The sequence below is a fragment of the Lichenostomus cassidix genome, chromosome 22 (genome assembly GCF_008360975.1).
Source record: "Lichenostomus cassidix isolate B80296 chromosome 22, HeHo_3.0, whole genome shotgun sequence".
NCBI classification, from domain to species: Eukaryota; Metazoa; Chordata; class Aves; order Passeriformes; family Meliphagidae; genus Lichenostomus; species Lichenostomus cassidix.
The window spans coordinates 849,009-991,587 of NC_139502.1; the positions used below are offsets into that span (position 1 = coordinate 849,009).

Sequence of the window (142,579 nt, forward strand, 5' to 3'; positions counted from 1 at the left end):
TGGGCTCCACTGGAATGTTCAGGGTATGGAGTACCTGGGGATAATCAGGGCTATTGTATAAAATATGAGCCAGACCTCAACTTTTGGCTTTTTCCAGTCTTTTCCCCTCAGTTTTGAGGATAAGCACATTATTTGGTGCAAACATTTTTTTTCTTATTTGCAATCCTTCTGGAGTAGATGGAAATTTGCAGTGTTGTTTCTTTGCTGTTTCACTTGAAAACCAAACCACTCCTGTTCCTATGTTTTCTCTCATTTCCAGACCCTTTCTGAGGAGATTCTCCTGACTGTGCTAAGATTTAGTCAGTCCCTCGTGGGAGTTGCATGAAGAGGGGATGTTACAATACCTGGAGCAGTGTGTGGGATCTGCTCACTGCCTTCAGGGAACAGAAGTTTTGGATTCCTAATGAGGCAGCTCAGGGACTGTGGAGCCACAGCAGCTCCAGCTGAGTGCTTTTCACAGGGATGGGTTAAAGGGTTTCTCCACAAGAATGGGAATCAAACCTTTACCATTCAGTGCTGGATTTTTGGAGGTTGTGAAGCCTTCTCTGTGTGCTGAGTGTCCAGCTGCTGCCAGGGCATTCACCCTCTGTCTGGGATTTATTTGCACTCAGAGCCAGCAGGGCATTATGTTTTCCATATGGCAGCAGGGCAATAGGATTTGGGAGTGTTTTGATGGACAGGTCTTGCTCCAAACCTTGTCTCCCTGCCAGGGAGCTGAAACCTCCTGCTCCTGTGTCACTGCAGGGCAGCCCTGGCTGTGTGTCTCTGTGCTGCTGCCTGAGCTGTACACTGAATATTTCACCCTCTGCCTGTCTCAGCTTTGGAGCTTCACAGTTGCAGCCTGTGCATGTAAATAATTTATGGAGAACACCCCGTGGATTTTAAGCCTTACCCTTTTGGCATCTGCGTTTTCATCTGTGGATGTTGCTCGTGTCTTACAGGGCTGTGATGAATGAGCTTCCCAGTGAATTGGTTATGGTGGATTTCAGGAGAAAGCAGAAGTAGCTGTTACTCACGTAAATATGCAAAACTTTGCTGGTAACAAACTAGAAAAAAAAAGGCTAATTAGTGTAATTACTGTCATTATAATTCTAATTTAACTGCATAGACTTGTATTGCAGCAACATCAGAGCTGTCACATTTGCAAACTGCATAATTATATGTATTAAGTGCTGTCTCTGTTGCATCCAATATATGAAATGGGCTGTTACCTTAAAGTGCTCCAAAAAAAAGTAAGTCAAGATGTCATTAAAGGGCTGACTTCTCCTTGATTTTTCTGATTACCAGTGAAGGGTGACACAAAAAGCTTGTCTAAATAAACATCTTTAAAAAATTTCCCTGATAATTTTCATAAATAGGTGGTGAGCTGGAAGTGCTGAATGAAATCATTCCAGGCTTGTCAAAGAACTCCAAGACCTGGCAGTGCTGCCGTAGAAGAGAAGTTATCAGCATGGAAATGTGTTTTAGTTGTGTATTTAACATGCAGCTCCTGGCTGAGTGCAGGTTTGGGTGAAAACTTAAAAGTGGTTAGAAAGTTCTCCCAGAATTTGCTGTAAATTGTGAGGTTGGTTTGCTCCTCAGCAGCATTACGTTCTTCTCATTCAGTGTCTGAAAATGTGGCTTGTGTTGGTCACTGAAGGGGGAGGACAGGGATGGTGACACTTCTTCCTCTGCTTGTCCAGTGCTCCCAGTGGGAACAGACACAACCCAGGGCCTCAGAGCAAAACCCCAACCAAAGATTTCACCTCCAGTGAGGAGGAGCAGCAAACTCACACAGGAGCAGAGTTCTGACGTGACCCAAATGAAATTTGGAGTCTGAATCTTTTCCCTGGGTTTTGTTCCCTCACACCATGACATGTTGCACACCCTCCTGGAGCCCCCAGCCCTCCTCCAGCAGGCTGAGGAAGAGCATCCTGTGAGACTTCCTTCGTTAATATGTATTTATGCTTCTGGAGCACTCTTGACGGTTTGTTTTCTCCCCCTTTCTACATAAAAAATGAGTTGCTTTTGTAGCGCTCAGCATTGTGTTATGAATATTAATCCAGAGGGTTTATTTTTGTTATTCCAAATCTGCCTGTATCCTTTGTAAGAAGAAAAATGGGACATAATTAATCTCTCTGTTAATCTTGATATTTGCATGGAACAAGTGAAACAAGCTCTTCAAACCACTTGGTTGACTCTTAAGAAGTATTTACACTGCAGTTCAGAGGGAAACTCGAGGGCTTATTTATTTATTTATTTTCATCATCTAAGATTCAATACACACAGTGGGAGGCAAATTTTTCTAATTCCCAGTGAGTTTTATCTGGTTCAGTGCAGAGTTGGAGGATGAATTCAGAAGTGTCTGTGGGAGAAGGGGTGGGAATTCCCAAACTGGGAAGGGCAGCTCAGTCCATAAACTCTGGGCACAGCTCAAGGCTCCCAGGGCTAGGGACACCCTGGGATGTGGTTTTTGGGAATCTGCTTTAGCCCCAGGGACAGGGGGACCTGCATTCTCTCAGGAATGGTGTTCCCTGTCCCCATTCCCTGCTCTGGTGCAGATGAAGCCCATAAATCCCTGAGGAGCTGTGGGACTGAGGAGGGACACTGTGCTTCAGTCCCACTGTCACCAGCCAGGAGTGAATGAACCCTGCAGCACCATCTCCCTCAGCAGCTCAGCTCTCCTGAGCTCCTCTGCCAAATTCCTGATGTGTCTCCTCTGCTTCTGCCCCAGGAGTTCAGCCAAATATATCTTACCTGGGCAGGGAGGTGGGAACAGCCAGCTCGAGGGCTTTGGGATTCATTTACTGGGTTCTTCTGCTCACCAAAGTGAATTTTTAGGGTGTGTGAATACACAGGATCATGGAGCCTCTGTCACTCCCTATAAAACACTTTTGGGGTATTTCTCTGTGCAACCTCCCACACCTGAGCAGAGTTTTTAATGGGATTTTAATCCTTTCAACTTCTCTAGACTGAAGAAGATGCAACACAATAACATGTAGGCTGCAGTGGACACCTGGCCAGGGAATACAGCTTCTCCCAAGCCTCTGAAGTGTAATCGAGTTAATAACTGGTTAACTACTTGCTAATGTATAATTTTCTCATTTAGGCAAGTAAGTTGTAATTAACACATATGGCCTACAGATACATGCAGGGGTGGGAGGGGAGGGCAGGGAGGATGTTTCTAATTTTCCTCCCTTTTTTTCCAAGTATGGATAGATTAAAATGTCTTGTTCTGTGGGAATTACATTTTAATGAACTCTAATATGTACAGTTCCCTTCAACGAAGGTTTTTTATCAGTTCTTTTAATTACAAGGATCAGCTTGAAGCAAAAAGGCTTGGAAAGCTTTTTATTTAGAAGGAAAAAAGGAGGGGGGAATCTCCATGACAAAGGATCTGTCCTTCCACTGGTGTGGCATCACTGTGATGTGGAATCTGCTCTTAATAATTCGGTGTGGGGAGATCTCCAAAAACCCCCAGTGGTCCTGGAGATCCTTTCCTTTTTCCCCAAACCCCCCAAGGTGCTCACTCTGATTTCACCCTTGGAGGGTGCAGATCCCTTTTCCCACTCTCAGCCCCAGCTGTTTGCAGCTGGGCAGGATGCTGCATTCCCAAAATGCTGCTGATCCTGCCCAGCATCCCTGAGCTCCTCCCGCTGCGCTGGCAGTGACTGCGTGCCTGCAGTGTCACCCTTTGTCAGCAGGTGTCTCTTCAAGCTCGCCAATACTGTGCCTTTCTATTTATGTTTTTATATAAATGTGAGGGATATCACAGAGATTGTCTTGAATGAAATGCCTCGTGTGAACGTCCCACATTTTATCTCTATTTTCTTGCTGGTGTAGTCTGAGGTGTTGATTGGGGGTTTTGTTAATAGAGCTCTGTGTGTTTTCTCACTGCCTTCACACCCAGCAAGCCTCCCAGATCTGAGTGATGCCATTGGGATCTTGTTCTCCCCAGCAAAACTATTCTCATTCTGGAGAAACAAAAATGTCACTGGAAAGAGAAGCTGTGTTTTGTGTTGATTTTTGGTGCCTCTGGACAGCCCTGGCCCCTGGGCTGTGCAAGGGAAGCTGCTCTGGGCCAGGGGAGCTGCAGGTTTCCCTAAGCTCTTCCGTAAGTTGGATAAAGGGAGGTTTAAGTTTGGTCCAGAAGGAACAAGTGGATTGTCCTGCCCAGGTTCTGCAGAGTGAACCAGTCCTGCCCTGATCAGCAGCTGAGGCCCTGCAGAGAGAGCTCTGGGTGGGATTTTGCCTCCTGCTCCAGCTGGGATCCCTGCAGTGCTCTCCATCCCCATCACACCTGCTGGAGCCCATGGCATGGAGGAGCTCGTTCCTAATTAACTGCAGATGGTTTCCAACGCTCAGAAATAGAAATAACAGACACCTACGGTGGGCAGAAGCACTGAACTGCCTCAGACTCTCCCCTGTGATGCTCTGTCTTCTGTGCCTCCCCCCTCCTGCTCCTCTTTCGGCGTCCCTTCTGTGAGAGGAGAGCCGTGACAGCCATTTCCCAGAACGTTCCTCTCCATGTCAGTATCCTGGTGCCATTCTGAGCTCCCAGAGTTGTAAATAAATGCCTGGTTGCCAGGGTGACGGGCATTTTATGATAGTCAGTTGAATAAATAAATATGCTGGGAAATTAAAGCTCCTGGGTTTGACAGTGGCTGTGAGAGCTGCTGCTGCCATGGAGGGAAGCTGGAACCCTCCTGGCTGTTCCTCTGCTTCGGACAGAAGGACTCAGAGATCTCACCTGGAGCAGAGTTCCACCCTGGCAGCAGCAGCAGAGGCTCTGGCATTGCCCCTGCAGGCTCCAGCCAGGTCTGTGCCACCCTGAGGGGGTTGGGGAGAGAATTCAGAAATCTCTGTGGAAATGGGATAGAATCGTTCAGTGTGTACAAATGGATTGTTCTGCAAGGCTCTGTCAGAGGGGTCTGAATGCACTGACCCCCTGAACCTGGGGCAGCAGCATCCCCTGGATCCTGCAGGTCAAATTACACCTGCAGCACTTCATCAATTCCCACTTGTTTTCCTTCTTGCAGTGCAAGTGTCTTTGTGTAATTTGTTTCTGTAATTGGGGATGAAAATCTACAGGATATGAGGACAGAGTCAGTGTTAGAAACACCTCAAAATGAGAATTATTTGTATTTTGTTCTGCTGGAGTTTGTAGGCACCAAGGAAACGAGAGCAAGCCTCAGTATGATATTTTGGTTAATTTGCCTGGTTTGGGGTGTTCTGTTTCTGCTCTGCTGTGTGTTTGTGCTTCCCAGTGCTTTCAGCCTGCCCTGCATTCCCACCACTGAACTCATCCATATGATGCTGTCACCAGCAGGCTCCTGATGAATTCCTGCCCAGATGGACTCTCCAACCCAGGAGCTGATGGAAACTTCCCCCACTGTTTGCAGCATCCTGCATGGAAAGCAAAACCCAAAAACATATGATGAGCTGCTGCCCTTGCAGACAGCCTGTGGCCACTTCTGTCACCAGAGCAATCTGGGCATCTCTTCATCTTGCATTAACAGTTGGTGTTTTGATTCCTAATTCGTTATTTTAGCTCAAATCTTGACTGCAGAAAATAGAGCAAGGGGTTATCTGAAATAATTTGTTGGAAGTTTTTTTTTTAAAGTTAATGAACTGCAAAGTTGATTTTTTTTTAATAAAAAGGGCCCAACAAAAAACAAACACAAAAAGGATAAGTCTCATTAACTCACTGCTACTCAACTCCCATATTTTCTACAGCATTCATGGCATGGAGAAAATGCCCAGAACTTTGAATTGTACTGCAAAAATAAACAGACTGGGCCTCTGAACAAACAGACAGTGTTCCCAGCACTGGAGGGATGGAGAGGAACAGACAAGGACAGGCTGCACAGCCTGCAGGAGGTTTTTGTGGAAAGAAAGACATTTTCCAGGAGATGGGCAGAGTGGATGGTGTGAGCTGAGGTTGTATAACTCAAAATGCACCTCTGTGGCAGCTGCTATACACATTTCAGCCCTCTCCCACCTCCAGCTATTTTTCTGTTTGCTGCTTTCTTGCTGTGTCAAAAATAATCAGAATTTCCTGCTTGATTGTGTGAGCAAATTCTTGTATGGTTTCTGTGAAAATCCAACAAGAAAACAGATTAAACTGAGGAGAGGGAAGAGTACAGGAGCAAAAAAAATCCAAACAAATTACCAGAATCATTGCCACAGGTGCTTGTACGTGGAAAGAAAACATCTGAACAGAATTCCTTCTGAACTAACCAGGCAAAAGCAGCTCCCCCAGCTTTGCTGAGGGTTTGGCAGCTCTGGGATCTCTCAGTGATTCAGCAGCACCTCAACGAGAGGTTCAGGCTTTGCACACCAATGGTTCACAGATTCCCAGAACCAGCTGTGGAAAGGGAAAAAGGAGGAAAAAGCAGGAATTGGTAAGAGCAGTTTCCATCAAGTTTTCCATTCAGGGCTGATGCCAACATCCACACAAACACCCCCAGCTGGTCTGCAGAGCCCAAGACTCCCCTTTGCTCCCTGTGGTCTCCAGACCCTCATGAACCCAGTGCCAATAACAGGCAGGGCTTTTCCACTTATCCTCTTTAAATGGTTTTAGCAGCCCTGGAAGTATTCATGAATTCAGGTTTCCTCACTCCCCTAATCATGTTGTTGGCTTAAAATTCCCATTTAATTAACCTCCTCACCCAAGGCATAAATCAATAGCCCAGCTCCAAATGCTCCCCACACTGATAGGGATTTTCATTTGGGCTCTCTGGCTGGAAATTGGAAGTGAAGGTGCCTGGAGGAAAGGAGCAGGCTGCTTGTGAGGAGTGAAGCACGAGGAGCTCACAAACTGCAATAATGGGTGTCCTTGGATGGAATGGGAAATCCATTCCTGGAGCTTCCAGGGGAGAAAGTGAGAACCAGCCTGAGCAATATGAGACAGAGCAGACTGGGAGCTGAGCTCGTGTGTGAGGATGGATTGTGCTCCTGGAGCCCCAAGAGGCCCTGAAAGATCCTTAATTCCACCTTCTTTTGCTTACCACAACTACTGGATGTGCTCTTGCAGATGAGTGCATTTCTGCTATGGAAATCCTGTCCTGAGTTATTCCTCCTTTGTTTGTCACCTCAAGGGGCTGGGATGTGGTTTTGGTGTGGCAGCTGCTGGGTGAGCAAAGCTCCTGCTAAAGGAGGCACTGGGGCTGCTGGTAAAGCTGCACAGCAAGAGTTTCTCTGTGTTTTTCCTGGGGCTGGGCAGCAGGGCTGCTCCCTGGCCGTGGCACTGCCACTGGCACCAGCAGAGCAGGGGTTGGTACTGGCACAGAGAGGAAAAAACCATTTATTTTTCATTTTCTCAGTCTGTTAATTCCTATTCAGAATTAATAACAGGAAGACCAAAAGAAGGAGTACCTGTGTTTTTAAGAATCAACAATAATTTCTACATAGTTCTGAAATTCACCCCTCTTTGTTGATTTGGTGTCAAAGAGGGGTTTTTTTTCCCCCAATTATTTTGCTGAAGACAAACTAAAAAAATCCTGATGCTGAGAGCTTAAAATTCTCCTTGATCTGTTGTTAAAGCCTGAGTACACCCTGAAATAATAATGGGTACTAATGGCATAAATAATTAATAATCACGAGCTTTAATGAGCTGATGAGGTGGTAGAATGAGGTTGTTTAGTGAGATGTGATGGGTTTTGTGAGTACCTGCTCCAGTCAGGGCTCTTTTTGCAGGAAGAATTCCAGTGTGTGTGTGCTGGGAGTGCCAGAGATCTTCCTGCAGAGCCCTGGGATGCCCGTGGGCAGCTCTGCACCCCTTGCTCACAAGTGCAAATCCTCATCCTTGAACCCTGAACTGCCAGAGTGACTCCTCATTTCCCTCTGGGGTTGGGAAATCTTCACCAGAACCTCTGGATAACCTCCTGGTTAAAGCTCAGCACATCCCAAAGCTGCTGCTGCTTGAGGACCTTCAGGCAAATGTGTATCTTCAGCTCTGTCCCTGTGACACCTCAGTGATCTGGGATTGCTGGGGAGTAACAGAAACAGGGCAGAAAGCTTCCATTTCTCATGGGGTGTCCAGGTGCCTTTCCTTGGACATCCTGCTACAAACCCTTGAGCAGGATCCAGCCAGTTATCTCTGTTTATCTCCAGAACTCAGGTTGTCAGGATGATTTCAGGACTTGGAATGCAAAGCTGAGTGTCTGTGAGCAGGTAAATCAGGAACCAGAGGGAAACTTGTCAATTGAGTGTCTGAGCTGAGCTCATTGGGAAGCTGAGACAAGTGTGGGACTCCTCAGAGCCCCAGGACTGTCCAGGGACAGCAACCCTCAGTTCATAACCCCAAGGCAATGATCACCCCTTGTCCTTCACTGCCTCTCCCACAGTAAAGGGATTTTCCTCCCCAGTTTCCCCTCTGTTTTTCAGCCAGATCATGTCCAACATCCTTCTGTGTGTTCCTTCAGAGACCAGCAAGAGGGATTTTCTTCTCCACATCAAGTGGAAGCTGCTGCTCTGCCCAGCCCAGGAGCTCCTCAATCTTCACTTCAAGCCCTGCTGGAATCAATTCCGTGCTGCTGCTGCATTCATCCTGCAGGAAGCAGATCTGCTTGGAGGCACTGTGTCCTGCCAGGGTGCTTTAATGAGCATTCCCTTCCAGGGCCTGGGAGGCTCCTGGCAGCTCAGCCCTCGGTGCTGCCTTTCCAGGGCATAACAAGGAGCTGCTTCAGAGCTCAAGGAGCAGCAGTTGGGCTTTGGTTTCCCTGCCTGGCTTAGGGCTCGTGGTGTGTAATTGTCTCTTTTGAAAGCTGTGTGTGCTCAGGTATTGACTGTTTATTGCTCACAAAAGCAGAGTTACTTTGTCCTCCTTGTTGAGGTTTTTGTTGTTTTTCCAGTTTTCTGACTGGAGTGGGAAAGCCTTGTGTTGTTTCCAGAGTCACCCTAAATTTCTCTCGTTTCTTGATTTGTGTAAGGGGGAGCATTTTGATTATCTTTGAGGATAAAAAAAAAAGATAGTAGGGAAAAGAAAACCCCAGGCTGACCACCTGAGCTGTACATTTTTATTTCATGTGTTCTAATCTCTTCAAACCCAAAAAGAAAGGAAAAGCAATGTAGATCTTTTTAGGAAAACCCCTCAGAGGGCTTTATTAGGAGGACACCTCTCTGTACCTGTAAATGGAGTTTTATTTTCCAGGGCTTAGGAGTCTGAACCAAGCAGGCTTGCCCAGGTTTGGGCTCAGGGAGGGAACAGGACACATTTTTGGGTTCTCTCAGGTTTTCCTGCCGTGCAGCTGAGGAGCTGCACAGTGAGAGAGTCACTGCAGGCTCCATTTCCTCCTGTCACATCCCATTTGTAAACTGGGGCTGGAGTGGGATGACAGCAGCCACTGAACAGGGAAGGCCTTGGAAAATAAATAGAGATCGAGGAAGTCAGAGATCATTAGAGCTGACACCACCTCACATGTTCATTAATTATGAATCCCCTTGGAAGAGGCTCGTTAGGCTGCTGGCCTGATAGGGCTGTGGAAGAGCTCCACTCAACTGCAAGATGGGAACAGAGGAACCTGCAGGGAGGCTCAGCTGAGCTGCTGGACTCAGGGCTGCTCTCAGCCCAGGATTTAGGTTTGCTCAAGGCTGGAATTCCTGCCAAGTGGCTTTTTGCTGCAAACTGACCTCCAAGGTGTTTTCCTCGTGGCAGAGAGATTTTCTGAAGTTGTTTTTCCCTGTGGGTTGTGTCCCCACAGTTGTGCTGTGACTTTCCCAATAAAATCCCAGCAGTCCCCAATGTAATAAATGAATGTTTTGGTTGTCACTGAAAGGAATAACTGCAACTCCTGTTTACTTCCACCATAAATCCCTGTCCTTGCAGAGGTGTTTAAGTTACCCTTTATTAATGGAGGGGGAGAAGCAGCTTGGAGCAGTGTGGAGATGATCCCTGCTTGGGCTCCTGCAAAGTGTGGAACTTCCATGGAAATGGGATAAGAGGAATCCTTATTCCTGGGGAATTCCTGGGGCTGAGGAATCCTTGGTGTGCAGAGTTGCACAAATGTCCTGCCAGAGCACAGACAGACTCTGGGGAGGCTCTGGCTGTCTCTGGTGCTCCCAGCTGCCCAAAGTGCTCAGAAAAGCTCGGCTGGGCTGATCAGGAGCTGCTGGGGGTGAGAAGCTTTAGTGGGGTTAGATGGAGTGGTTGGAGGTGTTACCTGCTCACACAATGAGACGTGATTAGAGGCAGTTAATTAACCTGACAAATACCTCCATCGACATTTTACCTGAAGCTTATTTTGATTTAACTTAAGAGGAACCCAGTTAAGCCATCAGTTTAAGCTGAATGTGTACACTAGAGGTTGGCCTGGGGTTTAACTGGAGCACCTGAGGTGAAACAGCAGAAAATTCTGCATGGGGAAGGTGTGGTTTGGCTGTTCCTGGCTGTGACACAACTCCTGTCCCCCTGCACCTTCTCCTGTCCTCCTGAACCCATGGAAACTCCTGGGCTGGGAGCTTTGGGCTCTGCAGCTCTGCAGCAGCAAAAGAGAAGCAAAGGAAGAATCCCAGAGGGTGTCCTTGGTAATTCCTGCAGTCCTTTAATGATCTCTACAAGGAGGTGCAGTGTCTGAACCAGGAGGGTTCAGTGCAGTAAACGAGCATGGATTTACTTTAATATATTCTCAACAATGTATTGCATGTTTGTAAGTGTTACAAATCAAACTGGAACGGAAAATATTCCACTGTTCAAACATCCTTACACGTAATTGCATTTTCACTGTAATAACATTATCAGAGCATCTTTCAAGCTCCAATTAATGCAAACCTAATTCTCCTTTAATACCAGTGCCAGGAGGATTTGAACTTAAGAACACGCAGATTTATCTTGGAGCGCCAGGATGATTTTCAAATGCCTTTTGTACAACTTTTTCACTGCGTGGAGCTTATGGAATGGAGCTGTGCTGATGGAGAGATCTGCATCAGTCTGAGGAACTGCCTCTGGTAGTTCTGCTCTGTGCTCTGCAGTTTCTGTGCCAAATGGAATTGTGACCTGCAGAGACCACTCTGATTGTGCCAAGTAATGAAAGACAGACTCTGGGAATTAATCAAGATTCCCAGACTTCTAGTCTTATGTACTTCTGTTATATCAAGTAAATATATAGAATTACTGGCGCTTCTGTTTAACTGCACCTTGTCTCAGAATGGGCAGCACTAACTTTTAATTTACTTTTGATTGCAGGATGCAGTTAATGATAGAATGTGTTATTGCAGGTAATGATAGAATGTTGTTTGTATTTTTTTACAGTGGAATTTTTTTTTCCTGAGCTATTTTAATCTACTGCTCCTGAGCATATAAAATGTAAATGTGCAGAGCAGGCAGCACAGCACATCTCAGTCATGTCTGAAGTTGCATTAACATCACAGAAGTTTTTTTTTTTTATGGGTGCCCATGAAATGAAAACAGGTATAAAATTTGTGTCTGGTTTAAAAATTTATAAGTCAAGTTACACCAAACGTTAAGTGGGTCATTTCTGATCCCATAAAGCTCAGTCACAGGAGAGAGGGGAAAGGCAAAGCCTTGAACTGTCTGCAGAACTGGGAGATGTTTATCAGGTAAGAGGCTTTTCCCCTTGCAGAGGGTGGCAAGGGGAGAGGTGCTGAGAGAACAGAGATCACTCCTTACAGCCTGGGAATCTGAGCCCAAGGTCACCCAGAGTCACACAAATTTCATGTTTAGAGCCTGAGCTCGTTAATTCCAGCCTGAAACAAGCACAGGGGAATTGAGACCAGCAGGAAAATCCCAGCTCTGTGTTTTGATGTTGTCCTTGATGATAATGTTTGAGATTCTGTGGGAAGAATCAGAAGACTCCTGATTGTAAAAACTCAAGCAGAGGAATCTGGAGCTGGGTGTCACTTGAGGGTCTCAGCTATGGAGTTAATGTGTGTTTGAAGCCATTTCCACACAGCCATCTGTGCAGTGGGAGCTGAGGAGGGCTGTAAGGAACCTCTGAACAGCAGAAATGCTGAGAGGAGCCTTGCCCAGGGCACAACTCCTCACCACAGTGAGGGGGACCAGCTGAGAAGGTGAAACAGATTTTCTTTCTGCACTGGAAAACTTTAAAACTGCAATATTCTCTTACAGGAAAGAAACATGTTCAGAACTTCTAAAGGGCAAAACTAAAGAAAACTCTTGGGAGATGCTGAAGAGCCTGATTTGAGTCGCTGTTTCAATGCGAGTTCCTATAGCAAATTGTAAAAATAAACCCCTCAGAACAAGTTTCTAGGTGGCACCTTGCAGACCTTTAGTGTTCTGTGCCCAAAGTCAGGTCAATATTTACAGCACCAGCTGCAGCAGCTCCTCTGTCCACACAGGAAAGGTTCATTCCCTTTCCCCCTCTCTATCCACCAGGAGGTTCTTAAGCACAGCTCACAACCAAATGTTATTTACGTTCCTCGCTCCATTCAGTAACTGCTAATTAAGGCTTTTGTAGCATGACTCCGAACTAATTAGGGTTAATTGAGCCTGCTTGTGTATTAGCACTTGTCCTGATAATCAGGGCTGTTGAGCACTCGGAATATTTTTGTGATTAGCCAGCTGAAATTCAGGTTCTTTTTGTGGCTCCTGTGGCCTTTTGTGGCTGCTCTGATTATAAACACGAGGCTCCCTGTTTTGCTGCCTTATTTCTTGTGGAAAGAAGAGAATAATTTATGGTCCCTGTAGTGACCAGACTGAGCTGAAACCCTGAGCCAGAGCTCTGCAGTGCTGGCTCTGTCCATCCCAGCTCTGTCCATCCCAGCTCTGTCCATCTCTGGTTCTGTCCATCCTGAGCTCTGTCCATCCCAGGCTCTGTCCATCCCAGCTCTGTCCATCCCTGGTTCTGTCCATCCCAGCTCTGTCCATCCCAGCTCTGTCCATCCCAGCTCTGTCCATCCCTGGTTCTGTCCATCCCAGCTCTGTCCATCCCAGCTCTGTCCATCCCAGCTCTGTCCATCCCTGGCTCTGTCCATCCCAAGTTCTGTCCATCCCAGCTCTGTCCATCCCTGGCTCTGTCCATCCCAGCTCTGTCCATCCCAGGCTCTGTCCATCCCTGGCTCTGTCCATCCCAGCTCTGTCCATCCCAGGCTCTGTCCATCCCTGGCTCTGTCCATCCCAGCTCTGTCCATCCCAGGCTCTGTCCATCCCAGCTCTGTCCATCCTGAGCTCTGTCCATCCCAGCTCTGTCCATCCCAGCTCTGTCCATCCCAGCTCTGTCCATCCCTGGCTCTGTCCATCCCTGGCTCTGTCCATCCCAGCTCTGTCCATCCCTAGTTCTGTCCATCCCTGGCTCTGTCCATCCCAGCTCTGTCCATCCTGAGCTCTGTCCATCCCAGCTCAGGGCAGAGCTCCTGGATCATACAGCACGAGTCCATTAAGCAGCACGTGGTACATGAATATTCATTCTCCTCCCTTTGTTATTTACATAAATTTAGCGCAAGGCAAGGCTTTTTACTCTAGTTTAGCTTTTTATTTTTTTGATAGAAATGTTGATCCAGCTGCACACATTTCCTTGGATTAGAGCAATACCTTTTATTTTTCTCTGCCTTTTCTTTTCTTTCTTTTTCCTTTTTTTTCTGTTGGAACTGAAAATAGTTTTTCTTTTTGAATGTTCAGTCTGGAAGGGTGTCGTTTGCTAAAAGGATTGCAGATGTATCAGAGTTTGTGGGACCTGAGGGAATGGCAGATCCTGATATTCAGAAACAGGAATGGTTAGAGAGGAGGACACCATGTGATTGCAGCTCTGAATTTGGAGCCAGGTCAATTAGAAGACATTGTTAATAAACACTGATGAAACAACAGCAGAGCATCCCAGTTACAAATTAAATCCAGGGCTGTAGCTGAGGGGAGGGAAGCAGCAGTGATGGATGAGCTGTGATTGTTTTACCCGGAATGCCAGGGATGCTCCGGCCAGCCAAACCTGCCATGGATGGAGGGCAGTGCTGGGGAGCTGCAGGGATGAAGGATTGGTTTTCTCTGGGGTTCCCAGGGCTCTGCTGAGGCTGTCCAGCCCTGTCTGTGCCCTTTAACCCCTTAACCCCTGTTCCCCAGCTCATGTCCCAGAGCCTGGCACAGGCTTCAGCAAAGGTGCTTCTCACAGACAGCAGCAGAATCAGCACTTGGTTTGCATCCAGTGTTTGATGAAAAAGTCCTGTGATTGCTTTCAAAATCCTGTGGTTGCCTTCATTGCCATTCTGGACACAGTTTGTGAATGTTTTCAGTTACAGTTTGTGTGTCTTTACAGGGGATATCGAGGAAAATGGGGCACAGAACTGAATGTGGTGCAGGTGGGTTTGTCTCCTCATCCCAGTGCTGCTGCTTTGAGGGGAATTTTCTCATTAAACACCAGGAAAAGTATCAGAAGAAACAGCTGCCTTGAAATGAATAATTCTGAGCAGTCCTGCAAGATGTTCCTGATTTAATTGTTGTGGGGATGTCAGTAGTTAGGAAATCCAGCCACAGAGGAACTGTTGATACAAATTAAAGAATCTGATCTGGCAGAGCAGCCCAGCTACTCCCAGAATGGGATCTCTCCTCCCGAAACAAGAGGAAAACGATGAGCAGCAGGTGACAAACCCCTGTTCCTTTGCTCCTTTTTCCTCCCTTTGCCTCACCCACCTGGTTTGGATCCATTTCCATCTGTCTGCCTGTTCTGATCATAAACTTTCCTGGGCTAAGACTCTCTCCAGTTACACTTTGCTGGTTTGCAACTAATACTGAGTTTAATCCAGAAAAAAGGAAAAGGTGTCCCTAGGAACTGTTAAAACAGTGGAGGCAGCCAGAAGAGTGTCCCATCCAGGACAGAAACTGTGAGAGCTTTGCAGTGACCAGGACCACAGAAAAAGCTGTTTTATGTGGAGGTGAAGTGGGATAAAGAGGGATCATCCATCCCCCCTTCATCTGCAACTTTCCTTTAAGCATGGAAGGTAGTTGGATTAACTACTCTGGGTTTGTCCTAAAATACACTTCCCATCCTGCCCCAGTGGGAGTGAAATAAAATCATTATCAGTTATCACACAGAGATTTAAATTAAGGTTTTTTTTCCTTCGCGAAACTGAACTTCTGAAACAAAATCTCAGAGAAGAGGAATTAATTGCTGGATCTGCACTGAATCACCAGGAGACTCAGCTTTATTTCTGTGGTGCAGCAGAAAGTGCTTCATCAGGAGGAATTCACGTGGAGGAGAACCAGGCATGTCCCACTTATTGAACACAAGTATGTCCGGGATGTTTAATTATCTTTTGATTAATTAATTTACCATTACAGCAGCCCAGCACTGCAGCGTGTTCAGCTCTCCCAGTCAGTGCCTGCATGCAGCCCCAGCTCTGCTGAGTTAAAGGCACCTTGTGGCTCTTACCTGCAGCTGCTGTAAATGAATTATTTCTTTTCTGAGCTCCTTCATTACCCCGAGGAGATGCACAAAACACACCCGAGCTCAGGTGATTTGCAGCATCTGTGCTGAGGATTTAATGCCATGTTCTCTGTGTTTTCAAGGATAAAACATCGAGGGGGGGGCAGGTAAAACAAGTGTAAGGCATTAGATGAATTACGTGGAAACCTCTCAGTGCACTCAGTGCGAGGAGGGAGAATATCTTCCCTGGGTTATTGTGCAGATCTGAGGTGAATTTGTGACAGAGGGAGGAGCAGAACACAGACACACAGCAGGCACTGAACACCAAAGGTCACAGCAGGGTGGCACTGTGCCCTGGTGGCTCCTGGCCATGGGCAGGGACCTCGAGTGGAGCCTCTGGTCTGCCAAAAAGTTCCCAAAGAGTTAGAAGAGGAAATATTTAATGTGACCAGACAGACTGATTGCTCCAAGACGGGTAATCTGCAGTGATAATTAGTTAATCAGGTCAAATCTCACTTAGCAAACACAACACAATTGCATTACAGTGGGAACAAAAAGGGGATTCTGGTTTGGTTACTGGTGGTTTGGGAGGAACTCGAGGGTTTCTTTGGGAAACACGAGGTAGGAGCTCTCAGACCATTCTGTGGTCCTGGCTGCTTTAGTGAGCAGAACTTTGGGTTTGTGAATCACCTTTGCTTCCAGCCAGGATTGCTTTAAGCTGTGGAGTCACACTGGGAGCTCTGGCTCTCCCTGAGCTGAGGCAGTGATGGTGAATAATCACCAAATGATTATTGCACTCTGGGTTAATGAATGTCAGCTCAGCTGTCCCAGGGAGTGGGGAACCCTGGAAGTGTAACCAGAACTGCAGAGGGTTCTCCAGGTGAGCACTGAACAGGGATTTCTGGCACTTCTTCACACTTCCTCAATGGAAATGTGGATCCTCAGAGGGCGAGGCAGTGACAGTGGAGGCTTTTCTTTCACTGTCTCTTTACAAACATTGACACACAGGATCCATAATTAAATGTGCATCGTCTGGAGGCTGGAGAAATGGATTTACTGGTGTGGGAGGCACAGATATTAGAGGGAGAAACCACTTCATAAATCACCACCTTCTGTGGAAGTGGAGTTTGGTTTCCTGTCTAAATATGGCAGCCTGGCAATAAAACTTAATTTATAAATTATAGATTGGTTTGGGGTTTTGTTTGTAAGTTTTCTTTTTTTGTTGTTTTGTTGCTCCTCCTTCCCAAACCCCTTCCCTTCCTGTCCAGGTAAATGCTGAGGTATTTAAAACATTCACAGTGCAGGTTTGGCACTCAGAAGAATTAATCAACCTGTCAGGCTCAGACCAGAGGCTGCAGAGAATGCACAGTGGTGTGTCATGGTTACTTAGCAACTCCAGCTGAAGAGGTTCAGGTAGAAAATGCTGTCATTTTCCATGTGTGAGATCTCCTCTCCCCCCTCCCCTGTATACAGGGCTTTTTTTTTCCCCCAACAGATAAAGTCTTTTGTATGTTTTAATGATCTTTCAAATTGAGTTTTCAAAAGAACCTACTATTTCTGCAGGGCAATTGGAATTAAATGATGAATTTGGAGGATTTGAGTGTAGCTCATAACAGGAGCAGGAGGTATTAACCCAGGATGGATAAAAACATCCCACTGTCACGTGGGCAGTTGGTTCATTTTGCTGTCCTTTTTCTCCTCAGAAGTTGATTTTGGTAGGTCTGTGTTGGTCACCACTGACCCAAAGTTCTGCCCTGGTGGCACTGGCAGGGGGAACTGGTTTGCTCTTTTGTCCCTGGTGGTTTGTGCCCTGCCAAGGACGTGGAGTTTGTTTGCCAGGAGGAGCTCAGTGCCTCCCAGAGCTTCTTCCTCCTGGAAGATTTGCCTCTGGCAGAGGTTAAAAATAATAGCAGCCCTGAAATTTTTATGAAAGCTTGGGGGTAAGTGTTACCTGAACACCAGGAGCTGTAACACAAACAAGCCTGGAGCCCTGCAGCTGATGAAAGGATAATGAGGAGAGGCTCCAGGAGCTCTGCTGTGCGTGGGGAGAGCACCTTGGGAATGGGGGAGTTTGGGGTGGGAGCTGAGGGACAAAGGAACAGTCCCTGCTGAGCTCCAGCCCTCGGCTATACAAATACTGCTGGGCCAGGCTTGGGAGCCAAAGGAAGCTGGGATTCTCCTCTGCTGCCCTGGCTGGGGCTGTGCAGCTCCTGCCACCATCGTGTCACTGTCCCAGCCCTGAGCAGGGCTGAGCCAGAGCTGCTGAACCATTGGTCCTGATCTGACAGCATTCCTGAGGCTTCTGAGCTGCTGGGAAAGGAGTGTCTGTGGGACAGGGACAGGGAGAGGGGTCTGATGTGGCTTTAATCTGCATTTCACAGCTGAGCTGGGAATTACCCAGGAGCCCTGAACCTCCTGCTGGCCATTCCCCGTGGGATGGGGAGAGATGGCTCTGAACCTTCCCTTCTTAAAGAACACCATAAAATCCTGTCAAATGTCCTGCAGGAAGCTCCTGGCTTCTTGAGGAGCACAGAGAGCCTGACAGGGGTGGAGGTGAGTGGAGAGGAGATGTCCCACCCCAATCAGTGTGACCATGGAGATGCTCAGAGAGTTCAGGAAAACGTTCCAGATGATCAGGGAGGAGGAAATTGAGCCCCTTAAGGACAGGGGCTCTGATTTGAGATGCCAGAAAGAGCAGGAATAAATAGTGCAATCAATGCCTGCTATAAATACACATTAATTTGACTGCAGCTCCCTTTCTCTTCCTTTGTCTTGAAAAAAAACAGGAGTGAAGAAAAAGCAGGATTTAAAACAATAACTGTGAAATGCTGGCGATGTCACACCTGAAGTGGGTGCAGCATTTGGGTGAGATGGGCTGATTTGATTGCCAGGGTTCTCAGTCCCTCAGCACTGATCCTGAGGGAATTGGTTGTTATCCTGCAGGAGCCTCTCTGGGGAGCAGCAACAAGGCAGGGTGCTGCAAGCAGGAACTCTGAGGTGTCGAGAGGAAATTGCTGTAAATTTGAGGCTATTTGGCATTTCAGGGGAAAATGGGAGATGTGGGCAGCAGCATTGTGAGCTTTCATTTTTGGACAGTGGTTTGCTCAGGTGTGAGCAACGTGCCCAAGCCCTGCTTCAGATAAATAACAAGGCAGTCCCTAAATATGGCTCTGCTTTATTTATTGTTTGCAGGATTTTTATATCCTGGTGTTACATCTTGTGCTCCCATTGATTTTCACGGGCTGTGTAATTTAACTGTGCATTGATTCATTGGCTTTGCAGAGCTCTACATCTGTTCCTGTAATCACCTGGCTTTGGGTGTGAGGCAGACGAGGAATAACTCTGGAATCCAGGGCTGCTCTTGCCACGTTTAGTCACCACTTGCTCCTCCATCCTCATCCTCTCTGATTTATGCATTTGTCTCATTCTTCCTAGAAGCTAATGATGGATTTTGCTTTGTTGTGCTCTGGGCAGCCAGAATGACATCCCAGCTCAGGGTTCCCTTGGATACTCTGACGCCTGTGATGGATGATTAATGTGTTTTACAAAAGACTGACTTCAATGAAAATTGAAAATATGCTTTTAACATTAACAATGTGCTGGAAATGCTTCCTTCACTCTGCAGTTTGCCCAGGACAGGAACATCAGGATTATATTGTTTTATTACTCATATTACAGTTCCACAGTGATTTGGCCATGCAGGAATGTAAATAATGCATCAGGATCTCACTGGGATGATCTCATGAAAACAATTATGCAGCACCATCGTTTTTATCATCTAAATAACAGCTTAGCATTACCTTTAGGAAATCTGGGTGCCTCTCAAAAGTTTGGGAGAAATTGTGATGCAAAGGTCAGCAGTTGTCAGCTGCCATTAAGAGGGAATTTACTCCTGTGGTGTAATTAAATGGTGTGAGGCGTAAGCCTGAGGAATAAATTGCATCCCACTGTGGGCACAGCTTTTTAGAATTATTTGCTGGGGGTATTAAAAAAAAGAAAAAGAAGAAAGCATTGCTTGTAGTCAGTCTACAGAAGGTGCTCATGGAAAGTTTATATCCTCTGAGGAGCTGCTGGCAAGAGAAGGAGGTGGGAAAAAATAATTTGTTAAGCTTTTCCCAACTGTTAAATGGTTTGGAGAGGTTATTGTTGGTGGGATTGTTATTGGGGCTTTTTCCCCAAACATGTTTTCAGTGGCTCTCCCACGGAGAGCAGTAAATTCCTCAGAACAGGGAGAATTTGGGTGAAATGCATTCAGACGTTGTGTGCAGCAGGGCCAGAGCCAGAGCTGGCACTGGGCACAGGATCCTCCCCAGCTGCTTCTGTTCCACCTGAGCAGAGACAATTTCTGCAGAATTTCAGCAGAGCTGTTCACTGCCTCTGTCACAAATCCCTTTCCAGAGCCTCTCTGAACCCGCAGATGATGCTGTGCATCTCATTCCTCACTCAATCAAAGTGTGGGATCAAGTGTGAGGTTCACAGCCAGCTTTAGACTCAAAGACTGAGGCTCCAAGGGTGGTGCTGTTGATGGAGATGAGCATCTACCTCTAAGTATTAAGCTTCAAGTTTCCACAGACTTTCCTTTTTATAAAAAACCAAAACTGAAATAGAGATGGAAGAGAGATAATCCTGACACTGCCTGTGATCTCAGCTTCCTCTGTGACCTTTTCTGGTGGCATTAGCTGAGTTCTCAGTGTCTTTGTCCTTCCTTCTCCGAATTTCCTGGTGAATCATGAAAGCTGCTGATGCTTCACGGAGTAATTGTCCCAATAATTGTGCACAGGGAGCATCTCTGGGCAGTGTGGGTGTGACCTGCACTGGTGGGAATGGCAAACTCCTGGTGGATGGCCTGAGCCCTTCCCTGGTTGCTCAGGCTGTGATTAGGAGCTTTAGCACTTTAATTTAATAACTCCAATAGTGGCTATCACGAACAATGATGTTGCAAAGTGATTTTGTGCACTTCTTAATTAAGACCTGCTTGCAAGAGAAATCCTTATCCATTGGAGGTCGATTTATGCCTTGAAGCAAGGTCAATTTTTCTTTTCCCTCCTTAAATCTGTGCAAAGGTGGAACTTTCTCAGTGTGTGAATGGTAGGGAGGTTGGTTTTGCTTTTTTATCTGTTCAGAATTTTGATCTCTGATTGCTGCTGCTCAGCAAATGGCACAGAACATGTCCTGGGCTTTGTAAGTTTTGTTTCTGGTCCACTGCTCTCCCTTGCTCTTGAATAATGAGAACTGCAAAGGGAAGTGTTTGATTTACCACTTTTGTACCTGTTTTAACCCAGCATCTCTTTTACACATATATTTACACTTATAAACAGATGTAAAATATATATGGAAGGATCCTGCAGCTTTTTTCACTCGTGATTCCAATGCAGTCACCAACTGGAGATAAGGAGAAATCTCATATAATTTAATGAAGAAATTGCAAGCCCTGAATTTGCAGAAATAACTGCACACCTCAGTGGGCACTCACCAGGGCTTTGCTGTGCCTTTAATGGGTTAAACCAGGCTGGGATGGAGAGAGCAGAAAGCCTTTCCCTGGCTGTGCTTTGCAGGAAGATGTTTTTGGAATTCCTCAGCAGTGCTGCTGCCCCTTGGAGATGTCCAGTCATGTCTGCTGTGCTCGAGCAGAGCTTGCTGCTAAACCAACCTTGATAATCCCAATCCCCAGAGGTGCAGCTCTGCCGGGGAGCCAAGGATTCATTCCCTGTCAGCCTTGGCCTCCACGAGCCCTGCCAAGGCAAAAATCACATCCACTTACCACAGCTCTGCGAGTACAGGGCTGAGGAGCAAAAAAATACTTTTAAAGATGGAGCCTTGATAGACTGAAGAAAATTCTGGATGTGTTATAAACCCAGCCTTGGTTTAGTAGAGCCCACTTAGGATACTTGGGGCTTCTTGGCTAATTTCTCACTATAAAACCTGTTGTTTTCTTCGTGGTTTAACTGTAGGAAGTTGGGATTTCTGTTGTTCCAGCCTCTCATTAGATGGGGCATTGGCACAAGTGTGCACCACAGCCTGGGGCTGTGGATTCCCTCAGAGTGCAGCAACATCAGCCAGGGGGAAACTGGAGCAAAACACACATTGCTGAGCTTCAATTCCAGCGAACCCAGGGAATTTATGCACTTCTCTTTGAAAACCAGCAAAGTAGATGGGCACAGGGTAAAAAGCAGAGAGTAAAAAATGAAGTAAAAACCTTTCCTAAGGAGTGAGATCCTTTGAACTGCACTAATCCCAGCCCTAGGAGGATAAGAGGGGTGCAGAGAGCCGAGCAGGAACTGTGCCTGAGAGTGCCTGGCGAAGAGCAGAGCAAAACCTGCTCAACTCTGAGCACAGTGACTTTGAGGGAACAGGGGTTTGCCTGCCAGGCTGGAGCTGCAGCTCTGCAGGGAGTGCTGCATCCTGCAGGGAGGGCAGCACAGCTGCTGGGGGCTCTGCTCACAGAAAAAGCCTCTGGCAAGTTGCTGCTCTGCAGGCAGGAGAGCAGCAGTGGCTCTGCACACACAGATGAAGTTGTTGCTCAGGATGGGAACTGCTGTTTTCTGTCCAGCTGCTGCTTCATCCTCCCTGCTCGCTGCTGCTCACAGAACATTTTGTATTCTCTCAGGGGGTTGCTTTTTTCTCTGCCTTCACTCGCCAAAGTTCAAGTTCCTCTCCTGGAAGTTGTATTTAACCTTTAAGAAACAAGCTGAAGGCTCTGTCCGTGACCTTGAAGGATGGGGGCAGAGAGGGGAAGAAATATCACAGTGTCTCGCCAGGGACACCTTTAGAAGAGCCTAACAAGGCATTTAATTTAAAATGGGAGAAAAGGACACTTCACTGAAGTGACAGGAGCTGGAGAGGGGCAAAGGAACATCCTGCCACAGCCACGTCCAGGACAGGGGATGACAGCCATGTGAGCTGGGATGGCAGTGTCCCTTTTGTCACACTGAAAAGGCGCCAGAGGAATGAAGATAAGAGCAGTGCAGGGATGGGGAGAATAGAGCCCCATTCCTGTGGCAGTGGCTTTTCAGAATAGATGGAAAGGTTATCACTGCACAGATTTCAGGTGATAATGCTGAGAGGAAATGTCATTTCTCCCTTTCTCCCTTCTTTTTTCCCTGCCTTTCCTTTCCTGTTGCTCATGGGGTTCTGTGGCACAAATAAGGGTCGTTGCTGCTGCTTTGAGCTGTCTGGAGGCAAACGCTGATGGTTTGTCTGCCATGCTGAGGGAAGGGATTGGGTCTGAGGGAGGCTTTGGAGCTTTCTCCAGTGAATAACTCATGTGGTATTGATCATTAATCTGACAGGAACCTTCAGGCAGACCTTCCCCATTCGGAGCTGGAGCAGCTGATGAGGATTTGTGTCTCTGAGCTGCTGAGGAGCCAGGAGGTGCTGTCCTGATCCCACAGGTGGGAGCTGAGGCACAATCAAAGGAGTTTGGCAGTGTCACAGGGAGGATCTGGAGCACAGCAGCTCTTTGGGGTCAGGCAGTGGAGCTGTGCCTGTGCAGGTCCCACTGTGTCCCCTTCCCTCAGCCTGCCAGGAGCTGCAGTTCCCTCCCCACAATCTCCCTCTCCACCTGTCAGGTTGCTGCTGTGCTCAGCCTGGCTGAGCCAAGGAAATCAGCTGTGTTCAGTCAGACAGTTTGGCACCAACCTGCTGGTGGTGCTCCCAGGTTGTGTCATCCCTCTGAGGGCTCAGCGGGGGTGCAGCTGGGCTAATTTGGGTTGTGGGGACGCTGGGGTCAGAGGGCAGTGATGCACTGCAGCCTCCTGACAGAACCCCCTCAGTGCTGCTGTGCTGTGGGATCTGCTCCCTCTGCAGCCTCGGCGAGTTACCTGCTTCTGTCACCAGAACCTCACCTCTCTGCAGAGCTGTAATTGAGTTAGGAAGGTTACCATGGCAACCCCTGCAATTAATTAAAGTGCTTGGGCATGGTAAGTTTATAGATGCAGAAAACATTTTAATATATAAATAGTGCAATCTGTTTGTGCTCCAAGGATTTGCCCCTTCTCTATTTCCCTTCTAATCTCAGCTCAGAAATTGGGCCTTTTATTTTTTTAAATATTTTTTTCCTTTGGGGATTGATAAATCATTGTGTTATTGCCCATAAATTGGTAAATAAGGTCCCTGCAGTTGGTGTTCACCTGCTGAGCACTGAGTGAGCAGCACTGGCTGGGATGAGCCTTGCCAGGGCAAGCCAGGCCACTGTCCCCACACATCCCTGTCCCCCTGGGCGGGTGGCTCAGGCACGGCGAGTTCTCCTGTCTGCTCAGCTCTGGGGCTCCTCTCTAACAGGACCAGGCACTGCCAGCCCAGCCCAGCTCTGCCCCAGGCCAGCTGGGTGACCTTGGCCAGGCTCTGTGCTGGTGCTGCAGCCCTGCTCTGTGCTGCCTGGGGTTTTTTTGGGAGCTGTTTTACACCAAATCACAGCAGTTCAGGGCATTGCCTGTGCCTGCACTGGGAGCTGAACGTGGCTTGTCCTGGGAGAAATCCCTGAACTAAATCTGCTCCCATAAAGGTGACACATCCTTGCTGTGACCTCCTGCCCTTCCCTGCGTTTCCCCCACCGGGAAAGTGCAGATTTCACTCCCCAGCACTACTCCCTTTCTTCCCTTTATTTCATCATTTTATCCTCATGTTCTCAAATGCACTGGGGATTTCTAAATGGTGTGTAAAATGAACATCTGCCATTGGCAGGATTGGCACATCTGGATCCATTAATTTTTCATTATTTCCCCATGTTGGAGGTCAGATGTTCACGATGTGGTAATGCAAGAGATTCCACTGGTGGGTTTAATGTCTCTGAAGCAGATAATTCTATTTACAAAAGTATTTCAAACCCCCAAACTGTGAGAGCTAACTGCGATAAAGGTTTCATTTTCTAATTATATATATGTATACTTTAATCAAGAATCCTGCAGAACTTATCCAAATACCAGCCCATGACTTATAAAAGTTTGGAAAGTGGATTATTTTTCTCTGTGTTGTTTCATGGATGGCTCTGCTGGGGTTTACTCCACCACTTGTGTGTTTTTTACCTTTTCACTGTTTTAAGCAGGAGGAATCACTTGTTGGCATTGAGAGTTTGGAAGCAGAACAATTAGAGGTTGAGTACATTAATTATTCAAAGCTGGTGGCCTGTAGGTAACTCTTTTTGGTCACCTGTGCTAAACCATTGTCACTTTTATCTGGTGCCACCAGGGAGGTGCCCTGATTCCAGAAATCCAGGGACTCTGGAGCCCTTCCAGGATGGAATTGTGCCCCTGTGGTAACAAATGATCATCAAACTTCCAGTCAGAGCTTTGTTCTTGAGTCCAGAGCTTTGATTTCAGGAGTTTCCCCTCCACCCAGGTCCAGCTCAGCCCAGCAGGGCTCAGAGCAAAGCCAATGGCACACAGAGGTCACACAGCAGCACAGAGCTTGGCTGGAATGGATGTTGAATTTTAATGGAGTTCCGTGTCGGGGAAAAAAAGAATTAAGGAGGAAAGGAAGAAAGTTGCTGTTAATTTGGTTGGCATTCAGTGCGTGCGGAGCAGCATGGCCTCGGGCCGGCTCGGTGTCTGCGCTGGAGCAGCAGCAGCCTCTGCTCAGCTCTGCCTCTCCAGGCTCCTCACTTTCACCTGCAAGGAGAAATTCAAGGACAGGGAAGGGACAAGGACAGAAGGGATCCAGCTGAGCCTCTGTGGGGCAACATTTTTACCTGAATTTAGGGGCAGGGAGAAGATGCTGCCCTGAAATCCTTGCTGTGTTCACTCCCAGGTGCCACCTCCTTCAGCCCTTGAGTTGGCCCCATCAACTCTGAATTTCAGAGGCTGAAACAGAGATTTGTTTGCCCCCAGCTGCTAATCCAGCACTTGACATTTAATGCCAGGCTTGGTCCTGTGCTGGAAAAATGAATTTATTCCATCTCCTTGGCAGCTTCTGCCTCGTCTCCTCTGCATTCCCCCTGTGCCCCCCCCAGCCAGATGCCAGCCTGGAGCAGCAGTGACAGCTCCTCCGGGGACACTTGGAGTGATAAATGTTTCCAGGAGCAGAAATGGTGTTTACCTGTCCCTGGCTTAAAGCAGGAGTGCCTGTTCTGGGTCCAGGGATTCTCTGTGATCCTGGCATTTGGAATGGTTGCAGAAATCTCTCTCCTTCCCCAGCCCAGCTCCTGGTTGTCAGTCCAGCACGGGGTGCTCTCAGGGCATTTTGGAGGCAGAATTTGGGGACTGGGGATGTGCAGGCAGGAAGGTTTGGGTGAGGCTGCAGCCTTTTGGAAGAGCACAGAGCTGTGGCGCTCAGGGCTGAGCAGCAGCTGGAGCTTTGCTTATCGCAAATGTTCAGTTCGCACCAGACTCGTGTTATTTCTGCTGGGAAATCGGAGAGGTGAGCGGAGCTGGTGTTTCCAGAGCACGGAGACGTGATGAGACTGAACGGCAAACACTTGCCCTGCTGAATATTTAAATGGTGTCAGCGATGTGGTGCTTCGGGAAAGGGAAAACAGAGCTGGTTTGTGTCGCTCTGCCTTGTGATCCTAACGAGCTCATCAGTGGGCATCGTGCAGGAGTTGAGCAATTCTTTCCTTTAATCCAGCCTGAGTCCATCTCCCCGGGGAGCAGAGCTCAGCCACTCCAGAGAGGCTGAATTTCTCTGCCAGTCCTGCTCTTTGGCTCCCTTCAGGGCTCTCTCCATGCAGCCCTCTCCATGGCAGGTTAAAAGTGCATCACACTTCTCATTCTCTGCCACTCGAGCTGTAGCCCCTGGACTTGAGCTGAAATCTTGTCTTTGAGTGCAGCCACTCTCCTGTCTGGCAGGAGGGGCAGTGATTTTAATAACTGCTGATTGAACTCATTAAAATCAAACATTTAAATGAGCACTGCACATTTGGAGTCACAAAGGATAACAGCAGACGGTGACACTGCGAAGTTGTGACATCTGCTCAGCAGTTGCTTGTTGTCTTCAGAGCTGTTGGAGGGAAACCTGTTGGATCTCTCATGGCATCCAGAATATGTTTTACAGCACCAGGGGTGTGCCTGGATGTGCTCAGGGGAATTCTGACCAATCCTCTGCAGCCACCTTACAGCCACCAGCCAGGATCAGCAGCTGGGCTTTGTTCCAGGGCAGCGTGGGATGCTGTGGGCAGGGACAGAGCCATTCCCTCTGCCAGCTGTTCCAGCTGTGCCCCTCTGAGACAGAGCAGAGAACCTGATCCATCCCAGATCCCGGGGTTGTTCCTGCTGTGGGGATCATCCTGCAGGGAAATAACTCAGGATCTCCCTACGGCCACACCACCTCTGCCACCACCAGGCTGGAGCTGCCCCAGGAAGGGCTCTGAGCAGCCAGGGGTGTGTGGGGAAGGCCAGCAGGGGAATGGGAAGTGCTGGGACGTGAGGACACTGAGAAATGAGGCTGGGAACATCTTGGATTCATGGTTAGTTGATGTTTATACAAGAAGGTGTCAGGTTTGATGTCTCAGGTGCTCGGGGCTGGCTCGGTCACACAGATTGGTGTGTGGTGTATTCACCTGCTTATCAACATGCAGCCAAGCAGAAGACAAGCAATAATCTGTCACCCCTGTGTGTGTGTCAGGCTCTTTATCTGAGTGCTCCCTCCAGTCCTCCCTCTGTGATCTGTGTCCTGCTCAGCCCTGCAGCTCAGCCTGACTCTGATATTCCCTCTTGAAATTGCCGCAAGTCAGAGAAAAATCATCTCCTCGTTATTTCCTCAGTCAGCTGAGCTCTCCTGGTTATAAACCCCTGTGGTTCCTTCGAGATGAAGTTCTAACAACAGAGATCCCCTCGTTCAGTGCTGAACTCCCTCTTTGCTAAAGCTCTGCTGCTTTTCCTCCTCTTCCAGAAGGAGCTCTGCAGGCTGGACACACAGCCCTGGCTGTGAGATCCTCTCACACCTGGGACTGTCCTGGTGGCCTCTCTGTTCCCTTTATTTTCTCTCCCTGAGCTTTCTCTCTGCAGTGAATTTAGCTCAGGAAAGGATTTCCCTGCTGTCCCTCGGCCAAGCTGCAGCACCAGAGCAGAGCTGCTCAGGGTCAGCTGTGCAGAGGATGCACCTGCACTGCCCCAGCTCCTCCTGCAGTGCCCCTGGCTGCTCCCGAGGCAGGCTCAGAGCTCTGGCAGCACCTCAGGCAGCGCTGGTGGCTTTGCCAAACCCCCAGGGAGCCCAAACCTCTCCCTGGCTGCTGCTCTGTTTCCCAAAGAAAATTCTGACAAGAGACCTCCGAAGCCCTCGACCTGCCTGATGGAATGTAAAGGCTGTTAAGGACCCCGGGTTGGCTGTGAATGTGAGAATTAACATGTTTAGGCTCTGCTGATTGCCTTTAATTCCTGCCGTGCTGTCTCACTCCAAGCCAGCCCTGCATCTCTGCTCCTCGAGGACTCTGTGTTCCAGTAGCCTGGAATATTAACAATTAATGCTCGGCTTTCTAGGATGGGTTTACTCTAATTTGAATAAAAGGCCTCGGAGGAAGGGTCAATGAACTGTGAGGAATCAATCTTTCATAAGGAGTCTTTGGTTCTCGTTGCAATATTTATGAGTGATGAAGCTGTCCTGACAAGGCAGAGTTCAGCGCTGGGGCCACTTGTGACAACATGACAAGGTTTGCTAACACACAGAGCGGGTAATTAAAGGCAGAGTGGGAGCAGAGGAGCCATGTCTGCCTCATCCCAGAGTTTTCCTGGAGCTCTGATCCGATGTGACTGTGGATGGCACCAGGCTCTCCCCGAGTCCAGCCTAATGAAAGCTTCCCACAGAACACAACTGCTGGGGAGTGAGTGAAAACCATTCATTTAAACTTTTCTCCGGTGTTCCTCAGCCTGATGGATGAGGAGCAGAAAAGTTCTGAAGGAATAAATGCATTTAACCCAATTTGAGCTTGGAGCAGCAGGAGGGATGGGAGTTTGTCTTTTGTACATGATGTGAGGTAAAAGAACTCGAGGCTTGTTAAACTTCTGTGATGTTGGGAAATGTTCCCTCTTTGGGAAGAAAGGTGCTCAAGTCACTCATAATTCCTGCAACTGAGCTGGGCATAGAAATAATTTATTTTGAGTCCTAGTTCATGTGAATTTTCTTCATGTGGCTCCTACAGATGAGTCCAGCTGTGCAAATGTGCATAATGGGACAGGTCAGCAGCTCTTCCCATTCCAGCTCACAGTCACTCAGGCTGTGCAGCCTGACATTAAACGCATTTTGCCCTGTAAGAGGGAAAGAAAAATGTGCTTAATATCTTTAAAATCTCCTCTCAATTTAAAAATGTTTTTTTTTCATCCACTGAGTTCCACAGACTAAATACCAACCACGTGAGGTTTTCAACTTAAACGTTGCAGGGCAAGTGCATCACTCCTGATTTGTGTGCTCATCCTCCCTGGAACTGATCTCAGTCACTGGGCCAGAAATGCCCTTCCAGATTGTCCCTGCTTAAGGGCACCTCTCGGGGAAAACAGCGACACAAATCATCCCCAAAAACAAAAAGGTCAACTGGTACTGAATTAGTTCACTTACAGAACTCTGTGAATTAGAAATGTACTCTGAAATTGCTTCTTGATTGAGGACGTGTGCCTCATTAATCCTCAACCACCTCTGAACGCTGGAAAACCTTCCAGAGGGACGAGCCAGGCTGCTCAGAGCCAGCCCAGGCTGGGGCAGCAGGGCAGGAGCTGCACACACCTCAGCCCAAAAGCCAGTTAATGGGATCAGAGCCCTCTGTCCAGTGCCTCCCTCCTCCTGGTCATTCCTCAGCCAGCTTCCTCCTGGACTCCTGCATTTGCTGGGGTTTGCACAGGACATCCTTTGAGCCCTCAGGGGACAGAGGGTGTTTTTGTCCAGAGCTTTCGAGGTGTTGGTCAGTCCAGAATTGTGCCAGTTCAGTGGGGCAGTGAGATTTGATTCCCTCCTGCTGTTAGTGAGCACATTCCAGCAGTGCCCCCAGGACAGCTTTGGCTGCCTCATCCCCTTTCTGCATCCCTGTGGCACTGGGGACTCCAGTCAGCGTGGGGAACACAGGCTGTGGTTTCCTGGGATATTCCCCAATGGACTCATCAGCTGCTTGGGAAAAGGAGTCAGGATGGAAATCATTCTTCAAGGAGAGTTGGGGAAAAGGCAGTTTTTAAGGAGCAGCACCCATGTTTTGGTGCACATCTGTGGGCTCTGGGCTGTAATGAGCTCTGGTTGGCACAGAGCCTCCCCGAGTGTGTTCTATGTAGGAGAATTAACCAGAGCAGGAATTAGCAAAGGACACAGTGCAAGGAAGGGAATCTTTCCCAAAGTCACATTTTAATTGACCTCCTATGAAGCAAAACTGTGAAGTTCTTTCCCCATAAATGTTAAATGCAGAGGTTTCACTGCTGTTACAGCTCCTCAAATTGGCCTGATGATAACAAATCCTTTCAGGAACAGTTGTCACTCCTCGGGAAGTTTGTAAATCGAGTAGAGGCTTAAGGTACTTTTTCTCCCCTTGCATTTTAATGTTATTGGTGTTTCCATAAACCAGGATCTCTGCTCCTTGTTCCCTGCTCAGTCCCAGCTCCCTGAATCTGACAGGAGATCGTGGTAATGAGCAGTAAATAATTGCTAGCCGTGGGCAAGAGTCTGAGCAGGAAACCCAAACGATTCCAGGTAATGAGGGGGAAATTTATCTGTACATCCATGAAATGGGGATGAGGAAATCGAGGGTCCTACTCTCAGAGGTGTTTGTCACCCACACATGGGGTGACATTTCACAGAAGAACTCAGCTGCTAATTAGCACCTTTCAAAATCAGATTTTTTATGCCAAGATGTCCCAGCAGCTCCCAGTCATCTCAGGAGTGACAACAATGGCTCAGGTATTTCTCAGGGATGAATCTCGTGGGGAAGCACTGGATCTGTGCTTTGGGAAGGGCTGGAACCTTGTGGGGTGCAGGGAAAGGGAGGTGAGCAGGGTTTAAGGGTTTAAGGGTTTGAGGTCCATTTGTGTTCCAGTTGTGGCTTCAGGAACTGCCCAGAGCTTGAGGACACGATGGGATCAAATAGAGGGGAGCTGTGACTGCTCATTGGGGGAAATGCTCATGTGGGGAAGGCAGCTTCTCTATTTTTTTAAATATTTTATGTGACTAGTGTTGATTTAGGGCTCTGTGTTGGAACCTTGCTGTGACCTGTCAGTCAGCACTGTGACACCAACATGCACCAGGTTTGATGGGAATATTTGCTTTTCCTGCATTCACAGCCAGATTAGCTGCAAGGTCTCTCTCCTCCTCCCTTCAGAGTGGCTCTGGAGCTGAGCTCAGCTCGGTGCAGGGAGCAGAGCTTTGAGGGCACAGGAGGTGGTTTTGTGGGAATGGCAGAGCTGCTCCCAGCCCTTCCCTGCTTTCCTGGAAAGTCTTGAATAATCAAATGGGTCATTTCTGCTCAGCTGCGGTGATTTATTGTCCCACTGAATCCAGATTTTCTGAATGTTAATGAAAAAAATACCTATCAGCCCAGCTCATGCCATTCTGTTTTATGACCTTATTAAATCTTACACTTTCTTATCATGTGCTGGCAATTACTGAGGCCAGGCCAGGGCTCCTTCCCCCCAGCCCTGCCATGAACACTCAGCGCTGTCAGCAGCACGGGCTGGGTGATTTACACCCCAGAACAGTCCTGAGAGACATTTTTACACTCCTGACAGGATTATATAACAAGGGAAAAGGCCATTAACAAATACAAAGGAATAAGCAGGAGAGAGAGGGCAGGTGAAGAATGGGGGAGTAAATCTTGGGATCTGTCACCTGGTAATAAAGGAGCTTTCCTGGCAAGATTTAATGAGCTGGTTATCCCACGGAGGGAGGAAATCCTGACACCTGCAGATGCTGGGCTTTGGGACCAGCCTGGGCTCAGCTATGGCCCTGCTGGGCTGTTTGTGCCTCTGGAATGTCCCTGGGAGCTCCTGGGATGTCCCCATGAGCAGCAGAACCATTCCTGCCCTCCCTGCAGGGCACAGGGGCTCAGGGGCTGCACTAAATACCAATATTGGGTTTTTTTTACACTCCCACAAAGCCAGAGGGACTTTTTTCCACCATGAGAATCTCTCAGCTCTCGCCCTGATTTCAGTGGCTGCTCTTCAGTGCCCTTCTCCCTAATTCTGTAGGAAAATCACCCTTGGAGCAGTTGTTGGAGAGCCTAGAGCCCAGTCTGTGCCACCACCTCAGCATTTTGGAACCAGGGCTTTGAAGGACCTGCTTTAAAGCTGGTTTTGGATGCATTTTGAAGAGCCTTAGTGTGATTTATTTGTGTGTTTTTCTGACAAAGCTTTCTGCAGGACTTCAGGCACTGACCATGGGTTAGGTTTGAGTCTGTGAGTGGCTGTTGGTATTTAGTGAGTTAAGGGGAAAAAAGAGGGGAAAACCCCCCAAAAACCAAAATAAGGGAAAATAGCCCGAAGCTATGAATTGGAATAGGATAAATATGATCCAACAGATATCACAGAAGTAGAAGAAAGGGAAAAAAAAAGGCGCAAAGCTCCTTAGCAGAGCCCAGACTGGGATTTATTCAGTTTAGTTTAAATCAGTCACTGGTGTTTGTAACCATGAGTTTTTCTCCAGTGCTGCCTCCTGTCACAACAGAAGGGTTACAGGATTTGAGTCAGCAACCAAATGGCCCTAAAACACAGCAAGAAATAAACACAGGCAGGGAGGAAATCTTTTCCTCCCCTTCTCTTTTCTCTGTCCCCATTTGTTCTGTGTGGGCTCCATGGAGCTACAGGCTGGACCAGAGCCTTGTGTTGGAAATATTTCCTTAGTTTTTTGTGTTTTCAGAATGGCTGAAACCAGGACCTTCCCCTCCCCAGCCTGGCAGCAGCCTCTTCTTGCAGCAGAATTTTTAAGTGGCTGTTCCTTAAATCTCAGTGTCATGAACTCCTTCCAGTAACAGCCATCATTTCCCTGCAAACAGAATTAATCACGGATAATTTTACAAGGACTGTCAGGGCTGTTAATGGCAGTGCTGCTTGTTCTACAGGGGAGCCATTCCAGGAGGGGCTGCTGGTTGAGAACAGCTTCAGAGCAGGCAGTAAAATGTGGGAAGGAAATCCTGATTTATTGCACTCGTCCTGCACCTCTGCTCCACGTGGATTAATAACAATTTTATTGCAGCCCACTCAGGTGAGTGCCATGCCTCGTTTGTCACCTCTGAGGGGTCATGGTGTGGCTGGGGACAAAGTGAGGCTCTGTGCCACCTGCAGGCTCTGGGGTGGCCTGGAAGGCTCTGGGGGCTCTCAGCACTGCTCTAGAGAAGGGAAATCAGCTGAATTGTTAAAACCACAAACCACCCCAAACCCCCTGTGTAATCCACTCCCAGTGCCTTGCCTGGCTCTACCCCAGCAGGGAATGCACAGCAGTGGGAGATGTCAGTAAAAGACTCTTTATTCATAAATAGCTGATATCCATAATTCCCATCTGTACATTTCTCTCCAAAGGCCGAGGCCATACAGGTCTGAAACTCTACAGAAAACATCCAAAGTGTCCACTTGGACTTCTCCAGTACAATATAACACAGCTGTTTGGCATTACCAAATATATATATGTATATATATTTATATATGTACATGTGCTGAAAAAAGAAGCCAGTGCAGCCTTTTCCAAGGAGTCTTTCCCAAGTATTTTTACTGTACAACATTCAGAATTTACATTGATAGAACAAGGCACAGAAAGTGTGGTATGAAGCCAAGGCCATGCTTTTGATTCCATGTTCTGTCTCCCTTCCCCACTCCTTCAGCTTCATCCTAAAGAAAATGTTCCAAGCTCTGCCCTCCTGCAGCCCTGAGCACGCCCAGGGAGGATGCTCAGGCAGAGGAGCCAAGAACCAACCTTTTCACAACCTATTCACGGCAAAAATAAAGGAGCAGAAGAGAAAAGAGGTCTCTCTAGGGGAATACTTGTGGTTTTTTCTCTCTTTTTAGAAATTATTTATATTTTGTGTTGGATTAGGTTGAAGTTCCTCCTCCCATTTTCACCTAAGAGCTGGTCCAAAGTCTTGGAAGTTGAAAATGCAATGGGGATCGGTTTTGTTAGTTCTTGTCTGACACTGCTCAGAGTCTCACCAGACTGACCAGCATCACGTTTCACTTCAGCCAAATCAACAGAAGGTGCACACAGTAATTTTGTACCCATTTATCAGCTGGGATCAGAGTCACAGTGGGAGGAATTTGGCTGAGCAGGGGGAGGAGGCAGCTCCACTCCCAGGTCCCAAATCACCTGATGTCAGTTTGCTGCTCCCAGAGCTGCACCAAAACGTGTTTGTGAGCCAGGGATGTGTGTGACACACACCTCAGGGGTGCTCTGGGGGTCAGCAGAGTGGGGTTCAGACTGAAAGTGGAAAGGATGCAAAAATCTACAGCTTCACCTGAAAACATTTCTCCCTCCCCCTCCAACTTCAGTGCCAAACGGGGGAAGTGAGCAGGAATTGCTCGAGGAGATATCCTGACCGTGAGGTCGATAGTCCCAATTTCAGGGTGGGTTCCTTGGGGCTGGGCCAGGGAGGGCTATGTACAGGGACAGGGGACACGGGGTGGCACTGCAGAGGGACATGGGGGTGGCACTGCCACTGCAGTGGTGACACAGCGGTGTCACTGTCACTGCACAGGGACATGGGAGTGTCACTGTCACTGCACAGGGACACGGGGGTGGCACTGCAGACACCAGGAGGGGACACTGCCCACCAGCCCTGGCTCTCCTGGGCCCCTTGGAAAGCACAAACCAAGACAACTCCACAGCTCAGTTAAAGCAGCTTTTGCAACAGCTTGAAAACTACACCCCCCTACCCCCCCGAGCCCCAGACAAGAAACACCAGTAGAATCTGTACTATTCACCTCTAATACAAAAAATATAGTGGCAAATTCCTAGACATTTACTGTAATTTTGGACAGAACACTGAACACGGAGACGGACAGGTTCTCCTTTCCTGTGGCAAGGAGCAGAGCCCTGGCTCTGCCACCACCAAACGATGCTCTACGTGAGTCTTTAATCCTAGAGTGATTGATTGGTTTCTGTCTGTGTTGGAAACGAGGTTTTTGCTACCATTTCTGCTGGTATTGGCAATGAGAAAAGGCAAGGCTGTGCGTTACTGGGAACGGTCACAGTTCCCAGCACCCGGAGTGGCAGTGGTGGCTACAGGAACTCTGTGTGTTATTTACTGTATTTGCTCAGGAATCCCTTCAGCAATTTGAACCAGACCATCGTGATTTGTCCAAGGAAGGACAGATTTGTGTTTCCTGTGCTGTCACAGAAAGCCCTCAGCCTCTGCTGGAGCAGGAGCAGTGTCCAGGGAGGAATTCCAGCAGAGCTCATCCCAGAAATGAGCAACCCCTGGCAAACATCCCCAGCAGGTAACATGAGCAGCTCTGGTTGGGATGCTCAGCTCCTGCTGTGTCCCAGGTGAGAACTCCCCGGGGATCAGGGGAATCAGGCAAGGAAAGGCCAGAGAGGCAACCCTGGAGATCATCCGTGGTTGCCAAGGACTTAAAATCCATTTCCTGTTTTCCACTCAGTTAATTACCAGCCAAGAACCAATGCAGCTCTTTGCTTGCATCTGTTTTACAGGCAGAAACAGCCTGGAAAAAATAAGATTCAGAGGGTGACCAGAAGCCCAGCCCTGTTCCTCCCTGTTTAACTGACTGTGGACATGAGCTGTATCTTCCTTTTGTGGAAAATATTCTCTGGAATTGATCAGTTATTGAATGCTTTAAAACTCCTACAGCACTGTCTTTCAAGTGGAAAAGAAGAATGGACTTGCAGTATGATGTGAACACCCTGGATCCTACAAGATCCCTTTTTGGTGATTTATACTGAATAAATTTCTCTGAGAGCCAGCAGTGCCCAAGCCCAGAGAGGGGGAGACCAGCTGGAGCCAGAGATAAAAACAATAACAAAAGCAGTTCCCTGGATTTTAAGAGAATTGTGTTGGTATCTTTTCATCCATTACAAAAATCCCAGTAAAATTTCTGTGGGAGTGCAGGGCTGTACAAAATGGAAATGAGCTTTATAGTGCTGGCGGAGCTGGAAGTCATTTTAAAAATGCAACCATTAGTCTGGAATGAGTCATGGCACAGAAATACCTGGGCAAAGTGCTCAGGAAGATAAAGATCTATTAAAGCAGATTCTTTGGTGATGTAAAATCAGAATGGCTGTTCCACCTGAGCAGAGCCAGGGTAGCCCTGTGGAATCTACAGGGGGTAAAATTACATTTCTCCTTTTTTTACTTTCTAGTTCGGGAAAATTGTTTTTCAAATGTCATAATTTATACAGCAGAATAAAGGAATAAATTTTTAATTTCTGGCCTCTAATCCTTTTCCAGGTGCTCCTCTACATCTGTGCTTTGGATCAAATCATATAAATATGTACACAGATTTCCAAAAGGTCTTTTTCAGAGAAAGGGAGAAAGGAAATAAATATTTGGGACATTTGAAGAATACATAGCATCAGAACAATCACGAATAGAAAGCAAAACTCGAGAGTTGTTGATTCAGATTCTCAAAGAGAAAGATCAGCTTTAGCCAAAGTGCAAAGTGAAGAAAAACCAGGGAACAAAACCTAAAGGGCAACATCCAGCTGAGAGCTGCCCCAGGCCAGAGAGAGCATTGTTCATAAATCCAGACATTTATTCCTTCTCAGGACTTGAACCCCATGGGATTGGGGATGGATCTGGGATTTGGTGCAGGGCTGGGGTCCCTGAGCATTCCCAGACCCCCTGGGTGTTTCCTGAGGAAAAGCTGGAATTGCTGAGCTCTCAGAGCTGCTTTGGCCCCAGGATGCTGGGGGAGCTCAGCCAGGCTGGGAGAACAGGAGCAGGACATGCAGCTCTGGGAATGACCCTGCAGTCCTGGCTGGGGCTGTGCTGGGGACCCAAACCTCACCCAAACCCCATCTCAGAGCAGATCAGAGCAGGTCTGAGCTGCTGAGAACAAGCTCCCTGCTGGAGATGGACTGGGCTGGTTTCCCCGACAACGGCAGCTCACAGACTGCTGCTCTCCCCCTGGACGCCATTCCTTATTTTGTTTTTCCTAATGCCTGACATTTTGTCCGACCAAGAACAGGTTTCTGAGGAGGAGGACTGGCAGTCACTGGCAGTATAATTCCAGCCCAGCGAGGAGCTTTTGCTGCTGAAGCAGCTCTGCTGGTGTTTCTGCTGCCCCTGGAGCTGCCCCTGCTCCCAGGAGCTCCTGGTGGGCTGCAGGAGCCAAGAGCTGCAGGAAATGTCTGCACAAGGCTCTGTTCCCAGGCTGTCCCAGCCTGCTGAGCTGGGCAGGCAGCGACATTTGGGATTTCAGAGCAGCAGGAGCAAGGTGAGAGTCACTGCTCACAGTTTTCACCCCTGGAATCCTGGAGTAGTTTCAGACTGGACCTGCCTTGGGGCTGTTGTGCTGCTCTCGGCTAAACACGAGGCTAAAAACCCCCAAATCCTTGTCTGCAGTTCCCTGCGTTTCCACAAAGCTCCCAAAGCCTCATTTCTGTTCCTGCCTGTGCTCCTGGCAGCTCCATGGATGTGAGGAGCACCTCGGCTGCTTGGGAAGGATGTGAGTGAAAAGAATGGATAAAATAATGGGGGAATTTGGCTCAGCACCAGCTCCACCAGGCCCTTGCTCACAGTGACAGCTCTTTTTGGTTTGGTTGAAGTCATAAATCACATTTCTATGAAATGGATAAAAAACGAGGCGAATTCTCCAGTTCGATTCTGATTTTGGTGGCAAATGCAATTTGTAACTAAACCAAGTGTAGCACAGCCAGCTCTGTGTCCTGTGAAATTCCCAGATTGTGCAACACCATCAAGGCCAGTTTGGGCAGTACCATGTGGGGTTTGTTGTCTCAATCTGAAACCAAACCAGAATGAAGCTGTGCTGATTGCCTTCACCTTTACTTAGCTCAGCCCCAGAACATGAAGTAATAAAAATAAATGTTTCAACTTGCTAAAACAGGGCTGGAAATTTCCCGTGTGTTATTTAGTTATTTAAATCCGCCCCCAAAGACAGTTTTTGACTAAGAAAGTTTGCAGACTTAGAAAATTAGAAAATTCCTCTTGCGTGTGCACACGCCCCAGTCTCAGAGAGAAGGGGTTTGTTCTGTAATTTTGGTAACAGAGCAGGAAGCAAAGCTCTGCAGCGAATGTACATTCATTAAGGGACTAAATTTTTAAGAGAAATTATTTGGAATACACATGATATGAAATAATTATGAGATCTCGTAATTCCTCAAACATCTGAACAGGATAAGGCCAAATTTTCAGTTTTCCTGTAGCAGACATAAAGTGACAACGTGATGGGATTTTAAACCACTCTTGTAGTGAGAAACCTTTTGACCAGGATTAACCTCCAGTGGCTCTAAATATCCAACATTACTAGTTGATTTTCACTAGGCATTACATGAACATCACTGGTTCCTAAACACACGACCACATTTACCTCTTATGGCTCTGTGTCTCTCCTTCCTGCCCCGGGACTGACAGAAGTGCAGGTTGGTTTGGGACATCAAAAGATGGATTTTAAGTGGGGGAGGACAGGGAGCAGCTCGTTTTCCTTCTCACCAGAGGGTTTTTAGCAGGGCTGCTCAGTGGGATGAGCTCCATCCCCACGGGGCACAACCCCTCCTGTCCCTGTCCCGGTGCCAGGCCGGGCTGGCCGCAGTCCTGGAGGGCACAGGGGCACTAGAGGCCGTTCTGCCGGCTGGAGGGGAATTCAGGCTCCTCGAGCTCGGGCTCTGCCAGCTCTGAGAGCTTGGAGTGTGTCCTCCCGATCTCCTCCAGGGCACAGGCCAGCGAGTCCAGGTCCCCATCGTGCTGGTGCCGCGCTTCCCACAGGTCCAGGATGACGGCAGAGGGGCTGCTCTGGGTGGCGAAGAAGGAGAGATTCCTGCAGGGAAGGAGGGAAAAGGATGAGGAGAAGCCCTGGCTGCAGCTAATTTTAATTTGGAAAATCAGAATCCCCAGCAGGAGCTGTGGGGATGAGCTGGGGAGCCCTCGGTGGGGTCACTGCTCAGTGCCACCTGCCCAAGGACAGTGACCACAGCCTGGAGTGTCCCCAGGCCCTGGGACTGGGAAAACTGGGAAGCATCACTGGGAAATCCAGTGAGGAAATGACAGGGAGAGGATTCTGTCACATCAGCTGATGCTTGTGATTATGTAAAGATATGACACCTTTTAATCTGTGATTTTGTATTCTGTTAATGTGCAGTTTTTAGGACCCTGCGGGGGTGATTTGCAAAGAGTTTGGTAAAACAAAGTGTTTATTCCAAACACTTTTTCTTTTAGCTCAGATGTGGTTCATTGAGATTCCCAGGCGAAGCAACAAGCCAATGGAAAGTTACTTTGCTTGATTTATGTATTCCCTTGCTCTCTTGGGAACATATTCATGGACTTTGTGACAATCAGAAAATATTTTTGTGAGGGAGCTGCTTCCGCCAATTTAATTTAGCCAAGCGGAGAAAGCAAAGTAAGAAGTAAATTGGTTTTTACAGCATCTTTCAGTTTTAATAATCATAATATTATTACTCCTAACACTAGAGCATGACTGTCTCTTTTAAATATGTCTTTCCCTCAAAAAAAAAAAAAAAAACCAAAAAAACAACCTGTAAAATTCGTTTTGGAATAGGAAATGCACCCAAAGCAGCCAAGGCAGGAGGCCAGAGAGGACAGGCAGCCTCCTAAGTGCTTTGAACAGCTGTTTTCACAGTGGACAATAAACCAAAATCCTCAGCAGCCTTGAGCTCCAGCAGCTGCTCAGGAACAGAATGAGGAGTGACCCCAGTGAGCCATGAGAGCCTTGGCTTCCTCACCCACACCTGGCAGCAGCAAACAACCACCAACCCCCTGAAAACAGCACACAATGCCCAGATCCCCCTGGCCAGCCTGCCTCACCTGCTGATGCTGTTCTTCTGGGCCAGCAGCTGCCAGTCCTTGCCGGTGGCGCTGGGCGTGTCGAAGGTGGCGCAGATGCGCTGCCGGATCGACTGCGGGATCTTGAACGCCTTGGGGCCCAGCTGGGCAGGGAAATTGCTGTCCTCGTGGGCAAAGAAGGTGATGTTTTCTCGCTCAGTCTGCACGGGATGGAAAACAAAGCAAAGCAGTTAAAGGAAGAATCCAACCTGGGCCTGAGATTCCTCCTGCAGCTTGGATTAGCAACAGAAAATCACAGAGCTGAGAGGTGCTTTGTTTGGTTTGGGAAGGAACACCTGGAACAACACAAGGAATTCTGCATAAAAACCTTTAAAATGTGGGTGTTTTTTGTTTGTTTGTTTTTTTGCACCAGTCATGCCTAACAGAGTCAAATTTCAGTGCATTACTCGTTCGAGAGCAATGCAGCATCAATATTAACTAAAAATCACAGTACATCCTCTTCACCCAACATTTCTGCCACATCCCCAAGGCCAGCCAGGCTCAGCAATGGGAGCTGCAGATGCTCCTGGGCTCTGGCTGTGCTGCTCAGTATGCAGAGCAGGAGATGCTCCTGCCCTGCACAGGTGAGATAAGCACAGCGACCTGGGCACTGGGGGACTGCGAGGCACGGAGCGACTCGGGTGTGCAGCTGTCACTTCTGTATTTATTCTGCAGTCAAATTATCCTCCCTCTTCACTCCCTGCTGCAGATAGGCAAGAGGGAGCCTTCCACACCAGCAAATTTGTTTGAAGGCAGAGCTGGAAAATGCTCTGGGGACTTGTGTAGAGATAGAGCCTTAAAAACAGGGCAGAGAGGGAAAACAGGGAGCAGCACGGACTGGAGATAGAGAGGCACAGGGAGGTTATGAAATAACAACAAAGGAGCAGAAAAACACTTGGCCTGCTCTGAGGATAATTTATACAGGATGATGGCTGTGCTGCACTCTCTGCACAGAGCATTCATGGGTGCAGAGCTCTAATCCGGAAGTATTAATCTGGATTAATCATCAAAGATGCTCCATAATCTAAAAAAGCTAAAGCAGCTGTAGTGTTCATTGCTGTGGGACAGAGCAGCCTGCTCAGCTGTAGGACTGATTCCTGTGAGCTGTGAGCAGGGCTCAGTGCCCCCAGACACAGCTTGTCCCCTGTCCCCACCCCTCAGAGCTCTGCAGAAACTTCCTGCTTCAAAATTCAACCATAAATTATTGTCACTCTGCAGAGTCTCTGAGCCCTGATTTCTGCTGGAAATGGGATCTGCAGGGCTTTATAGCCTGGTTATGGCTTTGAGCAGAAACTACACGGGGAAAGGATAAAACCAGGGAGGGAATTGGTGCCCAGAGAGGTTGTGCTCCACCCCTGGAAGTGTCCAAGGGGCTTGGAGCAGCCTGGGATGGTGCAAGGTGTCCCTGCCATGGCAGGGGTGGCACTGGAGGGGCTTTAAGGTCCCTCCCTCCCACCCCATTCCAGGATTCTGTTCCACGGCTGTCTCACCCTACAGAACCAGGGGGGAGAGGGGAACCTTTACCTCGAGGATGGAGGTCTGGATGTGCAGCAGCTGCTCGTGGCCCTGCAGCTGCCGGACACAGACCTTGCAGCAGAGCTGGGTGGTGGCAGGGCTGAAGCGCTCCAGGGAGAAGGCGCCCAGCAGGGGCCGAGGGCTGCCGCGCCACACCCGAGAGAATGGCACCTCCTGCGGGGACAGGGACACGTCAGGGACACAAACACCACAGCCTGCTCTGATCACCAACGGCCCTCCCAGCTCCAAGCAGCACAAAGCCAAGAAATGAGGATTCCATGGATAAACACCAAGGTTTTGCAGGGACCGAGAGCTCAGGGCTCATCCAGGGAAACAAGTGATGGGAGACTCTTAAAAAGATGCCTAAAGACACTTAAAAAAGATGCATTTCACTTCCTCCCCCTTGCCAGGATGAGGATTCCTCTCTGTGTCTCCTTGGCATCACCTTGTACACAGAATCTGAGGACAGGAATCACCCTGGCCCTGCCACCCTTCCCTTCTCCATCCCAAAGGAATCACCCACCAAGGGCTGCCCTGGCCCTTCCCTTCTCCCAGCTCCCTGCCTCTCTCCACAGCCACGCTGCTCCAGCCCCAGGCTGATCCCGAGCTGGGAGCAGCAGTAGTAGTGAGATACTCAAGCGATAAAGGAAACATTAGCAAAATGTTAGAAGTGGAGCAACTGTAATTAGATTTTTTTCAAGGTAATCATCTCTGCTTTCACTCTGCGTGGAAGAATCACTCAGCTGAAAGGAGTTGTATGAAACAATGCAGAGCAGAACGTGTGGTGGAACAATGAGCGCTTCAAGTGTTCCAGAAATGCTTTCAGCTCGATTCCGCCTTTATAATGAAGTTCCTTGCAGACAGAGGGGATGTAAATCATCTCCTCACCCCAGACAGCCCTGGAGCCTCCAGGAGACACAGGATGGGAGGCCAAGAGGTGCTCTGAGTGCCCCGAGGTGCCTGCCCAGCTCCTGCCCCTGTGCCCCTGCAGCACTCCTGCTGTCCCGGGGGATCCCGGTGGGGAGGGAGCCAAGCCCTGGGCAGCACAGGCAGGAAACACAGAGCCTGCAGGAATCCTGGTGCCACCTGCCACCCCCTGCCTCCAGGCAGCTCCTCAGCAGGATTTATTCATCTGCTGCAGCCTTGGATTGCTGCTCATCTGAGGAATCATCTCCACTGATGTCCCTCCCTGCTGCCCGGGGAGGTCCTGCTGGTGTCCCAGACACGCCGTGGAGCAGGCTGAGCTCAGTTGTTCCTGCCAGGCAGCACCAGCAGCTGCTCTCACAGGGTGGGATGTAGGAGAGAAGCCCAGGGAACACTGGAAGAAACTCCACGTGCAAAAATAGATTCTTTTCTCTATAAAGAGGCTGGAAGCAGCCCAGAGCTGTCACCAGGCTTTTCACTGCGAGGGAAGCACAGAGCCAGTGGAGGTTCTGCAGTTCCTCTTAGGAACAGTGATTGCATTTCTGAGCTGCCCAAGCCAGCCCATTTACACTCAGTTATAAAATGCAAATATTCCTGTGGGTAAGGTCAGCCCTGGGTCAGCTGAGGTTTTGCAGAGGGTTTTTTCTAGCCCTGAGTCCCTGCTCTGATCAGGCTCTAAATGGCACTTGGAGGTTGAATTCCAGCCTGTCACAGACATTTATTCCTCGTGTTTGGACAAGGGATTAAGGGACAATAAATTAATCAAAGTATGGAGCTCTATAATCTGCTGAGAGCAGAACTGAGTTTGCTGTACTGAGAGGAAACTCCTCTGATTTTTTTTCCTTTTTGGGCACATTTTGGCAGGGCTTTGCTGCAGTCCTGGGGCATCCTCACCCTGCTTGCTTTGGCTTTTAAAATGCAGGTGAGTGAGAGTAACAAACAAAACACTTAAAAGCTCTTCTCCCTAAGAAGCTGAAAACGATTTAATTTCTTTCATTTCTTAAGCTGTAGCACAAATGTTCCCATGTTGTTAACGAGGAGATGCTGTGGGTCTGTGTTTATCAGCTTCAGAGCCCATTACTCTCATGTTTTGGAGAACGTGGCAACACATTTAAAACAGGGTTTTTGCCAAAATACTGGAGGATGGATAATTGTCTCTCTGCTTCTGGGAAAAGGGAGATTGTACATTCTAATTGAGTGCTGTATTTTAAAACCAGCCCACTCCATGTGCCAGCACATTGCTTATCATTTCCAGTAACCAAAATCCTTGGAAATTCTTCCTTTGTTTTGATTTTTCCTTTCTGGTTTTCAACAGCCTCTTTAATTAATGGAGTAGAGAAAAAACCAATTTGCTGCTCTTCAGCTCTAATGCTTGGTCTCTACATGCTGTGATTTGAACTCGTGGTTACATTTAAATGTCATTTTTAGCCATATTTCCATAGTTATATCAAAATGGAAATGACAGATATTAGAAACATCTTGAGGAGTGGTAAGTTTGAACAAGAATATTTGCCTTCTGTTGGAGGCAATTGAAAAGAGGGAAAGCACAAGCATTTCTGTAAAATGACAAATTTACAGCATTCTGTTATAAACGAAATCTGTGTTTGTCAAAAGCAAAAGGCAACATGTTTTTGTTAAACGCTCGAGAGATTTAAAGCTCTTTAAATAAAAGGAGCTTGGGTTTCATTTGGGTTCTGTCCCTGCAGGAAGGGAAGCAGGGGAACTGCAGGTACCTGACAGGCAGTGAAGGGTTTGATTCTCCACAGGAAGGGAGGGATGTCCAGCACTGAGATCTGCAGGCTGCAGCTGTTGCCTTTAAAAGGCAGAAGTTTGGGTTCCTCCAGCAATTGCCCTCCTTGGAGTCTTTCATCCGAAACCACTTCCTGCAGGGGAGGAGAGAATGTTTTCAGTATTAGGAACCAAATACAGTGACAATCCCTCTCTGGGAGGTTCCCAGGGTTGGATGCAGCAGTGGAGTTTCTCTCGTGGGCGGTGATGGGTTGGTGTTTGTATTTCCCAGCAGGCTGGGTTGGGCACTGCCAGCCCCATTTCTGACAGGACACTGTGGTTGGGACAATGACATGTTGCTGTCCCCCCACTCCAACCCCCCCAGTGCAACCCAGCCCAGCAGCTCTGCTGAGAAACTTCTCCCAGGGCTTCTCAGAGCCCTCAAACACTTGAGGTGAAATGATTCAGTTCCATTTCCCATCTCTGGGGCACTTTCAGAATCACTGGACAAGACCCTGAGCAGGCTGAAGGGCAGACTCTGGGCAGGGCTTTGCACTACAGCCCTCCAGAGCTCTCTTCCAAGAGACATTTTTATGTAATTCTGTGAATTTAAAACAGAATAATAATAATAAAAAAATCACCTCTGCCTGTGCTTAATGTTTATTCCTGTGCTGTTACAGTAAAAACACCAGTGAGGAAGGAGAGGCTGCAGAAGTCTTTAAAAATCAGCTGGCAAGCAGTGCTTCTGAATTACCTTTCTTAATCCACAGAAATTATATAAACTCTGTGTCCATCGAAGGGGTTTAGTGCTTGTCAGTACCAAAGTCATTGTTAGAGGACTCCTGGAATCATTGTGACCTTCTGAAAATTCAATGCTCGAGCTCTCTGAAACTGTACTAATGGATTTCTATTAGAAACCAATTTTTACAGGCATTTGGTTTGGTTTAACTCCTGCTGGTCAGGTTTACATGAAGGGAGGAATTGGGAGATTTCAGTTTTTGATTTCCAGCTGCAAAGGGAGCAGATTATTTCCTAACTATTCTCGAAATTCTTTGAGTATGTTGGATTTTTTTTAATGTTCTCTAAGTGCTGCTCTGCCTTCAGTGACACACATGGGCTGAGACTCCTCCCCAGCAGCAGGATTTGGGCAAAACACAAAGGACTTGAGGCACTTAAATTTGGAGAGCCAGGAGGTTCCCAGCACACTCAGAACTCCATCAAGGGCCAGGTCAGCTGCTGGAAGGGCAAGGTGAGTTTTCACACAGGGAAAAAGTCAAAATCAAAGGAATTTTGTACCTTATATAAATCTGTACTGTAGAGGATTAACTGTCAAACACAACTCGGCAACCCCAACTCTGATATTTTATCAGAAAAACTGTAATTCTCCATGTTCCCCACTAATATTTACCTGCTTTTAAGGGCTGTATGATTCCATAAACACACAGTTGTCTCACTATCTACAAACACCCTGCTCTCGTTCCTGGGAATGCAGAAAACTGGTAATTATTCTTCTGATCATTTCCTCCAGACTCATCAGGAAGACACCGGTACCCACTAATTGTCTAAGTGTTATAAAGAGGATAATTACAAAGCCATTGTGAGTCTCTAACAATCCTTTTGGTGGCTTGGCTTTTATTAGAAGCACAGAGGCAGCAGCGTGTGCTTCAGTCAGAGTTGTGTTTCCATTTCTGTGAGACACGGAAAGGAAGGGAAAATTCATCTCACAACTGTTTGCATTTCAGTTCCCCAAAGAAAACCATTTTGTTAAAGAGTCTGAGGTTACCAAGGCTGCAGAAGCCAGTGAATGTCATTGTTTTGTCCTGGAACACGGTGCAGAAAAATAATTCTCATTTCAATTGCCACGTGGGGATTGGGCTTTTTTTTTTTTTTAGAGGAAATGCAGGATAACTGAATTTTTGTAAACCAGGGCTGGGTGAGTTTGGGTGGTTGAGAAGGTGGCAAAAAATGACTACAGAGTTTGGCTGCCCTAAAGGTCTCAGTGTAAATCCACAAGTGCAGAGAAATTGAGGGATTTATTCTAATTGTGCAGCAGTGGTTAAAAAAATCCCATATTCTCAGGATATCCCCAGGATAAAGGGATGTCAGTATTTTATGGGAGAATACACAGAGCCCAAATGAGCGAAGGGAAGCTGTTTACCTGGAATGCACAAGGGGTGTTATCCATACAATAAACCCTCAGATTGTAATCCAGGGAATTGCAAGACAGGCAGCCAAAAACGGCGACTTTCAGCTGTCGAACGGCGCAGTCAGAGATGGGTTCCCCAATTAGGGCATAAGTTCCAAAGCTGTTTAAGAGAATGTGACAGGCATAAGGATCCAACAGGCAGTAGCAAGAAGTAGTTTCCTCTTCCACAGACATCACTTCCTGCAAAATGAAATTCAGGTTTAAAAAGAATAAAGTGAAGTCAAATCAATAGGCCTCGACAATAGGAGTCATGACATTAATTCTTTATTTTTATTCAAGTGGAATGCAGCGTGTTGCTGAGAGCCAGGCTGCACACTTGGGAAGGGGAGAAGGGGGATTGCTTCCCTGAGTAAATATTCCCAATTTAGCCCTGAGTCAGCAGGAGGATTTATGGCCAGACCCTGTGCAGGACTCACTGTGTACATACAATAATAATGATGATGCGTAAGCAATTTTAGCATCTTTTTTCAAGTGCTCTTGACTTTCTGGCTAATTTTTTCCCCCAATGTCAAGTTTAAAAAATTACCTTGAAGGTTAAAGTCAATAAGCAAACCTTGAACAATGGCTGGGGTTTGACTTCCTTCCAGAACACCCATTACAGCCACGTTTACCTTCATCAAAAACTGCCTCTGCTCTGCCTTTGCTGCTCAGTCCTGCCCTGCAGCCCCACCAGGTGCCCTGTGTCCCTCTGTCCCTCTGTCCCCATGTCCCTGTGTCCCACTCCTCAGGGACCCAGGCTGTTTGCACCCAGCCCTGCTGGAGCTCCCTAAGGACTCGGTAAATCTGAAGTGGGAAACCTGGCCTGGCCTGGGAATGGTTTAAAGCAGAGCCACAGCCAAGGCAGGGTTCAGAGCAGGGAGGGACAGGCTGCATTTCTGGGATCCATCAGTGGGGTTTGTTTTGCACATCCTGGTGAAACAGCTGAGAACAATTCTGCTGCTCCTTCACAAAGTGCAAACCCTTTTTTTGCTGCCATGGTTTCTCTCAGGTTTTTCTCTGTGCCTGTCCCTGACAGAACCTCTGACCTGCACCACCAAGGGCTGATCCCAATTCCATCCTTGCTCCAGGCTGTCTGAGCTTACCTCCCACTTCCCCTGCTGAGTCCTCCTCCTGAGGTGGATGCTCCAGTGCTGGGGGTCGGCGTGGGCGCAGTGCGGGACGGTCAGGGCGAAGGGAGAGCTGACCCTCAGCTCGGGGGGACCACAGCTCACCTCGGGGCTCAGCAGCACCTCAGGGCCCTCGGGCTCCAGGCTTGGGGCAGCAAAGACAAGAGTGGCTGTCAGGAGTGAGAATTTACTGGAAGTGTTTTAGTTCAAATCCAAACACCTCCCTCATCTGCTGCAGACAGAGACAAGCTCGGTGCTGTGCTCATTGCACGTGGAAGCAGCAGCTGGAGATGAAACAAACCCATTAGACCCCATCTAACTCCAATCAGTGGCTGGTCAGTTCAGGATTCTGGTATTTAAAATACATTTCAATTTGTTTAACCCAAACCCAGCACTGAAATTGCTCTGTGCCAGTCAGCCCTGCTTCGAGCACCAGCTGGTCCTTCCCCATCGTGCTCTGCCTCCAAACACTGCCATCAACAATATTTTCACAGGAGCGGAGATAAAACAAATTATGGTTTAAAAAACACAGGCTCATAAATTTTTCCAGATTGAGTGTGATCTCTCTGCTTTGAAAAGCCATTTATATTCTGCAGGAGGAACGAGCTCAGTGACTTATGCAGACATGGGGGAGAGGGCTGTGCTTGGATTTAGGGCAAGGTGGATCTGTGTCTGTGGCTGCAGGACAGGCTCTGGAGATCCAGGGATTCATCTGGGCTGAAGTCATAGCTGGATTATTTCCTTGCTGAGTTACAGAGATGAAGTGCCTGAGAAGAATATTCTTTTCTTCTCTCCCTCTCAAACAAATTGAACTCATCTCCACAGCCACAGGTTTTCCATATCTCCTGGAATAAACACTTGGGCAGGAGCAGTGCCAGAGTGGAGGAGACTCACTTGGACATTGATCAGCAACTGAAACCTCTTGCCCTGCTGGTTCTGTTGCTGTTTGGTTGTATTTTAATTCATTGGGGTTGTGTGATCCCCACTATTGGCTCCTCAATTACTGGCCATGCAGTGCCCTCTTCAAATGAAAGCAAATGGTGTTTCCAAGATGAAAAATAAGAGAAAGAACCTCGACCAAGGTAAAAATCAGGGAAAGGACCTCAACCACCATATGAATAAGAAGACACAATTATAAAATCAAGATATAAAAGGGGAGAAGCCCAAGCTGACTTGGATGCTCCATCCCAGGGCCTGGGGCTCTGTGGTGCCATGGGATGAGCAGCCCTGTGCTCAGATCCCACAGGCTCCAAACCCAGAGTGGATCTGCACAGCTCTGCCATCTCCCAGCTCAGTGCAGCTCTAACTGTGGGTGCTCAGAAAATGCACTTTCAGAGCTCCAGCCCTGCTAAAGAGAGGCTTGAGAGGTTCCAGCCCTCCCTGCAGTCTGTGTGTACAAGTGCTGGTGAGAGGGAGGCTGCGGGGGAAAAAAAAAGAGACACAACAGGGCAACAAAAAAGGCCAATATTTTTTCTTTTTCAAGTGTCACAATAATAAATTCTGCTGAAGCCTTGGTGCTTCTAAGTGTCTGTGGGATTCTCAGGCTAAAAGAGAAATCAAAGCACCCCCAGAGCCTGAGCTGCAGCTGCTGAGCTCCTCCTGAGCAGGGGAGGAGAGGAGCAGCAGCACACCATGTCCTGCAGCAGCATTTCAGGGATCCCACGGATTTCACAGCAGCAGCACTCCAGGGCCAGCTCTGTGTCCCTCACAGCAGCAATGGGACAAGGAGTGACTCCTGCCTGCTCCGTTCCAGACCCAGGAAATCAGGCAGAGCCACAGCTCTGTGCTCCTGTGTCTCACCTGGACTCCCTCTGGGTGATGGCCAGGTAGATTTCCCAGGAACTCTCTTCAGGAATGGCTCCATGTGGAATCAGCAAACTGACCCCTGCAACAGAGCAGAGGCAAGGCTGACCTTGGGAAGGGCACAGGGTGGAGGGAACAGGGAATTCACACCCGAGGGATCACCCTAAGGAATGCTGCTCTGAATTGCTGATGGCGACAGCATCAGATGAAAGGAAAATAAATTATTGAAGGAAATAAAGCTGCTGTTTTTCCATTAAAGGAAAACACATCTTATTTCCCAAAAAGCCCCTTGAAATCTCTCTGCCCCTTTCCTTTTAGGAATAAAATCTGATCAGTGTGGGATCCCAGGGAATCTCCTCCTGGAGAGAGCACCTGAGCCTGCAGGGCAATCACCTCTGTGTTTGCACACAGCACAACTCCTGGACCTCAAACTCCTTGATCTCAACCTCCATTTACATCACCAGAATGAATCAGAAGTTAACAAAGGAGTTTTCCACTGGGTACCACTGGAATTAAACTGCTCTATCTCACTCTCAGGAGAGGAGGGATGTGTTTGGCTTTGCATCTGTCACACGATGCAGAACCTCAGCGAGGCACTGACTTGATCACGCTGGAATTTACAGCTGCTTAGCAAGGCTGATCTTACATAAAGGCAGCAGGAATTACATAAATTGCAAGTGGACCAAATACATATTTTAATAATCTAATTGATGGGACTACCATTACATAAAGTAGCTAAATATATAGTATGAGGGAATTCTTAATTCATGCCTTAACTTAGTGCCTCTGCAATGTTCCTTCCTCGCCATAAAACCAATCTGTGGAGCAATTAAAACATTCCACATGTTGCGCATGGCAGTGCAGCCCTGGGCTGGCAGTGCTACCAATCCCCTCTGAACACAACCCACAGCCTTGATGGCAACCTTTAAAACACGGGACATGAAGGATAAAGCTTTAAATCATCCAGTTCAACCAGAGAGCAGGAGATAATCCTGCAGCCACTGGTCAAACAAAAACAGAGCTGAATGTAAAGTGAGTAAATAACACTGGAATTTGAAGGATGAGAACCCTTAGCTGGCAATGGGGGTATCTGGCTTTTTGTGCTGCTTTTTGGAGAGACAAAATCCCCAAGCAAAGGGCTGTGATTGGGGTGATGCAAACACAGCCCTGTGGTGCAGAGACCCTGCCAGCCTTGGCTGGACTCTGATCTGCCCTTCAGCCATTCAACAAACACTTCTGCACATCTGAAACACCCACAAACCTCTGAGGTCACCACACTCATCACACAAGGCAGGGTGAGCATCCCAGCCCAGCCCTGGACTGACCCAGAAGGGTCCCACTGTGGGAATCTGTGGAGCTTTTTGCTCCAGGAAAGAGGCAAACAGGAGGGCAGGAGGAGGCAGAGCCCTGGTGGGCAGCAGGGCTGTGGGACAGGAGCTGCTGCTCACTGTGACCTCCTTATGTAAGATCTGATCTGGGATCGACCCTTCCCGGGGAGCCTCGCCTTTGGATCAGCATCCAAGCAAGCACAGCTTTGATTAATGTGACTTTCATGCTGAAGACATCAAGAGAGGCAGTAATTTAAAACAGTTCAAACAGGCATAATGCGTCTTCACTCTCAGCTCAGGCTTCCCTCTGATCACTCATGTCCTGTGTGGGCAACGTGCCCTACTTCCCAAAATTTGCATTAACGGGGCCCCTGCGTTGTCTTTCCTGCCCTTTTTTTAAATTTAGTTATAAAACCCTACATCAGGCAGCCTAATCTAAAATTCTTTTATGTGCTGTTAATGAGGAAAGATCCACCCACCTGTGTTTGGAACCACCAAACGTCCCCCCAGGTGCCCAAACAGGGCTGTGGTCCTCAGCTCGCTGCTGGTGGAGATGGAGGCCAAGTTCTGGATGTACATGGCTTTGTTCCTGGCCTGGATTGTCCCAAAAGCCCTGGGATTGCCGTGAGGAAACGTCCCGGGATGTGCCTTGCTGTGGTACTCTGCCCTCTCGGTGACACCCAGGGACACCATGAAGGAGCTCTGCACCTTGACCTTGATGTCGGACAGAGGGTTGAACAGGGAGGACTCTGTCATCAGCTCCTTGTCCAGGGGGTCCTGCAGGCAGATGGGGCCACTGTAGGTCCTGCTGACGGTCAGCTCGGGCTGCAGGGCTGAGTTCAGGAGCAGTGAGTTACCTGTGGGGACAGCAGGGCAGGGCTTGGCAGGGATGGAGGGGACACCTCACAGTCCCTTCCCAAACCTCCCCAGGGATGGAGGGGACACCTCACAATCCCTTCCCAAACCTCCATCCCTTCCCAAATCTCAATCCCTTCCCAAATCTCCCCATTCCCTCTGGGTTTGCTCTTCCTCCCTGGAGCTCTCAGAGCCCAAAGTCCCCCCAGGCCATGTTGGAGAACAATGAACAGATCTGACACTCTTCATGTTTGCCACGCTTCTGGCAGCTCCAGAGCACAGGAATCCAAGCAGAAGCCTCCCTTTGTTTTGGATTCAAGTTTGTGTGTTTGCCCTTTTTTCTCTCTTGTTTTTTTTCCCCTTATATTAAACCCCATGGGGTGAAAACATCTTCCTGCAGACCTTTTACACAAACCCACAACTTCATGCCTGAGGGAAACTGGGCTGAAAGGGAAGTGGGACAAGAGTAATAGAGGGAAAACCACCACAGTTATTAATTTAGAGGCATTTTAGCTCAGAAAACACTCTGAAAAATGAGAAGGAGTGGCTGGATTTAGGGCCTGAATCCTTCAGCTGCTTGGTTTTGTGGTGGAGTCTTTTTGTTTGGTTGTTTAGTTGTTTTTTTTAGGTATTTTCAGAGCATCCAGAACGAAAGGTTTTAAGCATTAAGTCAAGCAAACAATTCCCCAGTCTCAAAACAAGACTCAAACTGAACCACAAAGGAAAAAGTTCCTGTTTGAGACAGTCATTGAGATTTACACAGCCCTAATTAAAGGTTTGGATTTAGAAATGGATGAATGAACCTCCTTCAAATGGCCTTGTCTGCCAAGCCCTTTTCCCAATTTCTTGCAAGTCATGCTTGGTGAGGAACGTCTCCAGGAAATAAAGAAAGTGTAAAAACAACACCACCAAACCCCCCAAACAAACTCTGCGACATATTTCCCTTTTCTGAAGAGAGAACAGAGACATGGGGACACTTTCACACCCCACCCACCTCCCACCCACCCACAATCAGGCAGGTCTGAGGTAGAATGGCAGCACAGAATCAAAGCAACATTCTGCTTTCATCCCCATTTCCATCCCTCCCCACCTTCCTACCCAAAGGAAACAACATTCCAGAAAACCCGAGTGCTGCTTTTAGTAAATGTTTTGTCCATATTTTATGGCATTGGTGGTTTTCCCTAGAGCTTTAGGGGTCTTTTTTAACTGACCCTTCTTTACACACATTTATTTCCCACAGACCTGAGCGTTATATCAAATTACAAAATACTTCCAGCTGGGTTTCTCAAATTATCAGTGAAAGAATAATCTATTTTATTGGGGTGAAGGGAAGGTGTGTAACAGAGAACAGGAGGGAATACAGCTGTGCTGCCTGGGTTTGCTTTGCTTTAGCTTTTCCTAAGTCGGTGCAGAAGGTGAGAACAGCATTTCTAAAGCACCTGGAGAGTGGCCAAGGACTGTGTGTGTGGGACAGAGCAGAGCCAATCCCAATTCCCTGTCCCTGCCCTGGCTGCCCCACAACCCCCTCCCCACCTCCAGCAGCGCTGAGCAGTGGCAGCTCTGCAGAGAAAGAAGGAAATCGCCGCACTAACCTTGTCTGACTGTTTTAAAATTAAAAGTCTGGAAGCCTCCCGTGAGTGCAGAGGAATCAATGACATCCACGCCGTACTCACTCTGACTGCGCCGGTACAGTGTCACCCCCAGCGCCAGCACGGCCACCGCCAGCACCGCCGCCGCCAGCCCCGAGTACAGCGCGATGTCCCCGCCGCGCTCCACGTCTGCGGGAGAGAACAGCGTCACAGGGACGGGACAGGGACAGGGATCTGCAGGTGGGGATGGAGACACCAACGGGGAGCCAGGCAGGGGAGCACAGGCAGCGCTGGAAAACAAGGGCTGAGAGGGTGAGCGGAATGCCCTATGGATCCTGTGTCCTGCAGAGCCTGGTGTGCTCTAGGGATGGATCCTGCAGAGCCTGGATCCATCTGGATTGCTCTAGGGATGGCCCCTGGCTCTTTCCAGGTGTTCCCAGGGAGGTTGGGAAGGCAGCAGAGCTCTCTCTCCTCCCTGGGCACACGGAGCCAGCTCAGGCTCCTGGCTGTGCCATCACTTCCCATTCCCATTCCAGCCCCAGGGCAGCATCAGCCTGTGGGAATCAGTGGGAAGGAGCACATGGAACTGCAGCAGGGAGGGCTGCTTCAGCCATCAGCAGAGTTTCAGCTCTTGCTGCTTTCCAGGGACTTGGAAGCTTTAGGTTAGAATTCTGGAGCTAATCCAGGAGGTCGTGAATCCTCTGAAAAAAACCAAGTGAAGATTCCTCTCCTCCCCTCAGTATTTGCTGGGTGAGCTTTGGAATCAGCAGCAGCACTCCATCCCTCCCAGCTCTGCTGAGGAGATCCCAAATTCCCAGGAGCTCCTTCAGTCTTTGGGAACAGGCTGGAGCCTGAACCCCCTGGGGCTGCACCCAGCCATGACCTCACAACCAGCCTTTTGCAATTTCAAACTTTCCAGCAGAGAAAAGGAATTCACTGCTGTGACGGAATGAATCCAAATGAAGCCTGCAATATTCCATAATTGAAACATCCAGCCCTGCTCCCCTCGATCTGCTGGGATTTGGGACCATGTACCATGAAATTAAATCACTTGGCAATTCCCTAGGAGGGTCCTGGGGTGTTTCTCTGAATTCCCAGCTCCAGGGTGGGGGAAGGAGCCAGGAGCCACCCTGGGCATTGTCTGGGTCTCTGCTGGGTCTCCTCCTGGCATGGGAGAGCCCCAGGAACTGAAACTGGATTTATTCACTGCCACTGAGAGCAACAAAAAATAACCCGGAAATCCAGAGTGCTCAGAGCCAGTAAATGAACTGCACTGCACAGAAATAGGGTGGAAAGTTAAAATCAGCATTTAATAAATAGCCAATTACGGAAATTACTTAATTAGTGTTTGGGAGGAGGCTTCTGTTGTGCTTTTCTGCTGAAAGTCATATAATTTAATTTTAGCTGAATTTTTAAAATGAACAGCACAGCAAAAGGGGAGAATCTCAGCTCTGATCTCCTGCCCTCCAAACCAGAGCACAAACCACTCCTCAGGTCCTTGCTGTGAGGAACTGCAATTTCTGACTCTAAATCTCCTCAAGTGCTTCAGCATCTCCTTTTCCATCGATTCCCACATCAGACAATTCCAGTTTCCCACTTTTGAACTATTGTACATGGGTTAAAGATGAGAGGGAGAACATGGAATCCAAAAAAATGGGAATGGTCTGACTCAAGAAAATTTTTTCCAAGGAGAAGAATTTTCTCTTCATTGACTACTTTGAAGAACCTCCAGAATTTGAATTGGACACTGCTCTATAAATTCTGTGATTAAAAACTCTCGTAGGAATTCTTGCTGAGGTTCCTTCCCTTTAATAAAAAGGTCACTGCTCTGTTCCATGGAGCACCTGGAGGAGTCATTCAGGTGTTCCCATAACTGCCCATTGCCAGGAAAACCCCCAGAAACCCCAAGGAACCACAGAGTTCAGAGGCAAAGGATCCTTTTCAGGATTTAGTGGGTTTTAAACAGCTTTATGTTAAAAGGGCAAACCCAGGGTGACTCAGTATTCCTTGAATTATTCCCATGGAACACAACTCCGTGAGAAAGGAGACCTTCTTTTTGATTTAGGATTTTAGCATTTCTTTAGAAACAGTTAATGGGTTTTTTAAAAGTAATTTTAATCTCTTCACCTTTTAATCTTTTCTTTTGGAGAATTCCTTCCATGGGAGATTAGAAATTTTGGGAAGGAGGAAAGCGTGGGAAGTCTGGGGGAGCGGGGTGAGTTTCTGCTTTTATTTTTTCCCAGAAGGGAACCAAGTGAAAAGCAAACAAACAAACCAACCAGAAAAGCAAACATTTATAGTCAACCAATTACTCCTTAATGAGCTGCATCCTCCTGGCCCAGGGCAGAGGGACCCTGGCAGGCAGCACCAGCTTCATCCCGTTCTGCTCCAGGATCCATGTTTGTGCTAACTGCAGCCTATTTTTCACTCCACCTCCTGACACTGTTACACAACATTTATTGAAAGCACATTTGATGGTAATGAAGTTTCTATTAACTATGATTAAGTTTCATAAAGCACCTGAAGATAATTTAAGATGTGCAGGAGCAGAAAATGAAACATTTGGTTTAGTACATTAGGAGACGTAATTGATTAAATTATCTCATTTACAAGAAGTGCTGTGCAGGAGCTGTGCAGGGCACACTTCCCCAGCTCCAGCAGGGCAGGGAGAGCCTGGGATCCTTGGCAGGAGATCCCAGAGGTGTTTCCAGCTCCCTTTCCCGAGCTCTCCATCACTCCCTCATCCAAGGCCTTTTCCTCACTCTTGGAGCTCAAGGATCAAAAGTCAGGGACTTGTGTAAGAGATTATTTAGAGGAACAGTTTGTCCCTCAATTACCTTCATAATTGGCTTTGATTTTGCATCACTGATGAGTCAGGAGGTCCTGGTGCAACCTCAGCACCCCTTTCAGCTCCCTAATCTCGATTTTTGGTGTCCTGAGAAATAACTAAGAACCAGGAATGTCAAAGACAGGATGACCAAGGGTGGAAAAGCCCTCGGAGATGCCAAAGTCCAACGATCAGCACAGCAGCAGCACCATGGTCAGCGCCCAGCTCGGCTCAAGTGTCACCTCCAGGGCTGGGGACTCCAAACCTGCCTGGGTTTGCCAATCCTTTACAGCCCTTCCCGTGGGGAAATTCCTGCTGATGTCCAACCTGGCGCTGCCTGAGGCTGTTCCCTCTCTCCTGTCCCTGTTCCCTGGGCACAGCCCATTTCCTGGTCCCTCTCTCCTGTCAGGAGCTGGGCAGAGCTGCAGGTGGAGGACAGAAGAGCAGCCCAGAGATGATCCCCAGACACAGGGAAAGGCAAGGAAACTCCCTCCAGGTGAGACAGGAAGCCTGGAGGGAGCTGAGCAAGGTCAGAGCCAGCAGTGGAACCAAATCTGCACCGAGAAACCCAAACTCTGGCGTTAATCCCTTTTTCCCTAATTACAAGGGCTGCAGAGATCGATCCCAAGCCCAGCCTGCCTGCAGCCAGGGCTCCCTGTCAGACACAAATTGCTGGGGATGAGCACTCCCTGGCTTCAGATGGAACCCTGGGATCACAGAGCTGCTCTAAAGATGCTTTCAGCAGATGCTAAAGCCTTTCAGAAAACCTTGGGTCCTACTTAGCTCCTAAACAAATAACCCAAATGGCAGAGAAGATGAGGAAAATCATATTTACAAGAGAGAAAAAATAACTTACTTTGGGATTTTATTTCATGAAGAGGTTTTTTATCTGAGAGAGAGAGAGAGAAAGACAGAGAGAGAGAAAGAGAGAAAGTTGCACTTAATAAATTTACATGGAGCATATCTATTTCCTATATTGCTTCTGTCTCACTCTATAAATGAAACATTTTCTCCTCGTTTGCTGACAATATGAATATTTTATGTTGTCCATATTTTTCTCTTCATCTTCTTTTTTTTTTTTTTTTCCTAAATCCCTTTCAGGATGTTCCTTCGCAGTAATTTCTCACTTGGTTAATTCAGGTATTTGTTGGCTCTATTGGATGCTGGTGTTTATTTACACCTCAGCAAGAAGGAAGTTCAATACTTTGCAGTGGATCATTGGCAAAGAGAGTCAGGTCAGGATTAATGATTCCTTTGTTGTGGTTGATGTATGGAAAGGCTGATGATGGGCACTTCAATTTGTTATAAAATACAGAAATGCACAGTATAGTCCCATTTTTGTACCTGAACACCCCAATAATGGCACCTCTGTGTGTGAGTATGAACACAGCCAGATCCAAACCTGCCAAAGTAACCCCTGAAAATGGGAGATTTGGACAAAAGGATTATGAGGCTCCTTCTCTTGTTTTCACACATTGTGAGAATGATCAGTTTAGAAAGATTTAACCCAGGAGATTGCTGGATTTTGGCCAAAAAATGCCAAAAAACTGGGGTGTGATTTTCTTCCCTTCCTGAGGTTGTTTTTGGTTTTTCAGGAAAATGAGGCACAAAACCCCCAATGAGGGGTGCCAGACTGGAGCTGCAGTGAAGTAAACCCTTCACAGGGCTATGTGAGGCAAACTGCAAAGGGAAAAGCATTTCCCAAAAACTGGGAGCTTGCTGGGTCCAGGAGCCTTCTGGAGCTGCTTGGAAAATGGGACCCAAAATGATTTGTGATTGTTTTGTGATTATTTGTGGTGCATTAATAAAAACATGTTTGCAGTTCAGTTCCTGTGGCCCTGAATGTTTGTTTCGGTTTTGGGCGCTGGGAGAAGAAATCAATAGGTTTTGAAGTCAGGAAAAATAACTTTAAAGCAAATAGATAAAAGTAAAACAAAAAGCTCTCAAAAAAACCCTTTCTCTTTTATTAAGCAAAGAGAAAGCTTTCACCTCTGCAAGGGAGAGAAATCTACCACAGCAAAGTATCCTACTGGGAATGCTGGAAGGGAATAAACACCAAAAGAACAAATATCCAAGAAACCATGAGGTGTTGGGACTGTCTGGGGTCCAAGTGACCTTTGCATTCCAGGGTGTCAATCTGGCAGCCCTGCAAACCTTTCATCTGCATCAAACCCCACAGAAATCTTCCTCCTGCACCTAGGTTTGGATCTACCCAACTGTTCCAAGTTCCACAAGAAATTCCCTGAAGGAAAAGCTCTTCCAGTTGCTCCTCAGTAAGGACTGGGGATCCATCAGGATCCTCCAGGAAATCAGAGCCAAAGGAAGCACAGGGATGTGCCTGTGTGTTGTCTTTGGGTTATTCCCAAAGTCTCCTGTCAAGGACTGAATAAAGAACCTCAGAGTTGATCCCATTTTATCCCCTTTTATTCACTGACTCGGAATCTGAACATTCATCCCGAGGATCAGTATTTTCCCAGCCAGATCCAAACCAGGCTGGTTCTTCCCTGGCATCCTCCATTCTCATCCTCCCTTCCAGCTCAGCCCTTATTTGTTAACCAAAGGAACATTTCTATTTTTGCCTCACGGAAGGAGCAAAGTTAACAAGTTGTGCCTGATAAAAAACCTCCACGAGATTGGTTTGCTGCAGCTCAGGGCTGCATTTCCTCCACAATTCCCCACGGGATGAGAAGCAGAGCAGGAAAGGCACATACTGGAAGATGAACTGGGGAGAAGAGACTTTTAAAAAATAGGGTAATTGCATCAATTCCTGTTAGCTGAGAAAGCAATTACAGCCCTAAAAATAATGTGACACAAGGACACATGGACAGCGACAGCCGAGAAGGAGAGCTCTCAGCTGAGGTGTCTCTGAAGCCTGAATAAACACACACAGGATGCTCTCTGCCACTGGGAAAGTACTAAATCTCAGGGTAAAAAAGGAGAGTTCATTTTCTTTAGAAGGGAAAAGGCAATGCAGAACCACAGAAACAAGGACAGAGGACTGGTTAAACACAACGCTAAAGAGAACAGACACATTCTGGTTTGCACCCCTCAGCCCTGGCACTCCTGATTGCTCCCAGGGCTGCTGTTCCACCTGACGAGGTGACAGATCCTCCACAGGGATGGGGAGCAGGCTCAGGGCAGGAATAAACTGCAAATTCTTTCTGTGTGCAGGGCCTGTGCAGCCGCAGGGCTGCTCTGCCTGCTCCCTGTGCTGGGGACAGCAGCAGCTTCCCAGAGCCAGATGCTTCCCAGACATTGAGGAAGGGCAAAGCCTTTCCCAGGGAGCTGCAGATCTGCCCAGATTTAACTCCTGTGCTAAAGGCAGCAAAAGGAGCAAACTCTGCCCTTGAGCTCATGTGGGGCTTTGCCCATTTGCTTGCAAGGAAAGGCAGAAGGATGAGGAGCACATTTGGCTGTGGAGGTCAGAGTTACACCCCTGGATTTGGGATTTTAGAATCATCCAATCACTCACAGTCAAGGAATGCACGACACAAATCCAGCGACCTGGAAAATTTCAGACTTCACATGGAAAACCACCTCCTTTTTCACAGGAACATTTCAGACAGAGGAGTCCCACCCCACAGGTTCCCTGGACTTTTCACCTTCCAGGTGAAAACCCCAAAAGCCCTGCCCTGCTCAGCCCCGTGGCAGCTCACCTTGGATGCACAGCCCCTCGGTGCAGTTCTCTGACTCCTGGCTGAGTCCCTCGCAGTGCTTGCCGCCGTTCCGGGGCGCCGGGGCGACGCACTCCCGCACCCGCAGGTGCTCACACTCGGGGCTGCACACTGACCACTCACTCCACACCTCCCAGCTCCCATCCACTGCGTGGGGAGGGAAAATCCACTGTCAGCACTGCCTGTCCCACTGGGGAGGTCCTACAGCAACACCTGCTACATCTCTGTCCCTCTAACTCCACACCTAATAGACTTCAAAGCAAACTTTTGCAAGGTAAATAATACTTTTAATGAAGTGCTCAGCTCAGGTTTCTGTGTTTCTCTCTGGCATTATTAACATCACCTCCCCTCTCCAAATTAACCCCAGACCCCCAGCCAGGCCCCTGATTTCTCCCCCTGAGGCAGTGGCTGTTCTGGCAGTGTTTTGGGGGTGGCAGGGTGAGCTCCAGCCCTGACACACATGGCAGGTCAGCCCACAGGCGCCTGGCTCTGCCCTCACCCCTCACCCAGCCACGGCTGCATTCCCCACTCCCTCCCTGCCCTCACTGGGCTCCCCAAGCCCCACGCCCTGCCTGCCCCTTCCCACCGAGCGCTGTCCCGTGAACGTGGCACCCAAACCCCCTCCCCAGGGACTCACCGGGGCACAGGGAGGTGCAGGTGATTTTCTGCACAGACATTCCCTCGCAGAAGGCGCCGCCGTTGAGGGGCGCGGGGTTGGTGCAGGTGCGTGAGCGTTTCTGCCAGCCGCGGCCGCAGCGCGCGTTGCAGTTGGACCACTCTGTCCACGAGGACCAGCCCCCGTTCACTGCAAAAAAAACCACCAACAGCCCATGCTGGGGGGCTGCAGGGCTGGGCCAGAGCCCCAAACCAGCCCCAAACCAGCCCCAAAGCCAGCGGGGAATCCACCCCAGCAGGATGTGGGATGCTGTGTGCGCCAGGTCTCACCCAGAGCAGGTAGAGCAGCACAAATACAGCACAGGGCAGCAATGGGCACTGCCACCTCTGCTCCCCACAGGGCCCCTGGCACTCACCATAGACCACCACGGTGGCTGACAGGCTCCTCCTCTTGGCCACGATGTTGGCAGCCATGCAGGTGTAGTTCCCGGAGTCCGACAGGCGCGCCTGGCGGATGATGAGGTTGTGGTCAGCCCTGGTGTCGATGTTCTCATCCAGGTTGGAATCGATGGGCTCCTCGTTCTTCAGCCACTCCACCTGGGCAGGGCAGGAGCACAGGAGAACATGGAGGAGGCCAAAGGTACCTCACAACCTCGTTAATTGGATGGGGAAATACTTCCTTTGGCTGGGAACTTAGAAAGGCTGGTTTGTCCTTAAGGAACATGGAATAAAATCTCAACTGAGAGAGAGTAAGAAATACTTTAAAATATTGCTCCTGATGCACCACGCACTGTATGTTCAAACCCTCAAACAACTACCGGCTCTGTAGAACAGGTTGGGGTGGCACATAATAACTATTATTAATTCCACTTTTTGGAGAAGAAACAGGAAGATGAAATTGCCTGCCATGGCACACAGTGGAAGAGCCGAGTCATCATCACAGATTCCCAATTGACACAAACACCCTGAGAACAGAGGCCATTAGTGTTTGCTGTCACGGTCCATAACCCCCCTGAAATGCTGTGTGCAATGGATTCCAATCCATCTTCTCCAGCTCAGCACCCAACATCTCCGAGCACACCCAGGAATCACCCGCAGGGCATTGCTCTACTCCAAACATTAACACCAAATAGTTAAGGCACGGGAAACTGCTGTTCCAGGAGTGCAAAATTCAAAATAGAAATAAAATCCACAGATTCTATTAAAAGACCGAAGAATGGGGGGTTATTTTAACAGCTTTCCCCAACCTGGGGGGCTTTGGCTGTGCCCTGCAGTCGAACATCCTTCTCCACTCCGTTCAGATGAATAACCTTGTTTAGCAACTTGTGGAAGGACTTGGAACTTGGCGGTAATGAGCTTATGGCTGTGGTAGCTGCAGGCATTCATTAGCACTCAGCTCTGCGCAGATGGGCTGCAATTTGTACATTTTCCAGTTCCTAAACAAATCTGCAAACGCTGACCATCAAAGCCAATTACGTTTGGTGCCAGACAGAAGGTTCCCCTCCACAGCAGCACTCAGCTTTGCTGGGATGGATCCAGCCCTGCACAGCCTGGCAAGGGCTGGGAGCTCACCTGGAAAAGGCTCCAGGTCTGGGGCACTTCATCCTCCACGGTGGCTGTGGAATGAAATCATTCTGTGCACAGAGGAGTTACCTAGTGTGAGGTACAACATTCCATGTTTCATACTGAAAATGGGGAAGAGATTTCAGCTGTGAGTTCCCTTTGCCATCTCTTCTCCTGTATCCAACTCTCCTTCCAGCCCAGGGACACTTCCCCTGTGCCTGCAGGAGCAGGGAACAGCCAGTGCTAAACCCAGCCATGCCAAACCCTTTCCTGGACAATATCCCTTGGAGTGTGTTCCCTTTCCCTGTGGTCTAAGACACAGAATAACCAACTAATCCATTTACTATGCAGTTCCCCTTCTGCAGTTAACCTTAATACTAATTATCCGAGGGGGTTTCAGCAAAGAAATTAGGAATTCAATTTAAATTATGGAGCAGCCGCACGAGCATAAATCAAGTGACAGGAATTCGATGGTGAACCCACTTTGTGTGCAGTGAAATGGGCAGAGAAATGACAAACATGGCCAGCATTCCCAGAGTCCATTATTTCACAAGTGTGTTTATAAATTTTGGTTCTCCTCAGGGCAGGGGGTTTTTGGGGTGGTGAGAGGGGTTCAAGGTCCCCATTCCTGTCACTCTCACCTTGAGGATGCTCTGGGAGGGAGCACACACTGATCCTCTGTTTGCTGAGTCTGGGAATGTGGGGTTTGGTGAGCAGAAAACATTCAAACATTTACATTAAAGCAGAGCATTTAAAAGAATGATGATCCCAGCGAAGGGAGAACATTAAACAGACGGAACATAAACACCAAAGTGTTGGGACGTGAGATCAAACCCTGATTTGTCAGGGAGGATGGCACTGCCAGTGCTCCTCTCTTTCCAGCCCCCTCCCCGATGAAAACCAGGTTTATCCAAAGCCATCCCCTGCCTGTGCCTCAGCAGATGGAGGCTTTCAGAGACCGAGAACCAAGGGACGGATTTATGGGATAAAAATACATTTAAAGGAGTCGTGATGACAAAAGATGTTTGTCACTGGCAGGGATGTAACCTTTGGAAAACTTCAGCCCCCACACAAACACAGACAGACCAAGCACGGAAAACAAAGGCAGTGAAGTTGGATTTGCAAAGAAAAGCAAATCCAACGTCTCTGCACTGGGATGAGCTGTGGGCTCTGAACTGCAGTGTCTGAAGAGCAAACTCCAAACTCCTCAGCAGTCAACTTCCCTCCCTGGCTCAGCAGTGGAGGTCACACCATTGCTTGGAACAGAACTGATTCCTTTTCTTTTTAAGAATTAGTCTGATGATGTTGAAGCAGACTTTAAACCTGCTACAAAAGGCTATAGGTTTGTAGAAATCTATCTGGGTTTTTTGCTGAAATTCAATCTGCTCAGAATTAACCACCCTCCCTCAGTTTCCAGGGAAGGCAAATCACATCAGATCTGCAGCTCCAGGGGCAGGGAGGGATTAACTCAGCCCAACGTCCTGGGTGGCAGCAGCCCAATTAGCATAATCATAAACTTGTTCCAATTACAGAAGGCAATTATCACAGACCAGCTTATGGCATTATCAAAGTAAAATCAGCTCAACACCCCCCAGCCTGGGCAGATTATGGAGTTAGAGAACTCTTCTCCTTTGGAAATAAAGCTTATCCCAACTCATCCACTCAGAGCTCCTCACCAGTTGCTCTGATGGAGATTCAACATCCCGAGACCTGACACTGAATTTTTGGCTCTTTTTGGTGATCTTGTTTGGGATTACAACCAGATTTAATACCCAACTGCCAGTCCTCGTGGGCACAGCAATAACTCAGGAGGTGAGCAGACAGAAGGCCTCCTGTCCCTGCTTTGGGATTATCCTGTGCTGCCTGCTGAACACCCACTGCTCAGCCCCAGAGCACAACCACAGCTCAGACGATGCAGGTTCAGCCTCAGCTCCTCCTCAGGGGACAATCAGTGGTTTTCTGATGCAGATCAATGCTCCAGGGGTTGGAGTGGGGAAGGTGACTCAGGACAGCACAAAGGGCTCTTGCAGCACAGTCCATGGGGATGTTTTTCTCTCTCAGAGCAGCAAACACCTCCTCACCTTCCTCTAGCATGGAACTCCTGCCCTAAAAGGTCAAACTGGAGAAATCTTCCCTGATGTTCCAGCTGCAATGAGGGTGGGCAGGGCAGGTGTCACTGATCCAGGGATGCACTGAGTGACACAGCCTTGGTCACACTGCTCTCTTCCTTCCTACCCTGAGCCTCACACCAGGCAGGGAATCCTCCATCAGCACGAATCCCTGTGGGGCTGAACACCAACCCACCCACTCCTCCCTGCCTTTGTGAGCACATCGTTATTTTATCAACACAATCACAAACCATTCATCTTGTGCAGGAGCCTCTCGCCAGCACCCGGCACAGGTCAGCTCTACCTGCTGCATCCTTTAAATTAATCCACTGAGGGAACTCTCTTACTGAATCATTTAATCACAGCCCTGTCACACTGGGCTGGTAAGCATATTTTTCCTTCATTAGATTGAATATATAATCTCATTACACGAATCTGACATGCTGAGTAACCCATAAATCAGCCTGGCTGCTGTGGGTCGTGCTGGGGAAGCAAGGAGGAGTCTCTGCTTTGAGGGGATGCAGAGGGACCAGCTGAGAGCTCCAGCGCTGCTAATGCCCATTTTTTGTGCTGCTATTTCCCTCTGCAGGGCAGGCAGGGAGGGTTGGCTGCACAAAGCAAACCAGCAAGGGAAGCCACGGCAGGACATTCTCACTGTGGCCACCAAGGGCCACAGCTCCTGCTCTGAGCTCTGCCCAGGGCACTGTGACATCCCAACCAAACATTCACATGGATGGAAGATCCAGAGGCGGGAACACATGGGAGGGGGTGAGTCTAAATGGAATTAAAATATGGTTTTGAATCAGTAAATGGGAGAGGTGACAGCCTGGACGTGTGCATCAATTTATAGTGGGAGAGGTGGGCAAGCAGCTGACTCAGACAGGCTATTTTGGATCCCTGGTATAAAGAGCCATTGCTAAAAATGCCACTGCTAATGGTACCTTGTCTGGTTGGAAAAGACATCATCAGATCCCATGTAAGTTTATCTTGATTCCTATTTTTGTAGGAATAAGCATCTACCATTAACTGGAGCACTGTTTTTTATCTCCAGGCACAAACAGGGAACAAATCAGCATTAACAACCCCAAAGGCCATCAGAGATGGGAGTTTCCAGTGGCACAGAGCACACACAAGACTCGATTTCAATTATTTTGTGGTGAGCAGAAATAACTGATCCTGCTGCAGCTCAAAGCCTCATCCCAGGGCTGCACAGCTCAGCCATGCAGGTGAGCAGCTGAACCTCAACTTTTGATTTGCCAAATAACTCCAAATGGAAGGATCAGAAGAGTGGATCTCATTCTGGGCTGGGCCATGCACAGTGATCCTCAGCTCGGGGAACAAGGAGGGTCAGACACAGCCCAGGCTGAGGGATGGAGCTCCTGCAGCCCCAGCAGTGAAGGTTTCCTTGTTCTCAGTGCACAGACGTTTGGACAGTAATTAAAGTGCTGCTGGCACTGAAAAACCCTTTTCAGATAAGGCTGTTGGGGATGATGTTTGCAGAGTCTGGCTAACGTGGAGTCCTGATAGGCAGGATCACATCATATAGGAAATGCTTTGAGATAAGGAAATCATCACAGGAAGCCTTCAGTAATTGAAACCAAATCCTTGCAAGGCTGTAATTTCACTGTTCTCACGAGTTCTGGGGGATCATTGATACCTGATGATGTTCCTTTTTGTTAGCAGCCTTCAGATGTGATAAATTCAAGAATGCAACTGAGATCTTAGAAGAATCACAGAATGGCCTGGGTTGGAAGGGAGCTGAAAGATCATTGAACACCCTTTAAATTCATGAAAGAATCGTCTCTTTGTGCACACTGGAAATAGTATTTAAACCCAAACCCTGCAGAAGCACAGCTGTTGTTAACAAAGGTGAGATATTTGCCGTGTCACTGAACACCAAATGCAACAGGCACCAGATCCACAACTTCCTGCTTTCTCTCTGAATGCTGTTCACATTTAAAAAGGTGTTGATCTCTGTCCCCTGAGGTGGAACATCCCCTAAACCATTGAAGCGTTTCAGAGCCACTGTTGAGCCTCCAACTTGTTCAGCAACCACCTCCATCCCTGTGAACTTCCCAAATCCCTGCAGGACTCCCTCACACAATCATCCCCATGATTATAAACACAATGATAAAGTCTCCTAACTCGCCCTTTCATGTTCAAGCATTCAAAATTAAAAACATTTCTGAAAACAGGGCCAGAGAAAACAGACACCACTGCAAAGCAGCACATCAAACCCAGAGAAGCCCCAGAGCACATGTCTGTATAAAAAGGAATTATCTATTCAGGGGAACTACAAAGTTATCTCCCTTCTTTCTTCTTTTCAGTTTAGCAATCTAATTCAGAAGTGCTTTGCTCCAGCATTTCTATTTCATGACCTCGCTACCTCCTGGCTGTATTGATTTATTCACAACGAGCCAAATCTCAGAAGGAAAACAAACATTTTCCTGCTGGAAGAAAACACTGTCCACAGCTGCCCTGCCTGCCTGCAAGGCAGCACAGCCCCTGGGTGTGGAGACAACATCCAGGGCTCTGTCCAATCAAGGGGAATGTGCAGGGACTGAGCTCTCTTAATGGCTGCAAAATAGACAAAATCAGCAGGAGAGGCACCTGGGGATGCTGCTGAGAGGGCAGGAGCAGAGCTGGAAGTGCCACAGATTGGGGTGACTGGGGCAGGGACAGAGGGCACAGGTGACAAATGAGTGACAGTGTCACACCAGGGCAGTGGCAGGACAGGGAAGAGTCTCCAGCAGGGGCTGGGGTGGCAGTGGAGCAAAGGCAGGGCAGGGGTGGCAGGGAAAGGCTGGAGCAGCTCCAGGCTGAAGGAGCAGCTCTGCCCTGGGCAGTCCTGAGCTCTCCTGGGCAGCACAGGAGCTCCAAATTCCCCTGGTGACAGAATAAACCACAACAGGAGTACCTGGAACAGCAGGTGAGGAAGGGCAAGGTGTGGCTGAAGATGGGACAGCACATAAAATAAATAGAATTTGGACTCTGGTTCTGTGCTGTCCACAAACAAACAAACAGAACAGCTTTCATTGAGCAGAGGTTTTATGGAATAAAGGGGCTGATGTGTCATTAGATCATGACTTGTCACATGAAATCAGTGCAGACCTGCACGTCCTGGATGAGCCATGACAGTTCTCAGTCTTTGCTGGATGGGAAACTACAAAAATTACAAATTTGCTCTTAAAAGCAGCTAAAAATCTCAATCTAAATAGCAGATAAATCACAAATGAGACATTGCACATGCCCGGGCTGGGTCCTGAGAGTGAAATATCTCCAGTGAGAAATGAAGCACATTTATTGTACTTGTAACGAATATCCCTTAAAAGCAAAGCAAATATTGCTATTGCAGAGCCAAGATCCATAAGCACCTGTACAAATGCAGGCTGTTTGCATTTAGCAATCACCCTCTGCTCCCTGTAACCCAAGCAGGATTCATGGCAGGCTGTAACTCTCAGCCTGCTTTGCCGTGGTGTTTTACTACAGCCCCATTATCCTGCCACATCCCATTTCAGTGAGCGTGTGCCAGCCCCATAAATACACAAACCTATGTAAAACAGCCTCTCACTACTTTTGGAATCCTTGCAGCTTTTGAATTTTATGTGGGTTTCACGTTTTGTTGATGTGCTTGCAGTGGAATGTGTGCTGCCCAGAAGAGAAATGATTTTGCATTTCCATTAAAAGCCCCGGCGGTAAATAAACCCTTGGAACTCAGGCAGATATTCCTGGGAACATCTACAGCAGTCCATTAAAATGTCAAAATCGGTGTTAAACATTTGAAAAAGCAGCGCTGCATACAACGCATTTAAATCTTAAATATATGCATATATTATGTGATAAAGATATTTTAGAGTATTCCACAAACCTCTGCAGAGCACTCAACGGTAATAGTTCAGTAACAGTAAACTATCAGTAATCGTTTAGCACAACAGCTGCCCTTTTATTACAAAAGAAACCCAAACCCAAAACAAAAAACAAGCAAACAAAAAGAACCCAAAACTTGCAAAAAATCCACCACAAGCAAAGCAGAGAGGAGGTGCAGAGAGAGCTGAGAGTTCCTGCTAATGCTCAAATATGAGCTCTTCAGATTTGGGTTCAGAGTGTTTATTCATAACAAAGGGATTCAGGATGAATTTTAAGGTCAGTGCTGCTCAGATTTGTTCCTCATGCCTCTCGATGGGTTTGGGTGCTGCTGCCCCTCCATCCCAGCATCTCCAGGTGGGAATTGCTCCCCAGCTCATCTCAGCATCTCCAGGTGGGAATTCTCCCCCAGCTCATCTCAGCATCTCCAGGTAAAGATCAGTAGAGTCCAGCAAGGGAGAGGCTGGGTTTGGGTTTATTTATTCGAAAGCCTGAGGTTTGTAAACATTTCTCTCCAACATCAGGGCTGATGTGGCACTTCCACTGCAAGGCAGTGACATTTCTGAGGGGCAGGATGGAGCAGAGGTGACAGAACTGATGAACCCCCAGGCAGCCTCAGCCCATTTCCCAGCTCCTCACACCTGCAGCTGTAAGATGTCCCATTTTCACACCAACCCAGGGCTCAGGGAGGTGACACAAACGACTCCTGCAGCTTCACTCCAGTGCAGGAAATGGCAGCTCCCTGTCCAATCGAGGAAACATTTACAAACTCCATTATTGAGCCCACTGAGTGCAACAGGAACAAGCCCTGACAGCCTGAGGAATCCAAAGCCCATTTGTCACCGATGGTGGTGACACTCCCCAGCACCCCAGCACAGCTGGCTGAAGGATTACCACCTACTAAAGCACTTTTTTTGTGCTCCTGTACCACGAAGAATTAATATTTTACACTCTGAGGCATTAATAAGGCTGAACACACAGAGCAGAGATTATCCTAAACTTCATTAAATGGGTGTTGACCAAGGATTTTCCAGGTTACAGCTCAGCCCTGCTCTGAGCACAGCCCGAGGACTGGGAGCAGCAGTGGGGAGGAATCACCAGCAGTGGAGCAGTGAGGAGGTGTAATTTGTTGTGTTTGTGATGCTGCAGGAGCTGCCAGTCACCCTGGCTCCTCCTGAGCTGCTCAGGCTGACAGAGCAGAGCTGGCCCTGCTCCTCACTCCGAGGAAACACTCCTGTCACCAACTCCAGCTCAGTCCTTGCAGCTCCCAGAGAGGAGAACAGCCCTGGCAGAGCACTGAGGGTAAGGAGCTGACTGAGCTGCCAGCACCATGGAATGAAATCCTCCAGAGCTGCTCTGTGCAGCCAGGAGAGGGGAATGAGCAGCTCTGCTCACAGAACAGGGCTGGGACACAGAGCATGCCAGGCAGTGACACAGGACATGCCAGGCAGTGACACAGGACATGCCAGGCAGTGACATGGAACAGGTTAGGCAGTGACACAGGACATGCCAGGCAGTGACACAGGACATCCCAGCAGGGATTCCTCAGGGGTGAAGGGTTTGTTCCCATCTGGGACTCACAGCCTCATTCTCCATTTGGGGATGGATTTGAAGCCAGGTCCCACCTGGATCCCTGAGGGTCCCCCTGTCCCCCAGGAGCCAAAGGAGGCCTCAATCCCCACAATTCCTGACATCTCCCTGGGCAGAGGGACTGAGAGCAGCCCTGCCTGTCCCCAGGCCAAGTGCACACTGACAGAGGGGGATGGCTGTGATCCCACAGCTCCCAAGCCAGCAGAGACTCCCAGACTTGAATCAACATTTGCCACAGCAGGGGATTTTCAGCTGCTCTATTTAAATGCTGAATTTTCTTTTTCATTTCGATGCTTAACTCATAAAAACTGAATTTATTTGGGTTGGGTGCTGATGCCTGCAAGCACAGCTGCTCACCAGCTCTCTCTGCTTGCTATGTAAATGCATGAGAAGAGGATTTAAAAGCCTTTTCCAGTCTGCCCAGCGCCAGGATTTGGGTTTTCTTCCTCTCTTACTGCTGTAGTGATGCAGCCAGGATGCCCCAAAGCCCCACAGCCTCCCAAAGGAGAGGTGTGTGAAAAGGTCTCACATTCCCTGCTTTGTGGAGGAGAACTCTGGAGATGGAAATCTGTTCCCAAGGAGTGCAGGGGCAGAAATAAACCCAGGGTGGGCTGCAGAGAGGCTGAGGGCAGCTGAGCTGGCCCTGCCCAGCTTCAGGAGCAGAGCCAGGTGCTGCAGGATGTGGGATCTGGGATGATCATTTGGAGGGAGGTGTCTGTCCCTGGATCCAGGATGGTTCCATCATTCCCTAAGGCTATCCAAACTATCTGAAGGGGTAAAACAAGAGGTGACACCTCGGTCACTCCGTTCTCTCCACTGCTGCTCCACAGGAGGATTTGCTGCTCCCAAACCCAGGCACAGTGACAGAGTTCTGAGCACCAGAGGGGACTTTGGCTCCCTGTGAGTGCAGTGAGACCCTGGGAAGGGGTGAGGCTCAGGGAGCTGCTCCTGAGCCATCCCTGATGTGTAACTCAGCTCAAAAACCATTTCCCAAACAGCAGTGGGAGCAGAGCAGCCCCAGAGCCACACGAGCTGCCATTCCTGGGAAACTCATTCACACCAGCTGAGTTTTAAACCATATTCACTTCAGGCACACTAAACTGTGGATCCAAGCCTGTAATCCACATTCTCCTGATTTCACATTCGTTGTGTGCAGCAATGAACACAAAAAAGCAAACCTAATCTGGGTATTCCCATTGCTGCTGGTGGCGAGGCGAGGAAACCTCACTCCTTCTGGAACAGATGGCAGAACAGACACTGCTCCCAACAAAACCTCATCTGCAGCAATTCTCCCTAAAGACCCTCCCTGGGAGGTCTGATGTGGATCCCTGTGTGATCCCTGTGCCATCCCTGCAGCCCCAGCCCCCAAATAAATCCCTAAATAATGAATTGGCACAGGGAGGCACCCCTTGGCTGTGCCACCCCAACAGTGCTGCTCAGGGAAATTCCTTTTGCTGCACAGAGGCACAGGGAAAGGTGACCCTGAGGACACACAATGGCATCAACACCCCTGGGACAGGAGGAAACATTTCATAACAAGCACCAAGAGCTGCTGGGAGCCACTCAGCTCTGGCCAAGGAGACATCAGCACCAGGTGAGGGGAGTGACCAGAAATGGGGAGAGGAGCAGTGGACAGGAAAGGTTGTCCCTCCTGGGGAGGTAATTCCAAGGTAATTCCAAGGAAGCTGTGTCAGCCATCACTAGAAAATATCCCTGCCTTTCCCATCCTCAGGGCTGATGACAGGAATTTTCACATTAAGCTGCAGGGTAGGTCAAGAACATTTATTTTAACACTTCTGGCCTTTGGTTTAAGAGACTTTCAGCACCTCCAGGTTCCAGAACAAACAATTCCAGGGAAGAAGGTTTCTGTCCCTGACAATGGGGCTGGTTCCCATCACCAGCTGGGCTGAACTGAGGTTTCACACCAGCTGTGGAGTGTCTGAGCTGCAGGGAATGCTCAGAGGCTCCCCTGGAGCTGCCCTGCCCAGCAGGGGTGTGCCCAGCACTGGGAATGTTTGTTTTTTTGGGAAAACAGCATTCCTGCAGTTCTGCCCTGCATGGAATAACCAAACTCTCCCCAGCCAGGCTCTGGCAGGGAGCAGGGAAGGGGCTGGAGCCTCCTTCCCCCTCACTCTTGGGCTGAACAAACACCAACAATGCCCCAATCAGCCTCCACTCTGCCTCTAATGAAACACCAGCCCAGCTCCTTTGTCTGCAGCTATTCCCAGCCTTATGTTTGCATCCAGGGCTGCATCCAAACTCTAATGAAATAAATTCTTGGATCAGAACCACGGATTCGTTGCCAGCACCGGGGTTTGAAACTTCCAGCAGTGCTCAGCACCCTCAGAACAATCCCCAGGAGCCTTTCTGGCTCAGTTATTTCCCAGGGCAGGCTGTCCTTTACCTGGGAATAAAGCTGAGTTTATCCCCCCAGCCCATTTCCAGGGCTGCTTTAACAGGTTTAACCCACTTTCTGAAGACACTGAATGATTTCCAGCAGATCTTCACCTTGATGAGCCCAGAATTAGCCCAAGCCTTTATGGGACATTTTATTGGCCAAAGCAAATCCGACCTGGTGAGATTTACCAGCTTTATTAGCAGCAATAACAATTTTACTGTCAACAGCAGTAAATCAGGGTTCATTGAGAACTCCACCATTTTTATCTGCAGAAAGCAATTAAAGTGTCAGGTTTTCATTGGACATAATAGCTAAGTTCCATAGGAGACAGACTCCCTGTTTAATTGGGGAATGTAAAGCTGCCAGTCCAAAGATCTCTGAAATTCCCAGTAAAATTCAAACAGACTGAGGATGTTTGGTGAGCTACACCTTTGGAAGTTTGTTTTGTCTGCAAAACAGATCCATTTTCCAGAACACACATTCAATAATTCTGGCAATTCTCTGTAATACAACATCCATTTTCCTGGTAACGAGTGAAAACACCACAGAGCTGAGGAGAAGTCGGAGCAGAAATTGGAATGACAGAGTAATGCACACCAGAAACCTGGATACAAACCCAGCCACTCACTGAGCCCATTTCTGACTCATTTTCCTCTCCTTTAGCACTTCTGCCTCATTGATGGTGTCTCTGCACCTCCTCTTGCTGCATTTCTCCTCTTTATTTCCAGGGACATCTGCTCCATCCCCTCCCCATTAACTAACACCACACTTTCCTCTGCAGTTTATTTCCCCCTTTATTTCCCCCTTTTCTTTATTCTTGCTTTATTTTCTCCTTTTCTCCCCTCAATTATCACCAACCCCATCCACAGTGGGGATAAAGGGGCAAAAATGACTCCTGAGTGATCCACTGGCCTCATTGCCCAGAAGCTGCTGCAGAGAGCTGCAGAGTGCAATTAGAAATGCAACATTTCCTCGGCTTTTTTAAAGCCTCTGCAGCAGATTTTTAAACACGACCCACTTAGAACCTCTCCCTCCAGAGCAGCCTGGTTATTGCTGTTTTAAGGCATCCCCATTGTTTTCCTGTTAAGATTCAGCTCTCACCACAAAAAGCCTGTTTAAAGCTAAGCCAAACCCCACCAAATTGTTACTTGCAGCAGATTTTCTCTCCCCAGCAACCATTTATCATAATATTTTTAGGTTTGCCTTTTTCTCTGTTGTATTTCTCAAGGAGAAAAGTAATTGCCGCGAAAATAAGTAACAATCTGCTTTCAGTTGGGAAGCACAGGACTTGAAAACTGTCTGAAAACCAGGATTTCTCAGAGAGCAGCCCACAATTTGGATAAAAACCCACGCTTTTGAGAACTTAGCAAATAAAAAAACAGCATTCTGGGGGAGAAGAGCACTGTGGCCAACACCTCCAGCACCCCATGGGCACTGAGTCCTTTTGCTTCCCCCACCCCAAAGCTTTTCTGTCCCCCTGCCCACCCCAAAGCTTTTCTGTCCCCCTGCCCACCCCAAAGCTTTTCTGTCCCCCTGCCCACCCCAAAGCTCACCTCAGCTGCAGGGACACCCTCGGGAGGTCGGCAGTGCAGCACAATCATCCCCTCGATGGGAACCTCCTTCCCCTGGGGGTCTTGCTCAAAGTTCTTCCGGAGATCTGCAGGGTGGGATGGAAGAATTTGTTATAATTCCCATTAAATGTGGGGTTTCCTCGCTGTGAAAGGAACTCAAACCCTCAGCTCTGTGCCTCCCTGCTCCAGGATGTTCCACCAGGAACACTCAGTGTCTCCCCAGTGCTTTACTTGGGGATTTCCTGACTCAATTCCTGCCTTGCTCACACCTGCTGGACAGAGCCCTGGCCCTGCACACCTCCTGGTATTTCACAAATACACTCCCAGAGATTTCACACAATGCATTCAGATTTATCTGAGCAAGCTGCTGGCAGAAAGATGCTCTCAGTGCCTGAGCTCTCCTTTGCATGATTCTCTGTCAATGTTGGTTTTGCCCACCCCAGATAAACAATCTCTTTTCCAGCACTCTCTTTAAAAAGGCATTCATTAACAGCCGGGCTGCACTTGTGCCTACAAATGCCTTTATTAGGATGAGGAATGGAGCAGGATCTGTTTGCTCTGCCTTCCTCACCAGCAGAAAGAAATACTCACCTGCTCCCTCCGAGAAATATGAAGTGCTGCAGCACTGGGGACTTGACTCACAATTCACAAACTCCAGGGTTTAAGTGCAAAATCAAAAAGAGGGATGAAATAAAGCTCCCAGCTCCTCAGAGCTCATCCCAGAGGCGCTGTGAGAACGTTCTGGGCTCTGCACAGACTGGAGCTGCAGAGTCTCAGCTGCTGCTCCCCAGTGCTCCCCAAGCCATCAGCTGTGCCCCAGGATGTTCTCCCAGCCAGGCTGGCAGAGCTGAGTTCTTCCCCTCTGCCCTCTGCAATTGCTGCTCTTCCCATCAAAAGGCTCAGCTTTGGGCAGAAGCAGCACAAAAACGGGCTCAGCTCCCAGGAAACCCTCCAGGCACCTCTGAGCACTCCAGGCTGAGTGAGGAGCCTCTCCAGAGCCAGGTGGGGTTAATGGGATCTCGGGGGGCACTGGGAACAAGGACTGCTCCCACAGTGAGGGTTAAAAGCCCATCACACAGCTCCACCTGCTCCTGCTCACTCTGAGCTTGGCTCAAATTGCCATTTTGTGGGGCTGGGAAATCACAGCGCGGAGAAAAGTCAATAAAAATTCAATTCAGATAAAGGTCCTTTCAGCTTGGCAGTGCAGGGGAATTATTAGCTCAGTGTTATGACAGTTAATGCAGTGAAATAAAAAATTGAATTTACACGTATTTAGACATTCAGACTGAATCAGCCAACAAAAAAATCCACCATTAATGAAATGAAGGTTTTCTTACACTGTCCTTTTACTTCTGACAAATGTTTATTTTATCCAGTCAAATGTTTACCCTGTTAAAAGACACCTTCTTACACTTGTCAAGAACTGCTGGAACACTACTTGGAGGTAGTTTTTCCCTTTGCTCCTGCCCTGGTCTCCAGGGAACATTTCTCCCAGCTCTTTGCAGGCTGTTCCTCCTTTCCCAGGCTGGAAAGGGAATACCTGAGCTGGGCTTTAAGGGAAAAGGGTTCACCACAGCCTGGGGGAAGGAAATTCCTGAATTCCCTGCTGGCAGGGGCAGTGTCAGGCTCTGATTGTCAGGAAAACATCCCAGCTGACTGCCAGGTGGGGATGGGAGGAGGTTTGGAGCACTCCACAGGCTCCCAGGGACATTTGGGGTTGTCTCTGATGTCCCTCTGGCTCTGGGGGCATTTTCTGCATTTCCTTTTTGCAGCACAGGGCTGTGGGTGGAGGGACAGCACCACAGCACCTTAGGGACACAGGGAGTGGAAGATCATCCCCTTCCCTAAATGAATCCATGGACAGCACTTCCAGCATTTGTTCCCAACCAAAACCAGCTCTGCTGGAGAAGCTCAGGACTCCTGCAGCAGCCTCAGCTCTGGTTGGGATGGTTTATCCCAGCAAAGGAAGGTGTTTGTTCCTCCACTGACAGCTGTGGCTTCCTGGGACATTCCTGCAGTGTCCCCAGGGAAGGCTGACAGGGGCAGTGGTGCTTTCCCACATCCATGGACACTGAACCCAGCAGCATTCCCACCCCTGAGCCTGGACAGCAGGATTTACTCACAAGCGATGCGCACAGACGCCTTCCTGCTCTTGGAGGTGCCCAGGTGGCTCCAGGCCACACACTGGCACCAGTAATCCTCAGGGCCATGGAAATCCTCCACCTGCTGCCTCGTCACGTTGATGGAAACCTCACGGACCTTCAGCCCTGGGGACAGAGAGGGACAGAGAGTCAGCAGGGACGGAGAATCAGCAGGGACAGAGAGTCAGCAGGGACAGGCAGGGGGAGGCTGAGGGACCCAAACCTCAGTGCCATTTGTAATTGAGGCAAAGCTCTAATTACCCTTACTGATTAAATTCTGTAAGACCAGCAGGTCACAATGCACTGAGTTCCATGAATTACCCCTGTGAATTATCTTTGCAATGCTTCCCTCAGAATCCTCACCTCTGGTGCTTCCTCTGCCCAGGATGTTTGTGTGGAATTCAATCACATACGACAAAAATGTCTGTCAGTCTGACATCTCCATGCCCCTGAAAACCTCCTCAAGCACTGTGGCCCTTCAGACCAGGAGCATTTCCTCCAGACAGAGCCTGAAGGGAAAATCCAGACCTGTAGAAGCCTCTGACACCTTTTGTGTTCCACCCTGGGATATTCACCAGACCTGCAGCCACCTCGGCATGACAACCTGGGGAGAGGAAATCCAATCCAAACCTGGGTTCAGGGGCACTGGGAACCATTTGAAAGAGTCAGGAAAACATTAAATGAAAATAGAAAACATTCACGCCTTGCACCTCCTCCCCTCTCCTCCGGCGCAGTCTCAAGGCAGTGATTTCCCCTCCACTGGAAATGGAGGCAAACTCCATCTCGCCGTATTTCATGCCTGTGAAGTTTATAAAGCAGCAGGAATTCTAAACCTGAACTCCATAAAAATTGGCTTCCACTTAATCTCAGGCATCATTAACAGCTGGGCAGCCACTCCTCAAAGGCAGGGGGAAGTCAATGTGCTCCTGTGCATTGGGAGGGATGAGGTTCTCTGGGGCTCACTAGGGATGCTCCAGAGAGGGGTGGGGAAGGTCAGACAAGCTTTAAATCCCATACAAAAATACAGAATGTTTGCTGCTTTTCCAGCAACAGACAAAGAGGATTTTTACTTCTTTTCATTAACCCTGTTTGGCTTCACAATCAAACCCAGAGACAGGGACAAACCCCCGGCAGCTCCCCACGCTGCCTCCAGAATCCCTCCAGCCCCTCAAATATTTGTTCCCCCTGCAACAAACACACACAGGTTTCCTGGCTGCTTTGATTTGCATTTTGTTTTCCCCGTGTTGATGCTGTTTTTAACAAAACTGTTTACAAAGCCTCCCTTGATTTTCTGACACGACGACAACAAACCCTCAGGAACAAAGGAGCCCCTGGAACCAGCAGCTCTGCCAGAGACCCTGCCAGGAACAGACACCCCTGAGCAGAGCCAGCCCTGCTCTGCCAGCGAGAAATCCCTGGATTCTGACAGAAAAACGCTTTGCAGAGCCATCTGTGCAGGTGTGAGGTGAGAGGAGCTCCAGTGAGTTTCCTCAGACAGGATCTGAGTGCTGCAGGGTTGAGATCCATCAATCTATTCCCACCAGGACCTCCCTGGGGCAGAACTCTCCCTGGATCATCCAGAGCTGTGCTGACCCCACTGACACCCCCAGCTGCTGATCCCTCCACTCCTGAGCAGCAAACAGCAACAGAGGGGTGAGAGCTGCCCCAGCACAGCCCCTGCTGCCCACAGCAGCAGCATTTTGACACCAAACAAAGAAGTCGTCACTTGATGATGAATTTTGGAGGAGCTGATGCCATTTCTTGGCTCCTGGGTGCTGAGAGTTTCTGAGCAGGCGTCAGTGAATTCAGGCATTTACAGCTCCAGATTTATTAAGGTGGAATATTCTCCAGGCCAGCCCTTCCCTTCATTGACACAGTGTTTAATTAATCCATAAATCAGCCTGTATTTAATGTGGCAAACAAAGAGCACGGGGTTTTGGGAAGCTGGTGGTTCAGCGTTTTGAGAATGGGCCAGGTAGGAATTCAGGTCTTTTTAAAGGCCTCCCAATTCACCCATAGAGAAAATAAATGCTTCCAGAACTGCAGAATCTCGGAATTGTTGGGGTTGGACAGCACCTCTGGAGAACGTGGAGTCTTTGGGGAAAGTTATGCTTTGTTTATGGAGAAAGTGCAGCTATTTCCATTTGTTTTAGAAACAACCACAGAAAGCAAACCTACTGGGAAGAGAGGAATATTCTTCATTTATCATCCCCGTGTTTTACCAGCAAACACGTTCACCTCCCCTCCACACCTCGAGAAACGCAGGGAAAATCATTCCTGGGGAATGACACCGGGTGAGAAATCCATGCAAATAAAACCAGGCAGCTCATAAACAAGAGCAACATTTTACCTGCGACTCGAATAACTCTAATAAGCACGGCGAGCCCAACCCTTTAAATTATTGTGCAAATTAGAAGCATCATCTTTTGTTTTACAGTAGAGCCTGCAGAATATCAAGTGCTGGCGCTGGCACTGATATGCTAATGGGCACTGCTGGATGCTCGAGCTGCACACAGACCGGGGCTGGCAGCAGATGAATAATTGCTCTCCATGTACCAAACATAACAGAGCTGCAGAGAACTTCAGCATTTGTCAGCTTTATTTGTTTAAATGAGAAAAACACTGACAGCAGTTATTGCTGTAATCCTTCCAGTTATCAGACGAGGAAACTCTGCTGGCTGGGCTGAGGCTCTGCCCAACCCACACGGAAATAGCTGTGAGGTTCTGGAGTGGCCACTGCAGCGTGCAGGCAGGGAAAGGCAGCACAGAGAAATTAATCAGCCCCTAATTATTACACTTTCATCACAGCAGCAGCCACGAGCTCAGGCTCTCCCTTGATGAGGCAGAGCACAGAGAGAACAAAGTCCCTGCTCTCCACGTTGGGAATAAACAGGGAAAGCAGAGGCAGAGCAGCAAATCCAGCCAGGGACACTCCAGGCAAAGCCTTCCAGCCATTCCCAGCAGCAGCACTTGTCCTACAGAACTCCTGCCTCTCCTGCTGCTCCTCAGGCTCACAGACACTCCTGGGCCACTCTGAGATCTTTATTCCTCTCCTAGAAAACCAAAACCTTGCAAAGCTGGGTTCTGTGCTCATCACGGTGCCACAACACACCCGTGGTGAGTCCCTGCCTGGGGACACCAGCAGTGCCACCCCAGCCTCTGCCAGAGCTCACACTGCTCACACACCATCCCTGGGCTCACCCTGCAGCATTTCCCTGCTCCAGGAAGGATGTCCTGCCCATGGCAGGGCTGGGAGGAGATGGATTTTAGTTCCTCCCAACCCAAACCATCCCAGGAGCCCAGAGCCCATCTGCCAGCCCTGCTCCTCAAACCTCACCTGTCCTGATGTCATCTAAAACCCACCTGGTGTTACCAACCTGGGTTTATTCTCTTATTAATCCAAAGCTTAGAAAACATAATTGCAGCACTCACAGACAGCTTTTCTGTAACCATATGGAAGGAAAGCTTTTAGGGACGACATTTCTCCTGTATTGATTCAGCAGTGCCTTTAGAAGTAAAGGTTATGCCTATTAAATTATTTCTGAAAAGGTAACTGTAAAAATTAAAATTCATTCAGATTAGCATTTACAAAAAAACCCCTCTAATATGAAATTTCTTCAGAATGTGTCACTTCAAAAGAATGCCAAGCACTACTTTAGGAGGTGCAGCTTCTTTTTAAATGGCATTTTTGCCTCTAAAAAAGGAATTTCTTGTGTTGCTGGAGAAGGTGTTGTACACACAGCACTCCTGCCAAGGCTGGGGGTTGCCTAGCAATGCTGGGATTCGGAGAGGGAGAAAAGCAATAACAGCCCAGCCCTGTGGAGGCACAGGCAGCACAGCATTAAATTGCTTTGCAAGACTTATCAAGATGCTGCTAAATGAGAAAAGATACAGGGACTGCTTGGAGCTGATAAAATCTGTTGATCACTCCCAAATCTCTCCCTTCTCACTCTCCTCCACACACACTGGACACTGTGGGTTTCTCCTGCTCAGGTCATTCCCACCCCAATCCCTCCTCTGGCTGGGGACAAACTCCAACCTGCCCTGGGGTGTCCAGGGCTCCACCCAGCAGGAATCCCACAGAAACTGGGATTTCCCATTTCCAGTTGTTACAAACGGAGCAGAGAGATGCCCAGCTCCCTGCAGAGCTAGCCCTGCTCAGAGCTGGCATTCCCACCAGCATTTGTCCCCAGAGCAGCTCCTGTCCCACCTGTGGCCTCGTCCAGGCTCTCGTGGGACACGTGCTCGTTCTGGTGCACCCACTCGCCGTTGCACTTGAAGAAGATCTGCATGGCAGGCACAGCCCTGCAGCGCAGCACGATGGGGTTGCTCTTGATGATGTAGGAATCGTCTGGCTCCTCCAGGAAATGGGGCAGAGTCCCCGGGGCCGAGGGGATGGACTCGGGCAGAGCCTCGCTGTTCTCATTTCCTGAAAGACAACGAGAGGAAAATGACTTTTTCATGGGTTTTGTGTTGTCTCATTTCATTGGTGAAATGAAAAATCCACTCTGGGAAAAATCCACTCTGGGACACACACATGGAAAAAAAAAACCCAAATAATTGAAGTGTAAGAACTGTCAAACTGACACAAAACAACATCAGAACTCTGGTGGGGAATTGAGGGTTCAGAAGCTGCAGGATGTGAATATCCCCAGCTGCCAGCAGAGCCAAGGGCATTCCTGCAGCAGGGGATGAGCCCACATCCCTCATTTCCCAAATTCCAGAGGCTCTGGAACAGAGGCTTTGCCTCTAGAACAACTCTCCTCCAGTCAAATCCTCGTCGCTGCTGTCAAACCTAGGGAATTCCCATTGATCTCCAGGAATGCTGGAATTTATTTCACTGCTTTGTCGGGTTTTGGAGAAAACTCAGAGAAAAGCAACAAATCTGAGCGAGAAGGGATCGATTTCTGCAGGAAGATTAGAAAGCACTGAGCACACCCAGGCAGAGGAGCACAGAGGATGCTGTGGGGATGAAAGGAGCTCAGATCAGAGAGGAAATGCTGAGGGCAAGGGAGATGTGATTGAACCCCAAGCAATGAAATTAGGGCAGATGAGAGGGAAGTTCCGGCGCTGTGAAGAAGACCAAACCCTTCCCAGGTCTAGGAGATGACAGAGCAATGAGCACAGGCTTTGTTTGGCTCCTGTCAGAGCCAGGCAGCTCAGCACGGAGCTCTGTGTGTGCAAACACTGCCTGAGCTGCGCTGGGAAATCACAGCCACTTTCAACCCAGTTCGCTGCTTTCAACCCCCTTCTCAGGGTACTTTGCAAAATATTATCATAACTTTGAGCGTTTTCCTCCTGAACATTTATGCCAATTTCCATCTTGTCAATCTGCAGTAATGCTGCGTCCCTGCAGGCTTTATTAAACCCAAGGTTTATAGGAAATAACAAAAAACGTCATTATAAGATTTTGGAGAGGCTTGGAAATCCCAGACTGCCATCAGTGCTCCCCTGGTGTGGAGGGAGAGATTCCAGAAGGATCACCCAGCTGGAGAACTCCCAGTGACCCTGAGTTATTCCACTAAATTTGCTATTTAGGGCAAGGCATGAAGGATGAAATCCCAGCCCCGCTGAAATCCAGGGCGAAATTCTCCTGAGTTGTGTCAGGGTTTTCCCTGGTGTGAGGAGCTCTGGGGCTGCAAGTTTTCCTGCTGAGGAGAACCTTTCTCATGCAGAGGTCAGTCCAGGTGCACCTCAGACTTGGACATTTGCCCTTAAAAATCAAACCAGCAAAGATCTGAGCACACCAGAGGAGGAAGCATTTCCCATCCCCACCACACTCACAGGAATTGCTGTATTTACAGGTATTTCTGTATTTTGCTGGCTGTACAAATGGCATGGCCTGAATGCCTCCTTACAGCACATTCACAGTCCAGGTGGAACCAGCACAACATTCCCAGATAAATAACATTTTACCCAAGGTGCCTGCAGGAGCTGCTGGGCAAAGCAAAGCCTCTCCTAAAGTGCACTTAATACCCAGAATTTTACCTTAATGCCTCTTCCTCTTGCCATCCCCTCGAATTCTAATTCCCCTGGAAGCTGCTGGAACTTTCCCAGGGGCTGATTGCAAATCCCTGAGGTTTTCCATGCCTCACTGTCACTTTTTGGGATTCAGGCCCTTCGGAGTTACACAGAAAAAGCTGTTCTGTAGCAGCAGCAAATGACAGAGGAGCAAACCCTGAAACACAATTCTCGTGGTTTTCATTCCTGGAAAATTACCTTTCAGGAAGGGTTTTGTGTTTTATGCTCTGCACACGAGGCCAAAAGGGACTTTAAATCTTTTTATGACAATAATAGAAATGAAAAAGAATAGAGGGGTAAAAAAAAAGTTGGGAACAAACATTAAATTCTTCTCTGAAATAAACACACTGCTGTTGTCAGAACACATTAGGAAACCTGGACAGCAGCAGACATGGATGAGTCAGTATTTCAAAACTGATTAGGATAATTTAGATGTTAAAATGAGATCTTAAACTGATGAAAAACTATGAGTTCTGAACCTTTTTTTTCAAATAAAGAATTATTTAAAGGGAGCAGCATGATTCTTTCAATATTAAAAACCCAAAAAGTTAGAAGTGTGCCCAAGTAACTTATGACAAATGCACATAAATGTGACAATAATATTTTGCAAAGACTTTTCCCAAGTTTTTCCACACAACTCCTTTTACACTTTGGTGGAACCAGAAAAATGAAGCTCTAAAAGTCACAGAAGTGGTTGATTTCCTCCCACTCTGATCCAGCAGCCCCAGGATCAGAGGGAGCTGCTTCCCCTCTCTGCCTGGGGCTTTGGATTTTCCCTGATTTAATCCCTGAAGTGATTCCTCCATCAGCTGTGCCCAAGGGACACAGGAGCCATTCCCACACAAAACCATTCCCACTTAAAAACATCCCCAACTCCCTCCAACCTCCTTCTCCTGCTCAGCAATTCCTCCCCCTTTGCTTTCTTTCTCCAAGCTCCATAATTTTTAAATCCTGGCATCAGCACTGGGTTATTTCCTGCTGGTTTGGATGATTCCTGTGCCCCAATCCAGAAAAAAAAGCCTTTTCCCAGCAGGAAACACCCCAACCCTCCTCTGGACAGCTCCATTCAGGAGCACAAACACCACTGGGATGCTGAAATCCCAAACATCCACATCCCTCCCTTTCCATGTTAAAATCCCTGCTGGATTTAACCCCCTGCAGCCAGGATTTCCTCCAACCCCCAATAAAGTGCCTTTCCCCTGTGTGCTCAGCTTTGCCGTCAGAGGATGGGAAAACAAAAAGCCTTTTCCAGATTTCCTCATGCATGGAAAGGTTTCCATAATGAAATTTGAGTCATTATTCAGTCAGAAAAGCAACTCGGTGAGATTTGCCTACATTTGCTTAATCAGATGACCCCGACCCCCACGCAAAGTGGGTTTTTTTGGAAGTCACTCAGAAATTGATGGAAATGGCAGATTTTGTTGCCCACGTGAAATCCTTTAATGCCTTCGTTGTTTCCCCAGCTCAGGGATTTGCTGGAGCCCCAGGACAGGGTGTTGAGCAAAGCCTGGCAGCACAGGAGGGGAATTGGAGACACAGAACTAACCCTGAGGAGCTCCACCCCAGAGGGACCTGACAGCTCCTGCCACTCCACCCTGCTGGGGACAGGAACACCTTCCATAGCCCAGGCTGCTTGTCTCCATTTATTCCTATTTTTTTAACGCTTTCAGCAGAATTCCTGATTTTTTCCTGGCTGCTGCACAGCACAAAGCCAGGTTTAGTTCCATTAAAGAACTTTAAATGCCTTTGCCCAATAATACACTGATTTTTTTACTGGATATTGACATTTTTCCTACGAGGAAGAACCATTTCTCCTCTGTGGCAGCTGCCACTTGTGTTTGCAGATATTCCCTCCAAAGCTGGCAGCTCCCAGTGACTTTGGAGGAGATGGAGAGAGATGGAGCCTTGGAGCTCCTCTGGCTGTGCCTGTGGAATCTGGGAGGGCTTGGGAAACACAGCTGGCCAAGGAACCCTCAATACATCAATGAAACCCTCAATACATCAATGAAATCCTAAATAAATCAGTGAAACCCTCAATTAACCAATGAACCCCTCAATAAATCAGTGAAACCCTCAATAAGTCAATGAACCCCTCAATAAATCAGTGAAACCCTCAATAAATCAATGAATCCACCAAAAAAAAATCAATGAACCCTCAATAAATCAATGAATTCTCAGTAAATCCATGAACCCTCAGTAAGTCCAGCACTGCCAGGGCAGGTGCTCCTCAGGGAGCTCTGGAGGAGCCCAGGGAAGGTGTGGAACCCCAGAGCCAGCCGAGCTCGTTTCTGTGCTCACATCTCCACCATCTCCTGGATTCCCAGCCCACGTGGAGAGCCACAAGTGCTGCAGCTCCATCTCAGCAGCCAAGCCCTGATATCCCTGCAGTAACTTCATCAGCCCCTCCTGCTTCCCATGGATGGAAAGTATCAACTTCCAGCAGCTCTGCCATAATCCTTCTCATCAAATATTTGGGCGACAGGTGGAAAATTGTTCTGCCAGCTGAGGAAGACAAAATCCATTCCTCCTGGCAATTTTCTGCAATGAAAACTCCGAAAAATGAATGTGCAATAAGTTGTGGAAATAAATCTAAAATATTATCACACAAAAGCAGCGTGCTGGGAATCTTCAGCTGCAAACGAACCTTGCTTATCTGAATGTGGAAGAATCTCATTTCTGCTCCCCTGGGCACAGGGCGAGGCACCTGGCTGGGGCTGCCACTCCAGGCTGTCACTGCTGCACCTGGGCTCTCCAGCCGGGATGCTCGGGGGCTGCTCGGATCATCCTGGGTGTGCAGGGACTGGGGACGCCTGGCAGCTCACCTGGGGACATTCACAGCACACCTGGGGACATCCACAGCTCACCTGGGGACATCCACAACACACCTGGGGACATCCACAGCTCACCTGGGGACATCCACAGCACACCTGGGGACATCCACAGCACACCTGGGGACATTCACAGCACACCTGGGGACACTCACAGCACACCTGGGGACATCCACAGCACACCTGGGGACGTTCACAGCTCACCTGGGGACATTCACAGCACACCTGGCAGCATACCTGGGGACACTCCCGCCCTTCCCTTGGCTCAGGAGGCACTCTGGCAATGCTGTGGGGAAGGGAAAGGACAAACCCTGCCCACAAAATCCAGGACAAACCCTGGGTGGCACTGCCAGAGAGGGACAGGGTGGCCCGGAGCAGCCCCTGCCCGTGGCCAAGCCCTGTCACCCAACAGTGACACTGCTCTGCCTCGGGAGGGGACATCAAGGAGCACACTGGGGTCACAGAATCCTCCTGGAGCAGAAACCTCTCTGCCCCCAAACATTCCATTCCTGCCCTTTTCCCCACCCAGCTCCTCACCACCTGCAGCACCAGCGTTGTCACCAAACCCTCCTCACAGAGCCACCTGGCTGAGAACCCCAATGTCACTGCAAAGCCTGCTCTGCCCCGGAGTGAAGCCATTCTGCCATTCTCCAAACCCTCATTTATCCTTTCCCATCTCCTCTCCCAGAGCTCCCAGTCCCTGTTCAATGCCCCTGGCACAACTCACTCACACCTTTATTCCTACAAAACAGAACGAAGTTTAAAACATCCCACCTTCACCCCCAAATTCCAACCTTCATTCTCCTCTGACAGAGCCATCCTGGAGCTCTGGGGACATTTCCAGTTCCATGGAATTCACGGAAGGAGCTTTGCTCCAACCACCCTGTCCGAGGCTGCAGGAGGGAAGGACATTTATTTTCCCCAATGAGGATTAATTTGTTCATAAAGCATTCCTGGCCCTTCCTGTGCCACAGAGATGAATGTGCATCCTATTGTAATCCCTCCTGGATCCTAAATTTATTTCTATCGGAGCTATACATATTTATAAAAATGATATATCACGTTTATTAAATATTAAGTGGGTTACAAACTTGAGGAATCTTTCACACGTTCATACATTTATTTAACATCTAGATTTTTTTTTTCTTTGAGCAATATGCAAGCAGTATAAATCTTTAAAGGGAAAAGGATTCTCCAGCATCCCAAACAGATGGATTTGTAACTAAAAGTCTCCAGGCACAGGGTGTGTGAGGAGCATCAAACTTCTCCTGAGCTCAGTAACCTTGCTGTGCATCAAACCACCATCAGGAGGAAATGACAGCCTGGGGAACACGGGCTGGGGGCTGGAATGGCTGCTTCCCGCAGGACAATCAGCACAAAAGGAACTTCCCCTCCCACACAGCCCTGTTTTTAGCCAGAGCCACTTCCACGCACCAGGGGAATGGGAATGAGCTGTGAATCACTGCCCTGCTGGGGCTATTCCAGCTTTATACATACAGACAGGGGAATGAGGGCCAGGGGCTGTCCTGGGATGGAGCAGGGATGTCCTGGGTGGAGCAGGGGATGTCCTGGGTGGAGCAGGGGATGTCCTGGGATGGAGCAGGGAATGTCCTGGATGGAGCAGGGATGTCCTGGAGGGAGCAGGGATGTCCTGGGATGGAGCAGGGATGTCCTGGATGGAGCAGGGATGTCCTGGGATGGAGCAGAAGATGTCCTGGGTGGAGCAGGGGATGTCCTGGGATGGAGCAGAAGATGTCCTGGGTGGAGCAGGGGATGTCCTGGGATGGAGCAGAAGATGTCCTGGGTGGAGCAGGGATGTCCTGGGATGGAGCAGGGGATGGGAATGTCCTGGATGGAGCAGGGATGTCCTGGGTGGAGCAGGGGCTCAGGATGGATCAGTGCCTGCTCTGCCAGGGCAAATCCAGGAGGAAGTTCCTCCCCTGATGTCCAGCAGCTCCCTGGGTGACCAAAGTGACACGGATAGCCACCCTGCCCTGTGGCTGCCCCTGCTGCTGGGGACATTTCCTCCATAAATGACCCAACCTGCTGCCCCCACAGTTCCTCCCCAGGATCCCCAACAGAGCACTTCTGTTCAGAACCATCAAATGTCCCATTCATTGCCCAGCAGGGGCTGCAGAGCACAGAGGTCACTGGGAGCTCCTCTCAGACCCAAACCAGACAACAAACGCTGTCCCTGTTCTCAGCAATGCGACTCCAGGAGAAATGGATTAGCAAGGGAAGCTGGGGACTCCCTAAATTAACTCCTCTTCTACTAAAAATTTCATGTTTCACCTGCTAATGTGGATTCCTGCCATGTTCCCAGAGTTGTCTGTGATGAGATCTGGGTCCAGTTAATCTTAATTACTGAGACAACAACATGGAAATGCTCATTTGGAAAAAAACCACAACATGAGCTCAGAGAGAAATTCAGCTTCATTTCATCCAGAAGAGAGAGAAACCAAGCTCCAAAAACGGGGCCTTGATTCCAATGCTGAGAGCTTGAGACCACAGCAATAATAAATTCTGAAATTACAATTTAGGGACACTCAGTGGCCAAGTAAGACATCACAGTGCAATTCTCAACAACTGAGCCTTAAATCCCTGATGAGCTCATTAAAAGTGGACAGAGCAGTGCTGCAGCTCCTTCAGGTAACTCAGACAAGCTGAGAAAATAGGGACCATTAAGTATTAATAGACATAATTCCAACATACAGTGCCCAATTTAAATATGAGTTTAGAGGAGAAGAACACCAGATTTCCAAATTCCCGTAAAATCATGAATTTTACAGGGCTGTATTTGGGGCTTTTCAGCCACAAAGATTTCCTGAAACACACACACGACCTCCATGCCATTAAATTAAACAGTGAAGCATCCCAGCCCTGTGATATTGCAATAGACCTGGGAGGTATTTGGATCTATTTCTGTTATTACATGAGGACAGGATCAGGTTTCTGTAGTGTTTGAATCAATGAATATTTTGCAATTCTTCTTTCACTCTTCTCTTCCCAACCCAACCCAACCCAACCCAACCCAACCCAACCCAACCCAACCCAACCCAACTCCACCATGCCCCAGAGCTGCCCAGGTTCAGAATGGAGAGGAATCCTCACTGCCAAGGGCTGCTCCTGATCCCCCAGGATCCTCCCAGTCAGTGCTCCCCCCATGAGCCTTTACTGGAATTTCCCCCTTTCCTGGAATTTCCCCCTTTACTGGAATTTCCCCCTTTCCTGGCATTTCCTCCTTTCCTCCTGGCCAAATCAGCCCAGAGAGCACTGAGCACTGCAGACCTGGAGGTGAGCAGCACAGACCATCCCAGCTCCTGGCTGGGCAGCCTATCCCACCCCAACCCCATTCCTGCACCAACCCTGCCCAGGACAACCCTCAGGCAGTTGTTTACCCAATTCCTAACTTGTTCCCCATTATTCCCAGCTCCATCCCCTCTGCAGTGAATCAGGCTGGGGTGGTGACGCTCCCCTGACTGCTGTCACCACCTCACCTCCCTGCTCTGTCACTTCTGCTGCTGTCCCCATCAGGAGCTTCAGCTGCCTGTTTACTCAGCCCCCCGTGGGGGAAGGAACAAAAGAATCCCCCAAAAAAACAAAGGGAAAGAAGAAAAACAGCCCCAAAAAAACCCATTTGGAAATACTCTCCCGCAGGAACCTCCCACACTGAACGCCCCTACAGCTGACAGTTTTGTGCAGCACAAAGATTAATAATTTTCAAAACCTGACATTTTCCATCTGAATCACAAGCTACTTTGTGAGAAATCTTTTCCATATCCTGCTCCATGCTGCTTCTCACACAGAAGGGCATTTTAGGCTGGGGCTGCTTTTGTCATGTTAAAGACCCAGCAGAGCTACAGCTGGAGGCTCTGCAGAGGAACTCGTGCTGCAAACACGCTCTGGGGAATGTGGATCCCAAAGATCCTCCTGTCAGTGTCCCAGCCACATCCCCTGCCCTGAAATCCTCCTGCTGGCACATGAGCCCCTTGGAGAAACCAAGCTCTGCCACCCCTTGCCCTCCCTCCCCTCAAACCAAAGCCTCCTCAGCTCTCCCTTCCACACATTTCCACATTTTCAGGTTCCTCTGCCCCGGGTTTTGAGCAATTTTACTCAATATTGTAGTTTCTGATCTTTTACAGAGTCCCCACAAGATTTTAATGACAATTATTTTTACAAATTCTACATAATTCTACAGAATTTTCAGATCTCCACAAAGGGGCCTGCAGGTGACACCAGCCCTGGGATCTCCACCAGTTACTGGTGGGAAAAATTCCTTTGCTTCAGCATTCAGGAAGGGCCAGCCCAGCATCCTGAGAACATCTCCTTTATCCTCCAAGACTGGAAGAAACTTTGAGAGGGAGATTTTGGGTTGATTTCTAAAAGAATATTTTTGCTTTTCCCTTTTTTTTTCCCCAACTCCATGAAATCAGAATTTCCCCAGCTATTGCTCAGTTAACAACCCCTATTTCTTTTCTGCGTGGGAAAAGGAACACCACGACCCAAACAGCTTTTGCAGCAGATAAAAGGCTCTGGGGAAGGAAGGGCAGTGATTTTCCTCGGGTCCTGCTCAGGACTGAACTCCTTGCAGAGAACAAAGCCGCCCCTTCAGATTCCAATTCACACTTCAATTTTCCCGAACTGTACTCCTTGTAATGCAGGACATTACATCCTTCATAAGTTATCCTCAAATTGCTGGTAATTTTTATGTTGAACAAGCACCCATTTGCAGGGGTTTGGTGCCTGGAGGAGTGGGACTGTTCCAATTTGGAGCAGAGGCTGATGGCTGCAGAGGCAGCTTTGTAATGCAATGGCTCAGAAATACAGAAATGCAGAAATACAGGCCTTGGGACTGAGTGCTGTGGGTTTTTATAAACCCCAGAGCTGGAAACTTGATGGAAATCTGCTTTTCTTGTCCCTAACAGGCAGGGGAAGAGGGAGAGCAGCCACCTCTGCTCTCAGAACAAAAAGCAGCAATGACATCCCACAACACTCCCATCTTTTTTCCCCAGCATGTCAAAAATTATGGAGTATGACATTAAAATCCATCTCCTTCAAGCTCCCCGAACATGATATTTAAGTTGAGTTCCTCAGTGTTGGGAGACGAGGAGCTTTATCAGGTGTAATAAATGTCAGTCCTCGGTGATGGGTGAGCAAAGAGCTCCTCTGGGAGCTGCTGCAGTCAGCCCAGCTGGGCTCCCCAGCCCTGCCACGATGGCAATCAGCATCCAGCAATCTTCCCCTAATCCCACTGTTACCCAGGGAAAGCAGCAGCATGTTTACACCCTGCTGGATTCCCCCTAAATCCCGTTTTTCCAGTGCTCTCCCATTCCCAGCTTGCTGCTGGGCAGCACCAGCACAGCTCCAGGTGAGGCTCTGAGCTCCTCCAGCCTCACCCAGCACCATCCAAACCCTGTCTGCAACCTTCCCTTCCCTTCCTGGTGCTGTGTGAGCAGCTAAAAATAACCCCCAGCCGGTGACAGCGAGGCAGCATCGAGTTTCCAATTTAGCTCAGAACAGCTCTCAGACTGCTTTTAAAAAGTCAATGAGATTTAAGCACATGCTTGACTTGCAACTTGTGCCGAACCCCTCTGCCAAGTCTGGTATGTGGGAATTGCATTCCCCGAGTGCTGGGGGTGTCTGACCCCCAGCCCTGCCACCCCGACAGGCACTGAACTCCTCAGCAGGGTTTGATTCAGGGTTTGATTCAGGGTTTGATTCAGGGTTTGATTCACACACACGAGGCAGAGCTGGAGTCAATCTCACCCTCGGGATCAGCAGGGATGGAAAACTCTCCCTGCAACTTGTCCGTGCTGGAAAACTTCAGATTCCTGCTGCTTCCCAGCTGGATGCATTGATCAGCAGAGCAGGGAACGACGTGAGGCACAGCAATGCACAGCAATGCACAGCAATGCACAGCAATGCACAGCCATGCACAGCCATGCACAGCCATGCACAGCCCTGCACAGCAATGCACAGCCATGCACAGCAATGCACAGCCATGCACAGCCATGCACAGCAATGCACAGCAATGCACAGCAATGCAGGCTGTGGCACCCAGAGGATGCAGAGAGACACACACCCAGCCAAGGGGCAGAGCTGCTCTGGGGCTGAGACCCCTCAGCGTTTGTCACACAGGGAGCAAATCTGCCAGAGCAACACGCTGTTGGTTCATGTTGGGATCTGAGAACAGAGAGGAATTACACTGCTGACAACCTCTGTCATTAATAATGTACAAAGCCCTTCCCCATCAGCTCAGACGGCCTGTCAGAGACAAAGGCATTGCCAGGCTTGTTTTTGAGGCAGAACAAAGTGTGGAGGGTTTCATCTCACTGCTAAACGCCAACTGATCCTAAAGAGCCTTGTGAACATGACTGGGGCTGTGCCTTTGACAAGGACAGGAACCATCCCACAGACAGACCCTCCTTGAACTCAGTCCCAGGAGGGGACACTGCCAGCTCATCTCATCCCATCCCATCCCATCCCATCCCATCCCATCCCATCCCATCCCAAATCCCATCCCATCCCATCCCATCCCATCCCATCCCATCCCAGAACTGCACTGGAGCTGCCCGTCCAGGATGGAAACTGCTCCCCTCCACACTGTTCCTCTGAGCAACTTCCAGCACTAGGGAGGAAGGAGAAGCAGCTCTGGGCTGTGGAAGCCCCCAGACCCTGCAGGACCCCCAGAGCACCTCAGAAAGAGCCCCAGCCTGGCTCTGCCCCCACCAGCTGCACCCTCTGCTCCTCTGCCACGGGAAGCTCAGGCAGGAGTGTGGAATAATTCCAGAACTCTGCTCCAGTGCCCTATGAACAATATCCTTTTCATATCTGCGGGATGATAAAATCACTTGTTACTCCAGTGCTGCTTGAGTCATCCTCTCGCAGCATTATTAACCCCGTGCTCAGAGCCTGCTCGGGCACTCAGAGCCCTTTTGTTTCGAGACTTGAAGATTTATTTGTCAAGTCTGACAGCTCTGATCTCGTCTTGCAGGGAACAGCAGTGCCTGAAGAGGAATTTATGAAATCATGAGCTGCAGGAAATGGCCAAAATCACGGCAAGGGTTGGTATTTGAAACGAGGAGGAGATAAACAATATAGAGATAAAAATCTGCATTTCCATAAAAAAAAGACTCACTAGAAAGATCTGAAAGCATCGTGGAATGGGGCAGTGATAGATCTCACGTGTGCTTAACATGTGATTTATAGATTCCTAAGAAGATATAAAAACACTTAGACTTTCATTCAGCATCTTGAAAAATCAACAGGTGCAAAGAGACACGTTTAGTGTAAAAACAAGATCATCTCTGCCCTTGCCCACGTGCTGAAATGAGTTGTGTTACCTTGGGCTGAGCTGAAGAAAACCAGCCCTGGGTGTGATGAACATCATCAGGGCAGTGCCAGGATGGATTTCCAGTCATTTCCCTCATCCCAAACTCCATCTCTGGTGAGCTGCAGGCCATGGGCACAGCCAGCACCATCAGGATCCCATCAAACACTGATGAACCAACGGGATCAGATCAGATCAGATCAGATCAGATCAGATCACATCCTCCCACCCCAAATCCCAGCAGAGTTACCCTCGGGCTGCTCTCACCCAACATTTAGGGGACACTGGGTTGGCTATTTGAGTACAAACCATAACTCAAACCAGCCCTGCTCTGGTGTGAAGTTTCACATCCCATTTCAGTCAGGAACCAAATACACAAATCCTGGGATCATCCCCAGGCAGCTCCTGGGTTTAGGGACACCCAGACCTGGCTCTGGCACGGGGCTGGACACTGAACCTGAGCCCTGTCCCTGTCCCCATCCCGAGCCAGCCCAGCCCAGCAGGGACAGCCCTGCCAGGCCTGGAGGATAAAGCAGCAGAATGAATTCCACCTTTGCCAGAGCTCAGCTCATCCATCACCCTCCGCCAGGCAGGACTTCAGTGAAGAGCAGCACAAGAGGAGTCGATAAAATATACTTAAACACCACCCAGGCTGTGCTTGCTGCGCTTTTAATTTGGTAAATAAATGCCTTCCCTGGGGACTGAGTGCTCCGGGATGGATCTGCAGGCACAGCTCCCTGCAACGGCCTCACACACCCAGCTCACCCTGCTGCCTCCCTCCCACATTAAAAGGTGCTTGTGGGGCTGGGAAAGCTCTGGAGTTCAAAACAAAACCCTTTAATGGTTTTATTGAGCCTCTTAACTACACAAACAAGGGATGTGTGTCTTACAGGGAGCAGCAGAAGTGCAATAATAACCAAAAATGTGGTAGAATATACTGTTAATTAGGCTGAGCTGAGCCCCAAAAGGCATATTCTGTCTCGTTTTTTGAGGGCTAATTAAGAATAATATCGAGGGAAAAAAGAATCCCCATGAAATGCCCGTGTCTGAATTAAGCAGCTGGGGCAGGAGAAGGGGCTCTGCTGCAGGGGTTCTTACAGGGCTGAGAGCATTTCCCATTCTGGTCATCTCCTCCCTGATCTGGATTTTAACTAAGGCACACTGGATGGTGAATATTTAATAAGTTTTCCTTATGGTGATATAAAATCTGGCCATAAAATGGAAGTGAAAGGGGAAAAAGGATGCTCAGAGGTTGGATTTTCCAAGTGCTCTGTGGTCAGAGGTTTGTGTCAAAGCTCGGAAAAGGCCAAAGGAGGGAACAGCACCAAGAGCATCCTTTATCTGAGGGATCTCCTGAACATCCCCTTCCCCAGGAGAGCTGCTGTCCCCTTGCCCAGCAGGGCTGAAAGATTCCCTGTCTGGAATTGCATAACCAGAATGCAGCACAGCCTTGGAAAACCACAACTGCCTGGTGCTGAGCTCGCTGGCAGATTCCACCCATAAATTAGCTGGGGTTGTGGAGGCTTCAGGAATAACTTTTTATTCCCCACATGCTCCCCTATTATGCTCAGTAATGCACAACACAACACCCGCACTGACAAGCACCAGAGGGGAAAGGAATAAAAGCAGCAGTAGGGAAATAGCAAAATGAGAAAGAGGAAAAAAAAACTGTTCAGCATTCTTTAATGAGGTCCTTCTGGTCTCTGGCTGAAGCTTCTAAGAGCAAGGCAGAGAAATTCCACATAATTACAACAAAAATCCCCCAATATAAACTGGATCAAATCTGTTTTTAAGGTTACAATGGAGTGTTCCTTTTGTGAGTGACTGTGATGTCAACGAGTAACTGAGTAACGAATCTCATCTTTTTTTTATCACATTTCAATTTGAAACTTGGAATTAAATTTGTTTTGTTTGGAATAAACACAGCCTCGCTCTTGTTTGCTCTTTCCCGTTGCTTCAAGAACAGGAATTCTCACCTGAGCACAACTCTGACTGCCAGTGGCGTTGTCTGGCAAGTGAGAAATGTGCATTTTGAAGCAAAAATCATGAAAAGGAGACCAAAGAGGAGCCTGATCCTGGCTGTACCTTGATAACCTTGTCCCCAATCCACAGAGCAGGAACTCTGTGTTCCAAAGGACGAGTTCCCCAGAGAGGAGATGGGGCTGCAAACCCTGATCAGAATCCTGGGGCTGCAAACCCTGATCAGAATCCTGGAGGTGCAAACCCTGATCAGAATCCTGGGGGTGCAAACCCTGATCAGAATCCTGGGGGTGCAAATCCTGATCAGAATCTGTCATGAGCAGCCCTGGGCCTGCTGGGCCATTTCTGCCCAAAACCACCAAATTTTGGAGCTGCAGCCCCTGGCTCAGGGCTCTGCTCTGCTCTCCCCTCCCGTGGGACCTGCTGGTCCTGAACCTGGGCCAGGATCTGTGCTCAATAAAATATCAACTGAACTGGAGGAAAAGGGAGTTATTCCAGGGGAGGCAAGGCAGGATAAATCCACCTTCTCCCTGCTGCAGGACAACATCCCAGCCCTGGAGCTGCACCACCTAAACCCCTCGTCCTTCCCTTTCCCTGTCCCCTGGACAGCAGTCACACTCACAGCACTTTTTATCTCTTTTTAACAGCAATATAAAATTTTTATCTCTTCCTCTGTAGCGACATAAACAGGGAAAGCAAAACACAACTGCCCTTGGGAGAGCTCGGCTGGCCTGGCCCTGTTTGTTTCCTAAAACTCCCTTTTTATGGCACCTGCATTATCCCTGTGAAATATCACCTGTGCTGGTGGCAATAAACTCTCCTCCTGCCGGGCCAGCAGCTGGGAGCCATTAAGGGACAGTGACAGGGACAGGGTGGCAGCGCTGGAGGCACAGGCACGCAGCAATTGCTGCCTTTAATATTCATTAGTGCAAAGCTGAGCCCCATAAAGGCATTTTTCAGTGCTTTCTGACAGGCCTGGGGCATGGGGAATGGATGGACGCTGCTTGGGCTGGGATGACCAAACCCTGCAGAGCCCCAGTCCCAGCGGGGAAAATGAGCAGTGAGGTTTAGCCTAGCGCTGGAAGTTGCTAAAATGATAATTACAGGAAACAAGAATCCCACTGCCTCTCGGAGGAACATATGATTCAGCCACATTTAGCTGGTTTGGGGGAAAACACCGGCTGGTGGGGTCCTGTTCCCAAAAACACTCCCATCAGAGGGGTGGCACCCCAGGCTGCCCAGTCGCTCCCAGAGCCTCCCAACCTCAGGGATTTCTGCTCATCCTCTCCATCCCTGAACCCCAAACCTGCCCAGCCAGCCAGGTGAGCTCAGAGCTCCCAGACAGAGCCAGTTAGGCAATGGAATAACAATTAACAGGATAACAATTAACGGGATAATGACTCCGAGCCCCCAGCTCGCCCCAGCAAAGACAATAATCACATTTTGGGAAAGCCAAGTGGCTCCCTGCAGGGTTTGGACTAATGACACTGTAATTTACTGGGACCTCCACGTTTCCCATTTCATTCCGTTCATGGATTTCCAAATTACACCGGAATTGTGTTGTTTGCACTTTTAATCTTGTAAAAAAACTCTCTGGCAGCCACACACATTCCATGGGGGAGGATTCCTAATTTATGTAAAGTATTACAGAAAATGATCTATATGACAGTTTGGTATAAAATGCTAAATGCAAGTCATTACTCACTGAAGATAATTTGAGAGTATTGTGTCAGGGGAGACATTAGATTGCAGAGGATAAAAAGTTGGAATAGGTATTCACATATTTATCCATATTTGCATAATCAACTGCAGGAGATGCTGGGGGTTCTCCTGGGCCCAACTAAAGCTCAATGAGCTCAACAACAGTTGGGAAACTTTCTAGTCTTTTCCAAACTATCTGCACAACACCTGATTTGGGTTTTTTTTTGGTTTTCCAAAGACAGCAGTAGTTCCCATCCCAGAAAAATGCCCATTCCTGGATTCTGGTGCTGCTTGGCACCAGTCAAAGCTGCTCCTGGCTGGGGGTGGAGGCACTGCCTGGGCATTTTGGTATCTGCTCAGTGAAACCATGGATTTATTTGTTTATTTATTTATTTACCGCTCCAGTTCTGCAATGGGAGCATTTATCTCTCATTCTCTCACGGGGAAAGGGGATCCCACATCTTCCAAGCAATGGAAGAATGCAATAAACTAAAAAACACTCCTCTATCCCTGGCTATCCATGGAATTCAGGGCTGATTCCGTGCAGACACAGCCCAGGCACTCTGCTGAAGTGTCTGTGCAGCTCCAAGCTGCATTCCTTCCTCTGCCAGCTGGAAACTTCAGCCTGCTCCTCTTCAAGGAAGAGCTATTGATTTTGTACTCCAGAGAGCGATGCTCCAAATTACAACTGTCCCACTGGAAATGATCCCTTTCTTCCCCCTCAGACTCGCACAGCAGCCAGAGTGCATTAAGTGCATTCCAGAGCAATTCCATCCCCAGCTGCAGAGCTGGATTTACACCAGGGAACATCAGCATTTAACCCAGACAGCTCCTAATGAGATACCTGCAAACAGCAGCCCCACCTCAGCAGCTTTGGGGCAATTTCCCCGGAATTAATGACCTGTCAGAGCTGCAGGAACTCACCCACAGCCCTGCTCACCACAACTCTGTGCCTGCCTGGCTCTTCCCTCTTCCCTGACTCTGCTGATTGCAGCTTTCCCAGCCTGGAGGTTTTCCCTCCCTGCAGAGTTTGTGCTCAGAGTCTGTGTTTGCATCATTCCCTCCCTGCTGAGGCCCCTGAGCCACCTGGGCTGCTGCAGATCCCTCTGCCAGGAGGGTTTGATCCTCCTGTCCTTCTGCTCCCGATTATCCCAGATCCACACTAACCCTCTCCCAGACAGACCAGCAGCTCCCACTGCCAGGACTCAACCAAACCAGTTCAGCTCGAGGTGCAGAGCTCTGGCTGTGGCACATTGCTGTCCCTGCTGCTCCATCCTCATCCTGGCATTTAGGGCCTGAAATTGGGCTGGGAAGGGTCCAAGGACAGCAGGAATATCCAGAAGGGAGCACAGAACCCTGCAGGCACTGCAGCTGTGCTCCCCACACACAGGGACCCTGGAAGGGACAAGTTTGGTGTCCCAGCACTGAGTGTGGGGTGGGAGAGACACCCTGAGCTCAACCATCAGCAGCACAGAGAGACTGGAGAAATTCCTGAAGGGAAAGCACTTCCTCCAGAAAGACAGGAAAGGGACAAACCCCTCAGTGAGTAGAGCAGCTCTGTGTCCCTCCTGAGCCCAGCACGGCCTGCAGCACTCGCTGCCTCAACAGGAATCATTCCCACACCTCATCCCTGCCCTGCCAGCCTCCCTGGCTGCCCCCAGGCCCCGATCCATGCACTGCTTTTCCCATGCCTTTTCAGCGTTATTTTAATTAAACAAGGAAGCAGCAGCACTGCCTTGGCTATGGTGGAGCAACGTGCAGCTCCTCCCTGCCCTGGCTGAGGGGATGTGCAGCTCCAGTTCTGTTTTCCCTGGCTGAGCCTGCTGGGATGGCAATTCAGGCACCAGATGGGAGATTAAAGCCTCATCCCAGCCCAGCCCCGGTGTGTGGCTGTGGCACTGAGCAGCTGCTGGGGAGGTGGGATTGCAGTGAGGGGAGATCTGCACGTGGAACAGCCAGAGCTCAGGGACTGGGGAGCTGCAGAACACGGCCAGCCCTGAGCTAGTTCTGCACCCTCTGTGCTGTACGAGGGTGGCTTTGGAGCTTTTCCAGCAGGGTTTGCACTGCCACTCTTAGGCCTGTTGGTTTGCAGCTCCAGGAGTCCCAGCCTGGCTCTCCCTGCTCCCTCCAGCAGCAGACACAGAGCTCCTGCTCCTCTCGTCCCTCACACTCTCACACACATCCTCCCTGGCAGTGAATTCTGAAGGAACACGACAGAAGAGTTGGTTAAACGCTGTATGAAAGAGTCACTGTAAATTAAAAATTAAAAAGTATTCAACAGCTCCAGAAAGAGTTCAAGCCCATCTGTTACTATAAATTACCTTTTGTTCCTTTATCTTAATGGAACCATATGCCACGGGCTGGGAGCTGACAGCTGAGTGTTCCTCTCTCCTTATCTCTTGTTTGGGATCCACAGAGCTTTTATCACAACCACACACACTCTGTTCCCTGGCAGGGCTGGGGCAGCAGCCTCGGGATGATTCCCAGCCCAGGGTGTGAGTCAGGACAGCCTGGATTGATTCCCTGCAGCTCCCTGGGTCTGCTGGGGGTTTCTGTTATTTACAACAAGCAATTCCATTAATCCACAGCTATTAAAGTTCATTTGGAGTCTCTGTAATGCATCTGAAGTTGCTGTAACATCCTGCAGTAAACCTGTGCTCAGCTCCCTGGGCTTTGTGGAGCTCCAGCAGCTCACCAGGACCAGGCAGTGCCTTCCCGAGGAACTGAGCTGTGAGGAATAAAAATTCCCACTGGATGGGTGGGGAGAGCACACACCTGACCCAGCTGGTGCACCTGGAGAGGCACAGATGGGAAAACCTCACCCAGCAGACTCTGCACTGAACAGACAACCTGCAGGATTTGGGCACAGGCAGTTCCCAAAGGAATGCCAACATCACCTCAGCTCAGACTCCAGCCAAGCCCAGAAACACACACCAGCCTGCCACAGCGTGGACTTAAAAAATGGTATCTAAAAACTTTAAAAATAAGCCCCAGGGGTTTGATAAACTCCCTGTTTTGCTCATTTTGTAATTAAAATCCCACTCAGGAGCTCTTAGAGGAGACAAAGATGGGCTTAGTCCAAACTGATCCCAGCATTTTCTCCGTAAGGATGAACTTCAATCCTCACGGTGCTAAAGCCTGGAAATGAAGGATTGATAAGGACAGCAAAGCACATCTCCCTCCCTCCTTAATCCCTCCATGAGGGTTTATCTTGTCACAGCCCAGTCTGCATGATCTCAAACAGCCTCGTCACAGACCCCTGAAATCTGCTGGGATTGGGAAATGCCCTCTCAGTGACTTTGTCACTCACTGTCCCCTCACCACCACAGCCAGTCATCACTCCTGTCCTATTTTCAGTCACTATTTAACCTCAAAATATGACATTTTCCAGCCTTAATGGCACCAAAAAATGTTACAGGAATAAATTTAAAAAACCACTTAAAGTGCACCCAACCTCAAACCCCCAAACCAACCCCTTTCATTCACAAAAACCCAAACCACCAAACCCCCAACACCTCAGAAAAGCCTTTTCATCCCTCAGCCTGGCCAGTCCTGGGGAACACCTTTCCTATTTCAGTTCCTGCTGCAGCTGAGCCCCAGGAATGAGAATTCCAGCTCTGACTGACACAAGGTCTCCTCCCCAGAGCTCCAGTCCATCCTCGTTAGCTCCAACAGCAGCAATTGCACATCTGCACACTCATGGCTTCCTCCTTAAACCTGGAATGAATATTTAGTGCTCCCAGCAGGGAGGGATGGACATGGTCCTGCCTCCCACAAGGTCAGGCTGGATGGAAAAACTGCCAGGGGAAGAACTCCCAGCAAGGCCTGGCCCTGGGAGGGTGGATGGAGAATTATTTGGAGGAATTATTTACCTGTTCACGCTCTAATCCGTGCTCAGGGTGAGAGTAAACACAGCTCCAGCTCGGCTCTGTTTGTGCTCATCAAACCCAAAACCTCCCCAAAGCCGCGACACACCATTTAAAAATAACCTGTCAGCTGTGGGGAGGAGGGAGCAGACAGGCTGGGGATGAGCTGAAGACACAAATCTTCCCTTCCAAGTGCTAATGTGACACCTGGAGCAGCCTGGCAGGGATGAGCAGGAGGCGTTTCTGGATCCCTGAATTCCGTGTTGCTGCTCAGGAGAACATGAGAGGAGCTTTCCCCAGGCAGGTGGAGCCCCTGGGTGCTCAGGGATGCCAGGGGAGCTCTGAGAGGATTCCCTGAGCTCCCCAAGCCAGCAGAGCTGCCAGCTGAGCAGAGCAGCCCCAGGCACAGCCTCCTCCCCAGGCTCTCCTGACAGGGACATTTCAGCTCAACAGGAGGAAAAGGTTTTCAGGCGATGAGATCTGGGGAGTTCCTCTGGGGAATGGGAACATCCCATGTTCACAGCCAGGCTGGACACCTTGGAAAGTGCTCTGTGGGAACAGCCCTGCCCCAGGTGGGACCCCAAAGTGCTGCTTTCCTGCCAAAAACCCCTCTGGAGCAGCCAGAGCTGCACATCGTGAGGCAGCAGCATCAAAGGCAGCCAGGAAGGGACAGCACCATTCACATCTCTCCGATTCATTAATTCATTAACAATTAATAACAACCTGCTTGTCCAGCAACATCAGGCAGGAAAGGGCAGCACTGAAGGGAAGGAGCAAGGGGAACTCTCTGTGTCCACCCTCGGTGTCATCTCCCACTACAGAAAGGATCAGCTCTGTCATTTTTTGAAAAATTTTACTATTAAAGTCTAAAATACATTCAGAGCACCAAATGACACCTCCACTAAATGTGCTTTTTCAGCCCCTAGCAAAGTTTAAAAATAAACTTTGCATCTGTTAGCATTCTATTTCTGCATAAAAGAGAGCAGAACAAATCCTTATAATTTTAAAGATAAAATACTCCACTGAAGATAATGCCATTGCACCACTGCTGGATAACTTCACAGCAGCCAAAGACTCCGTGTTGTAAACCCTTTTATGAGACTTTAGCGCTTGGAAATGAAATTGTAAATGGGGAAGTGCAGATTGCTTTGATTTAGAAAATTGTTGCCATTAAAGAGTTTACAAAGAAGCTGGTGCTGCGGTGCTGTTATCCCAGGTGTGGGGGAGAGCTCCCAACTCCTCAGGAACGTCATTGATATTCCAGAGCTGCTCTCAGAGCAGCAGGAGAGATCCTCCCTGCTCCTGTGCATCACTCTGGGCACAGAGAGCTCACCTGGCACAAATAATCAATAACCAGCAGCAGCAGCAGCAGCCACTGCTGGGGAGTTCAGTGAGCAGTGCAGCTCCTGGTTTGTGGCTCAAAACCATCGCAGGGCTCAGGATGAGCTGCTCAGCCCCTGGTGCTGCCTCACCCCACAGCCTCCAGCTGGCCATTTGCACTCCCTGCCATCTCAGATTTGCTGCCCAAGCACTGAACTGCCTCTTCCTTTATGATTTACTCTCCAGCTGAGCTCTGCCTGCCCAGCCTGGCAGCCAAGGATGCTTTGGGTTTTCTGCACCAAACCCTCTGAGTTCTTCTGCCAGGATCCCCACACACCTCAGAACTGTGCTTGGATCTGTTGGGGTTTATCCTTCTCCTTCCCCTTCAGTCACACATGGCTCTGGCACCAGGGGACACCCAGGGGACACCCAGGGGACAGTGCTGGGTACTCAGTGCTGGCAGTCACCAGCAGGATAGGGGACAGCAGAGGATACATGGAGAATCTGAGGGTAAAACCTTGAGAACTGGGACAGGGGAGACAAGAGCATCACATCCACAGCCAGCCCTTGCCAAAACCCCATCCCAGGACATCAGCAGTAAAATGTCACTTCACCCCACAGACCTGATGGCCCAGGAGAGACAGATTTCAGTTCTAGTCAAATTAAAGAGAACAAAAAAGCTCCACTTGGAGCCTGTGGGTTGCTGGACTCTCCAGTCACTGAACCAGACTTCCCAAATCCCTTGTGCATGGAATTATCACCTTCAATTTGTTCTCTGCCTCTGGCCTGGACAGCTGGCAGAGGGACAAAGGCAGCAAGAGCCACTCAAAAATCGAGAGGCACCTCAAGCAGACTCTGATCTCCTCACCACAAACAAGCCACTGCTCTGGAGGCAAAGCCAAGCTTTGAGATGAACTGCTGCTGCTGAGGAAATCGCTGCTTCCTGAGAAACTCCTGACCCAGGTAAGATCCATTCCCACAGGATGTATTCAGGAACCCAAATGCATCAAAAAAGGACAGCAGTGCTGACCTGATCATTCACTTTCAGTGGGGACAAAGGGAAGGAAAACTTCACTGCAGCCACAACAGAGCACAAGGAAAGGGAAAACACCAGGGGAGGCAGGAGACAATAATGGTAGAAATGCAAATGCACAGGATATTTCCAGAAAAGCTCCAGAGAAATAAAATCCCCAACAACAGGAGGAGATTGCCTCAGTGGGGAAGCACAAACCCAGCTCCTTCCAAGGGCTTTGCCAGGAGCAAACCTGACCTGGTGAGCAGCAAAACAAAGCCCTTTATCCCACTGGAATGCCTTGCCTGTCGCTGTTGAGCCACTAGCAGAGAAAAAGACCCGAGTTCTCAGTGTGGCAAGAAAGAGAGGAAATTTGTTATTTTGATTTCAATATATATAGACTTTTCAGAGGTCACCCAGATTGGTCAGTCAGAAACCTCCCCCTAGGCCTGATTGGCCAGGCCTGAACTGTCCAAATCTCGAGACACTGTTTAAAAAACATCCAAATTTATCTTTGTTTATAAAACACAACGGAATGTTCTCACGAGAAAGACCTGTGCTAGCCACACTTGCCAGGAGACATCCTGAACACATCAGGGATTCCAGGCTGGGAGGGGAAGCCTCCTCCCCTCTGCACAGCCCCTGTCACCCCCAGAGCCACCGCAGGGACCCCCAGTGACAATTCCATCCTTGGTCTCCCTGGATGGCAATTCCAGAGCCCTGCCTGGTTGAGGGGCTGAGCCTTCTGCAAAACTCCTGCTCTCCTGCCTGCACTGCTCCCCATCTCCTCTCCCCTCCATGCCCAGGTTCTCACAGGAATTCTGCTCCCATTTCACAGCCTCAGGAGCAGCTGACTGTGATCCCAAGGAACAAACGGGATGGCAGCTTCACAGAGCCAGGTGAGGATTTTAACCCCCACAGCATTTCACAGGCACTGGATCTTCACAGGTGAGTGCAAATCAACATCCAATGACTGAGAAAGTCTTGGTTTCCAGCTCACTGTCCCACAGAAGGGGCCAGAAGAGTTCCCCCAGGATCTGCTCCCAGCAGGAGCTGCTGGAGGTGAACAGACCAACTGGGATTGACAAACACTTCAAAAGCAGTGACAGTGACACAGCCATGGCTTCTGCTCCTGCTCACCTCCACCTTCCCAAATCCAGCTGGAATTGGGAAAAATGCAGTTTGTGATTCCTCCCAGCCCTGCTAGAGCCCAGCTGGCCCCAGGGATCACCCAGGGGAGCTGCAGGTAAAGCCAGGCTGGACTGCAAACACAAACCTCCACCAGGCTCGTTTTATCAGCAAATTCTTTCCCACTGACTCTGTGATTTCTTCCTATTTGATCTTTTAATATTAAAGATGCTTTTGTGCTTCAAAGATGTAAAATCAAGGACTCTGTTTCCAGGCTTCTGACAAAGCTTCCCTGGCAGAGCTGTCAGGGGTTCAGACCAGGAGGAAATTTCAGTGCTTGAAGAGGATTGTTATTATTTTTTAAATATCACCATCCATTAAGAGAGCTCTTAAACCCAAATATTGACTGACTCCTGAAATATTATTGATGAAACCACTGTTTCATGCAATTTATTCTTACAGACTTTATTCAGCTTTAAATTAGGTTCAATGATTACTTAAATTATTTAAAATTAAATTATTAGTTAAATTACAAGCAACGGCAATTTAAATTATTATGAATAAATAACAATTTAAGAGATCAACAAGTGTTTTAATTGGTTTTAATTTGTAAATGCCAGATATCCTCTCAGAGTAATGAGAAGAAAATGGATCCAGAGGTGAACTTTTCAGAACAGATGTGACCAGGGCAGCTTTTCACTGTTCTGATGCTGCCCAGACTCAATTTCATCTTGAATTAAGTAATTGGCTCCTGGTGCAGATAAAAGGGGACAAGCTTGATTTCCCTTTTTATCTTCTTTAAGGACAATAATTAGTTCTGCATTCAGAGCTGTGCTCATCCCCCTCACTCCTCTCACATCATCATTGCTTTGAATGGAAATATGGAGAGAGAGAAGAAAAATAACAACAAAAACAAGAGTTCCAGGCCAGAGCAGGGCAGGAATTGGGACTTTGAGCTTGAGAACAACTCTGAGCTCAGCAAGGCAACAAAGGAGGATTTTACTGCCCAATAGTACCAAAATCAACCCAGCAAAGCTTCTGTTGGTCACTCAAACACAATGGAAACCTGAGAAATGCTCTATGAAAATACTGCCAGAAATCACCAAATTTCCCATTTCCCAAATGTTTTACTGCCAGAGCTCTCCTGAGGAGCTGACTGTGGATTCCTCAGCACTTCAGTAAATCCCTCCCAGCTTCACTAAACAGCAAAGCCAGCACTGCTCCCTGCATTTGCAAGAGCTGCAGAAACAGAGCTGTGGCTGAGCAGCACCATAAAACATTTTAACTGAACACTAATTCCAGCCCAGCCCTTGGCACCTCCCAGCCAGCTCTGAAATAGTGCTGGGAAAGGCAGATTTATCCAGGCTGAGCAGAGCCACACGCCAGGGAGATTTACCTGAGTCAGATCAATCAGGGCACAGCTCATGCCTAAGGTCACTGCAAGAATCTGTAACATCAACCCAAACTCGCTGCATTTCAGCCCAAAGCTTCAAACCACTGACAATGTTCCTCCTGTGGCCTTTTTGCACTGATTAATTTTTAGGGATTATGTGAAAATGCCACTTGCACACCATTGAAAAGAGGAGGAAAAAAGCCATGAGTGGAAAAAGAAAAAAAGGAGTTAAAGTGAGGAAAAAGAAAGGGAAGAAAAAGAAAGGGAATGGGAACACAACACAAGAGTTGTGACATTTCCATCCCCAGGATGTCCAAGGAGTCACTGAAGGGCTGAAAGGACACTTTTATCAAAGCTGGACAGCAGAGAAACACTTAAAAAAATCAACCTGAAAGGAAAATCTCCAGGAGAAGAAAAAGGAGCAAAAAGAAGGAAAAGGAGCAAACGTTGCTGAGCAAAAGGCCTGGGGAGGCAGAGAGGAGATCCAACCACCTTGGCTCAGCCACTTCCAAAATACAAACCTCAAAAAGCTCCTCAGCATTGGCTGCTACAAAGTCACTGCTGCCACACCAAAAATGCCACAAATCCCCAAAACTCCCAAACAATCCCATCTCAGCACGGGGTGGATCCTGCAAAAACAGCCAGGACAGAAAATCTGATTCTGGGGATTGCAGGAGAACTCTGGGAACAGGCAGATCAATCAGGTTGATTGGAGTTTGGAGTTGTCCAAATGAGAATTCCTGAAGTCTTTGCCCCACAAAGTTTCTGTGGCAGCAAATCAAACCAGCACTGGCTGGAATTCACAGCTCAGCACTGAGGTGTTTTACCTGCCTGGCTGGGGAAGGTTGGGCTCTGCTCACCCCAAAGCTCTTGGGGTTTGGTTGTTTGGTTTTTGGGGCTTTTTTGTTTTGTTTTTGTTATGTTATTTTTATTTTTTCCCCACGAAAGGGATGAAATTAGATTTGTGGGGCTAATTAATCAGAGGATGACTTGGGTTTCTGTCCCTGGGCAGAGCCTCCAGCCTTGAGTGTGTTAATTGTCTGCCCTGAGACAGAGCCCAGAAATCCATCCTGCAATCAATCAGCTGCTGATGGAAGGAACCTGCAGCAGATTTCATTTATTTATTTAATTGTTATTCTGAGGCTATGTAAAATAAAAAAAACAAACCCAAAACAATAAACCCCAAGCTCCATCACCTCCAGGTGAAGCAGCACTGTTGCACCAATTAATTACCTAAAGCCTAATTAATCACAGAGGATCACTGTCTGTGCAGCATTCTGAAAATAAAGTCCTGCTTTTCACCTGGCAAAGCCTCCTGGGGCTAACCAAACCTCCCTGAGGGTTCATTTCCAGGGCTGAGCTGAGCCTGCAGCAGGGAATGGAGGGAGGAAAACAGGGATGCAAATCCCTGCGAGTTCAGCACTTCCACTGCACACCGAGTGGGAAGAGCCCACTGCTCCACTTGCTGTGCTAATCCACCAGTTTCAGACAATATTCTGCTCAAATGCTCCCAATAAGTTCCCTTTTGTTCCCAGCTGAGCCCGTGACATCAGCAGCTGCCAGGCCCAGCTCTCCAGGACTAATTGGTTCTCACCCAATCTAGAAGAGAAAAGCTCCTGACATTCTCAGCTCCGACTTCAGCAGGATTTAAAACATTAGTAAATAGGCCTGAGGAGTCACATGCTGCAGCTGTAATTTAGGAGAGGCTATTTCTGTAGTTTAATTTTAATGCAATTTAAGATATTAAACTAAAAATGGTCCCTTTGAGATGTGCTGCAACATCCCAGCTCCTCCGTCTGGAGGATAATGGGGGGAGGCTGCGTGCCAACGTTTTATTAGTTAAAAAGTCGTTCTCATTTAGGGTTTGATCCATTTTACCTTCCCTGACACAGATTAAGTTATTAGAAAATTAATGAAAAGTGTCTGCAGGACGGCAGATTTTTATTTCTTTGGGCCTGGAAATGTCATTATCACCCCTGGGAGAGGAGGATCCAGGAGAGTGGCTGGTGCTGCAGGCAGAGCCAACACCCTGCCAGGACAGTCCCTGCTGTCAAACGATGGAAACCATCCCAGAACAGTCCCTTCCCCACGTTCACAGCAGGGAAAGGAGCACTGGGGAGGCAGAGATTTCTGAGGCTGCAGCAGCACAGTCAGGTCTGGGGCAATCTTCCCTGCCAGTGCCAGGATCTCCCTGGATTTCGGGGGCTTTGGAAAGCTGACCTTCTCAGGAGCAGAGCACTGCTTTCCCCCCATCTCTCAAACTCTGAAATCCTTTCCCAAGAGCTGGCAGTGAGCAGAGGCTCCTTGTGCAGAGCCACGGGAGAGTGAGGGTTGGGGATGGAATTGGTGCTTCTGGATTGGGAATTGAAGCTTTGCCCAAGGCAGCCAGCCCAGTCTGCACCATCCCATCCCATCCCATCCCATCCCATCCCATCCCATCCCATCCCATCCCATCCCATCCCATCCCATCCTCCCTCAGCTCTGCCCTCCCACCCCTCTGGCTCCAGGGGATGTCTCAGAGCAGCTCAGCCCTAAATCCACTCCTTTCCAGGCAGGATGAACTCCCTGAACTGCAGAGGCATTTCTCAGTGCTCAGCCCCAGCCCGGGGTGGTGATAATGCCATTAAACACTCGTCAAGGCAGACGGGAGGGCAGGCAGCGACTCAAGGCTCCAAAAAGTGGTTTTCATCCCTTTATGAAAAGCCAGAGAAGCCATAAGACAAAGATATTCTTTGAAGTTTCCTTTCAGAGTGCAGACAGTGAGACAGGATATTTGTATTCCCGATAAGCAGGAATTTATGAGTTGCCAGTGTTGCTGAGAACTGCTCCAGGTTTGGAGGAGCAGCACTGGGTGTTTTATCTGCCAGGGCCAGGCTGACACAAAGAAGTGTCTGATAGCAACACTCCCAGGTGAAAGGCATCTGCTCAGGGCATCGATTCTGCTCGCCTTCAGGTGCAGAATTAATCCCGGCAAAATATTGTTTATGTTTGACTCTCTGGGGCTGAGATAAGTCAAAATAGAACAAAAGACACGTTGGGTCTGTTTACTAAAGAAACCCCTACTAATACCAGCCAGTTACTGTGTAATTTTGCAGGAGAGGAAAGGTCTTGGCAGAATAATCATGTCTTAAAGAAATCTCACAACAATAATCCTCCAAAATCCTGCTCTGGAGATGTCTGAGCAGAGGCTTTGCAGCACTCAGAGAGCCTCGCTGAGAGAAGCTGGGAGCCAAATCCAAACTGGCCTGGAGGGTTTTGGGGCCAGAGGTGTCCCAGGGAGGGGACAGAAGAATATCAAACTGTAGCTGGGGTGACACTGAAACATCACCAGCAGCCTCTGCCTCCAGAGCAGAACTCGGGGAGTTAAAGCCCTGCTGGGCTGGTTCATGGCTGGATCATCACCCAGCCTCTCAGTCACCTTGTCCCCTTTATTTCAGCCCCTCAGTCCCTGCAGTGCCACCTCAGCAGCAGAGACTCCCCCAGCAGGAGAAGCCACGGGAGATTTGCTGATCTCCGGCAGAAAGCGTTTAATGACAGCGCAGAGGTCAGAGTCTGTTTCCATAAACACAGGACATCACCTCACCTCGTACCTGAGCATCCTCAGTCTTCATTAACACCTGCCAGGGACAAACCTTCCACCCCTGCAGAGCCAGCAGAGCTTTCCCCAGATCAATCCAGCTCCATGCTCTGCTCAGTGCTGTTTGCTCTGCACTTTGAGGAGCTCAGCCAGACAAAGCTCTAAGGCAGAGCAAACACCTTTGTTTCCAAACAGATTAAAACCACCGAATGCAGCAGCTGGGAGCAGCTGCAGCACAATAAACTCCTGCACTCGGTTTTATTTCCACACCCTCGTTCAGCCCCTAAGCAGTGCCCCTTCCCAAACTCAGACCAGCTCAATCCCACAGGGGCAAGGGAAGGGAATCTGCCGCCAGAGCCGGGAGGAAAATCACTGCAAGAGGGACAGAAACACAGGTAACAAATGGTGAAACAACATTTCCACCTGCAGGCTTCTGGACGTCAACTGCATTTTGTTCAGGATATTGGAAATCCGAGACTCCTGGGAGCTGCAGGGAGAAACAAACACTCCGTGTGCTCAACATGACACAGAGCAGGAGCTGATGGAGACTTGCACAGAGCTTGGTGAAATCAGATAAACCTTGGTGAGAAATGCTGAGGTGGTTTGGAGGATTGCATCAGGTCTGCAACTCATTTACAGGAAGAAAAGGGAAAAACATCTCACTCAGTAGCCCTAACTGAAGGGTTTTTCAGGTACCACATTAGTGACTCTGAGATTCAGTCAAAGCAGAGCAGGAAGATTTAAATTGCAGTCAAAATTGGCTCCATAACAATCTGCACAGAAATAGGCAAGTCAAGGAGCAAAGTTATCTTTGGGAGAAATCTATTCTCCCTAATGGAATGATAATCCTTTCAGATTCATTGATGCTGACAGATTAAATACTCGAAATTGAGCTTTTATTTTGTTAGCTCATTTGACACAAAATAAGTCCCACATTTTTAATATTGCAGTGGGAGGAGGAGGAGTTTTGCTGCTCCTGTGGCAATTAAAGGGATTCCTCTGGGAATTCAGCACGAGCTGTGGGGACAGGTGACAACTGGGAGGGACTCACCAGCTGCCACTTTTAACCACTATTTATTTATTTATTGGGAACTAAATTAATTCCACTCATTTAGGAACCTAGTCTTTTCCTCTGTAATTAGGAAAAGCCCATAAAGCTGGACTGACAACAGGAGAGGATGTGGGAATAAATGTGTTTATTATAAATAAGATACACAAGGCCTAATATAATCAATTTTTCCCACTTTATGATTGTTCCAAAACCCCCAAAAAACGCAGAGTGGAACAACAGGCAGAGAAATCAGACAAACCTCCAGCATCTCTCACCTCCTGCACATCAGATATGGATTTATATCAAAGGCTGGAGTTAATTAGTAGAAGTTATTTGGCACTAAATAGTGTCAGCTAAGTCACTGGGCTCCACCAACATCCTGCAATAAAATTCTCTTTATTAGAACAATTTTTGAATGGTTCAAAAGGCCACAAAAAGGTGAGTGGGGAGGGGAAGGTGATGAAAACAACATTAATCACCCCAGGCAGGTAAATCCAGGGTACTCAGGCTCCTCCATGGCATTGGCACCTTTGAACCCCTAGTGCAGCACGCTCCAAAATGTGATTTATTGAGGGACACAAACCCTCCCTGCCCACAGACACTGCTGCCCTCAGCCAAGGCCACGTGGCACAACCAGACTATTAAAAATATAAATAGAAAATGAGCCATTTTTCTGTTTGAGGCAGATGAATGTGACCATCTGCTTCAGCAGCATCCCAAAGCACTGAAACAGCAGCCTCTGGTGTTAACATTCTGCTCCTTCCCTCAGACTCCACCTTTCACCAGAACCAGGACTAAAAATACAGACAAGACACATCCAGTGGCCCTGAGGACTCCTTGGCACAGTAATTTTCCATCTTAGCATAAATCTCATTATTTGTGTTTGCCTTCTGCTGTGCAAAGCCTCCAGCTCAGCCCTGACCTGCTGCAAACCCACCCTGGGATGAAATCCTTCCCTGGGAGGAGGAGATGGAGAACAGGGAAAGGTCCTTGCAGCCTGCAGAGACTCTGCTCCATCCCCTGCATCCGGAGGCACAGGGAGCAGATCAGGGATCACATCCCCCTGCAGGGCAGGACTGACCAAAATCCTGCCCAAAACGAGACCTTTCCAGAGAGATTGGTGCATGGGAGAGCAGCTGCAGGCTGGGCTGTGCTGCTTCAGCTCCAGCTCCCCAGGTTGGTGTGATCCAAGGAAAACTCGCTGCCATTCCGAGCTGCAGCATCCCCAGAACCACAGCCTGCTCCCTGGGCAAGGCAGGAGCTCCAGCAGATCAAAGCATTCCTCACAAGGATCAGGGCTGGAAACTGGCAAAACTGGAGCATCTTCATGGCCACAGTCAGACTTTGCCAGTCTCTGAATTCTCTCCCAAACACAACAATAAATGCTGAAAACATTCAGGACTAAAGAGAAGTCTCAACACAAGAGTTCCCAAGCAAGACAACCCCTGCATCCTGCACACAATCCTGCTCCTTGGAGTCCCCAAATCTCCCGTGGTTTGGAGAAAATAATCACTGTTTCAGACCCTGAGTGTCCCACTGGTGAAAGGACAGCACTGTCCCACCAGCCTGAGCCTGGCTCACCCTGGAGAGCTGAAATGCACCTTGCTCAGCTCCTGGAGCCACAGGGGAGGGAAGTTCATTTCCTGGGAAGTTCCAAAGTTAAATAATGTAAATATTGATGGAGAAGCCCACATGAGACACTGCAGGGGAGTGGGAGGATGGCTCTGAGCAGAGCATGTGGTTGTTATTTTAATGAACGCTTTGTCCTGACGAGATAAAAATACAACATTATCATCTGGATGGAGAGATTTGAGCAAAGCCAGGAGAGATTCCAACAGCACCATGTCCTGCCTGGATCTGTGTTTATCCTGTGCCAAGCCCACACCCAGCTGGGGCACTGATAACAGAATCCCTGGAGAGCAGTGACAATGCAGTGACACCAGTGGGGCTGGCAGGGCAGAAATGACCCCACAGAACCTTCACTGTCCCACCTCCCCCAGGCTGAGGGGGCTGAGGGACTGAGAGCACCAGGAATGACCCACATGGCTCTGGATGAGGACATGGAGCACCCCAGAGCCTCCCTGTTGGTGCAGGGGACCTTGGAGCAGAGCTGGGGACAGCCAAGCACTGCCAGCCCTCCGAGGGTCCCTGGGGCTCCTGCTCAGCCCCGGGCTGGGGCAGCAGTCTCTGGGCAAGCATGGCAGAATCCTCAGGCACACAATGAAATCCCAGCTCGTTTGTGATGAAATAATGGGGGTTTGTCTGATTTGCACATGAAATGCAAGACAAAAGGGACAATCTGGACTCAGCTCACACTCCAGTCCTGTCCTCACCACCAGACTCATTGCTACATCAGAAGTTGCTATTTTTACCCAAACCAAGCATTATTTCTCCAGAGCTGGGTTTGTCCTCTCGGTTCCTGCTGCTCAATCACACTGTCAACACGAAGCTCTCTGAGCAGCAGGTGATCAGTGCTTTTAATGTCAAAAAAGCAATTAAAAACCCACAAACCAACAGGAATGCTCAGAGATCTTTGCTCCAACAGCTCCTTGCCCACAGACCCACCCTGTTCCATGAGGTGGCTTCACAGGGCATTTCATCACCATGAAAGCAGCAGAGCTGAGCAGGCAGAGCCCTCAGAGGGAACAGGAAAATCCCCAAACGAGGCTTATTTAGCACCAAACACACTCGGATTGTGAACACCACGGAAGACACAGCTCCAGGCTGCGGGATCAAGATGCAGCAGAATATTAATGCTCATGTTCACAGACATCTTTATTCAGAGACGTGCAACTCAAAATTAGTTTCGAGGCATCAATGAGATAATAAATATTAGTGACTCTCTTCTCCAATTACCATCCTGTCTGGGCGATTTTTTCCTGTAAAAACAAAAGCCCAGAGCTATCCATGTATATTCATTCCAGTGGATTTAAAATGCGGTACCAGGGGTTTCTACAACTGTTCCATTTTTCTTTAATCCCCGCTCAGAACAGAAACCTGAGCACAATCTGTCTCTGAGGCAGCTTTGAGACAACTTCATAAACTAAAATCTTGCAGCTCCAGGGTTGTAGCTGAGGTTTAGCTGCTTCAGCCAGCGCTGCCAGTGAACACCAGGCAGCACCAGCACCAAACTGCCCAAAATCCCTGCTCTGCCTCACACAGGTGCCCAAAATCTGCTCTGACCCAGCCTAGCACCTGACACGTCCAACCAGGTGAGTTTTAATGAAAGAGGTGGAATTTGTTACTTAGCAGCAGCTGAAGCATCCTCAGCTATGTGGTCTGAAATGTCAGATCCTCACCACACCTGACCCGGTGCAAGAGCTGCCAAAGACTCCCAGGTGAGACACAGAAGGCACTGAGCACCTCACAGCACTGATTTAGGCACAGGTGTATCCTTGTGCAGACACAGATGCTTCTTGAGCAAAGTATTAAAAGAAAAAAAAATAGTATTTTCCGTTCTATTCTCATCACTTATTTCACTGTCCTATAAACTGGTGGGTTGTTGGCTGGTTGGGTTTCCTTCCTCCCCAAAACACCCCAAAGGGCACATTTTGTGTTACACAAAAGCCTCTCGGCTTTCCCCGTGCTGGAGCAGCGGCTCAGGGAGAGCTCTGGGCAGCTGCATGGCCAGGGAGGCTCCAGGAGCTGTGGCGAGCTGACACGAGCCCGTGGCTACCTGCGGATGGTTCCCATGGAGAGCGCAGAGCCCAGAAAGTCCATCCAAAGGGAGATGGAAGCACAGACACGGCGGGTGTGAGAACAGAGAGCTCCACAGAAGGGATGTGCCGAACCAGAGAGAGGAGCCCTGGAGGAGCTGCAAAGTCTGATTGCTCCATTTGTCCGAATGAACATCTCAGAACCAAACACAGCGACTGCCTGGGCACCAGCAGGTGCCTTCCTTCCCCCGAGAGCACGCCAGACCCCCGCCCGCGCACCCGGCACCTGGAGCGCTCGGAGGAGCTCGGACAGCCCCGCCGGGGGGAGCGGGACACCGGGACAGGAGGGCTGGGGACATCCTTGTGCCCTGAACAGGTTATTGCACTCGGCGATTTACCAGGAAAAAGTTATATTAAAAAAACCAAAAGGACTCGGAGCATGGCCAGTCGCTGCCTCACGCACGGCAAACAGACCCGCTGCTGTGCGCATCGCCCCGCGGCACAGCGCTGCTCACACGGACCACACCGCGCTGCCCGAAGGGAGCCCAGAGCCTCCCCAAGCCCATCCCGGGACAGCCCGAGCGCTGCCCGCGACCCTGCAGCGCATCCCAGCCGATCCAGCTCCAGTCCCACCCCGCAGCTTCTGCTGCGGCTGCACCGCACGGCGCCGAGCGCTCTCTGCCCGAACCGCAGCCTGCGGGGCTGCGCTGCGCTCCGGGGACCTGCACGGCCGTGACCACCGCGGGGACAGCCCGGGACCACCGCGGGGACAGCCCGGGACCCTGCAGCAGAGCCCATCGCCATCGCCGCCCGGGCACCGGAGGCGCGGGTGTCTCCCCGGGAGATGGGCTGCCGGGGCTGCCGAGAGGATGCGGTGTTTGTTTGTCTCTCCCCGCATCCCCCGCGCCGCGCTGCTCCCGCTCCCCCATCCCAGCTCCGCCATCCTCCGGCGCTCCCCCCGCTCCGCAGCAACCGGTGGGACCCCCACCCCAGAGCGGCCCCGGGGAGGGCAGGGCGAGCCCCGCTTACCTCGCAGCGCGGCCGTCCAGCTGCACAGCCCCAGCAGCAGCAGCAGCCGCCGGTGCAGGCGCGGGGCTCCTCCGCCCATGCCGAGCCCGCAGCGCCGGGGGATGGAGCGGGGATGGAGCGGGGATGGAGCGGGGATGCGGAGCCGCTCCCGCTCCCTTCGGAGCCGAACTCCAGCCAGACAATTCGCCGCGCTTTGGGTGGGTTTTCCCCGCTCCTGTCTCGCCGTTCGGGTGCGGGATGAGCCCGGCGGGGATGCGGCTCCGGGCGATGCGGATTGGGGATGCGGTGCAGCTCAGCTCGGCTCCGCTCCGCGCTCCGGCCGCCGCCGACTCCGGGGCCGCGGCGCGCTCCCGCATCACTAATGAGCCGCCCCTCCCCCCGGCCAATTAGCGGCGCGGGGCGGAGCCTGCCGGGAGCGCGCCGAGGTTGGGGGATGTGCGAGACCCCCAGGTAGGGCGGGGAGGGACAGCCAGGTGAGCCGGACCCGCCCAGGAGAGCCGGGATGGGGACCCTTCAAACTCGCACATTTGGGCACAAACCCCTAAAAACGCGCTCCTGTGAGGGGGAACAGGATGGAAAAGCCCCCCAGCGCCATCCCCCCGCTCCGGGCTGTTATCAATATTGCAGGGGGCTGCGATCACAAATTCTGTTTCTCTCCAGCAGCGCCGCCGTTCCCCTCCCTTCCCCAGCTAATTGCACATCGATGTTTTTATTCCAGCCCTGATCAGTCACACCGCGCGGCTCTGAGCGAAGGACAAGGCCAGAAAATGCTGTCTGTGCCCGAGTGAAAGCACAGCCGCTCTGCTCGGGAGAGGTTGGGAAGCAAAGGCACCACCTGAGGGAAGGGGGCATGGCTGGAGGAGGAACTCGTGGTCAGGAAGAACAGCAGCTCTGCCAGACTCTGTCCTTGGATCCATCCAGGGCACAAGGTTTTGGGAATTAATGGTGTTTTCTTTGGAATGGGCAGAGGGGGAGAGGAAAGGCACAGTGAAATCTGGAGTGTCAGAGCTTCTGTGGGACACAAAGCCCATGGAAATGAGGCAGGAAAGGTGCAAAATGAGACTTGGTGCTCAGGAGGCTCACCAGGAGATGCCTACAGCACAAGGCAGGAGCAGCTGGGTGGTGTTTGCTCCGTGGTGCTGTAATTCCTGGCTGGGCAAGGTGAGCATGGTGGAACTCCTGGCCAAGATGTTGCAGTTTTGCCTCCATTCCCCTTTCTTTTGGAAATAAACTCCTTTTCCCTCAGGTGCACAGAACAGAGCACAGAGCTCATCCCATCCACACCTGAGCAGCTACACTGAGTTCACTTCATCCCAGCCCCACCAGCTCCAAACTCTGCTCGGATCTCAAGTTCAAGGGCCTCAGTTAGCACTGACAAAATGGTTTGAAATCTCTCCCTGCTAAAGGCTGGGAGATGCAGCAGGATTAGCTCCATCTCCTGAAGAACAAGGCTTGTCACTCGGTCCTCCTGCAGGCTGGCTTTGTACTGTCTTCAGGAGGAAACGAATAATTAAAGCAAAAGGAATTTGTAAACAGAATTTTAAGAGAAAAAAAAAAAATCAATATCTGAGCACATCACATCAGAAGATTCCTTATTCCCTTGCCAGACTCGAGCTCACAACGAGGAGCAGAGCTGCAAAGGCAGAGAGCAAATATATGAAAAATACATTTTCTTCAACAGCCTTTTAGGTCATTGTCTGTGCTTGACGCTGCCGAGGAAAATAAAAATAATAACAAAATAAAAACCCAAACAGAGCCCAAACCAAACAAAGCCCCACGGAGGAGCAGAGCTGGGCAGCTCCACAGGAAAGTTTTCACGTGGCAGAGCATCCTCCCCAGCCTGCCCACGTCAGCTCAGCCGTTTCCTGGTGCACACAGAGTCACTTCTGCCTCGAGCCCCACTAATTATGGATTTTTGCCTACGCCACGGAGTCTGTGTTTGGTGCTTCAGATAAAAATACCGAGTTCTCAGTTTATAACGCAGTTCTGATGGGGAAGGAGAGAGCAAAAGTAGAAATAAGGGCAGCAGCTGGTGGCTTCAATCAGCGCACTTGGAAATGGAAATAAGCAGAATATTCCACAAAAATAAAATCTCAGGGTGAGGCAGCTTCTTCTGAGCTGGTGGAGTGCAGCTCGAGCTGAAGTTATACATCCTTTGAGCACTGCTGGAGAATAAATAATAATAGGGAATAAATGGAGAAATGAGGCTCTGTGCACACCAGGGCACTTCAGCACACCGCTGGGATTCCAGCAAGGCAGGCCTGCTCCACACTGCACAGCTGGCAGCCTGGATTTCCTGGAAACTCTGAGCCTCAAGTTTGAGGCAGCTGCATCAAAACCCCACAAAACACAATGAAAAGGGAGAAAGACTCAACTTGAACAACTTTCTCAAACACCTTGGCCCAGCAGCCCTGTGAGAAATGCCCCTGGGAGGGACAGAGAGAATCTGGAACCAAAATCTCTGTTTCCCCTCCCTCCACAGGAACTTCTGGGCACTTTTTCCCCATCTCAGGTCCCATCTTGTGCCACTCAGCTGCTCGCTAAAGAGATTCCTGCAGCCTTCATTAGCTCACTAAACACAGCAGCACTTTACAGCTACAGAGGAAATCTTTGTGGATGGAAGATGCCAATACCCCAATCATTTCCAATAAGGCAGAGAGCTACAGGCTGAAAGGGGGCAAAATCAAAAATAAATCACCTCCTCCATCCTGGAGGCTCAGCAGAATGTTCCAGCTGAGCTTGCAAAGGTGCTCTCAGTCTCTGTCTCTCCTCAAGTGCAACATAAAGCTCTGCAGCAGGTGATTACATTTGGTGTGTTGGTTGATGGATGCCCTTGGAGTAACCCACCTGTGCTGTGCCATAAATCAGCACTGCCATCACCCGGGTGTCAGGAGCACTGGGAGGGGCTGCTGACACACTCCAGAGCAGAGGAAAGGCTGCTGCCTCCTTCTCCTGCTCCTCCAAATAAAACCCTCGCTGGGATGTGACAGAGCTGCTGCTGCTGCTCTGAACAGACACAACAATGAAGGGGAATAAATGCACCAAGCCAGTGATGTTCATAGCAGAGAGCATCAGGCAGGGAGCAGCAGCAAATGTTCACACCTGAGCAACAGGTGAGTAATTCAGGAGAGAGCAGCAAACACCTGGAGGTCTGGGAGCACTGAAGGGGCTCTGCTGTCCCAGCCCAGCAGAGAGGAAGGGGCACTCTTGGGCTCCCCAGGACATCACAAACATGCAGAACTGCTGAAATCCAGGTTCTTCCTCTGCCCTCGGGTTTGTGACAACCTCAGCTGCCCCTGCTGTCCCAAACCCTGGAGTTTTGGATCCCTGGAGTTCATGGAGCACAATCCACCATCCCTCCCTGCCCAAGGTCCTGCTCTGCCAGGCCAGCAGTGAAAACCACAGCCAGACGTTGGTTCTGTCCAACCCTCTGTCCATCCCAGCCTCAGGAGCCCTTCCTGAGCACAGAACAAACTAGATCAATGTCCCAGACTAGTTCCATGTCCCAGACTGGATCCAGTCCCCAAATGAGCCCTGGCAGAGAGAATTCCCTCAGCTTTCAGACAGGACATGTCTGGTGGCCTTTCATCAGTGAGCCCAGGCAGCACTGCAGCCTTTGGGAAAGTTCCCACTTGGGTTTTGCAGTCCCCTCAAGTTTTGTGGCATTTTGTTTCCATACTAATTTAAAAAATTAAATATAGAAACCCTTTTATTTCAAAGGATAAACTTCAGCCTCCTCAGAGATGAGAAAAAAACTCTTTAAAAGCCTGCATGGTGTTTCTCCAAACAATTCCAAGCCACTTGCTTTCAAGTGAAGTCCCCATTTGATCTATCAGAAGCCATCAGCTCGGATGAGTTAAAAATCCATATTATTTTTTAATTCATTAATCCAAGATGAAATACAATGCAATTATTTGCATTTCCCTGTGTTTACTCATTCCAAAAATCGACAGAGAGCGCAGAGCAAAGTTAATCTGATAAAAAGGAAAATGCTGGAGTGTTTGGCTGAGCTCAGAGCAGGGAGCTGTGCATTAACATGCCAGGGGTGTGACAACATCCCAACTTCACTCCTCGATTTTAAGAATCATAAGACCCAGGCATTTAGAAAATGTCATAATCTTCATACCTAATTCACTCTTTGATTTGTAATTTGGGGAAATCAGCTGCACTTGAAATTTCACCTGCAGCATTTCCTCCAACGGGGTGAGGAAGAATTCTGACTTCAGCATTAATTATGATTTTATTTCCAGGCCCTTTTGAGATTTGTCCACATAAATCAAAGCTTTGGTCCCACCTGGCACATCCAGGGATTTGTGTTGTGGATAATTAGGAAGATAAAGAAAGCCTGGATGTGGCACTGAGAGCTCTGGGCTGGGGACAAGGTGGGGATGGGGCAGAGCTTGGATTTGGGGACTTGGATGGCTTTTCCCACCTAAGAGACCCTGGGGTTCTGTCAGAGGTCAGTGACAAAATCTCAGTTTACTCAGAACGCTGCTCTGTGCTCTCCTGGGAAGGAGACAGGAGCAATTTAATTAGTCTGGGCTGATCAGGGACATTTCCCTGCTGGACTGGGCTGGGCTGATCCCACAGTTCTGCTTCCCTCTGCTCCCCACATGGACAAACCTCACACCATTTCCCCTGATTATGGAGAGTTCTGCCGGGGCTGGACACACCCAGGTGGCATTGGGAAGTTTCCTCCTGTGCTTCTGCAGTGACACCTGACAAGGGCAGTCCAGGGAAAGGGACAAAGTGAACTCTTTGCTTCGTTATTTCCATTCAACTGCAGTGCCACTGAATCCACAGCCCCGAATTAGCCAGAATTAGCCCCAAACTAGCCAGAATTAGCCCCAAACCGGCAGGGCAGCTGCTCGGTGACCTCAGGAGGGAAACACAAGGAGCTGAGTTGTTCCTTCGGGATCAAAACATCAGGGAAAGAGGGAAAGCTGCAGGGCAGGGAGGTCACTGCAGGGAAAGCTGCAGGGCAGGGAGGTCACTGCAGGGAAAGGTGCAGGGCAGGGAGGTCACTGCTCCATCCCCATCACCAGGTCCAGCCCTCCCAGGGCCATGGGGGGCAAAGCTCCCCGTTCCGGGCAGGATTTGGGGACCACCGAGCACTTCTGGCTGCGTGCAGCAGAGGGAAGCAGCCGGCGGAGGAACGCGGAGCAGCCAGGGCTGTTTGCTGAGCAGCAGCGATCAGCTCCGGCAGGAGGGATCGCATGGCACCGCCGGGGCTCGGGAGAGCAGAGCTGGGATTTCTCTGCCTGCAGGGAAAACTCCCCGAGCTCAGGACAAAAGCCCAGCAAGGTGGGATGCAGGGGTTTGCTTTGCTGATCCACACCTGGCTTCAGGTGTTGGTGTTTTACCAGAAAAACTTATTAAAAATACAAATATTTCATCAAATCTTGAGAGTCTCTTAAGACTTGATTGGTAAATCTGCTTTACTAAATGAAAATACATCCCCAGGTTCAAGTGCTGGCAGCTAAAGGAGGGGGAATTTTGCCTTCAATAGATTTGAAGTATTTAAAGTTCAGCATTTTACGTCTTTGGTGTGATTTACCTTCGCCCAGGAGCCAAACATTGCATAAAACTCACATTCCTGCCTCAATTCCCCTTCCTGCCTCAATTCCCCTTTTCCTCCTTCCACCCAGGAAGCTGAAGGAGACAATTCCTTGATCCTGCTGTAAAGAAGATTTGTGGGGAATGGAAGCAGAAGGAGACAGACCAGGAAAGAATAATTATGAAGGCATTAAAGGCCCAGATCATATGATAAAACCTTAAGGATAAATTGCTTTGAAATACAGATTTTTACTTTCCTTGACACTTAAGGTAAAATAATATTAAATAAGTGCTGTCTCAGGTTAGAACTAAAGGTTAAAGGCTGGTAATTACTGATTATTTAAAGGGTGGCTGTAATGAACTAAGATAAAGAGACTCACATTTCGAAGCCAGGACTATATTTTAAGGTGGGAACGTGACTCAAGGCTGCTCTTGGGTTTGGAGCCAAGCTGAGATTTGCAATGAAGTTCTCCCAGTCCCAGGGAATGTGCAGAGTTCCAGTTTGGGGCACTTTCAGGTCAAAATACAGGTGGGTTTTAGCAGGGAGTTTATATTTCCCGTGTTGGTAAACACCCATATTTTAATAAATCCAGGAGTTCTGCAGAGTCAAACACAAACCCAATTCTTCCAGTGTCATGTCAGGGAAATCTGCACTGCAAGTGACACAACCTTGATATGAAAAGAGAAATTAAACCCAATCCCATCATGGTGTGTTACATTATATCACCAAAGCTCAGTATCACATCAGGCTTTGAGAGCACGAGACCAGCGAGGCAATAAACCCATAAATTCTGAACGACTCAGAGATTTCCTTTAACCTCTGATTTCAAAGCCAATCATGACAGGATATAAAGCACTTCCATTTAGCTTTTAAAAGCTACAGAATACATACAAAGGAATAAAACAAAGCAAGAAGAAAATCACTAAAACTAATAAGAAAAACTCCTTCTCTGAGGAGGTTTCTGCCAGGCAACTCAGTGCTTCAAAAATATTAACTTCAGCTTTGCTGAGTAAAAGTAATTATTTTCCCTTAAGTCAGCTGATTCTGGTGCCTTTTCATCCATTGTCATCTCCTGTTATTTGGGATATTCATAGAACTCGCGTTATGGTGCTAAGAGAATGAAATTCCAATTTAGAAGATGCTTAGTCCTGGAAAACCTTCAGCCCTGGCTGGGGGGAAGCTCCTGCTTTGAAGTGCTGCTGCCTCTCCCTGCACCTGCCAGGCTGGGAACAGCCCCAGATCTGAGGAGATTTTCCCTCAGAAAGTGGGAAATGAGGTTTGAAGAGCCCTGCCTCACCAAGAGCTGCAGCTCCAAGGTCCATCCCAGGGGGAACCTGCTGGGAATTAATTCCTGCTGGGAATTCCTCTGTGCCATCAGCTGCCCCCCAGCTGCCCCAGCTCAGCCATGCTGCTGTTGATCCCCGGTGGGAAAGGGAGGCAGCAGGGCTCTCATCAGTGGGAATTTGGGATAAGAGCAGGGATGGCAGAGCTCTGGGGATGAGGAGAGCTGGGAGAACACAGCCAGGCCTGAGCCAAACCCAGCCCAACACAGAGGGTGTTGCACTCCAAAAATCTGATACTCTACATCACATGGCCTGGTGTTCCCATCACTACCAGCCAAACAGAGAGGTGTAAATCCTCTCATTGCACCTTCAGCCTTTTGGGATCCTCAGCAGAGTCCAAAGGCACCACAAACCATCCTTTTCCTTCCCACAGAACTTCTGAGAGCAGCAGAAGTTCCATCCAGCACCAGCTGATTAATGTGCCAGCAAAAGTTCTCTCCCTTCTCCCCAGAGCAGATAAAAGACATTTATTCCTCTGTCCCTCTCTGGCTGATGTTCCGAGATGCCAAACTGGGGAATCTCACCCCAGCTGTCCCACAGTGCCATTTTAATTAAAGCCACATCCTGGAAGTCTCCCTGTGCTGCTGCAGCCCCGATAAGATCCCATCATCAGGGAGGAGCGAATTGGTGATGCTATCTGGGCAGCCCGTGATGATCTGCCAGAACAAAGCAATGTTATTAACCAGAGCCGCTGGATCACGGTGGGAGGAGAGGATGAAAACCACACTGCCTGGAATCCTTGCTCCCCCTGGGGTCACAGCAGCACTCAGAGGAGGAGGAGGAGGAGCTGCTGCCTCACTGGGGGAAGTTTGGCTCCTCTGCTGCAATTTATTAGCAGGAGAAACACCAACTTTATCATCAATGACCTCCCGGGAGAGGATGGCTCCCGAGCGCTGCTCCGGAGGTTCATTACCAGAGCCGAGAGGCTGTGTTTGCTTTTCTAAAGTCAGCCCTGCTCTGGGGGACCTGAGGAACAGAGAGCTCTTCCTCTCTCATCTGCGGGGTTTGATGATCTCCCCGGAACGGGAGCAGCAGGAGGGAATTGCCAAAGTGCAGTTTCTGTGTTTCCTTGATTCCAAACTTCCCCCAGACAGCCCGAGGGGCTCCTGAGCTTTGTGCAGCAATTCCAGAGCTGTGGCTCAGCCCGGCATTCTCCCAGGTTTCCCGTGTGGTTTTCACCAAACCCAGGCTGGTATTTCTCAGGGATGGAGCCCAGATGTGCCCAGATGTGTCTCTGCCCAGGCCAGAGCTGATGCAGCAGGAGGAGTTCCTGTCCCTCCCAAAAACCATCTCAGCTCCTGGGAATTCACAGCCACCAACAGAATAAAAACTCTCACATCTCTGCTCACCACCTCAATTTTCTGGGAATTCAGCCCTTCCAACTGAACTGATAATATTTCAGACCAGCAGTAGTGGTTAAATTAGTAATGAAAGGTGGGACTGTACAAGGAGGACTTAATTCAGATGCCAAATAATCTCAAAATGGAGTTGTAAGAGAGAACACAGTTTCTGGGCAAATGTCAGATTCATCAGTAGCTTCTCTAAAATGCATTGTTTTATCTCAAAACCAAAAAAATCATGAAAGAAAAGCCACCAAAGGGAGTTGGCAGCTGATAAAAACATTATTCCCAATAAACTCAAGCACTGTAGCAGGTAAACGATAGAAATTCATCAGAACTTAATGAACTGGTCTTTAAAAACCACCCTTATCTTCCTCATCCATATGTATTTTGACGGGATAACAATTACAGATCCAATTTAAAAGGAGTGCCAGCTCTGTTTGATGTGTTTTCCTCTCATCCTGGCTGCAGCAGGAGCCCAGAGCCCGGGAGGCCTCCCGGCATTGACTTCCCATGGATTTGTGTGGAACCAGCTCCATCTATTGATGGAGAGCAGGGACTGAGTGGCCTCTGTGCCCCAGAGCCAAGATCCTGAGGGAATTGGGGTCCTGAGGCTGTTTTACTCTGAGGGAATTGGGGTGCTGTGACTGTTCTGCTCCGAGGGGATGGAGGTGCTGTGGCTCTGTTTCACTCCTGTGGGCTCTGACAGCCCCTGGGGTTGCATGGAAAAGAGGAATCTCTGCTCCTTCTCCTCCCATCCCTGCTGGATCTCCTGCTCTGGACCCTCACTGATGGGTTTTGAGGATTGTGGCAATAAAAAAACAGCTCCAAACCCCAAACCCTGCAGTGCCTCCTGCCTGGCTCTGCCAGCCCCGAGAGCTCAGCAGCCCCAATGTTTGCAGCCATTCCGTTTGGGGTGTGGGAGTTTTCCCAAGAGGTTTTCAGGAGTGCAGAGGCACCAGAGTTTCCCTCCTGCTGGTTCACTGAGGAATTGGGGACTGAGTCAGGAATATTCACTCCCAGCAGTCAGGATTTGTTCTGGAGAAGCCAAGATCATCCCCAGGGCCCTGCAGAGGCTCAGCCCCCCTGGGAGCAGCAGCACAGATCCCTTGCCTTCCCTCCTGGAATCGATTTGGATCTCAGTGGATTTGGTGTTCAGACATTCTGGCTCTGCTCTTCCATCCCCTGACTGGACTGATTTGCTCTTCTTCACCATCCTTCCAGCACCATCTCCAGCCACCAACATTCCCTTCCTTCAGGGGTATTTTTCCTACAGGATTTAGCTCCAAATCCCAAACTCACCAGTCCAGTTTATTCATTTTAGCATCCCAGCTCATCATTAACACCATCAGCGTTTTGGTCTAAATGATCACGTAGGAGAGAGAATTAACAAACAGCCCTTGAGCGAACTTGCAACCTTTGTATTTTCCAGACACTTCATTTCCAAACCATCTCGGAAGACGTGTGATATTGCAAGACAGGGCAGTGGAGTTCACAGGCTGCCAGGGACTGGATTCGTGCCCGGCAAGGGTTTCCTCGGCAGCGGGTGGCAGCGGCCGGTGGCAGCTGCGACACGAAAAGGTGTGAATGTCCTCAGTTTCACACATTCATTGTCGGCTCCAGCCATTTCCTACAGCAACGTTTTGTTCCTTTTTCTCTCACTCCTAAGTTTGTATTGCACAAAAAAAAACCCCAAATAATATTTTCTAATTTTCTCTTAGGCTGTTCCTAAAATTCAGTTTTACTTAATACAAATAAAGGAACTGGATTTCCAATAGAGAAGCCCTTCTACATTTTGACCGTTTTTTTGGGGTCAAAAACTCTTCAACAAATCTTCACATCTCCCCAAGCATCCAACATCTCTGCTGTCAAACTCCAGTTGCCATGGAAAGGTGAGAACTCTGCTCATGCTCAGCTCCCAAACACGAGTCACCTTCAGCGTGGAAGATTTTACAAACGCACTGATCCTCAGGCAGGAGATGCTGGCAGAGAAATGCAATTCCCGCAGGATAATTAGCCAGGATATTCGGAGTAATTTCTCCTCTTCCCGAATGTCCCAGGGGACCTCAGCAACTTCCTCCATCTGGTGCTGTGGCTGTGGTCAGACTGTGCACCTGGAGCTGGGAGAGCCAGGGAGAGCAGGATTGCCTGTTCCCGGGGAGAACTGCCAGGGAGAAGTGCCTAATATGGGAGTGAAGAGCTGAAGGGAGGAACAGGAGGGATCTGAGCTCCCTCGGGCTGCAGGGTGGGTTTGGGTGGAGGATCTGATCCCAGGAGGGGGGGAGACCCACTGTCTGCAGGGGCAGGACTCAGAGAATTCAGATAATTCAGATAATTCAGGTAATTCAGATAGTTCAGGTAATTCCGAGCTGAATTCCACCAGCCAAAAGAACGGAATGAAGCCGGAGCTGCTCCAATCCATTCCCGTTTATCTCTCTGCCGAGGGCACTGCTGGCAGCCTGGAATGGCCAATCAATCTCCCATTCCCAGCCCACAGGGCTCCCTGGACAATTCCTCCTGCCAGGCTGGTCTGGCACAGAGGAAGTTCTGCTCTGGCTGAGCTCTGGCACAATCCATCCCAACTCCCTTCTCCTGGGAAGGAAATTGCAGATGTTTCCTGTGGCACAGAACACGGGGAGTGGAAATAAAAAGTCGATTTTCCTTGTGACCAAAGGTAAGTTAGATACCATCCAGTGCATATTTTAATATATTTATACACGAACTTTGCCTCAGAAGAAATTGCCCATCAGCCACTGGAGGCTTCCATCCAGTTCTTGCCATCCTTTTTGTTTACCTGGTCAAGGATGTGGGTGAGTTTTAATTGCCTTTGATCCTTTTGCCTGGCCTGATTGAGGGTTTTAATGAACATTAGGAGCCCATTGCAGCGAGAAGCCTTGAACTTCCCAAAACAACTGACACAGCTGCTCACCACAAATCTGCAAAAACCGAGGCTAATTACGCCTGAAAAGGCAAATCCAGAAAAGGGAGAGAAAAACAGAGCAAACCATAAACAACGTCAGTGGCCAAGGCTTGGAAATGTGGGTGAGGAAAAGCTGGGCAGCTGCACTTGACATTCTCACCACCAGGACCAGGGGAGCAGAAGGAACAGATGTTTGGGAAAAACATCAATTTCAGCCACTAATTCCAACCAAACCACTCCGGAGGGAAATCTCACCCAGGCTCCTGCACTGGCTGGGTTTCAGTGATGGAGCTGAGATGCCATTCCCAGGAAATCCAGCTTGTGCCTGCCCAGGCACCTGGGGAGGGTGTGGGGATCAATCAGAGCCTCTGAGACATCCCCAGGATAAACCCCAGCATTTATCCCACCTGCCAGGTGAGCACAGAGCACTGCTCTGGTGATTTCAGAGGACAGAGCAGCCGCAGGTTTCTGTCCCTGAATTTCCCCAGAATTTCCCCAGAAATTCCAGCTGAGCACTGAGGGTTCCCTGTGAGGTCAGAGGCTGCAGTTCATTGCTCTACAGTTCATTGCTCTGCAGCTCATTTTAACAAAGCACAGGCAGGACAGGGAGGATGGATGGAGCTCCTCACCCACCATCAAACCACAGATTTTGCCAATGATTTGCCAAAAAACCCCAAACTCTGCAAAGGATGATTCCCTACTGACCCAAACCTTCCGGATTCAAGGATCCATTCAGCTTCAGCTGAAGGAGAGGACAAAGTAAAGCAGTTGAATGTCCTTAGTGAGAGGGACAAGAAATGACGAGTTTAGAGATTGAGGAGTTTCAGTTTTAGTATCTGTGTCTATATTAGATGCATGATGTAACATCATATATAAATATATATATATCAACCAAAATCATGCATTTGATGCCTCAGCACTCAGAGCTTCGCTGCCTTTTGCACCAGAAGGATTTCAATCCTCCATGGAATGCAGATGTGATGTTAAAAGGAACAAACCCAAGGGGGCAAGAGCAGCTCCCCCTGCCCAACGCCCTCCCATCCACTCCCTTACTCCACAACCACCTGAATTCTGCCTGTTCTGTTTTATTGGTATGAAAACAAAAGAATTAAAAATAACCCCAAGCAGCAGCCCATTCTCTCGTGATATATCATATTTTACAAGATAAAATAATTCAATTAAAGCTGGGAACACTGGTTTATTGCCAGGATCAGGCTCTGCTGCACACAGGAATTTTGGGTCATTCCTGCTGCAGAAAGGAACTGTTTTTTCCCTTTTCCACACGAATGCCTCAAACCCCCTTGGGGAATGTTCAACCCTGTCACAACAAAGGCACGGAGATTTTTAAGAAACAGTTGTGTGAACAAGTAGGACAAAATTCACGAAGAGTGAGCAGGAGAGAAGGAAATTCCATCTGAGGTATGAAATGGAGGCAGAAGGAAGCCCTGGGTTTGGGAATGTTGGGATGTTTGCACATCCCTGCTTTCCTGGGTGCACAAGGAGAACCCAAACCATCATCTGCTTCCTGCCCTTCCCACTCCTCTCCCTTCATGGGATTTCTTGGATGCTCAATAAACCAGGAATGAATAAACACCCCTAAAGCAACCCAAATCAACCCAAACCAACCCCACAGCATCTCCCAAGGGGCTCTAAAGTGCTTTCCTTTGACAGCTTTGGCTTAAACAAGAGCTAAAAGCAGAGAGACTTCACACAAAACATCCAAACGCCTCCCAGAGTTTGGGAACATTTCCCTGCCGCGATGGAGCTCCAGCAGGAAAGTTCCATGAGGCAGCAGAAAAGCTCGTTCATGAATTTTTCAGTGGCTATCACTGAAATTAAAAGCACTGTGCAATAACTGCAGGCAGGCACGAGAGCCTGTGATATTTTATTTTTTTCCTGGCTGGAGCAGAAGTGCCCCGGGAGAAGCTCCAGCCAGAATTCCAGCTGGGAGTGTCTGTGGCTCTTACAAGTGCTCAGTGGGAATGCTGGTGCCCAGCAGCCTGCAAAGGACATCCTCCCCAGGCTTTCATCCTCTAGATTGTGAATTAAATCCGTCCCAGGAGGCACCAAACCCTCACAGATATTTCTGTGTCATTTGCAGTGGTGGATGGGCCAAGGAGTTGTTCTCAGACTCATCACCAGCAGCTGCATTGACCAAATCCTTCACAAAAAGCATAAATTTGTCTCTTTTTTTGGACACTCTTCCCATTACAGAGCAGAGAAATCTGGTAGTTAAATTCCTCTTGGCTTGTACTGCTTTGCCTCTATAACTTTTAAAGCCCTGAAAGAACATAAAGTTAAAATTTTAATGGCATTTCAGCAGAACCTCTTTGAATTTTGTATTAGATCTCAATTTAGCCTCCGGTAAAGCCTTTAGAAAAAAAAAAAGCGATGCTTAAAAATGTAATAATCATACAGGAACCTTCCCAAGCCAGCATCAAATCAAATAAAATATATTTTATTAATGATACAATTCACAAAATTACCAGTCCTGCCACTCTGTGCCCACAGCAAATCATGGCTAGAGCTCTAAAAACCACGGAAGCATCAACTGCCCAACAGGCTGGAAAATCCCGAGTTTCCCCACAAGTCAGGAAGACACTGAGTTGTTCTGGGAACGATTTTCTGAGCTGTTGTCACACAGGGACAAACCCTGCAAACCTTCCCAGCGCAGCATCAGGGCAAACAAACAGCCAAACAAAAAATAATTAGGAGAGGCAAAGGCAGATCTGCAAACATTTACACTCTGAATGTCAAATCTGAAAGAACGAGGAAACCTTTTCTTCCCCCATGAACACTTCCCAGGCAGCAATTACACACAATTGCAGTTTACAAGATCCCTTTCATTGTCTATTTGCTCAGGCATCACTTTCTGTGGGTTTGTAAACAGCGCTGCAGACCCGAATTTAAGGAGCTGTAAAGTCAGAGAATAATTTATCACAGGAAATCTGCCAAAAAAACCAATTAGGAGAATTTGTTCTTCATTTAAAGCATGGCTGCAAACTGGTCAGCTCAAGAGGCTGCAGTTAAATGTTCATCCCCAGGGCTCTGCAGCTTTGGGAGGATCTGATGGACCAAAATCATGGATTTTCCCAATCATTCCTTTTTGGGGATCTCTGGAGATGTCTTTGTCCCAGTTCCTACTCAGAGCAGGACCAGCACATGAGGTTTGTGGGGCTGGGTGGTGCTGACTGCAGGATTTGGGAAATACACAGCAGTTGGGGCAGTTTTGTGTCTCTCACTCCTGCAGCTCCCAACAGCAGGGCAGAAACTGCTTTGTTGTTAAAAGCTTTGCATGGCACTGGAGAAACAGAGAAAATTCTCCATTTCCCTCTCCAGGAAAGGGACAGAGAGAAGGCTGAGGAGAGGAATGGAGATCAGGATCCAGGGGAAAGGAGAATTTAAATCCTCCAGAGAGAATGAGGAAGTTCCTTCCTGCTGCCAAAGCAAAGAGCCTCGAGACACAGCAGAGCCTCCAGCTGGAAACACCAAGGGGATTTATTACTGTTAATGGAATTTAGCTCAGGGAAGGAAGATCTGCTGAAAGCCTGGCAGTGAATAGGATCACGATGATGATGATGGATAATAATAATAATAATAATAATAATAATAATAATAACAATAATAGTGATAATAATTCACCCACACAATTAATTCAGCACCCAGCACAGGCCCTGCTGGACACTGTGCCCACCTGGGTGGCACCAGCTCCTGGAAGGACTGGCAGACCTTCCCTTGGCTCAGATAAAGCATTTTCCCCTCTGGAGAGAGGATCAAAACCAGCAGGAAGAACAAGCAGCCCTTCTAATCCAGGGATTTCCCTGGCTGGTGTTCAGACCACACGGGCAGCAGGTGAACTGGAGTGCAGCTCCTGCTTTGTCTCGTTGTAAAACAGGTCAGGAATTCAGGTTCTAGTCGGGAGAAAGCCTTCCCTGAGTGCAGTGACAAATGGGGACTGCTGTCCCCTGCTGTCCTGCACAGGGCAGCCCAAACCCTCAGCCAGGCCAAAGGCACAGCCCCAATCCCATCCCAATCCCATCCCAATCCCATCCCAATCCCATCCCGATCCCATCCCAATCCCATCCCAATCCCATCCCGATCCCATCCCAATCCCATCCCAATCCCATCCCGATCCCAATCCCATCCCGATCCCAAATCCCGCCTGGATCGCAGGCAATGCCGAGCAGATGGTTCTGTGTAAAGGCCAGGCAAGATAAAGGGCACTCTTGGAATATAAATGCTGATTATTATTCAAGTAAACAGATGGGGAGGTCTGTGCCAGAGCAGAGCCACTTGTAAAACATTTTGGGACTGTGGGATGTGAAGCGATTTCGCATGGTGGAAGGAAAGAGGCACTGAATACCTTCCAGAGCTGAAAGGAAATGTTCTTCCTCACACAGGTTATTCAATCACAAAGGAGGTGGTAATTAATATAAAATAACGCTGATTGTTCTGGAAGGAAGAGCGTTTTGCGAGGAATTACAAGTTCCTCTCAGCGTGGTCCTCGAAGCCCTCAGCACAACCCCACCCCAGAGTGCCCCCAGCAGTGAGACACGTCCCTCTCCTCCCCACAACACCATTCCAATTTCCACACTTAATTCATTGCTCGCGGAGGAAGATTTAACACACGCAAATGTCAAATTGTGCTGCTCTTCAAACAGAGCAGAGCAGCCCAAACGTGGCGTGAACAGCTCTGACGATTTATTAGCTGCCATGAGCCACCATGAGCACAATGTCACTTTAATTGAGTTATTGCTGCTCTTCCCTTAAAGGAGAGCAAAAGGGATCTGGATCGGGATGAGCTGAAGCAGTTCCATTCTGGAGAGTAATTCCACTCATAAGTGGAGTCGTGGAATTCTAAGTGGGAAAGGGAGATCTCACATAAATTTCCCTCCTTACTCAAAGCCTGTCTGGATAATTAAGAAGCTGCCTTGACTATTTTCTTTCCCAGGACACAGAAATGTTACACCTCGGAGCTGTTATACCTTGGAGCTGGAATTAAGTTCAAACTTCCATGTAGTGCAAGGATGTTTCAGACTGACAGATCTTAGATATCAACTCACATGTCCTGAGCCCCTTTTTAAAATCTAAATATTTACCACCATCCCTTTGAAAAGCTGCTAAATTCAGCTGCTTGTAGCTGACGGGGAGAGTTTTGCACTTTCAAGCCCTTTGCCATCACATATTGATTATCAGAGAGCATTTCATATTATCATTCTGCCAAGTTTCCATCCAGCTGCATCACAAATCCCCACATCGATCCCTGGGATGATTAAACCACCAGTTTGGACCCACAGAACCCACGGAGAGCAACAAAGGGGCTTAATTAGGCCTGATTGGCCATGGAGCTTAATCAAAAAGCAAAGCAAGGAGCAAACGTGGGCTTTGTTCATCTTCCCAATTTCCTCTCTGTAAAAAATGTCTGAGGAGGAAGCAGAAGGTGTCCAACGGCAGAGGAGTTGGGCAAACCCACTCCAGCACCAGCCCTTTGTGTGCAGCAGCTCCCAGTCAAGGACAGAGCTTTCCTCCCATTCTTCTCCTTCCCGAGACACAAAATGAAGTCTCTTTTGCTGCTCAGCTAATCCTTCCTCTGTCTTGGAGAAGAGATATGTTTTTGTCACCTCCTCCCGCTGATAAGACTTGTATCAAAGTTGTGGGGGAATGAATTGCAATTTTTCAATTTAAAAGCCTGCTCATATCAGCCGGAGCCTTGGTTAAACAAATCCCTGGTGAGACGGCAGATAAGGTGCAACATATTTGTGTATTAAATAGAAGATGTTTCCCGTGCTATAGGCAGCAAGTAAATATCTGAGAATTCCTCCTCGTGCTGGTTGATAATGACTGACTAAATAGTGCAATTAATGAGATACCCAGCCAATTAGGCTGCAGGTCTTTGCTTTGCTCTGCTCTCAGGGCTGATGGGGAGCTGACAAAGACATCTCCAGCCCTATCTGAGAGCATTTCCTTCATCTCCTCTGCAATGCTGGGCTGTCAGTGCCTGTCAGGCCCTGCTCTGATAGAGACACCCAGGAGCAGAACCAGCATCTGCAGATGGAATTCCCACTGCTGCCCACGGACTGGATAATCCTGCTCGGAAATCCATTTCTGTATCTCTGCAGGACTGTGTCCAGATGCTGCAGATTGCTTTCACAGAGGGCAAATTGCTCTGAGAGCTCCTCCAGAGCTCGGTGCTGCTGTTTGCCACGGGGGTTCAGACAGACAGACTCTGCTCCCCTCCCCAGGTGTGCTCACCTGCCTCTGCATTGGGATTCCACCTGGTGCCAGTGGGAGTGGGAGAGCCCCAGGATGAGCCCTGGTCCCCCCAGATCTCATTCCCTCAGGTTCTGCTGTCCCAGCTCTCCCAGCTCTCACCTCAACCCATTCTGAAGTGACAACCTGAGCATTTCTGCTCCTCTCCTCCCTCTGCTCTCATTCCCTCTCCAGCTGAGAGGCAATTCTGGGAATGTTTGCCGTTCAGAGCTCACCCAGAGCTCCAGCTCCCCTCCTTGCAGGGACTCCTCTCCCATAAACCTGGAGGAGTTTGCTGTTATTTTTATGAAGTTATTCTGCTGGGGCTGGATTTATTCATTTCAATGACTGCTGGCTTCTTGAAGGGCCGGATTATTTCGTGGAGACTTCCACTTTATGTTCTTTACAAATGAAATCTTTCACAGTTACACAGTGTTATTTTTATTTATATTTTATTCTCTCTTCCTGGCTATTTAGAATAAACTGCTCTCCACAGCCCCAGGAGAAAAATCCTTCAAAGCTAATGACCTTGTTAAAGGTTCACTCATCACAGTAAAATGTCAAACAAGGTACTTTGAGGTAGCAGAACTGGATGGCAAATGTAGCTTTACATTATTATTTAGGAAAAAAAAAACTCCAGCAAACCCACACCTAGAGGTAGGGCTGTCGATTCCATGCATTTAAATGTCATTCTTGGCCATTTCTTGGCATTTTATGTCAGGTTGAATATAACAGGAACTCCACCAACATAAGTTAACAGACCTGCTTCTGCCACTAAATATTGCTTTGCCCTGGAATAAGGCACAAATGAGGGTTTTGCAGGGAAAAGGGTCTGCAGGATTAAGGGTTTAAATTATTTCTGCCGAAGCACTCCTGTCTCAGGGGAGGCAGCTCAGCCTGCTGCTGCAATCCTGAGCGTTCCAACCCCACGATCCAGGAGCAGGAACCCCAAAACCTGGATCCCAAAACCTCCACGTGCCTGGCAAGGAACCTTCTGGAGCTCAGACACTCCCTGCAGCTCTGGGCAGGCAGAGCTGGCTGAAAAACAGGCTGGAAAATCCAAATCCTGGCAGAGCTCAGGGGGTTTTACACCAATCTTTGTAAGAGCGGAGTTTGAATCCCAAGAAATGCTGTTTGTGGGGTTTTACACCAATCTTTATAAGAGGGGAGTTTGAATCCCAAGAAATGCTGATTGTGGTTCAGCCAAAGGTGGAACACCCAGGGAAGGCTTGGAGGGCACAGAGGGTGGAGCACCTTGGCTGAAGGGAAGGAAAAGAATCCCTCTTTGCCTGTCTTGGCAAAACTGCAAACGTGGAGAATTCCACCAAGGCAGCACCCAGGAACTCTGTGCTGATGGCACTCAGAAATGTGACATTTCACACCATTTCTCAGCTTCACTCCATGAGTGCTGCCTTGGACACCACAGCCTGGTTCCCAGCTCAGTGCCCAGTGTTTATTCCCAGCTCAATTCCCAGTGTTTATCTCCATCTCAATGCCCAGCTTTCATTCCCAGCTCAATTCCAGCGCTCATTCCAAGCTCTTGGGCTGCTAGAGCTCTCTCAGTGGAGATTCCAAACCCCTTTGCACTTCTCCTCTCCACATCTCTGCCACTTCACCATGGCCAGAGCTGAGCAGCACTGGAGTTGGGCAGTAATTAAATTCCTCAGCATTGCATGCGAGTGTAATGTGTTAATAAAAAAGTAATTGCACCTCCATTGTTTCTGCAGGTTTGTTAATTATGTGGCAGTTCTATTCCTCTGCACTTACTCCCAGCAAGGGCTCTCCTCACCATCTGCTGATATTTAATTAATATATGCTAAATGTCCTGCTATATTATTAAATCTCATTTAGAAGTGTCCTCAGCAGCTCGGTGTAAGGCTGCCCATATTGAAGGAGGATGAGCAGGGACCTTGCCTCGTGTTTCAATAATTCAGATAAAAGAAGGCTCATTAATGAAAGAGAGGTGTTATCTTTCCCTCTAGAAATGAGCAAAAGGGGAGGACAATTATTCCAGAAATGTAATGAATACCTGGAGATTTCCCAGAGGTGAAATTTATCTCAAAATCCTTAAGCAGCACCAGGCCTGGCAGTCCTGGCTGAGGAGAGGCAACCCAGGAAGTGCAATGTTTGTGTTGCTCTGCACCACGGCAGGGAACAGCAGACTGACCTTTGGGGTTGGGAATAAAACAGAAATAAGTCTTCTGTTCCCAAACCCCAAAGGATTTGCACTGGGCCATGATGTGGGGGAGTTCAGCCAGGACAAGCTGGTGTTTCTCAGGATCACTTCCCTGACAGATGTATTTTTTCCTCTCTGCAAAAATGTCACCAAGGAGATTTTCCATCTATTATTGCATAACTCAGCGTGTCAGCTGAAACACAGCTCCAGATGGAAAACGGGTGAAACACGGGGAGGTGGAAACGTGACAGGATCAGGATAAAATCTCCTTTCTTAGGAAAAAACTCAATGGCCAAGATTTCCAGAATTGCCCAGCTGAGGGGAAGAACAGGAGGAGATCATCCAGTCGTGTCTGAAGGGCAATGGGAAGCTGAAGTCAATGAATTCCACAATTTCACTGAGCTGCTGCTCTCAGGGACTCGGGTTGGTCAGAGGGACTTTCCTGCTCCTCCCTGGGGGTTCCAGTGGCCTTTAACCCCTTAAAGGCCTTCCAGTGGCCTTTAGCACTGACCCCAAACCCTCTGGCCACATCCCTGTGTCCCCAGGGGCTGCAGAAATGACAGATAGTTTATTTATCAGCCCTGGCTGCCCCCAGGGTGGGCAGGATGTCCCAGCTGGGAGAAGGACAAAGGGACAAAAGCCCCAAACAGCTCCTGGTGGCCACAGAAGGCACCAGGCAGATCCATCACTGAGAGGAGGCTGCTGGTGTTATCTGCTGTAACAAAACCTGAGGGAAGGGAAAAGTGGAACAAAACCACAATTATTTCTAACAAGCTTTCCCAGATACGTCTGTGGGGACTCGATGCAGATTGAACTCTGCTTGTATAATTTGTTTATTGCTATTTTTGGCGAGTGACTTCATTTATCACAAAATCTGCTGGAAAGCTGCGGGGGGTGATCCACTACTACCACCAAAGGCATTAATTTTATTATCTGTCTTTATGAATAAAAACAAGAACGCAGAACTGGCTGGTTGTGCGACGTGAAGAAAGAGGGAGTTTCCTCAGCTGCCACAGGAATGTGAAATAAAAGCCACCAAAGAGCCCCAAAAGGAAAGGATTCTTTCTAGGACATTTCACAGAGCTCCTCTCCCATTTCCATAAGAATCATAGGCTTTGAGGGAACACTTAAAAATAATAACTTGATTTAATTAGCTAATGTGAAGGAAGAGATGAGGATTAGCAGCTGATTTAAATGCTTGCAGAAAACAGTTATGATTAAGTGAATTAATCCTCCAAGAAACCCAAGGCTGCAGCAGATAAATCCTGCTTTGGAGGTTGGACCCAAGCATTCCAAAGGCTCCTCATGCTCTGTCAAGAGCCCAGATTTATTCAGAAATCCAGAGGGATCTGACCTGCACTCCCACACAATGATAGCCAGAATAGAATCCATTCCCCAGCTCTTTATTCCAGTATTTAATATCAGAGTGTGGACATTAAAGAGCTTTTGCAGCTGCAATTGCAACGCAGAAATTTCCATGAGATCTTTTATGAATTGATCTCATTTCCTGACTCACTGCCCTGCAGCCTGTTCCATTCTGGCTCTAGGAGCAGCTTCACAGAGTTATTTGGGATTGAACATTTCCTCTTGCCCTGTCCCTGAGCAGCAGAGGGACCCTGCAGGTGCCCCAGGAGGGGAATATTCCCTGCAGATCCTGTTTGGGGCATTGTCTCATGGCAGGAGGGAGAGCAGCCCAGCCCTGCCGGGGGTGACAGAGTGACCCCAGGTGTCCTGCCTGGCCCCTGCTCAGAGCTGGTGACATTCCCTAGTGACATTCCCTGGTGGCATTCCCTGATGACATTCCCTGGTGGCATTCCCTGATGACATTCCCTGGTGATATTCCCTGGTGACATTCCCTGGTGACATTCCCTGGTGGCATTCCCTGGTGACATTCTCTGGTGGCATTCCCTGGTGACATTCTCTGGTGACATTCCCTGGTGACATTCTCTGGTGGCATTCCCTGGTGGCATTCCCTGCTCCCAGGGCACTGGGATGTTTGTGTGGCTGAGATGGCTCCAGGCCCTGCCTGTTCCTCTCTGCAGAGCTGAAGTGACAGCACAGAGAGCTCTGTCCCCTCCTGGTCACCCGGAGCAGCTCAGTGTGTGTTGCTCTGCTGGCTCATCCTGCAGGAAATCCCAGAGAAAGGAGGAAATTCAATAAAATTCCCTCCATCCCCTCATGATTTTCCCAGTCCTCCCAGCCCTTCCCTGCTCTCATTTCTCCTGCCCTGCTTCCCACTGCAGTTGTGTTCTCAGGTCACAGCAAACCTGGGACTTGTGCAGATCTGATCCTTCAGGAGAACCTTGTAAAACACGTTATAAATACAGGCAGAAAATGTTATTGCTAATAAATAACTCTCCTCATGTCTCCTTGCAGAAATTTGCTCCCAGTGAAGCTCTCAGTGGCTCTGAGGAGGGTTTGGTTTTCCTGCAGAGCCTGGCTGGGTGAGGTGCCAACTCCAATCCATCCTCCCTGAGAGAGGCCAAGCCCTGCAGGGCTGGGGGAGCCCAGGGCCTGGGGAAATGGGACAGTTATTGGAGTGGAATTCAGGAGTCAGAGCGTCACCCCTCTGTCAGGACACTCAGCTGGGCTGGCAGTGATGGCCACGGACAGCCAGGCTGTGATTGCTGCTGGGATCCAAGGGTCAGGGCAGCTCAGGACAGCAGAGCTCAGGGGGAACCTTCACCTGAAATGAGAATTAATTCCTCAAAAATGGCCTGGAGCTCTCGCAGTGAGTGGCCAACCCAAGGAAGGCTCTGCTGGAAGGGTAGAGTGCCAGGAGAGGAGTTTAAAAATAAATAAAAAGTCACTCCTAGTGCAGAATTTGATTCAGAGCCCGTTTCTCCATGCAGGGTTTTGCTCACGGGGTGATGATGATTTCAGGAGCAGGGAACTGCCCTGGAGCTGGCTGTGCTCACCCCACAGCTCCCAGCACGGGAATGCTGCTCCTGAAAAAGGAGGATAAAGGAATCCAAACCATCGAAATCCAAACCAGGGAAATCACACCAGAGCTGCTCCTGGGATCACAGCTGATCCAGGAGGTGCAGCATTCCAGAAAAGCCTCACATCTAACAGCCTGGGGTGGCCTGGATGGAGCCCTGCCACCCAGAGTGACCACGTCCATTCCAGGAGAACACTGGGAGCAGCAATTCCACATGTCAGAGCAGAGCAAACCCCATCTGTGTGGTGACAGCCAGTGTCAGAGCGCGACACACTGAGCCCTGAGAGTGACACACTGTGACATCCTGAGACCTGCAGCCACCACTTCAAACCCATTCCAGGAGCAGACGTGAGGCTGCCAGGCACGAGCTACACAGATCACAGATCCAAGAGCCCTGGCCTCTCGTGTCTGGCGCTGTCACACGCTGCAGGAACAGGAGGCTGAGCCAGGCGGATCAGAGTTCAAGATAACTCAGAAAATGTGGAATCAAAGGCGATAAAACAGCTCCAAACAAGGATTTGCTCAAAGCAGGGAGAGCAGCACGGGGCAATGGGAGAGGAGGTGCTCGAGGAGGAGCTGCAGTGCCTTTGGACAGGCCAGCCCCGGAGCAAAGGGAGAGTTCTGCCTGGGGAGGAGACTCCTGGCCTCTGCCAGGGGAGAAAAGATTGGATTGCACTGGGGAATGAAAGAGGGGTTTGGCTGCACTGAGCACCTCGAGGACTATTTCACATTTATTTATTGAGAATTCTCCCACCCAGCACTCCAGCGCAGAGCTGCCCTGAAATCCAGGGTGAAACCAGCTCCAAAACAGGCTCTGCCCCCAGAACAGCGAGGGCAACACAAAGGACAGTGGAATCAAGGACTGAGGATGAATTACTTTGATTTTTTTTCCATGCGACAGGTGGATGTGTGTCCTGGAGCAGCTCTTCTGCTCAGCACCACTCACCTGGGCTCACCTGGGCTCACCTGAGCTCACCTGAGCTCACCTGAGCTCGCCCATCACCTCTGTTTGCTGCTGCAGAGCCCCTCAGGCAGCAACATTTGCATTTGCCCAGTCAGTGCTGCAGCTCCTCCTCATTACCACTCGTGACATTTGTTTAAGTCATAATGAATCTGGCACAACATTTTGCTATTTTTCTCTCCTAAAGTTCAAACAAAAGCTCTCGGCTGCTCTGTGCAGAGCCCAGAGCGGGTGTGAGTTCTGCAGGAAGGGCTTTGCTGCTCTCCAGGCAGATTCACATCCTTTGGGCTCAGTGATGCAGCAGATTTGTTTCTCCTGCTTGCCTGTGCTTTTTGTGCCACACCACCCCGAGCACCCCAACTCCTGGCTGTCACAATCATTCTCTCTCCACAGAATTTAGGGTTGAATTTGCATTGGAAAGTTCCAGATCAGGCTTTTTTTGTTCTTCCTGGGCTGCACCCAGCGAGGAGGAGGAGCTCAGGGGACGAGGTGGTGTCTGAAGGGATTGTTAATTCCTGTGGCTTAGGAAAGTGGAACCTGCAAACAATGCATCAATTCCCAGCTGTCCGCAGGAGCCACCACGTTAATCCATCATGTTCCTCACCAGCAAGAAAGAGTTCTCAGCAAAGACAATTATGGATGAGCACAAGCGGCTGGTAATTGGGGTTAAAGATTGGGCAGGTAATTTGTTACCTCCAAGCCTTTCTTCCAGAGCTGATTATAATCGGCGGGATGTGAAATATTCTTGTCTGCTTCCCAGCCCCACTGTGCCTGCAGCTCCAGCCCCTTTGGATTTCTCAGTGCTAACCCTAGGCATAACCCAGGGTCATCCTAACATCCTGTATTTGGATGTGATCCCTCCAATTCTAATCAGCACAGATTTATTGGCTCTTTATTTTGGCTTCTGAGCAGATTTAATCTGGGTTGTACACAGAGGCGTGAAGGTGTCGCTGCATTTATCCAAACCAGCTGTGCATGGGGGAAGCTGCACCTCGTGGTCAGATAATCACAATTTCCAGCTCGCTGAGCCTAATGCAGGATCCTGCAGGCTCTGGGCTTTAGTTATGCCAAGATTCTCGTTTAATTTCATGTTGCTCTGATGCTCAGAGGTGGGAAAGGAGAAGAATCAGTGTCCCTCTCACTCAGATCTTGTAGGAACAGAGCTCAGTTCATGGGCACAGAACTGGCTGGGACATGCTGGGAGGATGGTTTGGGATTATCCCAAAGGCTCAGCCAAATTCCAGCAGGATATCTTTTCATGTCACTGAATATCAGGACATCAGGGTGAGGGGGAGAGAGAAGAGCTGTAGGGAGAGATGAGAATCAGCACCATGGAGAGAGACCGGGAAAATAACCCGGGAATTCACCACGAGAGCAGAGTGAAAAACAGAAATTATCAAATCCCCACTGACCCGCTACAGCCCGAGAGCTGCACCAGCCAGGAACACACAGGGAAAACCAGGAGTGCTGGTGCTGGCAGGAAAATCAGAGGAAGATCTGCAAGATCCCAGCAGGAGCCCCCATGGCTGTGCAGGAGTGAGGATTGTCCCAGGAAAAGGAGACAGATTCCTGTCCCTGTCACCTCCTGCAGGACTGGCAGCTCTCCCTGGGCACACCGAGCTCCCCCAGCCTTGGGAAGTTCTGGGCAATGCATCTTCCAAACAATCCAAACATTTAAAGGCTGCCCGGAGCCAGCGGGAATGACAGGAATTTATCAGGGGTGCCAATCACGCAGCTCCAGCCCAGGGTGCTGCTCCTGCTAAACTGCACTTTGTCAGCTCTGATTTATTTCTCCAGGATTTCTCCCTGGCGGCTGGGCTGGGGCAGCTCAGGGCTGGGCAGGGCGAGTTCCATGGCTTGGGAATGTTTCCCTGCCTTGGTTTGGCTTCCCCAGCGGGCACTGGGAATATTTGCAGATTTTCTGCTCCCCAGGGAGGTTATCGGGGGAAATCCAGCACAGGGAAGAACTTCAGTGCACCTCAGCCTTGGGGCAGATGTGAAACGAGTGCTGAGGTAACGGGAATTTCATTAAATGTGGGAATCCCACCTGGATTTTATCAGAGACAGCTCCTCCCAGGGCAGAGCTCAGCCCCTGCCCGGCCAGGGCTTTGTTCCTCTCCTGCCTCTCCTCATTGCTCTCCAGAGCAGTGCAAACCAAGGAACACAAATCCCTGCACATCCACGGGGAAGGAAGGGCGGGAATGAGGGACGAGGATGTGGCAAAGGCACTTCAATCAGTTAAAGCACTTCTCCAGAATCTGCTCTGGTGCTCCACACGGCAGTGCCCTTGGGCTGGGCTCTGCAGCATCCTCATTGCCACTCACCTCAACTTCATCTCCTGTTCACAACCCAATCTCCATTTAAAACTGGAAATGAGGGGGAACTGATCTTGGCCCCACATAAACCTCTCCCTCTGGGGATTGAACTTCCATTCTTATTGCTTTTTAATAAATTAAAGGTGCATTTAAGTGGTCGCTGCTCATTTACCCTCCTTTGTAATTAGCTGCAATTAGGAATTGCTCTCGTCTGTAACGAGGTGTAATTGTGGTTTCAGAGGCACCCAGAGCGATCTCCCTCTCACCTCTCCGTGTTTACAATGCAGGTTTTTGGGTTTTTTCTGCCTGTTCCAGCTTGTGGAGTCCTGCTGGTGATGCAAGTAACACGGGTGACGCAATTAATGCAGGTGACGCAATTAATTAACGGAGATGACGCAATTAATTAACGCAGGTGAAGCAGGATTGGGTCCAAGAGAGCCTTTCCAGGGCCACATGTCACCTGTCCTGCTTTAGGACACCCTCTGAATATGTAAAAATCCTTTCACACCGAAGGGGAGCAATCAATTCCTGCCAAATGTGCCCCAAATGCCCCAAATGACAGCAATCACACCTCTGTACAAAAACCAGGCACAAAAACCTCCCCATCTGATCTGATTTTGTGTCTCGTTCTGTGCTTATTTTGGGGCCATTTGCATCCTTTGAACGCATTCAGAAGGTGCATTAATAGATGAGAGAACAGCTCTCAGATCCATCACGGGTTGGTCATCCTTTGTTTCCTTCCCTGCTCTGCTGGAGGAAAACAGAGGCATGAAAGGAGCTGGAAAAGCAGTTCTGGGAAGAGACAAAGAGGAACAAACAGGAGAGGGCTGAGGAGGAGCTGTGGGCAGAGCCTGCCCAGCCCCTCAAACAGGGAATAATTCCTGTATCCCACCAGCTGTATCAGCTTTTTGTACATGATTTGTTTCAATCAATACCTGATGGAGATTGGACACGGACAGGAGAGGGATTTTGATTTAATTGTGGCTACAATTGAATTAATTCAGGGCACTGATTTAGCCCAAAGTTCTTTCCTGAGTGCAATCCCTCCTAAGAGACATTTCCTCTGTTCCTGTTTGGCTGCTGCCTCTTCCTCAGAACAGGCTGGAATGATTAATCCAAACAAGAGGGATTAATTGGACAACCTTCTGTGTCCTGCAAGCAGCTCGGGGAATTGGCAAACCATTATCTGCTCAGATCCTGTCTTTCAGCACATGAATCACCTGCCTTGAGCATCACTCTGGATAAAGCAAAAATGGAGAGCCTGCAAAGCACCTCTCCTTTTTATTTATTGGGAGAACGTCTCAAAATATGAATCCACTTTATTATTTCTCCCCTTCCAGCCCAATTACTCCATGCTCTCACAGCTGATTTTTCTTTGTAATTCACTTATTTTTAATTGCTGTGGAGTCCTGAGCCGCAGCAGCTCTGCAGAAATGGAATATCTGAAGAGCAGTTGAACTGTGGCTCTTTACGCCTCTGTAATTTCTCTCACTTCAGGGAAAAAAAAAAAACCAAAACCCAACCAGTGCTGAATGCTAGAGAGATGTGGAACACCTCAGGATTGCTGGGATAAACCTGAATGCAGCCAAGCCAAGGGGATGAATCCGGATTTACTCTGAATTTGGGAAGATGCCAGTTGAACACCCTGAGAGTGGGGCTGTTTGGGTGCAGCCCCAAAGGGTGACAGCTCTCGAATATCCAGAGAATTTGTGGTGTTTAGGAGTTCCTGCTGCAGATTCTGTGCCCCAACCCTGCGGGAAAGGCCTCGTGGAGTATTTCAGCTCTCAGAAATGCCTCCAGGACACCTAAACAGCCCCTCTGGGCCAGCAGAGCTCCCCCTGTGCCACCTGAGCTCTGTCCTTTGCTGCTGTGACCCAACCTGTCACACACCCAACCCTCTGCTGTGATTCCCTCTATTTATTTCCCTCCTTCCCCACAACCTTTCCTGCTCACCAGGGATCAATTCCGTCCTCACAACAAAAGGCAACAATGGTTTAATAAAAAAAAAAAAAAGGAAGGCAGGAGAGATTGATTTTGCCAATGAAGACAGAGCTGTAGCAGAGGAGAGAAAGCAGGGAGCAAACAAGGCAGAATAATCTCAATAAAAGAGCCCATTGGTGGCTGGGCCCAGGCTCAGCACATTTATAGCACTGAAACAACTGTGTTTCCTTAATATCCCTTGTTCCCCCTGAATTCAACAACTCATCTCATTTACAGGTGGGCACCTGAAATGTTCCCCACTTGACAGGGAACGACTTCAAGGAAGAAGGATTGGCCTGCAAGGCCTCTGAGTGTCGATGCACAGAAGGTAATTTCTTCTGTGACCTTGTGGAAGTGTGTTTAGACTCCTGTGCTGTTGTGCTTTAGATAAAATCCCAGACTTGGCAAAGTGAGAGCCATTCAGAACCTGATTTCTTTCTTTCTGTCCACACAACACCAATATCAGTTCTGAGTTTCTGTAAAAGTGTCCATCAGCATCACTGAAAGGGCAGAAATTGCCCCAGTGTGGATTGGAAAGGGAAAGTTTTTAAGAAGCTCCAGGGACTCACAGCAAGGTTTGGCTCAGATTTTTCTGTCCAAAGCCAACAGTTTATCCTGGATGAAATACCAGCTTGGAAAAAAAGGAGTTTTTTCAGTTTCAGCACAAACTTTGCAACCTTTGCAACCAGGAGTGAAGGGAATGTGAGGGACAACAGTTTGTTTGTCAGGGTGGAGTCTGGAACAGCAAAGAGACACACAGCAGCTCCCTGTCCTGTATCTGCACTGCCAAGATCTACAGCAATATCCATGGATTCCCAGGGAATATTCCAGATCTGTCACTGAGTTTGAAGGCAGTGTGACCTTTTTCCCCTGGAGCACAGCCCAGTGTGATTTAGGAATTAATTCCCACGGAAAGCTCAGCCCAGGCCAGGAGGGGGGAGCAGCTTCCCAGGTGAAATTTGGGATCACTGCTGGGATTGAAGTGAATTCCCCAGGGAATCATCACTGGGGACATTTCTTTCCCCATTCCCCTCTCCCCACCCCAGCAGCAAAGCACAAACTCAGAAGGACTCAGAGCACTCTGAGAAAACCAATTTGTGTAAAGTGAGGTGGAAAAGCTTCAAAAAAACCCGTTTTGCTATTCCAGGCATGGATGGCCCTTCACCCCAGGAACGCTGCTGCATTTCCAGGCTGCTCTGGAGGACGAGGGGTCACTCCTGCCTCGGAGGGGGAAGGAGCTCCCAGCTATTGATCTCAGCACAGCCAGCAGGAATCACAGCCACGGAAATCTGATTTTTAGGTGGTGGAAATGTGCTGAATCATGGCTTATTGCTACACCCAGAAACACACACCAGAGCTGGGGGGAGGTAAATCAAATCACACTCGGTGCCTGGAGGAGAAACGTCTTTAGAAGACATTGAAGGGTCATCCAAAACCCCTCTGTGGAGAAAGGGCCCTGAAACAAAATTAAAAAACAGTGGGAGTAGCAGAAAGGGACAAAATCATGGAAATGAAAGCCTAATTTTTAATTAAAGTCTCTAAGAATACTCATAGAGTTATAAATGCATATGCAAATGATATTATCTCGAGAAGCCATAATTACCTGGTGTAGAGTGGCAGTTGTTTACGTCGGTGGATTTGGTTTATTTTAAGTCTCATTCTAGAAAAGCTCGGCTCTCCCTGCTGCAGGGAAGAGCTGGAGGTGTTGGGCACTCTGCAATTTGAGGGCAAAAAGAGAAAAATTGGCACAAGGAGCTCAGGAGTGCAGGGCTGGCAGAGTGAAAACCCCCCAGCAGCACCAGGGGGAACAAAGCTTTGCTTTCCCTCTAAAAAGTTAAAAATTCACACACTTTTGAAAATGAAAAAGCACAAATCTGATTCTTCATTATTTACTCATTGCTTTTGTTTTCTTCCCAGAGCTGGCTTAGGCTGTATAAATACTTCATGAGAACCTTATTTATATAGTCTGAAATAAAGTGAGGCTTCAAACCCAAAAATATTAACTTGGGGCTCCTCTGGTACAGTAATTGGTTGCCTGTAAGTATGAAAGTTAGTTTAAAAGTATATAAATATATCATAAAATACAATTCAAGTTAAAATGAAAAATTTAGATTTTAAAAGTTGGAGACAAGCACGGTAAGAAAAGCAATAAAGCTCCGTTGCATCTGAGAATAACAAAAATATTGTTGGCTTGGCTTTGGGGTGGGAATGCCAAGTGGGATCAGCTGGGGCAGGAATGAGGGACATCCTGGTGCCAGGGGGGTGGTGATGTCCTTGTGGAGGTGTGCCAGGGACACTCTGCTAATGAACTGTGTTAATTGGCTGCTGCAGC

General features: G+C 48.9%; 1 protein-coding gene and 1 long non-coding RNA gene across 5 annotated transcripts; both read right to left on the minus strand.

Moving 5' to 3' along the window:
• Positions 1-4,091: 4,091 nt before the first annotated feature.
• Positions 4,092-6,541, minus strand: LOC146427973 (uncharacterized). 2 transcript variants are annotated; one of them, XR_014856218.1, is made up of 3 exons: positions 6,444-6,541; positions 6,152-6,346; positions 4,092-5,385 (listed from the first exon to the last, which is right to left on the minus strand). It is a non-coding gene; the product is annotated as an uncharacterized LOC146427973 (long non-coding RNA). The 2 variants fall into 2 exon arrangements; XR_014856219.1 differs by lacking the exon at positions 4,092-5,385 and adding an exon at positions 5,454-6,072.
• Positions 6,542-32,653: 26,112 nt separating this feature from the next.
• On the minus strand, positions 32,654-112,779 carry UNC5D (unc-5 netrin receptor D). Of its 3 annotated transcripts, none has more exons than XM_085080469.1 (17): positions 112,466-112,779; positions 78,784-79,002; positions 74,556-74,699; positions 72,415-72,518; positions 59,755-59,935; positions 59,361-59,528; positions 58,706-58,870; positions 55,906-55,938; positions 52,307-52,411; positions 50,258-50,635; positions 48,448-48,532; positions 46,624-46,792; positions 45,494-45,721; positions 43,341-43,490; positions 40,693-40,857; positions 39,151-39,329; positions 32,654-38,146 (listed from the first exon to the last, which is right to left on the minus strand). In XM_085080469.1, the coding sequence occupies exons 1-17, from the start codon at positions 112,542-112,544 to the stop codon at positions 37,942-37,944; spliced, it is 2,757 nt and encodes a 918-aa protein (XP_084936595.1). In that variant the 5' UTR covers positions 112,545-112,779; the 3' UTR covers positions 32,654-37,941. The 3 variants fall into 3 exon arrangements, with proteins under 3 accessions (XP_084936595.1, XP_084936593.1, XP_084936594.1); XM_085080467.1 differs by having other exon boundaries at positions 52,226-52,411; XM_085080468.1 differs by lacking the exon at positions 55,906-55,938 and having other exon boundaries at positions 52,226-52,411.
• Between the last annotated feature and the right edge of the window lie 29,800 nt (positions 112,780-142,579).

Bases quoted from the DNA above. Each gene is read 5' to 3' on its own strand.
- UNC5D (XM_085080467.1), bottom strand. From the start codon at position 112,544: ATGGGCGGAGGAGCCCCGCGCCTGCACCGGCGGCTGCTGCTGCTGCTG. The intron at 48,533-50,257 runs GTGGGTGGATCT...GCTCTGTTGCAG, and splicing joins TTTGGTGGTTCCAAACACAG to GGGTCAGTTTGCTGATTCCA. The intron at 46,793-48,447 runs GTGAGACACAGG...TGCTGCCCCAAG, and splicing joins ATCACCCAGAGGGAGTCCAG to CCTGGAGCCCGAGGGCCCTG.